General features: G+C 42.5%; 1 protein-coding gene across 1 annotated transcript; it reads right to left on the bottom strand.

Moving 5' to 3' along the window:
* Positions 1 to 30,270: 30,270 nt before the first annotated feature.
* ice1 (KIAA0947-like (H. sapiens)) lies at positions 30,271 to 135,372 on the bottom strand. The gene is made up of 19 exons (XM_068058736.1): positions 135,220 to 135,372; positions 120,176 to 120,234; positions 112,376 to 112,410; positions 110,275 to 110,293; positions 108,609 to 108,720; positions 108,186 to 108,262; positions 108,058 to 108,095; positions 101,898 to 101,980; positions 100,360 to 100,396; positions 100,209 to 100,268; positions 98,866 to 98,958; positions 95,508 to 95,905; positions 73,323 to 79,892; positions 63,722 to 63,890; positions 61,378 to 61,538; positions 52,117 to 52,307; positions 48,092 to 48,198; positions 44,426 to 44,524; positions 30,271 to 31,476 (listed from the first exon to the last, which is right to left on the bottom strand). Exons 1-19 carry the CDS (start codon positions 135,316 to 135,318, stop codon positions 31,280 to 31,282), a joined length of 8,604 nt encoding a protein of 2,867 aa, XP_067914837.1. The 5' UTR covers positions 135,319 to 135,372; the 3' UTR covers positions 30,271 to 31,279.
* Between the last annotated feature and the right edge of the window lie 8,807 nt (positions 135,373 to 144,179).

Below are 144,179 nucleotides of genomic sequence, written 5' to 3'. Positions count from 1 at the left end.
TACTTTCTTAAAAGGACTGAGGCAAAATAAATTGCATGACAAGCATACATAAATTGCATTTGATACATTTGAATCTGGATAACTTGGATGTGGGCACTTCACTCTCCAGTTAATATGCAGAAATTCAGTCTTAACAATAGCTGAATTAAATGTCAGAATTTCACTTTTTAATCTTATTAATACAGGGAATTTAGATGGCAGACTTAGCATAAATTTAGATGCAGCTTAGCATTAACCTTTGTAAAGGTAATTTTCTTAAAGTTACTTAGAAAGGAGAGAATAATCCTCTGAAGTCACAGCAGCTGTGAGACCAGTGAACATTTTGAAATCATATTTTATCAATCCTGTTTCAGTTTATATTTACTGGAAATTCTGCATTGTGCACTATTTTAAAGAAAGCATCATTGTGCGTAAGAGAAGTTTTCATTTCTTCATCTCTCTCTGCCCATGCAGCTTCCCTAGCTTCCTAATTAATCTTACCACTCGTTCTAAGTGTGAACTTGAATCATTGTGCTGTTGAAACGATTCAAATTAATGTATTAAGAAAGGATGCAGATGCTGTGTGAGAAGGCTGTGTTTGCAGTAATCACATTATCGTTGCATAGAGCACTTGAACAGCTCAAGAGCATTAATAGTCAATACGAGTCAATTTGAATGAAATTTAAGAATGAGAGCTCAAAGTAACTTAAACTTTAGCTCTTCCACCATCTATCCCTCAAAAAAGGATTGCCCAAGTCAGTAAAATGTTCAAGATAATGGTCTAAGAATTGGTGTGCGAGGATTGTGATTCGTGACCTGCCTGTGCCAGTTCTGGTAAAGGTAGGCAGTATGCAAATTTGGTTCTGCCATCTTATTTCCATGATTGTAGTGGAGGGCCAAGCGTTTGCCACACTGCTAGCTGCCTTTGTGTTCAGCAGGAACCCGAGCAGTGTTTGCTCATCTCGTTTGCCACACTGCTAGCTGCCTTTGTGTTCAGCAGGAACCCGAGCAGTGTTTGCTCATCTCATTTGCTGCAGCCAGCCTTCTGTTCTGAAAGGCAGTGTGACCCTCTTAAAGTGAAACTGCACTGAATTACAGAAAGCTGCAGCTGATAAATACTATTGCTGCAATTCTAAACAGGAAAAATGGAACACCATGGCAGAGAGAGGGCTCCAGGGTCACGGTAGCAGCACTGGAGGCCTTAGTAGCGGAGGTGATCAGGAGGAGAGATGCCATGTTTCTTCAGGGGGCCAGGAGCTCTTCAAGGACAACTGTCAAATGGACTTGGGAGCAAGTGGCCGGAAGATCAATTTCCAGCATTTGGACCTGAGGACCTGGCAGCAGTACCATAGGAAGTCTAATGACCTCACACAGGTGGTCAAGGTCAGTGAATGTATCTTCACATAACATCTCCTACCCACAACACCAGCGTCTCACCCTGATCAGTGTACCATACACCTATCACTCACCCAGCACCAGTTTCTGGCACTCAGGACTCATGCACAACATGCAGACATTCCACCTCACCCTCACACACCTACCCATGCTGCCAACCTTACACCCATCTCTTGATGCCTCCAACTTCCTCGAGGTATTCAGCTATAGCAGGCACAACACCCAAAAACAGTGCTACACAATTACTAAGATTCTGACCTCTCTCTTGCAAGACAATAATTACAACATAGAAGCAATGCAGCAGAAGATGGAGTCAAAGAATCATAGAAATTTTATGGCACAGAAAGAGGTCACTTGGCCCATAGTGTGTGCGCCGCCCAAAAAACGAGCCACACATTCTAATCCCACCTTCCAGCATTTGGTCCGTAGCCCTTGGTTACGGCACTTGAGATGCATATCCAGACACCTTTTAAATGAGATGAGGGTTTCTGCCTCTACTACCCTATCAGGCAGTGAGAGTATTTGAAGAGTTGGGCCATGAGAATAGGACAGAGGGTTTAGGCACAGTTACTTTGCAGCTATGGTCGGCCTTTTAAGAAATGGTGTAGTTGTGGCACTCCTTGGGAGGTATCTGGAATTAATGCCTGATGCACCAGTCTTCCCTCCTGCGTTAGTGGCAGCACTACTAATTCTTTACTGGTACTTTTACCCTTCTGTTTGTCGTCTGAGTCATTGGCCTACACATTGAGGCCTCTTTTTAGGGTGAAGTTAGAGAACATGCAGTAGAAGACAATTATATTAGAAATTTGGGGTGGGGGTGTATATTCTAAGGCTGCCCTGATTAGATTAGATATCTGAAGCGTTGCTTTAAGATCCCAAAGGTACTTTTGATAATAATTCTGGAAGTAATATGTGCATCTTTGTATTCGTACTCTGTTTCCATCAGTGTTCAGCATATAGAACTGCAAGCCATCATCTAGCTGGTATACATTAATTTTCTAGAGGTAACTTTTAATTTGGGAATTGATTTTCTTAATGCAAGACAAATGAAAACATTTGGTTTGAGAAGCTGGCAAACAAACCTGGGCTGGTTACAGATCAAAGGGTCGCCCACGTTTATTCAGTAAGGTCATAATGGGAAGTGTGGGGACAGTGGGCTGAATTTTACCGGCCCCTCGATGCCGCGGCCCGTTCCGTGTGGGCCAGTAAAATGCTGCGGGGAGAGGCCCGCCACGACCCGCGACGTTGAGAAGGGCCCGTCGCATAATACTGCCAGCGACACCACAATTAGCATATGGTAAAGAGTACTTACCTTTGCTGATTATGCAGCCCGCCACCTCTCCACTGACGCTTCTGGATTTTTCACTGAACGGGCGGCCGTCACTTGCCGTCCCATTCACGATTTGAAAAGCCAATGGGTCCTCAGAGGCAGAAGTTGTCGCCAGTGAAGGTAAGTTCTGTTATTCAGGGGTCTCACTCTGCCCAACGGAAAGGAGGAGGGAGGGGGGATATGCAGGGGTATAACTCTGCATTCCTAAAGGGAGGAAGGAGGGGGGATATACAGGGGTCTAACTCTGCATTCCGAAAGGGAGGGTGTCTGGGATTACTGGAGGGAAAGCTGTGCTGGAATGAAGGGAGGTACCGTGTACCATCCCTCCATTAACAGCGTACGCTCTGTGTTTGTGAGGTGGCAATGGCACATTAGGCACCATGTGTGTGGGGAGGGTGCCAGAAAGGGCAGGAGCATTAAGGTTATATGGATGATGGGGGCAATCAATTCAGCTGGTAGGATCTTGATGTGGTCGTGCTGTGCCACTCTGAGTGTTGGCCCAGGAGAAAGCAGCAACAGCCAAGTTCGTGATGGCTCTGCTGCACAGGAGGGTAGGAAAAAGATTGGGAGAGCCATAGTGATAGGAGATTCAATTGTAAGGGGAACAGACAGACGTTTCTGTGGCCGCAAACAAGACTCCAGGATGGTCTGTTGCCTCCCTGGTGCTTGGGTCAAGGATGTCTCGGAGCGGCTGCAGGACATTCTGAAGGGGAAGGGTGACTAGCCAGTGGTCGTGGTAAATGTCGGTACGAATGACATAGGTAGAAAAAGGGATGAGGTCCTGCAACATGAATTTAAGGAGTTAGGAGCTAAATTAAAAAGCAGGACCTCAAAGGTAGTAATCTCAGGATTACTTCCTGTGTCACGTGTTCGTGAGTATAGGAACAGGAGAATAGACCAGATGAATGCGTGGCTGGAGAAATGGTGCAGGAGGGAGGGATTTAGATGCCTGGGACATCGGGACCGGTTCGGGGAAGGTGGGACCTGTACAAGCTGGATGGGTTACACCCAAGCGGGACCAGAACCGATGTCCTCGTAGGGACGTTTGCTAGTGCTATTGGGGAGGATTTAAACTAGAATGGCAGGGTGATGGGAACCTGAACAGGGAGACCGAGGAGGAGGAAACAAGGATAGAAACGAAAGACAGGAAACAAAAAGACAAAAGTGGAAGGCATAGTAATCAGAGGCAAGAGACAAATAGGGCCACAGTGCGAAATAATGCTAAGATGACTAAGAATGTTAAAAAGACAAGCCTAAAGGCATTGTGTCTCAATTTGCGGAGTATTCGCAATATGGTAGGCGAATTAACCACGCAAATAGATGTAAATGGATACAGTATAGTTGCGATTATGGAGACATATTTGCAGGGTGACCAAGGATGGGAACTGAACATCCAGGGGTATTCAATATTTAGGAAGGACAGGCAAAAAAGGAAAGGAGATGGAGTAGCGTTGTTAGTAAAAGAGGAAATCAATACAATAGTGAGGAAGGATATTAGCTCAGAGAATCCTGATGTGGAATCTGTATGGGTGGAGCTAAGAAACACCAAGAGGCAGAAAACGTTGGTGGGGCTTTTATATAGACCCCCAAACAGCAGTGATGATGTAGAGGATGGCATTAAGCAGGAAATTAGAGACGCATGCAATAAGGATGCAACTGTAATTATGGGTGACTTTAATCTACATATAGATTGTGCAAACCAAATTAGCAATAATACTGTAGAGGAGGAATTCCTGGAGTGCATACGTGATGGTTTTTTGGACCAATACATTGAGGAACCAACGAGAGAATAGGCAATCCTAGACTAGGTATTGTATAATGAGAAAGGATTAGTTAACAATCTTGTTGTGCAGGGTCCCTTAGGGAAGAGCAACCATAACATGATAGAATTCTTCATTAAGATGGAGAGTGAGAGAGTTGATTACGAGACTAGGGTCCTGAATCTAAATAAAGGAAACTATGAAGGTATGAGGCACTATGATAGATTGGGGAACATTACTTAAAGGGTTGACAGTGGATAGGCAATGGCTAGCATTTAAAGAGTGCATGGTTGAATTATAACAATAAGAGAAAAAGATTAGTGAAGACAAATGTGGGTCCTTTACAGTCAGAAACGGGGGAATTTATAATGGGGAACAAAGAAATGGCAGACCAATTAAATACATACTTTGGTTCTATCTTCACAAAGAAGGACACAAATTAACTCCCAGAAATGTTGGGGAACATAGGATCGAGTGAGAAGGAGAAACTGTATGAAATCAGTATTAGTAAGGAAGTGGTGTTAGGGAAATTGATGGGATTGAAGGCCGATAGATCCCCAGGCCCTGATAATCTACATCCCAGAGTACTTAAGGACGTGGCCCTTGAAATAGTAGATGCCTTGCTGGTCATTTTTCAAAATTCTATAGACTCTGGAACAGTTCCAACGGATTGGAGGGTAGCTAATGAAACCCAATATTTAAAAAGGGAGGTAGAGATAAAACAGGGAATTATAGACCGGTTAGCTTGACATCAGTAGTGGGAAAATGCTAGAGTCCATTATAAAAGATGTAACAGCAGAGCACTTGAAAAACAATGACAGGATCGGACAAAGTCAACAAAGATTTACAAAAGGGAAATCATGCTTGACAAATCTACTGGAATTTTTTGAGTATGTAATTAGTAGAATAGATAAGGGAAAACCAGTGGATGTGGTGTATTTGGACTTTCAGAAGGCTTTCAACAAGGTCCTACCTAAGAGATTAGCATGCAAAATCAAAGCACATGGGATTGGGGGTAAGGTACTGACATGGATAGAGAACTGGATGGCAGACAGGAAACAAAGAGTAGGAATAAAGGGGTCTTTTTCCGAGTGGTAGGCAGTGACTAGTGGGGTACCACATGGATCAGTGCTAGGACCCCAGCTATTCACAATATATATTAATGATATAGATGATGGAATTAAATGTCATATATCCATATTTGCAGATGACACAAAGCTGGGTGGGAGTGTGAGCTGTGAGGAGGATGCAGAGAAGCTCCAGTGTGATTTGGACAGGTTGAGTGAGTGGGCAAATACATGGCAGATGCAGTATAATGTGGGTTTATCCACTTTGGTGGCAAAAACAGAAAGGCAGATTACTATCTGAACGGCGATAGATTGGGAAAGGGGGAGGTGCAGTGAGACCTGGGTGTCCTTGTGCACCAGTCACTGAAAGTAAGCATGCAGGTGCAGCAGGGAGTTAAGAAGGCAAATGGTATGTTGGCCTTCATAGCGAGAGGATTCGAGTACAGGAGCAAGGATGTCTTGCTGCAATTATACAAAGCTTTGGTGAGATCACATCTGGAGTATTATGTGCAGTTTTGGTCTCCTTATCTGAGGAAAGATGTTCTTGCTATGGAGGGAGTACAGCGAAGGTTCACCAGACTGATCCCTGGGATGGCAGGACTGACGTATGAGGAGAAATTGGGTCGATTAGGCTTGTATTCGCTAGACGTTAGAAGAATGAGAGAGGATCTCATAGGAACCTACAAAATTCTAACAGGACTGGACAGACTAGATGCAGGAAGGATGTTCCCGATGGCGGGGGAGTCCAGGACCAGAGGTCACAAACTAAGGATAAGGGGTAAGCCATTTAGGACTGAAATGAGGAGGGATTTCTTCACCCATTCCAGTGAACCTGTGGAATTCTCTACCACAGAAAGCAGTTGAGACCAAGTTATTAAATATATTCAAGAAAGAGTTAGATATAGTTCTTAGGGCTAAAGGAATCAAGGGATATGGGGAGAACGCAGGAATAGGGTACTGAGTTTGGATGATCAGCCATGATTGTATTGAATGGCGCTGCAGGCTCGAAGGGCAGAATGGCCTACTCCTGTTCCTATTTTCTAAGTTTCTGTGTTGCTATGCCATGGCACGCCACTAGGTGATCCAGGAAAGCAGCTGATGTACCCATCAACACCAATCCCTGCCCTGTTAAGAACCTTCGAATACAAGCAGGGTTCAACTTTATTTATCACATGGAAATAGAACATAGAACAGTACAGCACAGTACAGGCCCTTCGGCCCACGATGTTGTGCCGACCCTTTAACCTACTCTAAGATCAAACTAACTACCTACCCTTCATTCTACTATCATCCATGTACCTATCCAGAGTCGCTTTTATTTTATTTATTTTATTTAGAGATACAGCACTGAAACAGGCCCTTCGGCCCACCACAACCACCCATTTATACTAACCCTACACTAACCCCATATTCTCCACCATTCTCCTACCACCTACCTACACTAGGGGCAATTTACAATGGCCAATTTACCTATCATCATCTTGTACCCCTCTATCAAGTCACCTCTCATCCTTCTTCGCTCCAATGAGAAAAGCCCCATCTCCCTCAATCTTTCTTCGTAGGACATGCCCTCCAGTCCAGGCAGCATCCTGGTAAATCTCCTCTGCACCCTCTCCAAAGCTTCCACATCCTTCCTATAATGAGGCGACCATAACTGAACACAATATTCCAAGTGTGGTCGAACCAGGGCCTTATAGAGCTGCAGCATAACCTCGCGGCTCTTAAACTCAATCCCCCTGTTAATGAAAGCCAACACACCGTAAGCCTTCTTAACAACCCTATCAACTTGGGTGGCAACTTTGAGCGATCTATGGACATGGACCCCAAGATCCCTCTGTTCCTCCACACTACCAAGATTCCTGTCTTTAAGCCTGTATTCCGCATTCAAATTCGACCTTCCAAAATGAATCACTTCACACTTTTCCAGGTTGAACTCCATCTGCCACTTCTCAGCCCAGCTCTGCATCCTGTCAATGTCCCATTGCAACCTACAACAGCCTTCCACACTATCCACAATTCCAGCAACCTTCGTGTCATCGGCAAACTTGCTAACCCAGCCTTCCACTTCCTTATCCAAGTCATTTATAAAAATCACAAAGAGCAGAGGTCCCAGAACAGATCCCTGCGGAACACCACTGGTCACCGAGCTCCAGGCTGAATACTTTCCATCTACTACCACCCTCTGTCTTCTATGGGCCAGCCAATTCTGTATCCAGACAGCCAACTTTCCCTGTATCCCATGCCTCCTTACTTTCTGAATGAGCCTACCATCGGGAACCTTATCAAATGCCTTGCTAAAATCCATATACACCACAACCACTGCTCTTCCTTCATCAACGTGTTTTGTCACATCTTCAAAGAATTCAATAAGGCTTGTGAGGCATGACCTGCCCCTCACAAAGCCATGCTGACTGTCTCTAATCAAACTATGCTTTTCCAAATAATCATAAATCCTGTCTTTCAGAATCCTCTCCAATAATTTGCCCACTACCGACGTAAGACTGACTGGTCTATAATTCCCAGGGTTATCCCTATTCCCTTTCTTGAACAAGGGAACAACATTTGCCATCCTCCAATCATCCGGCACTACTCCTGTGGACAGTGAAGACGCAAAGATCATCGCCAAAGGCGCAGCAATCTCTTCCCTCGCTTCCCGTAATATCCTTGGGTATATCCCGTCTGGCCCTGGGGACTTATCTGTCCTCATATCATTCAGAATTTCCAGCACATCTTCCCTCTTAACCTCAACCTGTTCGAGCATATCAGCCTGTTCCACGCTGTCCTCACAAACGACCAGGTCCCTCTCACTAGTGAATACTGAAGCAAAGTATTCATTTAGGACCTCCCCTACCTCCTCCGACTCCAGGCACAAGTTCCCTCCACTATCCCTGATCGGCCCTACCCTCACTCTGGCCATCCTCTTGTTCCTCACATAAGTGTAGAACGCCTTGGGATTTTCCTTAATCCTACCCGCCAAGACTTTTTCATGTCCACTTCTAGCTCTCCTAAGTCCATTCTTCAGTTCCTTCCTGGCTACCTTGTAACCCTCTGGAGCAATGTCTGATCCTTGCTTCCTCAACCTTAAGTAAGCTTCCTTCATCCTCTTGACTAGCTGTTCCACATCTCTTGTCATCTAAGGTTCCTTCACCCTACCATCCCTTCCCTGCCTCATCGGGACAAACCTATCCAGCAGTCGCAGCAAGTGCTCCCTAAACAACCTCCACATTTCTGTCATGCATTTCCCTGAGAACATCTGTTCCCAATTTATGCTCCCCAGTTCCTCCCTAATAGCATTGTAATTCCCCCTCCCCCAATTAAATATTTTCCCATCCCATCTGGTCCTGTCCCTCTCCATGACTATAGTAAAGGTCAGGGAGTTGTGATCACTATCACCGAAATGCTGTCCCACCGATAGATCTGCCACCTGGCCTGGTCCGTTGCCAAGCACCAAGTCCAACATAGTCTCCCCTCTAGTCGGCCTATCTACATATTGAGTCAGGAAACCTTCCTGGACACACCTGACAAAAACTGCTCCATCCAAACTATTTGCACTAAGGAGGTTCCAATCAATATTAGGGAAGTTCAAGTCACCCATGACAACAACCCTATTACTTCTGCACCTTTCCAAAATCTGCCTCCCAATCTGTTCCTCCGTGTCTCTGTTGCTATTGGGGGGTCTATAGAAAACTCCCAACAAAGTGACTGCTCCTTTCCTGTTTCTGACTTCCACCATAATGACTCAGTAGACAAACCCTCCTCGACGACCTCCCTTTCTGCAGCTGTGATACGATCCCTGATTAGCAATGCCACTTTTACCTCTTTTACAATCACCTCTTTTACCTCCCTCCCTATTCCTTTTGAAACATCTAAACCCCGGAACATCCAACATCCATTCCTGCCCCTGTGATATCCACGTCTCCGTAATGGCCACAACATCGTAGCTCCAAGTACTGATCCATGCTCTAAGTTCATCACCCTTATTCCTGACACTTCTTGCGTTAAAATAGGTATGGCTTATCCTACATTGTGTGATCCTCTGCATGTGAGGATCCGTATGCGCCAGCTGCAATACCAACAGGCAGGTGCTATCCACGTAAAGGCCCCCGGTCGTGAGCAGCAGCCCCCAAGGGGAGCTCACCATTACGTTTGTCGTGCATCTGCAGGCCCCACATGACATGCCATTGGAGGTCAGAGCACCAGTGTCAGAGGAGATTGCGCATATAGAGAGGGTGGTGACACGTCTCTGTGTCCTGCTCAAGGATGACCTGCAGCCCATGGGCTCCGGTGCATATCTCATGTCTTTGTTCCTCATAGTGGCAGTGGTTCACAAGCCTGATACCTCTGCAGCCTTTTAGGGGCCCACCGGAGACCTTTGTGGGGTCACACAGTCGGCAGTGCACCACTACTAGCAAAGATCGGATGACCACCAAAGCTACTAAGTATCATCACCTCATTCCATGACAATATGAAAGGCACAATTCAGCATAGCGGTGCCTCATCAGACCCCTTTCCCATCCTGAGTGGCGTGAAACAGGTCTGTGTTCTTGCACCTACACTATTTGGGATCTTCTTCTCCCTTCTGCTCTCACGTGCGTTCAAGTCTTCAGAAGAAGGAATTTTCCTCCACACAAGATCAGATGGCAGGTTGTTCAACCTTGCCCATCTAAGAGTGAAGACCAAAGTACGGAAAGTCCTCATCAGGGAACTCCTCTTTGCTGACGATGCTGTATTAACATCCCACATAGAAGAGTGTCTGCAGAGACTCATCGACAGGATTGCGGCTGCCTACAACAAATTTGGCCTAACCATCAGCCTCAAGAAAACGAACATCATGGGACAGGATGTCAGAAATGCTCCATCCATCAATATTGGCGACCACGCTCTGGAAGTGGTTCAAGAGTTCACCTACCTAGGCTCAACTATCACCAGTAACCTGTCTCTCGATGCAGAAATCAACAAGCGCATGGGAAAAGCATCCGCTGCTATGTCCAGACTGGCCAAGAGAGTGTGGGAACATGGCGCACTGACACGGAACACAAAAGTCTGAGTGTATCAAGCCTGTGTCCTCAGTACCTTGCTCTACGGCAGCGAGGCCTAGACAATGTATGTCAGCCAAGAGCGACGTCTCAATTCATTCCATCTTCACTGCCTCCGGAGAATCCTTGGCATCAGGTGGCAGGACCGTATCTCCAATGCAGAAGTCCTCGAGGCAGCCAACATCCCCAGCATATACGCCCTACTGAGCCAACGGCGCTTGAGATGGCTTGGCCATGTGAGCTGCATGTAAGATGGCAGGATCCCCAAGGACACATTGTACAGTGAGCTCTTCACAGGTATCAGACCCACCGGCCGTCCATGTCTCCACTTTAAAGACGCCTGCAAACAGGACATGAAGTCCTGTGACATTGACCACAAGTTGTGGGAGTCAGTTGCCAGTGATCGCCTGAGCTGGCGGACAGCCATAAAGGCGGGGCTAAAGAGTGGCAAGTCGAAGAGACTTAGTTGTTGGCAGAAAAAAAGACAGAAGCGCAAGGAGAGAGCCAACTGTGTAACAGCCCCGACAGCCAATTTTATCTGCAGCGCCTGGGGAAGAGTCTGTCACTCTAGTATTGGCCTTTATAGCCACTCCAGGCGCAGCTTCACAAACCACTGACAACCTCCAGGCGCTTACCCATTGTCTCTCGAGATAAGGAGGCCAAAGAAGAGTGCACAGCTGCATCAGGGAGGTCACCAAGGCCCTGCACCGGAGGTCCAGTGAGTATGTCCACTTCAGGACGGACTCTCACAGCCAGGCCCAGAGGACCATTAGTTCTGGCACCATTGCCGGAGAACCATAGGTTGTAATGTTCATAGACTGCACTCATGTGGCCATCAGGCCTACTCCAGGCTACCACCTGCAGACATCATCATTAAAGGAGCCCTCGCAATCTAGGTGAAGCTGGTATGTGAACACCTCAGATGCTTGCAGCGAATGTGTGACTGCTTCTCAGGCAGCTGCCTGAGTCTTGCGCCATTACCAGCTGCCACCATTGTTCACTGAACTGGCTCAGATGGAGAGGTGGCTTCTTGGAGATAAGGGCTATCTTTTGCAGACATGGCTCCCAACACCAGTGAGAGATCCCACCACTGCTGCAGAGGAGAGATACAATGCAGCCACTGAGCTACATGAGCCACCATTGAGCAGGAGATCGGCCTGCTGAAAGAGCACCTCCAATGCCTGTATTGATAGGGTGATGCCCTGTGCTACGGGCCGAAAAGGCCAGCTCCTTTCTTTGCTGCTCTGCACAACTATGCACCCAACAGGGGCCAGGCCCGGCATGATGAGGAAAGGCGTCAACTGGATTCCTCCTTGGACCATGAGGACGCTGAAGATCTGCAACATGAAAGACGCATGGGACGGCAGATGGCACCCAGGCTTTGCACGCAGGGCTAGCATTCAACTAGGGATGTACGGAAGTGGCTTATCAGACAAAGGCTATCTGCTCCTTAGGAACCAACATGAGCTCTGCAAGTCACACATCACCCTCATTCACCTGCTGTGCACCAGTCCACATCAGCAGCATTCCTCTGTAAACCATTAGAGACAGCAGCTGACTGAGCCAATGTCCATGTCACTGCATCCGTGGAGATGCTCATGTGTAACGGTGGCATGGCAATGATTTTATTGCATACATTGGCTCTCCTGAAGGGCCAACGGTGCAAAGGGATGTGACATTGGCGCTACATGCTGGCACACATTATTCACACAGAGAAAAGGACACACATGTTGGTGAGGAACATTTCGTGAAAGACGTATTTACATTGCTGTGACACCCATGCATTTCCATTTCCTTCAGTGTGTTCTCTGTAAACCTCTGTAATACCTTTTATGGTCTATTTAAGTCTCATGTCCTGGAATGTGCAAATGTACAATTATTCACCCAGGTGCGGCATGCCTACAAGAAGGAATGTTACACTTGAGTGGGAGAAGATGATCATAACGTCACAGGACACTGCAAAGCGGAAAGTGCTGGGGTCACTCAGCAGGTCAGGCAGCATTTGTGGAGAGAGAAGCAGAGTTACCTTTCAGGTCTGTGAACTTGGACAAGTTAACTCTGCTTCTCTCTCCACAGATGCTGCCTGACCTGTTGGATTTCTGCAACACATTCTGCTTTGCTGCCAGATTGACAATAGCACCACTCTTCAGCAGTCAGGTAAGTATTCTTTGATAGCTGTCACGAAGCAGGTGCTGGGGCGCTTAAAATAGGGCCCCAGCACCTGCTGCACAACTTTCAAAACTCTTGCTCCGCTGAATGTCCTGCCTCTCCCCACGTAATATCGGGAGGGTGGCGCGCGGCCGCTATGGAAATGAGCCCCCGTGATTAATATCACAGGGGCTCGGCCGCCGCCGAATTCAAAGGGTGGCGCCGCGGTGCGCAGCACCCCAATAAAATTCAGTCCAGTGTGTCTGCAGCTACCTCCATCAGGGATTTACATTATTCATATGATCTTCCAGAATGAGAAGAAGATTTGGAGTTGAAAATAATTTGCTTAAATTGCCATCTAGGACATTCCATATGTACCACATTGCTATGTAGATAGATGTTGCTAGGGAGATAACTTTTGGTGTTAGATTTTTTTGTGCGTTTGCTGACACAGGTGGCTCCAGACAGGCAGTTGGTTTTTGGAAGAGCAGATTGGCTTTTGGAAAGCTGTTGGCTTTGGGAGCAGCTGGACTCAGGAGCAAAGAGGCCATTCAGAACCAGGGATGTTTCCATTTTGAGGCAGGCCCATGCTCAAGCTGGGAAAGCGAGATTTGTGAGGTGTTGAAGGTAAACTGGAGGATTTGCCTAGCTGAAGCTAAAGAGAGAATCCCCAGGAAATCTCAAACCTCGGAAGACAGATGAGAAATTAAGGAAATCGAAGTGAAGTCCCAAAGGTTGTGGTACACTTTGGATTGGTCCCAGGAGAAGTGAACAAACCACTAAGATCCTGTAACATATAAGGACGTTTTTTGGGTGGAAGTAAAAGTTAAATGAGGGTGTTCTGTTGAGATTTAGAGTGTAAAGTATTCATCTTCATGTTCTGTAAGATATTTAAGCTTAAAATATAAATGTCTCAAGTTGTAGTGTTAAGTTAGTAGTGTTCTGCTTTGTTTAACTCTTGTGCAGTAAAGTTTTTGTTTAAAACATAAAATCTTGTGGCGCACTTCTTTCAGTAATAACTGGGAATTCAACTCTTTCTTTTGAAAAGTTAACGGTTCCTAATGGGATCGTCACACTGCCTACATTAACCTTGATTTTCATGGAAGACATCCTCCTCTCCTTTGTTCTCCTTCAAATAACAGTGGCCCATTTCATTACTTAAATTGTAAATATGTCGAGAGCTTGTGTAGAAGCAAACATTGACTGCTAGTTGCTGACCATGTGGACACTGAGATTTACAAAATCCTTATACCTTTTATAAATCATTGAAATATTCCTGACCCAAACCTAAAATATCCATTCCAGTCTTTCGAAGGCAATCAGCAGAGAGATACCTGAAATGTGTATACTCGATCAAAGACGAATTGATTCTTTAGCATCTTCTATCGTGATTTATAAGAAATGTCTGAAAGTTCTAGAGTGGTAGGGGATTTTGTAAACATGATCCCAAAGCAGGGAAAGTAGCACTGAGTGCCAACATAAAATTCTAATGAAGAGTTGAATCACAGTAAGAAAAGTAAAAGAAATAACCCAGTAAGGTCTTTTACAAGAACAGTCCCCACCACTTATATCCAGCAAATAGCACTCATCATTCCTCATTACCAGAGCTTCTGTTGAGTTTCACTGGAACAGTTTAGAGAGGACCAGAGAGATCACAGGTGGCCAGAAGCTTGGGGTCCCACTTGTGGACTGAATGGAGGTGTTCTGCAAAGCAATAAATTGCTGTTTCGCCTGGAAGTAGTGTTTGGGGCCCTGGATGGTGGGAAGGCAAGAGGTAAAGGGCAGGTGTTGCATCTCCTGTGCTTGAGCAGAAAGGTGCTGTGTGAAGGGGAGAGGGTCTTGGAGATAATTGAAGAGTAGAACAGGTTTTTACGGAGGGAATAGTTCCTTCGGAATACTGAAAGGGAAGGAAAGGGGAAGATGTGTTTGGTGGTGGCTTCTCATTAAAGGTGGCGGAAATGGCGGAGGATAATCCATTGAATGTGGAGGCTGGTGGGATGGAAGGTGAGGACATGGGAAATCCTTTCATGGTTCTGGGATGCAGGGGAAGGGGTGAGGGCAGAAGTGCGGGAAATGGGATGGACGTGGTTGAGGGCCCTGTCAATCCTGGTGAACAATTTCCAAGCTGCATAGTTCAATATGATTTCCTTCATTGAAGGACTGTTGGGCATATTTAGAAAGCTTGAGGCTCATGACCAGCCTAATAGCTGTATATTAAAACCAAACTGTGATCAAAGCTAGGAAACAAAAGATGCCAGGAAGCACATTCATTTCAGAACAATTTGTTGCTAATTAAAATAGGATAGTTAGAATTATTATGTGGCAATAAGTAGGCCAGAACGGAATCAAATCAAGATTAACATAATTGTATGGCTAATTTCCCTCTAAAAAGCTCTATATCTTCAGTAGTTGTACCTTGCCTAAGCTCCCTATGTTCTCTCGTTCCTCCTTTAAAACATTGCTTCAAAGCTACTTCTTTGGTCATCTCCTTATGTGGCTCGGTGCCATATCTTTTTTATCATGCACCTGTGAAGTGCTTTGGGGTATTTTATTGTTAAAGGCACTATATAAATACAAGTTGTTGTTGTTAAAGTGGTCTTCGAGGGAAATAAGGATCAATGACTCCCAATCGCAGATCTTGTGCAGGTGTCAACGGGCTGCTTTTGTATTGGTGTTAGTTAGTTGTTTGTGGCATCAAAGCCTGAAGTGAAGTAACCAGGGAACAGGCAGCAATACCACTGTAAAGTTATTGGATTTGCAAGGGCTGCCATCTAGGAAAACCCAGCAAAAATTTGTTTTAGTTTATTTCACACTTACCAATTTGAATTGTTTGAATATTGGCTACATTAAGCTGAAGTTACATAGTGACAAAGGCTGCCCGCTAAGTTTTTGTATTTATATTACTTAGATTTGCAACTCATCCGTGGTAATAAACCAATGACAGACCCCAGAGGACCATGGAAGCTCAATCATTGAACATGTTCAAGACAGAAATCGATAGATATCTGGATACTAATGACATCAAGGGATCTGGGGATAGTGTTGGAAAGTTGCGTTGAGGTATCCATGATCTAATTGATTGGTGGAGTAGGCTCGACGAGCTGAATGGCCTACTCCTGTTCCTATGTTCCTAATAAAGACTGAACAACTTCGGTATCAGTTATACTCAATTAGATAAAATGAAATTAATTGGATTATCAATGAAATGCTGAATGTGAGAAGGACAAGTGACTACAGTAAGATAGTGGCAAATAATTAAATTCAATACAACAAGCTTTAGTTCATGCTGAGAGTCCATGGCTTAGTTGTTCTTGCTGTAATATTGCTTGGACATGTCAAATTTAACTATTTGCTTACAATTTAATTCACTGTGCGATACCTAAAACAGTTAAGCTTTTTTCATTTGTTCTTGGAATGTGAGCATCACTGGCAAGGCCAGCGATTATTGCCCATTCCTAATTGCCCTTGAGAAGGTGGCGGTGAGCTGCCTTCTTGAACTGCTGCAGTTCATGTGGTGTAGGTACATTCACGGTGTTTTTAGGGAGGAAATTCCAGGATTCTGATCCCGTGACAGTGAAGGAACAGCGATATAGTTCCAAGTCAGGATAGTGAGTGACTTGGAGGGGAACTTGCAGGCGGTGTTATACCCATGTGTCTCCTGCCCTTGCCTTCGAGATGTCCTTCTGCGGAGATAGCAGATACATTGGTTGTAATCATCCAAAATTCCATAGATTCTGGGAAGGTCCCAGCAGATTGGAAAACCTCAAATAGACAAACCCTATTCAAGAAAGGAGGGAGTCAGAAAGCAGAAACTATAGGCCAGTTGGCCTAATGTCTGTCATTGGGAAACTGCTGGAATCCATTATTAAGGAAGTAGTAGCAGGACATTTAGAAAATCATAATACAATCAAGCCGAGTAAACATGGTTTTATGAACGGGAAATCATGTTTGACAACTTTATGTATTCTTTGAGGATAGTCGGGTGGATAAAGGGGAATTATAGGTGTAGTGTATTGGTTAACTAACAGGAAACAGAAAGTTGGGATAAATGGTTCATTTTCAGGTTCGTAAACTGCAACTAGTGGGTTGCTGCAGAGATCAGTGCTGGGGCCACAACTATATAAGCTCTATATTAATGACTTTCATGAAGAGATAATTTATTGTAGTCAACTTTGCTGACGATACAAAGATAGGTGGAAAAGCAAGTTGTGAAGACACAAAGAGTCCACAAAGGGATATAAATAGATTAAGTGAGTGGGCAAAAATTTGGCAGATGGAGTATAAGGTGGGAAAATATGAGGTTATTCACTTTGGTGGGAAGAATAGAAAAGCAGAATATTATTTAAATGGAGAAGAAATAGTTTGGGCACAGTCAAGGTATGTTCCATTGAAAGGGAAAAGTAAGGCAAACAAATCCAGAGCTCCCTGGATGACAAAAGAGGTAGAGATTAAGATAAAGAAGAAATATTGTGCTTATGACAGATGCCAGGTAGAAAATACTATTGAGAACTAGGCTGAATATAGAAGGTCCAGAAGGGAAGTGAAAAAACAAATAAGAGAAACAAAGAGAGGACATGAAGAGACTGGCAGCTAGCATTAAAGGAAATCTCAAAGTTTTCTATAAGCATATACATAGTAAAAGGGTGGTAAAAGGAGGAGTGGGGCTGATTAGGGACCAGAAAGGTGATTTAAACATGGAAGCAGAAGGCATAGCTGAGTTATTAAATGAATATTTTGCATCTGCCTTAACCAAGGAAAAAGATGCAACCCAAGCAATGTTGAAAGAGGAGGTGAGTCAGACACTAGAGGGGTTTGAAATTGATAAAGAAGAAGTATTAGATAGGCAGTCTATACTTAAAGTGGATAAGGAACCAGGGCCAGATGAGATGCATCCAAGGATACTGAGGGAAGTGAGGGTGGAAATCGCAGAGGCACTGGTCATAATTTTTCAGTCTCCCTTCGACTTGGCGGTGGTGCCAGAGGACTGGAGAATTGCAAACGTTACATCCTTGTTCAAAAAAGAGTGTAAAGATAAGCCCAGCAACTACTGGCCAGTCAGTTTAACATCAGTGGTGGGAAAACTTCTAGAAAAAATAATTTGGGACAAAATCAATAGTCACATGGACAAATGTGAGTTAATTAAGGAAAGCTTAAGGGAAAATCATGTTTAACTAACTTGCCAGAGTTTTTTGAGGAGGTAACAGAGAGGGCAATGCTGTTGATGTGGTGTACATGGACTTTCAAAAGGCGTTTGATATAATGCCACACAACAGACTTGTGAGCAAACTTGTAGCTCATGGAATAAAAGGGACAGTAGCAACATGGATACGAAATTGGCTGAGTGACAGGAAACAAAGAGTTGCGGTTAATGGATGTTTTTCGGGCTGGAGGAGGGTTTGTAGTGGCATTCCTCAGGGATCAGTGTTGGGACTCTTGCTCTTCCTGATATATATTAATGACCTAGTGTACAGGGCACAATTTCAAAGTTTGCAGATGATACAAAACTTGGAGGTATTGTGAACTGTGAGGAGGATAGTGTAGAACTTCAGAAGGACGTAGGCAAGTTGGTGGAATGAGCAGACAGGTGGCAGATGAAGTTCAAAGCAGAGAAATGTGAAGTTATTCATTTTAGTAGGAAGAATATGGAGAGATAATATAGAATAAAAGGTACAATTCTAAAGGGGGTGCAGGAGCAGAGGGACCTAGGTGTATATGTGCATAAGTCATCATTGAAGGTGGCAGGACAGGTTGAGAGAGTGGTTAGTAAAGAGTACAGTATCCTGGGCTTTATTAATAGAGGCATAGAGTACAAGAGCAAGGAAGTTATGTTGAACTTGTATAACACACTAGTTCAGCCTCAGCTGGAGTATTGCGTTCAATTCAGGGCGCCGCACTTTAGGAAAGACATGAGGGCATTGGAGAGAGTACAGAAAAGATTCACAAGAGTCCAGGGATGAGGAATTTCAATTATGAAGATAGATCGGAGAAGATACAACTGTTTTCCTTGGAGAAGAGAAGGCTGAGAGGTGAATTGATAGAGGTATTCAAAATCACGAGGGGTCTGGACAAAGCAGATAGAGAGAAACTGTTCTCACACATGAAAGGATCGAGAATGAGAGGGCACAGATTTAAAGTGTTTGGTAAGAGAAGCAAAAGTGACATGAGGAAAAACCTTTTCAAGCAGCGAGTGGTTAAGGTCTGGAATGCACTGTCTGAGAACATGGTGGAGGCAGGTTCAATTGAAGCATTCAAAAGGGTTCTTTGAAAAGAAAGAATGTGCAGGGTTATGGGAGAAGACAGGGGAATGGAACTGAGGGAGTTGCTCTTTCAGAAAGCTGGTGTGGACACGATGGGCCGAATGGCCTCCTTCTGTACTGTAAGAATTCTGTAAAGGACTACAGAATGCTGCAGTACAGAGGGTTCTTGTACATGAATCACATAAAGTTAGCATGCAGGCACAGCATGTAATTAAGAAGTCAAATGGAATGTTGGCCCTTATTGCAAGGGGAATGGAGTGCAAACGATCCTGAATGGTCTTGACAAGGTGGATGTGGAAAGGATGTTTCCTCATGTAGGAGAGTCCAGAACAATGGGGCACTGTATTAAAATTAGGGTCGCCCTTTTAGGACAGAGATGAGGAGAAACTTTTTCTCTCAGAGGGTTGTGCAACTTTGGAACTCTGCCTCAGAAGGTGGCGGAGGAGGGGTTATTGAATATTTTTAAGTCGGATGTAGATAGATTCTTGTAAGGCAAGGGAATCAAAGGTTATCGGGATAGATGGGAGTGTGGAATTTGAAACACAAACAGATCAGCCATGATGCTGTTGAATGACTGAGCAGGCTCAAGGGGCTGAATGACCTATTTCTGCTCCTAATTCATATGTTTGTAAGGAAGTTTTGCAACAACTGTACAAGGTGTTGGTGAGACTGCACCCAGAATACTCCGTAGAGTTTTGGTCTCCTTATTTGAGGAGGGATATTCTTGCACTGGAGGCAGTTCAGAGAAGATTCACTAGGTTGATTCCTGGGATGAAGGGGTTGCCTTATGAAAAAAGGTTGAGCAGGTTGGGCCTATGCTCATTGGAGTTAGAAGAATGAGAGATGTACTTATTGAAACATTTAAGATTTTGAGCGGGCTATACAAGGTAGTACTGAAAGGATGTTTTATTTCATAGATTCATAGAGAGATACAGCACTGAAACAGGCCCTTCAGCCCACCAAGTCTGTGTTGACCATCAACCACCCATTTATACTAATCCTACATTAATCCCATATTCCCTATCACATCCCCACAATTCTCCTACCACCTACCTACACTAGGGGCAATTTACAATGGCCAATTTACCTATCAACCTGCAAATCTTTGGCCTTGGGAGGAAACCGGAGCACCCGGAGGAATCCCACGCGGTCACAGGGAGAACTTGCAAACTATGCACAGGCAGTACCCAGAACTGAACCCAGGTCGCTGGACCTGTGAGGCTGCGGTGCTAACCACTGCGCCACTGTGCCACCCTTCATCAGGGAATCTAGAACTAGGGAGCAAAGTTTCAAAATAAAGGGTGTCCCATTTAAGACAAAGATGAGGAGGAATTTCTTTCTTCAGAGGGTCGTTAATCTTTGGAATTCTCTTCCCCAGAGAGCAGTGGAGGTTGGGCCATTGAATATATTCAGGCTGATCTACAAGGGATTCAAGGGTTATGGGGGGCTGGCAGGACAACGGAGTTGAGACCACGATTAGATCAGCCTACTGCTGCTCCTACTTTCTATGTTTCTATGATCATATTGAATGGCAGAGCAGGCTCGAGAGGCTGAATGGCCTACTCCTGCTCTATTTCTTATGTTCGGTCACAGTTTTGGAAGGTGCTGTTGAAGGAGCTTTGGCAAGTTGCTGCAGCACAATTCTTTTAAGCATTTACACATTCCGAACGTTGAAATAAATGCAAAATGAACATGGGTCAGATTCAGGACAGTTTAAAGCTTATTTATTTCTGACAGGTTTGTACCACGCCATATATGATTTTGGAATTTAAAAGTGCTACAATGATCACCTGTGAAGGTGTTCCACTCCTTATGGGATTATAATAAAGGATTTTAGATAAACTAAAGCAGTTTAGATCATTGCAATTTTAATACAGGTTTCTGAATCAATACCCAGTGAATTCAGAAGGAAAATTTTCATCCAAAAGGTAAGACCTACTAAGACACTATGGACAGCCATTGGCGTGAATCATATAAATAGTTTTAAGAAGCAACTAGCTGTGCTTCTGGAGAAAGTCGGAATCAAAAATAAATGGGCTGGTAGGGCCAGATAGGTTTTTGTGTATAACATTTCACATCTCCTTATATAACCATTCATCTTTTCTGAAAAATAAAAGCACATTTGTAACTTCAGTTGCAGTTTGTAATCACACTGGTGGTAGAACACAACATTTATTCCATGTGAGTTAACCCTGTAACCAGAAATTCTCTAGCATCTTAAATCACAAGTAGAAGCTAAAACTTTATATTATCATGACTGCAGGCTTGTTCTGAGAGTATTTTTGTCATCCCCCCAAAGTAAAGCATATGCACATGCACAACTCCTGCATGCTCTCCTGGACATAATGACTGTGAAGTTGTGACTAAAAACTGTCTGCATTTGGAGTCCATAACTATTACAGAAGTGACACGTTCAATTAAAAGAAAATAAATTGCAAATGTCAGTAATCTGAAGGAAAAATAGAAAATGCTGGAAATGCACAGTAAGTTCATCACCATTTGAAAAGGGAAATAATGGCCTGGAGTTTTTGGTCAGCAAACTTGATTGAGTTTTTTGATGAGGTAACAGAGAGGGTTGATGAGGGTGATGCGGTTGATGCAATATATATGGACTTCCAAAAGGCATTTGATAAAGTACCATACTAGGCAAATTGGTTTGTCAGCAAATTTGAGGTCCATGGAATAAATGGGACAGTGGTGGCATGGATTCAAGGTTGGTTGAGTGACAGGAAACAGAGAGTAGTGGAAAACAGTCATTTATCAGACTGTAGGAAGGCATACAGCTGTATTCCCCAGCAGCCAGGCCTAGGACCACTGCTTTTCTTGACATATAGTCTTAGACTTGGGTGTACAGGATACAATTTCAAAATTTTCAGACGACACAAAACTTCAAAGTATTGTGAACTGTGCGGAGGATAGTGATAGACTTCAAAAGGACATAGGACTGGTGGAATGGGCAGGCACATGCCAGATCAAATTTAATGCAAAGAAATGTGAAGTGATACAAATCATTGAAGGTGGCAGGGTAGGTTGAGAAAGTGGTTAAGGGCTTTATAAATAGAGGCATAGAGTACAAAATCAAGGAAGTTATGATGAACCTTTATAAAACATTGATTTTGGCCTCAACTGAAGTATTGGTCTGGATTTTAAAGGCTGTCTGTCACCAGGAATGGTGGCTGGGGGACAATGAAGATAGCAACGGAGGAGGCCCCCCACCGACCCTGTACCGATCTTGGCAGCGGTGGCGAGGTCTCGCAGCAGCTGCACCACCATTCGGCGACAGGACCTGCATTATAATATTCAAATGGGTACTTACCTTTAATGAATATGCAGCGATTGTGCCAGCAGGTTGGCATCTTCATTCTGGCAGCTGGCAATGCCGCGCCTTCAAATCCCCGTTTGGGGAAGCGAGGTGCGACACCTGTGGGGAAGTGGGGGGGGGAGGTGATTTTCTTTGTGCCAGGGTGGGGGGGTTAAAATGCTTTGGATTGGTTGGGGGAGGTGATGGGTAGGGGTAAAGGTGAAAGGTTCTGTAATTTGGGGTGGTGGGGTGGGGGGTGGTTGCGGGGGCAGGTCAAATTTTCAAGGTAAGTATTCCAGGGGGGTGGGGGGGGGAAAGGAGGGCAGGAATGATCTGTAATGCCATTGGGGGGTGGGAGAGGGCATGGAAAGCTTATTTTATTCATTTTTAAAAACTTAAATCCAATGTAGCTTTAAATTTTAAATGCTCATTGAGAGCTCTAAGCCCTTTAAAAATGGCACCGACACCTGCGCATTGGCACCGGAATGCTGTTGCTGCGGACGTCTTGCCCGCCCCCTCCACGTCATCTGCTGGGGGCGGGGCGCGGTGAGGTGGGCAGCCGCCCCAGCTACGCTCATGAGCCGCCTGTATTTGGAATTACGGCAGCTCCACGACATGGGCCCCGGGTCCGCAGGCCGTAAATTTTTCCACCCGACGCCTATTATGGCTGCAGGCTTTTAAAATGCAGCCCATTATGTCCAATTCTGGGCGCTACACTTTCGGAAGGATGTGAAGGCTTTAGAGAGCGTGCAGAAAAGAAGCTGGAGTTGTTCTCCCTAAAGAAGGCTGAGAGAGATTTGATAGAGGTGTTCAAAACCATGAGGGTTCCAGACAGAATAGATAGAGAGAAACTGTTGCCTTGACGGGCTGAATGCCTCCTTCTGTGTTGTAACTATTTTATGCTTCTATGCTCATTATAACAAAATAGGCATAATTACCAACATGTGATCATAAACAATCATAAATCATATAATTAGATTGTTAAGTCTGACATTTGCACATATTTCCTGTCAAACAACCTTGAATATTTCTTCCTGTCGTGCCTATTAACTTAGCACATTCACTTTACTAATGCCTGATTCAGTCCTCCTTGGCTTAACCCGCAGAATCAGTGTCCCTATTGCTTCCAAACCACAGCTTCTAGCTGGACCAAAATAGATGATGTTGTTCTTTCTTGCACCACTTTTTTAAAAAATTATTCATTCATGGGGATGTGGGTGTCACTGACATGGCATTTTTTGCCCATCTCAAATTGCCCTTGAGATGCCTTTTTAACAACTGAGTGGCTTGCTAGGCCATTTCATAGGATAGTTAAGAGTCAACCACATTGCTATGGATCCGGAGTTACAAAAAGGCTGGACCAGGTAAGGATGGCAGATGCCCTTCCCAAAGGGACATTTGTGAAACATATATTTTGTTTTTATAAACGACAAACCAGTAGTTACATGATCACCACTACGCATACAAACGTTTTATTCCAGATTTAGTTAATTAACTGAATTTAAATACCCCACCTGTTATGGTGGGATTTGAACTCATGTCTCTGAATCATTAGTCCAGGCTTCTGGATTACTAGTCCAGTAACAAAACCATTCCTGGTACCATATGGACCACATGGCATGCTGTACATTTCACTCTACTGCTGTTGTCAACTCCCACCATGACCCAATGTGATCTTGAGCACCCCCCAAACATCCAGCTGTGCTTCCACTGTGGAAATTCCATAGTCTCAATGTTAAGCTCAGGCCTTGGCCCCCCAGTTCATGACCAGCTCTGGTTGTAGCTGGAGGGGAGGGTGAGAATACTTGTATTACTTAAAGTACTCAGCAGTATTCAATTAAAAATTTGAAAAAAAAATGCCTAAATCACTTTAAATACTGCACAAGAACAAATATTCAAACTTGTTTATTTTGAATACTTGGTACGAAAGAACAAAGAAGAACAGTACAGCATAGGAACAGGCCATTCGGCCCTCCAAGCCTGTGCCGATCTTGATGCCTGCCTAAACTAAAACCTTCTGCACTTCCGGGGACCGTATCCCTCTATTCCCATCCTATTCATGTATTTGTCAAGATGCCTCTTAAACGTCGCTATCGTACCTGCTTCCACCACCTCCCCCAGCAGCAAGTTCCAGTCACTCACCACCCTCTGTGTCAAGAACTTGCCTCGCACATCCCCTCTAAACTTTGCCCCTCGCACCTTAAACCTATGTCCCCCGGTAACTGACTCTTCCCACCCTGGGAAAAAGCTTCTGACTATCCACTCTGTCCATGCCGCTCATAACTTTGTAAACCTCCATCATGTCGCCCCTCCACCTCCGTCGTTCCAGTGAAAACAATCCGAGTTTATCCAACCTCTCCTCATAGCTAATGCCCTCCAGACCAGGCAACATCCTGGTAAACTTCTTCTGTACCCTCTCCAAAGCCTCCATGTCCTTCTGGTGGTGTGGCGACCAGAATTGCATGCAATATTCTAAGTGTGGCCTAACTAAATTTCTGTACAGCTGCAGCATGACTTGCCAATTTTTATACTCTATGCCCCGACCGATGAAGGCAAGCATGCCGTATGCCTTCTTGACTACTTTATCCACTTGCATTGCCACTTTCAGTGACCTGTGGACCTGTACGCCCAGATCTCTCTGCCTGTCAATACTCCTAAGGGTTCTGCCATTTACTGTATACCTCCCACCTGCATTAGATCTTCCAAAATGCATTACCTCACATTTGTCCAGATTAAACTCTATCTGCCATTTCTCCGCCCAAGTCTCCAACCGATTTATATCCTGTTGTATCCTCTGACAATCCTCATCACTATCCGCAACTCCACCAACCTTTGTGTCGTCCGTAAACTTATTAATCAGACCAGCTACATTTTCCTCCAAATCATTTATATATACTACAAACAGCAAAGGTCCCAGCACTGATCCCTGCGGAACACCACTAGTCACAACCCTCCATTCAGAAAAGCACCCTTCTACTGCTACCCTCTGTCTTCTGTGACCGAGCCAGTTCTGTATCCATCTTGCCAGCTCACCTCTGATCCCGTGTGACTTCACCTTTTGTACCAGTCTGCCATGAGGGACCTTGTCAAAGGCTTTACTGAAGCCATATAGATAACATCCACTGCCCTTCCTTCATCAATCATCTTCATCACTTCCTCAAAATACTTCATCAAGTTAGTGAGACACGACCTCCTCTTCACAAAACCATGCTGCCTCTCGCTATTAAGTTCATTTGTTTCTAAATGGGAGTAAATCCTGTCCCGAAGAATCCTCTCTAATAATTTCCCTACCACTGACGTAAGGCTCACCGGCCTATAATTTCCTGGATTATCCTTGCTACCCTTCTTTAACAAAGGAACAACATTGGCTATTCTCCAGTCCGCCGGGACCTCACCTGTAGCCAATGAGGATACAAAGATTTCTGTCAAGGCCCCAGCAATTTCTTCCCTTGCCTCCCTCAGTATTCTGGGGTAGATCCCATCAGGCCCTGGGGACTTATCTACCTTAATGCTTTGCAAGACGCCCAACACCTCCTCCTTTTTGATAACGACATGACCGAGACTATCTACACTCCCTTCCCTGGACTCATCATCCACCAAGTCCTTCTCTTTGGTGAGTACTGATGCAAAGTACTCATTTAGTACCTCGCCCATTTCCTCTGGCTCCACACATAGATTCCCTCCTCTGTCCTTGAATGCGCCAACCCTTTCCCTGGTTACCCTCTTGCTCTTTATATACATATAAAAAGCCTTGGGATTTTCCTTAATCCTGTTTGCCAATGAATTTTCATGACCCCTTTTAGCCCTCCTGACTCCTTGCTTCAGTTCCTTCCTACTATCTTTATATTCCTCAAGGGCTTCGTCTGTTCCCAGCCTTCCAGCCCTTACGAATGCTTCCTTTTTCTTTTTGACTAGGCTCACAATATCCCGCGTTATCCAAGGTTCCTGAAACTTGCCAAACTTATCCTTCTTCCTCACAGGAACATGCTGGTCCTGGATACTAATCAACTGACGTTTGAAAGACTCTCATGTCAGATGTTGATTTACCCTCAAACAGCCGCCCCCATCTAAATTCTTCAGTTCCTACCTAATATCGTTATAATTAGCCTTCCCCCAATTTAGCACCTTCACCGAGGACTACTCTTATCCTTATCCACAAGTACTTTAAAACTTATGGAATTATGGTCACTGTTCCCGAAATGCTTCCCTACTGAAACTTCGACCACCTGGCCGGGCTCATTCCCCAATACTGTCATATTGAAAAGTGATGCCTAATGAACTCAAGGGAAACATTAAAATGCTGATGAGATCTAACGAAACTAAACAAGTTGAAGCATTTGTGTTTAATAAAACATCTGCTTCATCACACAGCGCCATCTCATGAATGGCCAGGTTTAGAAGGGATCATCGATGTAAAAATGCACCAGAAATCATTTCTAAATGCCCAAGTAGGCAACGTACTCATAAACAGAACCCAGTCAATGTTACCTAAGGTGGACACATGAAGGTGTGCAAAAGCTACTCTTGGATTTCCATTGTGTACTTATCAGTACGTAGGTTCCATTCACACATAACACTACCATGAAGTACCTTGGAAAGCTTCACCACGGTATATGTGCTATATAAATGTAAGCTGATAGAGAGCCCTGGTTCAGCTCAGGATTTCACCTTGATAGCCATTTGCCATTCTTTGCTAAGCTATCAGTACATGAAACCTATGGATTTGTATTTTAAAATAACATTTGCCATTGACGTATTTTTCAATCACAATTTGCTTTCCATTTCACTTCTGACCTATACATTAGAATACCGCTCACAAAGCAAAAGAAATGTGATTCAATATTATACTTTAATATAAAAAGTGTTGCACATGAAAATTCCAGAAGAATTTGTATAAAAAGTTATAAAAAAACTCAACAGAACAGCGTTATACATATTTATCTAGTAATCTTTTTACATGACCCAAAACCTGCATTGCACCTGTGACTTTATACATAATAAACATTCCCAAATGGAACAAAAATATTCAGAAACAAAGTTTCATCTAATTACAAGCATTCACAGAAAAAAATCCACTATGAATAATCATATGTACATAGCTATAAGCAAGTGTCATTTTAATCTAACCTCTGCCAATCCAGGGACCTGGGGGACTCAACACAATATCTACATTATTTTCTGTATAAATTTGGACTTGCTTATCCCAACAGTTTTAAAACAAATAAAGCTGAATAATCAGGGCACACAGGCACAAACACACACCGTTAAACAATATGTGGTCTGAGGTGAAATGGGGAATTTTCATTTGCATTTGGAAGTAAATCTGTGGTCAGATGAACTCCAGCAAAATAAGTTTTAAAATCTCAAGTTCCAGATTTTTATTATTGTACCATACAAGTGCTGGTATTTTTAAGTGCAGTATAAATAGAAATACCACCTGGAATAGTGGCATACTGGGAAATAATTTAACTTGTGACATGAGGAAGAACATAACTCACTCTCTCCCATTAGGCCTGCTCACAATATCTCCACGATGCCACACAGTGGTCTAATGTGGATATATCAGTTCCCAGTTGGCAATTCTGTATAAAAGCCACATCAGAGAACTTGATTGATTCACAGGGTTGACACTAAGGATGTACTAACATTTTCATTGATTGACCACACAGCTAGAGACACAACTGGATGATGGTAAAGTTAACAAAAATATGAAAAGCATCACTGTACTAAAACATTAGAAAAGCTGATAAAAATATTTGCCAGTTCCCCAACCCATTTTTTCCTCTGCCAATTTCCTTCCATTTCTTCAAAGGCAATGATTGATGGTGAGATACAGTTCTGTAACAACTGACAGTCCATTGGTATGTCACAGAAGTGGCTGCTCCCCCTTATGAGTCTAGACACTGAGTATTGGCCATGTGTGAATACTTTTTAGCTGTCACTGAGCATTGATCAGCAACAGGTGAGGGACATTGAGGCCAACAGATCCCTTTAATAAATACAGCCCAGACAAGCCATAAAACCTGGAAGTGTCTTGGTCTGCAGGAATCCATACTGTACTACGCAATACATTTTCCCATTGAACGATTCAGGGAGTCAGGAAAGGCTGGAGTGAGGTCACCTTTTCTAAGTTTGCCCTAATTTGAATTTGTCGTGACTAGTGGTGAGACTAGAATAAAAAATATTTTGAATCTACTGTTGCACCCTGGCCAGTGATTACTATACACATCCTAAAATCATTCCCAGGAAGTCTGAAGGCATTAAACATTTTTCAGGATGGAAAAAAAAAGTGTGGTTTGTCTCATATATTCCAAATATTCAAAAATAGTGTCTGCTGCAAAAAACCTTTGGAATATGGATTTTCAATTTCTGATTTTAACTTTAAATTGAAATATAGTTTTAAAAAAATAAATTAGTGACACCATAGGCAATGATGTCACTATGCTCCCCCTTGTATACAAAATGGTCTTTGGAAGTACGTGGTAAAGTATACTTCAGTAATGGTAATGCAACAATACTGCCTTAACTCCAGAAATTTTCACACCCTCAATCATCTCTTCTTGCTTCCTTTCCAGAGGGCAATACCAAAGGTCATCAGTAGTCCTCAAATACCTTGCCCAATGGCCATTCTGATGGCACACACTTTTGAGCGGGAAATTACTGGTTGGCATCCAGGAGCAGAATTCCCAGCTGATATTTCTTTCCCTTTCCTAGCAGGAAAGATGGCATGGCCAACTATGGTGCCTTGTCGCTATCCATGCCTTTGATTAGGATGAAAGAGGAAAAAAAAATTGCCAGAATGGGAATTATTCAAAATGAGGATTTAAATTATTTCCCAGTATGAAGAAAAGCTTATCCATTGGTTATTATTCAATCAGTAATCTCTCTCTTTGTTCATTTACCCAAATTATTTTCCAGTATAATTTTGGGTTAAGACTGTAGTCCTTAGCCTGCTTTTACTGCATTTTATAGCTATCACAGTTTTTTTTTGGCATTAGTGTTAATGGTTATGGACAAAGACCCGGGAAGTGAGACTAATTGGATAGCTCTGTTTGAAAAGCCAGCACAGGCACGATGGGCTGAATGACCTCCTGTGTTTAAGATTCTATGGATGCTTTAGATCATGTTGGGGGAAGGTATGACATATAATCAACAAGAAATAGGGGATTGGTGAGACTGAAAGAGCAACAGAGTGTTATGCTGCAACCCACCAGACCCAGGTGGTTAGAATAGTAATAAAAACAAGAAATGCTGGAAATACTCAGCAGGTCTGGCAGCATCTGTGGAGAGAGAAACAGAGTTAACGTTTCAGGTCAGCGATCCTTCATCAGAACCGGCAGAGGCTAGAAATGTAATAGGTTTTAAGCAAATAAAGCGGGGGTGGGGCAAGAGATAACCAAAGAAAAGGTGTTGATAGGACAAGGTCACAGAGAATAACTGACCAGAAAGTCATGGAGCAAAGGCAAACAATATGTTAATGGTGTGCTGAAAGACAAAGCATTAGTGCAGAGAGGGTGTTAATTGACAGAAAAATAGAACAACCTGGCCCAAAGCACAAACAAGGCAATAAAAGCAGTGGCTAGGCACTTGGTAAAAAAACATGATGAAATAAAATAAATAAAAAATAGCTGAAAATAAAAGCCACTTTTTCTTTTTTTATTTTATTTCATTTTGTTTCATCATTTTTTTTTAACCATGTGCCTACCCACTGCTTTTTTTTTGTCATATTTGTGCTTTGGGTCAGGTTGTTCTATTCTTTCAGCATACCGTTAACATACCGTTTGCCTTTGCTCCATGACCTTCTGGTCAGTTATTCTCTGTGACCTTGTCCTATCAACACCTTCTCTTTGGTTATCTCTTGCCCCACCCCCGCTTTATTTGCTTAAAACCCATTACATTTCTAGTCTCTGCCAGTTCTGATGAAGGGTCACTGTCCTGAAACATTAACTCTGTTTCTGTCTCCACAGATGCTGCCAGACCTGCTGAGTATTTCCAGCGTTTCTTGTTTTTATTTCAGATTTCCAGCATCTGCAGTATTTTGCTTTTATTTTGGCTAGAATAGTACTTTTTCAAAGATGGAAGTGAACAATGTGATTTTATACATCATTCCCCTGACCCTTGCTGGTCTGGCCAATATTGACCAGTTTTCAATAATGCACACTATGGTCATACTCAGCATTGTTAATTTGACAAAATAAAGCACCCAGGGAGTGGTTAAGATTTAAAAAGACTGCAAATGCTGGCTACCCAAAATAAAAAAGGGAATGGTAGAAATATACAGCAGGTTCTTCAGCATCTGAAAAACATCCTTTTATGTACAAGCATTTACAGTTTTTATTTCAGGAGTATGGTTTCATCAAGGTTTACTCTGAAATCCTGGCTTTCAGCATTTCTGACTGGAATCAAAAAGCAGTTGACCTTCAATGATTACTCATTTTAAAAAATTTTAAAACTGAAATCTATTGTTTGCACATATCGATCAAAGCAAATTTTGAATTTCCTGCAATTTAAAATTATTGCAACAAGCTGAACTTTTTACAGGATTATAAATTTTTAATTATTACAAACGTGGTCTGATCTTTTTGTGTTTGAGCACCGAATTAAAACTAAAAATCTAAAGAAAGAGTGGGGTAATAGCAAGTTTGTAACAAAAAAATCATCTTAGATATCCCTAATAAATTGTACTGTAAATGCATCTCCATATTTTGGTAAATAACAGCATCACAGTTCCAGGATGTAGCAAAACTGCTTCGCATCTCTGCATTAAGAAAACCTTTTTGGGGGGTGGGGGGTGGGGGGGGGGGGTGGTGCAAGGGGTGGGATTCTCAATACCATTGCCAGGTTCAGAAGTGTTAATACAGACACTGGTTTAATTCATTTTATGGCGTAATACAGGTTATTACTTCCAAGTGAAAACACATTTTTTTGGGAATATTCATTGCCCAATAAGCCCAATCACTTCTGGTTGACAAACTTATCATTTCAAGAGCTTGCTGGATGCAATTCTTATGCTTTCTTTATTTCAGAATTTAATCTTTCACAAAGGGTCTCCAGTTCCATTAGACAGCTGCTTGCTTCAGATGGGATCGGTTCAGTGACTGATGCCTTCCATGTATGGAGGGCCTCCAGGGCTCCCTTAGGATTACTAGGAGCCAGGTCGTAAACTGCATACACTGCTGATAACTGTACAGGCCAAGGGACACCTGGAAATGTTATAGATAAGAAATCATGATCACAAACTGCACAATACATAATATATGCAATGTATTGTTGGTTCAAAACATCAGAGACATTACATATTTCTTTCTATTCACAGTCAGTAGTAGCAATTTTGGACCAGATCATTTTCCTATATGAAATTAAGGTTTGTTAAAGATCCAGGTTAAAGATGCCCAGATACTGCATCAGTATTGGAATAGATTTTCCCTTTCTACCAAATGTTTGCTCCAGCAATGTTCAGGCTCACACTCTTCATTCAGTCAAACTTAAGTTCAGGTGAAAGGAAATTCACTAAACTAGTCAGCTTCCTACTCAATACTTCTGACAGTTTAAAAACAAGCAAGAAAGTTGAATGTTCCATTGAACAGATCACAGAAATAGATAAAGACATAACATACTGATGAAACATGAATAATCAAAAAATGAACATTTCTGTTAACTTCATTTAGAATTAATATTTTTCCAGTAATGCATAACAATTACAACACAAAACTGTCTGTGTCTCCTACATATATATATATATATATATATACTGCCCAAAGTCATTCATGTAGAAATTTTAACTTTCATTTCCCAAGGTAAGCAAGTTTGTGACCACACACACACAGAAAATGTGCTGTAAATTCATGTCATGAACCCAGCATCTATTGAAGAAAAGGTACATTAACTTTCATTGTCCAGGGAGAGGGCATAAGCAATCTTAATAAGATGTATGAGACGCTGCCACTCGAGTGTCTGTTAATGCCGCAATCGCATTGGTGTAAAGTAGTTTACAAAGGAGTGGAGACAAAATTACTAGGCATCAATTTGGTTCAGTTGTTAGTATTTTTGCTTCAGTACTCATTCCAAAATTAAGCAGATAATCTTGGTTGAAACTCCATGCAGTAATGTATTGTTGGAGGTGCTGTTCTTGGAATGAAATGTTAAATGAAGGTTCTGAATGCTTGTAGATATGATTAGGAACATCGGAACAAGAGTAAAGTAAATGTAAAAGCACCTAAACATTTCAGAAAGAGAAAAGGTATTTCCTTATTCAATGAGCAAAGAAAAATTTTATTGGGACTGAATGCTACAGGTAATCTGTAATGTATTTGCCACACATTCAGTGCCTTGAATCTCTTCAGCTATTCAATTAGATAATGGCATATCTGCATCTTAACTTCATTTGCCACCTTGGTTTCATATCCCACAATAGCCTTGGTTTACACAAATCTATCAATCTCAGTTGTGAAACTGTCATCCGACCTAGCTTCAAAGTGAACATTAGTGAATATCACAATATTATAAACCTATCCAATAGTTCTCCCCCCACCAAAATCAGATCAAAATCAATTGCTGTTTTGTGGGATCTTGCTGGGTGCAAAATGGCCTGAATATTTACCTCCATTAGAAGTCACTGCTTTTCAAATAATTAACTTTACATGAAGTACTTTGAGATATCTGACAGATATAAGATAAGTCTTTATTTCCTTTATAGATATAAAAATAAATGTACTCTCACTTGCACTTAAATTAGTGCCTTTATTCTTTTAAAAGGTATTGTTCCTCTGTTGTGAAGTTAAAACATACAAACGTATGAATTAGGAGCAGGGGTAGGCCACTCGACCCCTCAGGCCTGCTCCGCCATTCAACAAGATCATGGCTGATCTGATTGTAACCTCACCTTCCGCAAAGGAAGATGGTAGTGGTTGTTGGAAGTCAATCATCTGAGCTCCAGGACATCATTGCAGGAGTTCCTCAGGGTAATGTCCTAGGCCCAACCATCTTCAGCTGCTTCATCAATGACCTTCCTTCAATCATAAGGTCAGAAGTGGGGATGTTCGCTGATGATTGCACAATGTTCAGAACCATTTGTGACTCCACAGATACTGAAGCAGGCCGTGTAGAAATGCAGCAAGACCTGGACAATATCCAGGCTTGGGCTGATAAGTGGCAAGTAACATTCGCGCCACACAAGTGCCAGGCAATGACCATCTCCAACAAGAGAGAATCTAACCATCTCCCCTTGACATTCAATGGCATTACCATCGCTGAATCCCCCACTATCAACATCCTATGGGCCATCATTGACCAGAAACTGAACTGGAGCAGCCATATGAATACTGTTGGTACGAGAGCAGGTCAGAGGCTAGGAATCCTGCGGCAAGTAACTCACCTCCTGACTCCCCAAAAACTAGAAACTCCTGTCCACCATCTACAAGGCACAAGTCAGGAGTGTGATGGAATACTCTCCACTTGCCTGGATTGGTGCAGCTCCAACAACACTCAAGAAGCTCGACACCATTAAGGACAAAGCAGTCCGCTTGATTGGCACCTCATCCACAAACATTCACTCCCTCCATCACCGATGCACAGTGGCAGCAGTGCGTACCATCTACAAGATGCACTGCAGAAACGCACCAAAGCTCCTTAGACAACATCTTCCAAACCCGTGACCTCTACCAACTAGATGGACAAGGGCAGAAAATGCATGGGAACACCACCACCTGCAAGTTCCCCTCCAAGTCACACACCATCCTGACTTGGACTATATCGCCGTTCCTTCACTGTCACTGGGTCAAAATCCTGGAACTCCCTTCCTAACAGCACTATGGGTGTACCTACCCCACATGGACTGCAGCGGTTCAAGAAGGCAGCTCACCACCAACTTCTCAAAGGCAATTAGGGATGGACAATAAATGCTGGCCTGGCCAGCAATGCCCACATCCCATGAATGAATTTTTAAAAAACTCCACATTCCCGCCTACTCCCAATAACCTTTCACTCTCTTGCTTACCAAGAATCTATCTGCTGCTGCCTTAATAATATTCAAAGATTCTACTTCAACCACCTTTTGAGGAAGAGTGTTCCAAAGACTCACAACCCTCGGAGAATAAATTTCTCCTCATCTGTCTTAAATAGGCGACCCTCCATTTTTAAACAGCGATTCTCCCACAAGAGGAAACATCCTTTCCACATCCACCCTGTCAAGACCCCTCAGAATCCTATATGATTCAATCAAGTCACCTCTTACTCTTCTAAACTCCTGTGGATACAAGCCTAGCCTGTCCAACCTTTCCTCATAAGACAATCCGCCCATTCCAGGGATTAGTCTAGCAAAACTTCTCTGACCTGCTTCCAATGCATTTACGTTCTTCCTCAAATAAGGAGACCAATACTGTACACAGTACTCCAGATGTGGTCTCACCAATGCCCTCTATAGCTGAAGCATAACCTCCCTACTTCTGTATTCAGCTCCTCTCATAATAAACAATAACATTCTATTAGTTTTTTTAATTACTTGCTGTACCTGCATACTAACATTTTGTGATTCATGCACTAGGACACCCAGAGCCCTCTGCATCCTGTCACCATTTAGATAATATGCTTCTTTTTTAATTCTTCCTGCCAAAATTAACAATTTTGCATTTTCCCCACATGATACTCCATTTGCCAGATCTTTGCCCACTCACTTAACCTATCTATATCCCTTTGTAGCCTCCTTATGTCCTCTTCATAACTGACTTTCCTACCTATTTTTATGTCATCAGCAAATTTAGCAACCATACCTTCGGTCCCTTCATCGAAGTTTTATATAAATGGTAAAAAGTTCAGGTCCTAGTACTGATTCCTGTGGCACACCACTCGTTACATCTTGCCAACCCATTAATGCTTACTCTCGGTTTCCTGTTAGCTAGCCAATCTTCTATCCATGCCAATATGTTGCCCCCTACACCATGAGCTTTTATTTTCTGCAATAACCTTTGATGTGGCACCTTATCAAATGCTTTCTGGAAATCCAAGTACAGTACTTCCATCTGTACCGCTTTATCCACAGCACATGTTACTTCTTCAAAGAACTCCAATAAATTGGTTAAACATGATTTCCCTTGCACAAAACCATGTTGACTCTGCCTGAATACCTTGAATTTTTCTCAATGTCCTGCTATAACTTCTTTAATAATAACTTCTAACATTTTCCCTATGATAGATATTAAACTAACTGGCCTGTAGCTTCCTGTTTGCTGTCTTCCTTTTTGAATAAAGGAGTTACATTCGCTATTTTCCAATCTAATGGAACCTTCCCCAAATCTAGGGAATTTTGGAAAATTAAAATTAATGCATCAACTATCTCACTAACCACTTCTTTTAAGACCCACAGTTGAATTCAATCAGAACCCGGGGACTTGTCAGCCCACAGCTCTAACAATTTGCTCAGTACTACTTCCCTGTGATTGTAATTTTCTTGAGTTCCTCCCTCCCTTCCAGTTCATGATTTACAGCTATTTCTGGGATGTTACTTGTACCCTCTATGGTGAAGATCGATGCAAAATACCTGTTTAATTCATCTGCCATCTCCTTATTTTCCCTTAACTCCCCAGACTCACTTTGTTAACTCTTTTTTAAAATATCTATTGAAACTCTTACTATCTGTTTTACATATTTAGTCAGCTTTTTCTCGTACTCTAATATTTATTAATTATTTGAGTCTTTAAGTCGTTCTTTGCTGCTTTTTATATTCTGTCCAATCTTCAGACCTGCCACCCACCTTTGCACAATGCTATGCTTTTTCTTTAATTTTGATACTCTCTAACGTTTTTAGTCAACCACGGATGGTGGGTCCTCCCCTTGGAATTTTTCTTTCTCGTTGGAATGTATTTATTCTGTGTATTCTGAAATATCCCCTTAAATGTCTGCCCCTGCATCTCTATTGACCTATCCCTTAACCTACTTTGCCAGTTCATTTTTGCTAGCTCTGCTTTCATGCCCATATAACTGCCCTTATTAAAGTTTAAAATACTTAGACCCACTCTTCTCTCCCTCAAACTGAATGTAAAATTTAATCAAATTATGATTACTGCTGCTGAGGGGCACCTTCACTGTGAGGTCATGAATTAATCCTATCTCAGTGCACATACCAGGTCTAGTATAGCCTGCTCTCTAGTTGGCACCAGAATGTGCTGTTCTAAGAAACTAATATTCTGTGAACTCATCATCTAGGCTACCTTCGCCCATCTGATTTTTCCCGTCTATATGTAGATTAAAATCACCCATGATTATCACCATATCTGACAAGCACCCATTATTTCATCCTTTATACCCCGTCTTACCGTGTGGTTACTGTTAGGGGGCTTGTACACCTCTCTCACAAGTGACTTCTTGCCTTTATCATTTCTCATCCTGACCCAAACCGCTTCTACATCCTGGTTTCCTGAACTCAGGTCATTCCTCTCTATTGTACTAATACCATCATTAATTAACAGAGCCACCCCTTCACCTCTTCCCATCATCCTCTCCTTCCTAACTGCTATGTACCCTTCAATAGTCAGGTCCCAATCTATGTCATCCTGCAGCCATGTCTCTGTAATGGCTATCAGATCGTAGTTATGCTTTTCTATTTGCGCTTTCAGTTCATCGTTTTTTTTTCGAATGCTATGTGCATTCAGATACAGAGCCGTTAGTTTTGTCCTTTTATTATTTTTGTAATCTCTAGCCTTGCCTGCTGATTTACTCTTAGATTTGTACTCTCTGCCCCTTCCTGTTTGTTTATCTTTCCCCATATTAATATCTTTCTCCCTCGTCTTGTCTCTACTCTTTGATGTACCACATCTTCCCAAATTTGATCCCTTGCCCGTACTATTTAGTTTAAAACCCTCTCCACTTTCCTAGTTATGCGGCTTGCTAGAACACTGGTCCCAGCATGGTTCAGGTGTTGACCATCCCAACGGTACAGCCCTCACTTTCCCCAGTACTGGCGCCAGTGCCCCACGAACCATAACCCATTTCTACTACACCAGTGTTTGAGCCATGCATTCATTTTTCTAATCTTATCTGCTCAGATAATAATCCAGAGATTATATCCTTTGAGGTTCTGCTTCTTAATTTAGTGCCTAGCTCCTCATACTGACTATGCAGAACCTCTTTCCTTGTCCTGCCTATGTTGTTGGTACGACATGGACCACGACGACTGGATCCTCCCTCTCCCATTGTAAGTTCCTCTTCAGCCCTGAGCAGATGTCCCAAACCCTAGCACCAGGCAGGCAACACAGCCTTCTGGACTCTTGCTCTTTGCTGCAGAGAACAGTGTCAATCCCCCTCATTATACTGCCCCCTACCGCTACTCTCCTTTTTGCTCCCCCCACTTGAACGGCTTCCAGTACCATGGTGCCATGGTCAGTCTTCGCAAGTTTTCTATTTTCTTTTACACTTTAATGCCATCTGATTATCTTTTAAATAATTCAGTCTTCAGATTTGGGCATCACTGGCAAGGCTAGCAATTATTGCCCATTCCTTGTTGCCCTTTAAAAGGTGGTGATGAGCCTTTTACTTGAATCATTGCAGCCCACATGATGAAGATGCTTCCACAACGCTGTTCAGTTCCAGGATTTTAACTCAGTGACTATGGAAGTACAGCGGTATATATCAAGTCAGGATGGTGTGTGACTCGTCTTGTCCTTTTAGGTGATAGAGGCCGTGGGTTTAGGAGAAGCTGTTGAAGAAGCCTTGGCCACAGTGCATTCTTAAAATCTATAAACATGTTAAAAGATTTTGCACAATGCCTGGATCAAATTAATTTGCTCCTTTCTGCTCTACATAAGGCCTCATTCTAGGCCTTGTGTAAAGTCCTTTGACTAACAGATGGAACACTGAGTTCCAAAGCAAATGGAAAAGCACCTAAACATCTTCAGTAAATAATAAAACAACCCCAAGTTGTACCATTTCAGAAAGAGAAAACGTATTTGCTCAATGAGCAAAGAGAAATTCTACTGAGACTGAGTGTTACAGGTAACCTGTACTCTATTTACACAGTGCTGTAGGGAACCTAGGATTCAGAAGTTCAGTACTGAAGAAATCCTAATATTTATGGCGTTTCAGCGACCATGTCATCATGCATATTTACATGCAAAGAAAACTGCAATGGCAGTATGGAATATTTTAATACTGATTTGTACCACTGTTCAAGGTACAGTGCAATCAAAAAAAAGATCTCGAGTAGTTTGCAACATTTTGTCAAGAAGTTGTTGAAGTCTGCAGGGCACCAAAACAATTCTATTGTAATGGATCCCCTAACTAAGTGCATTTTACCTCTGTCGAAGGCCAGAAGGCCCCAGCACAGCCATTAAATGACCCCAAAATAAAGGTCTGTGAGCTTTTCCTATACTCAGCTTGCAACATTTGACACTTCACCATCTTCCTAATAATAGAGCAACCCAAATGTTTTCAATGGATCCACTCTGCTATTAGATGTTCGAAACAGTGATCCTCAAATCGAGATTTAGATGAGTGAATTTCTTTTTAAAAAATTCTTTCATGGGGTGTGAAAGTCGCTGGCAAGGCCAGCTTTTGTTGCCTAGCCCTAATTGCCCTTGAGAAGCTGGTGAGTCGCCTTCTTGAACCACTGCATTCCATCTGGTGTAGGCATACCTACAGTGCTGTTGGGAAGGGAATTCCGGGTTTTTGACCCAGCGATAGTGAAGGAATGGCGATATAGGTCCATGTCAGGATGGTGAGAGACTTGGAGGGGTACTTGCGGGTGGTGGTGTTCCCATGCGTTTGCTGCCCTTGTCCTTCTAGGTGGTAGAGATCATTGGATTTGGATGTTGCTGTTGAAAGAGGCTTGGAGAGTTGTTGCAGTGCATCTTGTAGATGGTACACAATGCTGCCTCTGTGTGCCAGTGGTGGAGGGAGTGAATGTTGAAGGTGCTGGGTGGGATGCCAATCAAGCAGGATGCTTTATCCTGAATGGTGTCAAGTTTCTTGAATGTTGTTGGAGCTGCACTCATCCAGGCAAGTGGAGAGTATTCCATCACACTCCTGACTTGTGCCTTGTAGATGGTGGACAGGTTTTGGGGAGTCAGGAAGTGAGTTACTCACTGCAAAATTGCCAGCCTCTGACATGCTCTTGTAGCCACAGTATTTATTTGGCTGGTCCAGTTCAGTTTCTGGTCAATGGTGACCCCCAGGATGTTGATGGTAGGAGATTCAACGATAGTAATGTCATTGAATGTCAAGGGGGTATGGTTACATATGAATTAGGAGCAGGAGTAGGCCACTCAGCCCCTTGAGCCTGCTCTGTCATTCAATAAGATCACTGCTGATCTGATTGTAATCTCGACTCCACATTCCTGCCTACCCCCGATAACCTTTCACCCCCCAGCTTATCAAGAATCTATCTGCCTCTGCCTTTAAAATATTTAAAGACTCTGCTTCCACTGCCTTTTGAAGAAGAGAATTCCAAAGACTCACGACCCTCAGAGAAAACATTTCTCCTCACCTGTCTTAAATGGGCAACCCCTTATTTTTACACAGTGACCCTAGTTCTAGATTCTCCCACAAGGGGAAACATCCTTTCCACATTCACCCTGTCAAGACCTCTTAGAATCTTATATAATTCAATCAAGTCGCCTCTTACTCTTCTAAACTCCAGCGTATACAAGCCTAGCCTGTCCAACCTTTCCTCATAAGACAATCCGCCCATTCCAGCTATCAGTCCAGTAAAACTTCTGTGAACTGCTTCCAACATCCTTCCTTAAATAAGGAGACCAATACTGTACACAGTACTCCAGATGTGGTCTCACCAATGCCCTGTAGAACTGAAGCATAACCTCCCTACTTTTGTATTCAGTTCCCCTCGCAATAAACAATACCATTCTATTAGCTTTCTTAACTACTTGCTGTACCTGCATACTAACATTTTGCGATTCATGCACTAGGACACCTAGAACCTTCTGCATCTCAGAGTTCTGCAATAGCTCACCATTTAGATAATATGCTTCTTTTTCAATTCTTCCTGCCAAAGTGAACAATTTCACATTTTCCCACATTATACTCCATTTGCCAGTTCTTTGCCCACTAATACTCAGTAGGTCAGGCAGCATACGTGGAGAGAGAAACAGAGTTAACCTTTCAGGTCTGTGACCTTTCATCAGACCTGGCAAAGGTTAGAAAAAAATTAGGTTTTAAGCAAGTGAAGGTGGGCAGGGGTTGTTGGAGAAGAGAACAAAAGGGAAGGTGTGTGATAGGGTAGAGGGCAGGAATGATTAAATATCAAATCTGTCATGGGACAAAGGCAAAGAGTGCGTTAATGCTTGTGGTGAAAGACAAAGCATTAGTCCAAACAGAGTGTTAATGGCAGATCAATGGATCAGATCTCCAAGCTTTGCAGTCCTGCCACATCCAGTCGTGAATGGTGGTGGACAATTAAACAACTAACAGGTGGCTCCACAAATATGCCCATCCTCAATGATGGGGGAGCCCAGCACATCAGTGCAAAAGATAAGGCTGAAGCAATTGCAACAATCTTCAGGCAGAAGTGCCGAGTGGATGATTCATCTCGGCCTCCTCCTGAAGTCCCCAGCATCACAAATGCCAGTCTTCAGCCAATTCGATTCACTCTGCGTGATATCAAGAAATAACTGAAGGCACTGGATACTGCAAAGGCTATGGGCTCTGACAACATTCTGGCAGTAGTACTGCAGACCTGTGCTCCAGAACCTGCCACACACCTAGCCAAGCTGTTCGAGTACAGTTACAACACTGGCAACTACCCGGCAACATGGAAAATTGCCCAGGAATGTCCTGTACACAAAAGGCAGGAAAGATCCAACCTGGCCAATTACCACTCCATCAGTCTACTCTCAATTATCAGTAAAGTGTGGAAGGTGTTGTCGACAGTGTTATCAAGTGGCACTTGCTTAGCAATAACCTGCTTAGTGACACTCAGTTTGGGTTCCACCCGGGCCACTCAGCTCGTGACCTCATTACTGCCTTGGTTCAAACAGGGACAAAAGAGCTGAACTCAACAGGTGAGGTGAGAGTGACTGCTCTTGACATCAAGGCAGCATTTAATCAAGTATGGCATCAAGGAGCCCGAGCAAAACTGGAGTCAATCGGATCAGGGGGAAAACTCTCCGCTGGTTGAAGTCGTACCGAGTGCAAAAGATTATGGTTGTGGTTGTTGGAGGTCAATCATCTCAGCTCCAGGACATCAGTGCAGGAGTTCCTCAGGGTAGTGTCCAAGGCTCAACCATCTTCAGTTGCTTCATTAATGACCTTCCTTCAATCATGAGGTCAGAAGTGAGGATGCTCGCTGATGATTACACAATGTTCAGCACCATTCACGACTCTTCAGATACTGAAGCAGGCCGTGTCCAGATGCAGCAAGACCTGGACAATATTCAGGCTTGCGCTGATAAATGGCAAGTAACATTCGTGCCACACAAGTGCCAGGCAATGACCATCTCAAAGAGAGAATCTAAGCTTCTCCCCTTCACATTCAATGGCATTATGATCGCTATAGCCTCTGCCAACAACATCTGGGGGGGGGGGGTTACCATTAAGCAGAAACTGAACTGGAGTAGCCATATAAATACAGTGGCTACAAGAGCAGGTCAGAGGCGTGGAATCCTGTGGCGAGTAACTCACTTCCTGACTCTCCAAATCCTGTCCACCATCTACAAGGCACAAGTCAGGAGTGTGAAGAAATAATCTCCACTTGCCTGGATGGGTGCAGCTCCAACAACACTCAAGAAGCTCGACACCATCCAGGACAAAGCAGTCCAGTTGATTGGCACCCCACCCACAAACATTCACTCACTCCACCACCGATGCACAGTGGCAGCAGTGTGTACCATCGACAAGATGCACTGCAACACCACACCAAGGCTCCTTAGAGAGTAGCTTCCAAACCCGCAACCTTTACCACCTGGATGGACAAGGGCAGCAGATGCATGGAAACTCCACCACCTGCAAGTTCCCCTCCAAGCCACACACCATCCTGACTTGGAACTATATCGCCATTCCTTCACTGTCGCTGGCTCAACATCCTGGAACTCCCTTCCTAACAGCACTGTGGGTGTACCTACCCCACATGGACGGCAGCGGCTCAAGAAGGCAGCTCACCACCACTTTCTCAAGGGCAATTAGGGATGGGCAATAAATGCTGGCTTAGCCAGCAACGCCCACATCCCATGAACGAATTAAAAAAAACACTCTCTCTGGACTAATGCTTTGTCTTTCACCACAAGCATTAACACACTCTTTGCCTTTGTCCCATGACAGCTTTGTTATTAAGTATCTCCTGTCCTCCACCCAATCACACACCTTCCCTTTTGTTTGCTTCTTCACCAACACCCGCCCACCTTCACTTACTTAAAACCTAATTCTTTTCTAACCTTTGCCAGTTCTGATGAAAAGTCACAGACCTGAAACGCTAACTCTGTTTCTCTGTCCATAGATGCTGCCCGACCTGCTAAGTATTTCCAGCACTTTCTGTTTTTACTCCTTGATGCCACATTTGGTCAAATGCTGCCTTGATGTCCAGAGCAATCACTCTCACCTCACCGCTTGAATTCAGCTCTTTTGTCCACGTTTGGACCAACGCTGTAATGAGTTCTGGAGCCGAGTGGCCTTGGCAGAACCCATACGGAGCTTCGATGAGCAGGGTTATTGCTATGTAAGTGCCACTTGACAGCACTGTCAACGACACCGTCCATCACTTTGCTGATGATTGATAGCAGACTGATAATAGATTTTCTATTTGATTCCAGATGGTTATTCACACTTGAATGTTGACCTAATTATTTTAGTCTTTTTCTGGGCTATGTAGAACACTCCTTGTGCCATTTATATTCAGTCCCCCTCCCTAACCTCTTCTGCTTTCACTCTAACCGTCAGAATTTATTATGCTTTCAGTGTGTACCTATTTTTTGCCTTTACATGGTCCATTTTGAACATTTACCTTTTACTGCTGGGCTACGTTCTCTCCATCTCTGGCAATGGGCTTGCCAGAGACATGTCGAACAACTCAGACTCCTATAGCACCCGAATTATGCTTCTTTCCATCTATTTCTCATCAAGGCTCCAACTGATTTTTCCTTCTTTCTCCACTTTCAACCCATTTGCTCTGATGAATCTAGTTTTGGCACCAGATCTACTAAAAGGTTCTTTTTTTCCCTCAGCCAAAGATTTTACCCTTACTTTCCTCTTTTGAGCAGTCTGCTGTCTTCTTATTTCCAGTGTTGTAATTTCCTCTCAAAAACTGGTTTCATGCCCTTTTGTTCTTCAATGTCTTTTCACTGTTTCATTTCCACAACCAAATTTAACCCTTCTTAATGGAACTTATTCAATCCATCATTATCACTCTTTACCAACCATCTCTTTCCTTCCATCCTATTAAGGCTCTCTTATTTCCAAGTTTTCATGACAGGCCAAGAGTCCGACCAAAGCATTCACTTCTCTTTTCTCTTTACTGATACTGATAGGCTGATGCTGCTTTCTGGTATTTTCTGTTTGTAATTCTACTTGATACCTGACTTAATGCTTTTCACTCGGAAGGAAAGAATATATCCCAGTCTGCTCTGGAGTATCTAATTCATACATTTTCTCTTAAAGATAAGATACTTTTACAGACTAAAGTGATCGATTAGAGCAGAAGATTTGGAATTCAACTCGAATAATACTGCCTTCTGGCAGGCCTATGCCCATTCCACCAGAAAATGTGAATTCCTTGGAAGAGAAGTCCATTGAAAAGTGAGTTCTGGAACAGCCTGAGATAGCATTTTATACTGTGGCAAATTGCAAGAACATTTCTGCTTTGGATCCACAGCCAAGGAAAGAAAAAGTCCTCCCCTCAGAATAAAATTTGACATTTTATCGCTTTTGACATATAGTAGCAACATCAGCCCAGAAAGAGCTCTGAGCAACAATTCAGAAAACAAGATCGAATGATCAATTTGGCGGGGTGGGGAGGTCAAAATGTCCGACTGAACACACTGATTTAAGTTTAACTTTGAACACAGAGATAAGCTGTTACCATTTTCTTCTACTGATGAGTTAGTAAACTGGGTTTGTGTGTAGGATACAAGCAATTCTTGAAGTCACCTGATCAGGTGCTTAGTGGGTTCAAAATTTAAGCAAGAACATTCCTTCAGTGAAATATACAGGGACACTTACCCTCTTGAAAAGCTTGCTGGAGGAACTTGTTTATCACTGCAGCCATGTTTCTCACAGCTGCTACAGATTCTTTCTTTAGTCCTTGTTGACCCAGGCGTCCTTGCAATTAAATAAAACCCAGTTAAACATAAATATGTGTGATAACATAATTTTGGCCAGCACTTATTTATGTCTACAAAAAGGCCTGTAATATTGAATTATTGTTATGCACAGATTGATACAGAATAGCCAGTTTTACTTAGTCACTTATCCCTCGCAAAGAAAATCTTGAAAATATTGTTCCTATTTCTGACCTACCAAAATGCATCACCAAAGTGGATCAGCAGCTCACAGTTCCCCTCAGCAAAGAGGATTTGCAGCAATCAGTCTGAGCACAGAATCAACAGACATAAAGTAGTGACAGACCAACACCTATCATGATGACACCAAATGAAACAGAGCAAATCCCAACACAGAATCATTACTCACTATAATAACCTGCCAGGGGCATCCTCATGCCAGCTCTGAATGTACACTACCTTTTTTTTTTGGGCCTCCTTATCTCGAGAGACAATGGATACGCGCCTGGAGGTGGTCAGTGGTTTGTGAAGCAGCGCCTGGAGTGGCTATAAAGGCCAATTCTGGAGTGACAGGCTCTTCCACAGGTGCTGCAGAGAAATTTGTTTGTTGGGGCTGTTGCACAGTTGGCTCTCCCCTTGCGCCTCTGTCTTTTTTTTTACACTACCTATTTCACTGCAATAGCATATAATGTGTTACAAGAACACAGCATAACAGGAAAACAATTATAATAAAACTTAATATAAAAAAAAAATCTGCTCTCAGATACCCAGACTGAAAAGATACAAATGAATGTCAACAATGGCAGTTATTACTTATTTTTCACTTAATATAGCCATGTATGGATGTATCATGAGGTGATGTCATGTTATGTAAAACATACTTCAAATGTACCACAATTACCGTTCAAATAGCAAGAAAGCAGAGTCAAATGTTCAGCGCCAGGCAGAAGTAAAATACTGTGGATGCTGGAAATATGAAATAAAAGCATCAAATGCTGGAAATACTCAGCAGGTCAGGCAGCATCCATGGAGAGAGAAACAGAGTTAATATTTCAGGATGATGACCTTTCATCAGTACTGGAAGAAGTTAGATATTTAACAGTTTATAAGCAAATACAGAGACAAGGCAAGAGGGGCTGGTGGAAGGAAAGACCAAAAGGGATGTTTGTGATAGGGATGACGGCAGGAGAGATTAAATGACAAAAGAGATGATGCCAGGCAAAAGGGATCGTAATGGAAAATAAAGAAACAAAAGATGGGTCCAGAGGAGGTGTAAATGGCTACAGTACATTCATTACCAGCATCTGCTGGGAGCAGTGATTATTATCTGAAGTTGCTGAACTGAACACTGAGGCAGGAAGGTTATGATTTTACAGTCACTCCTGCCCTCCACCCAATCACAGACCTTCCCTTTTGTTCTTTCCTTTCCCTCCAATCCCCACACTCCATTTCCTCAGGCGCTGTGCCTGCTTATAAACCATTAAATCTCTAATTTCTTCCAGTTCTGATGAAAATTATTTGACTTAAAACATTTCTCTCTCCACAGATGCTACCTGACCTGCTAATAGTTTCCAGCGTTTTCTATTGTTGATCTCAGGTGTTGTGAACACTGGACTTTGTAACATGGTTAAGTTTTAAAAATTGTGATTTTTAAAAGTTTAGGATGGTAGGTCAGATTGCCTCACATCCACTCTGCTAAAGGACAAGACAGATCAAAGATTTATTTTTGAAAAAAAAGAGCTGCAGGGCTAACACCTGAACAGCAATGAGTTTCCCCCTCCCAGACTTCTAGGTCATAAATAAGGGGATCAGTGATGCTGAAGATGCAAGTGTACAAAGCAGTTGTCAACACCTTGGAACAATGGAAGGCCCAGGCAACTCTGTGAAACCAGACTTCTGGACTTTGCATATTGGAACAGGACAATAAGCTATTGACTTTTGAGTCCAGATAAATTTAACAGATTTCCTGAAGACAGACTAGCGAGAAGAGAGGAAACCAGCAGTTGCAGCCTAAAGACAGGCTGTAAGAAACAAACCCAGTGGTTGCAGCCTCAGAGAAGGCCGTAAGAAAGACAACCAGTGGTTGCAGCCGAGAGACAGACAGAAAGAGACAGAGAGAGAGGGACAGACAGACAGAGAGAGAGAGAGACAGGCAGACAAAGAGAGAGAGAGAGACACAGACAGAGAGAGAGACAGAGAGAGAGAGAAACATAGGACAGAGAGAGAGACACAGAGAGAGAGACAGAGGTGGGGGGGGGGGCGGTGAGAGGGGAACAGCTGCTCTTGGAAGCCTGATACAGCAAAAGGCTGTGAAGACGTGAACCTGTTTTGAAAGTTTAAGCTTGCGGAGAAGTAAAGACCACCAGGAATCGCCTTACTCACAGATGTCCAAGTCAGAAGTGCTCAGAGAAGTGAGCGAAGAGGACACTGAATTTTGAAAAGCTCTGGAGATCCAACTCATTGCTACTGCGAGGAGTTTGGGACCTTTAATGGCAAAGGATTTCACCATTCAAGAGGACTGTATAACATCTAAGTGTGTTTTGAGGTTTTCAAGTAATTTAGTAAGAAAATACCTTTCTTAGTAATCTGGGCTATCAACTGCTTACAAAGTACTACTTAGTTAATGGGGATTTCTTTTAGTTTAGTTGTTAAAATAAAAATCTCAAAACGTGAAATCTTGTTATGTAATTCTTTAAGTTAGTCTGGGGATTCATATGTTCTATTTTAACAATAAAGGTCTCACTGAGGTAGCAACATCAGGGCAACAGAGAACAGGCAACAATTTCAGTCTTGTGTGCGTTGCCCAAATCAAATCTTACACTTACATTTACTCCAGATAGTGTGTAGGAAAATGGAAACTTTAAGTTTAAAACATCAAAAACAATTAAAGTCCTACTGCTCTTTTTTCGAAATAAACATTCAGGTCTCCTTGCTTATTCTTCTCAACTTGTGGAACAAGTCAAACAAAAAAAAAAGGGCTAAACAGTGCTCTCTTAACAGGAAGCTTGGATTTACGATTTCTTTTGCAAATACCATGGTAGCCAAATTTAGCAAACAGGCAATAACAACATTTTAGACATACTAATTCTATTTGTCATATTAGTATCAATTTACATGAATGCACTGGCTAACCTCTACAATAGTAGAAAGGAGCAACAAAATGTTGCCAACCCTATCTGGTTTCCTCTAACATTTTAACTATTTTTTAAAAAATGATCTTTTGGATAAGTTGCATTATAGAAAAAATTGACTTTGCATCAATGGACTTAACTTTTGGAAAATGGGTTGCAAAAAGATGCTTAAGCTAATCTGATAACCTCTACTGGGACTCTTCTAACATTAAATTGTGTATTTACAAAGATTAGAATCTCAATACCTGCTGCCCTATAAAACAGAGTTGATGCTCATTCAGGATTTATATTTTCAAAACATCTGTTGAGTGAAGGTTCGTTTTCAATCAAACACATTACAATTTTTAGAGGGCTTAAAAAACAAAAGCTATGTGGCAAAATTTATAATGAGGTGCATGAAATTTAATTGGAATACTTCATGATTAGCAGGATCTTCAGGTAAGGTAAATACAGTTACCAGCAAACAAGTTAATTACCAATAAGTCTCATGACGCCTGCAACTGTGGCATCCTGAATATGTAGAACATTTTTCTGTCCTTTTCTGCGTTTCATCCACTTATCCATCACAGGCCATACCTCATTCCTAGAAAAAAGATAAAACCTTAGCAGAGAAATCAACCACAATCAAGAAAGGAAAATGCACACTATAAACTTTCCAGTGAAAAGATTAACAACATTGTATCGAAGAAAAGCACTTAGCTTTTTACATGTTTGCCATTTCACTGAACTGGAAGCCAAATTAATGCACTTAGTTATATCTTGCAAAGGGAAATATTACAGCTGTTGTTAATTTCTTTATGGTCATCTTAGAGGCTGGCTGTTAGCCACATATTTCAATTGAGCAGCTATTTTAAATGCTCGGCACTAACAATTATTAAAAGAAAATAGTCAATGTTTCTGGAGGACTGTGCAGCATAATGGATTGCTAGGTTGACAGCAAGACAATGTTATGAGGGCATTTCAGATATGGTTCACAAGTTGATGCTTCTGAGTGACTGCAACTTTGATAATGCTGACAAAACATTAAAATTATGTAAACTGGCTTGTGCTGGTTATACCTCCAAAGCGCTCTTATTTTTTTATACGTTCATGGGATGCGGGCATCACTGGCTAGGCCAGCATTTTATTGCCCATCCCTAACTGCCCTTCAGAAGGTGGTGGTGAGCTGCCTTCTTGAACTGCTGCAATCCTTGGGGTATGGCTCCAACCAATGGAGAGATTTTCCCCCTGATTCCCATGATTCCAGTTTTGCTAGGGCTCCTTGATGCCATACCCGGTCAAATGCTGCCTTGATTTCAAGGGCAGTCACCCTCAGCTCGCCTCGAGTTTAGCTCTTTTGTTCATGTTTGGACCAAGGCTATAATGAGGTCTGGAGTTGAGCGGCTCTGGCAGAATCCAAACTGAGCGTCATTGAGCAGGTTATTGCTGACCAAGTGCCGCTTGATAGCACCGCTGCCGACCCCTTCCATCATTTTAATGATTGAAAGTAGACCGACAGGGCAATAATTGACTGGGTTGGATTTGTCCTGCTTCTTGTGTACAGTACACACCTGGATAATTTTCCATATTGCTGGGTAGATGCCAGCGTGGCAATGGTACTGGAACAGCTTGGCTAGGGGCGCAGCTAGTTCTGGAGCACAAGTCTTCAGTACTATTGCCTGAAAGTTGTCACGTCCATAGCCTTTGTAGTATCCAGTGCCTTCAGCCGTTTCTTGATTTTATGTGGAGTGAATCAGATTGGTTGAAGACTGGCATGTGTGATGCTGGGAACCTCAGGAGGAGGTCGAACTGGATCATCCACTCGGCACTTCTGGCTGAAGATGGATGCAAATGCTTCAGCCTTGTCCTTTGCACTGATGTGCTGGACTCCCCATTTGTTGAGAATGGGGATATTTGTGGAGCCTCTTCCTCCTGTTAGCTGTCTAATTGTCCACCACCATTCCTGACTGGATGTGGCAGGACTGCAGAGCTTTGATCTGATCTACTGGTTGTGAGATCACTTAGCCCTGATTATCGCATGCTGCTTCTGCTGTTTAGCATGCAAGTAGTCCTGTGTTGCAGCTTCACCAGACTGACACCTCATTTTTAGGTATGCCTGGTGCTGCTCCTGGTATGCCCTCCTGCACTCTTCATTGAACCAGGGTTGGTCCTCCAGCTTGATGGTAATGGTAGAGATGAGGATATGCTGGGCCAAGAGGTTACAGATTGTGGTTGAATACAATTCTGCTGCTGCTGATGGTCCACAGCGCCTCATGGATGCCCAGCTTAGAGTTGCTAGATCTGTTCAAAATCTATCCCATTTAGCATGGTGGTAGTGCCACACATGATGGAGTGTATCCTCAATGTGAAGACGGGACTTCGTCTCCACAAGGACTGTGCGGTGGTCACTCCTACGAATGCCATGGACAGATGCATCTGCAACAGGGTAGACTGATGTGGACGAGGTCAAGTAGGTATTTCCCTCTTGTTGGTTCCCTTATCACCTACCGCAGACTGCAGCTATGTCCTTTCGGACTCAGCCAGCTTGGTCAGTAGTTGTGCTATCGAGCCACTCTTGGTGATGGACATGGAAGTCCTCCACCGACTGTACATTCTGTGCCCTTGGTACCCTCAGTGCTTCTTCCAAGTGGCGGGGGAGGGCGGTAGATGGTAATCAGCAGGAAGTTTCCTTGCCCATGTTTGACCTGATGCCATGAGACTTCATGGGGTCTGGAGTCAATGTTGAGGACTCCCAGGGCAACTCTATCCCGACAGTACAGCACTGTACCACCAGCTCAGGGATGCTGATGGTGGCGTCTGGGACATTGTAAGATATGATTCTGAGAGAAAAATTATGTCAGACTGCTGCTTGACTAGTCTGTGGGACAGCTCTCCCAATTTTGGCACAAGCCCCTAGATGTTAGCAAGGAAGACGTTCAGGGTTGACAGGGCTGGGCTTGCCTTGTCATTTCCAGTGCCTAGTTGATGCCAGGTGGTCTGTCCAGTTTCATTCCTTTTCTTCGACTTTGTAGCAGTTTAATACAACTGAGTGGCTTGTTAGGCCATTTTCGAATGCACTGAAGAGACAACGACAATGCTCTGGAGTCGCATGTAGGCCAAACCAGGCAAGGACAGCAGATTTCCTTCTCTTAAGGACATTAGTGAACCAGATGGCATCTTACAATAATGAACATCCATTAGACTAGCTTTTTTTTAAACTCCAGATTTTATGAACTGAATTCAAATTTCACTATCTGCCCTGGTGTGATTCGAACCCATGTTCCTAGAGTATATTCCGAGGCCTCTGGATTACTAGTCCAATGACATCACCATTATGCCATCGCCTCCCACCAGATATCTAAATACATGTACTCTCCAGCAAGTGTCAATGAATAGCAATCATGGCTGGGATTTTACCCTTGGCGGACGGGAGCCGCCCACCGACTGAAAAGGGTGGCGAACTCGATTCCGCCTGGCCTGGGGATCTGACCCGCATTTTGCTGTACCCCGGCCTTTAACTGTTCTGAGGCGGGACTTACACCCGCTTGAGGCAGGAAGTCCCACCTAATAGAGCTGATGGCGAGGCGAATCAGTGGGCCGGCAGCTCTTAGTCCCAGCAGCTGCACTGGGAGCGGTGGCCACTGCTGGGACTGCAGCCCTGCCTCAAGATGAAGATGTCGGGGAGCCCCGGCACCAAGGTAAGCTTTTGTTGCCTCGCCAGGGGTGATCTGTTGGGCCCCGGCGAGGCAAGGGTGGTTGATTGGGGGGACGGGGGTGCGTTCGATGTTGGGGGTTGTTGGGGCAGCAGAGGCGGCCCTCTGTCGGGCACAGGGTGCTCGATCATGAGGGGGCTTTCCCCCCCCCCCCCACAAGGCCGTCAGAGAGCCGCCTGTTTTTGTGAGGCGGCATCTCTCGGGCCTGGCTGCCCAACCTGCCACGGGTTAAATCACCATGGCGGTGGGCGTATGCCCTTAATTGGTCATTAAGTGGCCACTTAAGGGCCTTAATTGGCCTGTAGCGAGCGGGCCGTTTTTTGCCGCCGCCACCCTGCGTAAAGTGGTGGGTCAGGAAGGGTCCACCGAGCCTCCCGCTCCATTTTACGCACCCCCCCTCCACCTGCTCTTTGGGGGCGTAAAATTCCGGCCCATGTGTGTGAAAATTGGCTTATTTTTGTCCTGTCCTAGCTTGGGGTGCTGAGACTAACTGTAGTACCTAACTGAGATTAGCTAACTGTTTAGTCAGTTCCAAACGGCTGTTATAAATGGAGTACTATCTAGTCTTTGCTTTTTCATGGTAATGAGTGTCATGGCAGAAGCTGATGGGTTGTATGCTGATACACTGTAGAATCAACTTGAAAAAAATAATGATTACTATGTAATCACTTTGATTTTATCAAGTAAGCTAATTACCAAAAAAATATGTTAGAATTACTTAAAATAGTTCTATGGTTATTTGAAATGAATAGTATTTTGATTATTTTCCATGTCTTGAGCTCATTAGTTCAAACATATTTGTAAAATACCTTATGAAGCAGTTATGTGTCCACGTCCACTGCTGTTGGGAACACAACAGATCGATGGCATAAATCAGCTCCCACATATCACCATTGAAATCCATTCCATATTCGTTACTTGTTTGGAATCTCACTTTAGGACTCTGTTGCATTGCTATAAGGAAACTCGAAACCAAAGAACTTACATCCAGAGGTGGATTCTGGAAATCAAACATTAAATATAAAAAAAATTCAACATTTCCAGTATTTTCAATGATTGAGACAGAAATTAGGTGAGCAGTGGACTTGCTCAATATCCTTTCACCTCTGGAACTTGGGATAAACAGATTAGTTCAAATTTTCATACTCTGATGCAATGATACTCATAAGCCATTTGTGGCTTTCCTCCACTTTAATTATTTGAATAAAGACTGAGATTGTACCAGTTTAAAGGGCACAGAGGTGGAGGAATTACTAAAATGGGTACAAGAGAACTTCCTTGATCAGTGCGTTCCCAGCCCAATGAGGAAGGAAGCAGTGCTGGTTACAATTCTGGGGAATGAAGTGGGGCAAGTCCAACATGTTTTAGTGGGACAGCATTTGGGGAAGAGTGAACATAATATGATCAGTTTTAGAATAGTGTTATGACCAGGTGAGGAAGGGGTCTAGGACTCCCCTCTCGGCCTTTTCCTGCTTTGGCCGTTACAGGGTTTAACTTTTAAAACACAGTGTTTTTAGCTTCCCCTCAGTGAGTCCTTGCTCACTGCTCTCTAATTGTAATTGTAAACAAATCAACCAGACAGGTTTTCTCAGATTTAAACAAGAAAGGGGTAAGTTTATTACCATTAAAACTCAGTTAAAACTACTAAGAATACGTGACGCGACCACGCTAGCATGCATTTGCGATAAACACACACACAAATAGATACAGAGGAGGAGAAATAATTAAAGGGGGAAGGTTTGAAGTAGTAGATGAAATTCTGATACTGGTTAAGTCTTTGACTGAAGTTAAGTCTTGCAGTTTTTGTTGGGGCCAGTGTACACTTTCAAACTTGTTACGCTGGTACCAGAAGGTTGCAGGGGGTCTTCCATCTTGAGGCTTAAGTTACTTCTGTGAGTCCCTGGAACTTTGCGTGAGAGAGAGAGAGAGAGAGAGAGAGAGACCTTGCTCCTCTTTCGGTTTTCAAAAAGCAGTCTGTTTCAAAACTTTTCTGTGAGCACAACTGAATCAATCCCCAGATTGGCCAGCAGGTTAATCATGTGACTAGCTCCTTGTTTGAAACAGCAACACCGGTCAAGTTTGTTGATTCTTCAAAGCTTCCCAGACACACACAGCAAGTGGGCGAGGGGGGGAGAGAAATGTTGCCTCTTACACACATTCAATGTATCTTGATCATCATTATTGTCAAAACCCATCTGGCTAATTGAATCCGGGTGTACTTCCAGTTTCTCTCTGGGCAACTGTCTCTCAGAATGCAAATGTGCAGCCATGTTTTCAGCCATTCAGTCCTGTGGTCGTTTCAAACAAGTTATGTTCAAGGTCCAGTAACAGCTCAAATAGTGTTCCGTATGATGAAATTAACGTTTCCATTTGGCAGGTGTGGTTTCCGTCAAAATAGTTATGGAAAAGAACAAGGTACAAACAAATATAAAAATAGTTACCTGGAGGACAGTTAGCTTCAGTGAGTTGAAAAAGGATGTGACGCAGTTGGATTGGAATCAAAAATTTGTAAGCAAAACAGTAAATGAACAATGGGAAGCCTTGGAGGAGATGGTTTGGGCACAGAGCAGACATATTCCTATGAGGGGGAAACGGAAGGCATCCAAAGCTAAAGCTCCCTGGATAACTAAAAGATACAGAGGTTAAAGTAAGACAGAAAAAAAGAGGCTTATGACAATTGTAAGGTTTATAATACAGTAGAGACACAAACTGAATTCAGAAAGTACAGAGGAGATCTCAAAAGGATTGAAAGGGGCAAAGACAGAATATGACCAACATAAAAGGAAACCCAAAAGCCTTTTATAAACACAAATAGTAAATGGGTACTTGAAGGAAAGGTGGGGCCGATTATGACCAAAAAAGAGATCTTGTGGAGGCGCAGAGCATGGCTAAGGTATTAAATGAATAAGTACTTTGCCTCTGTTTTCACTTGAGACAAGGATGTTGCCAATGTGGCAATAAAGGAGGAGGCGGTAGTGATATTGGATTGGATAAAAATAAAGAGTTACTGAAAAACTGGCAGTCCTCAAAGTGGAAAAAGTCACCTGATTCGGATGGAATGCATCCTAGGTTACAGAGGGCGGAGGCTCTGGCCAAAATCTCCTTGGGTATGGGAGTGGTGCCAGAGAATTGGAGGATTGCAAATGTTATATCTCTGTTTAAAAAAAAAAGGAAGAGGCATAAACCTGGCAACTACAGGTCAATCAGCTTATCGTCAACAATGAGGAAACTTTTAGAGGCAGGAATGTGGGACAAAATTAATTGCCGTTTAGAGAAGTATGGGCTAATAAACGAAAGCCAGCATGGATTTGTTAAAGGCAAATTGCGTTTTACTCACTTGATTGCATTCCTTGATGAAGTAATAGAAAGCATTTGAAGGGGTAGTGCGATTGATGTTGTGTATATGGACTTTCAAAGGCATTTGACAAAGTACCAAATAGACTTGTTAGCAATATATCAGCCCATGGGAGTAAAGGGACAACATTGGCTAAGGGACAGAAAGTAGAGAGTAGTGGTGAATAACTGTTTTTCAGGTTGTATGGCAGTGTTCCCCAGTGGTCGGTATTAGGACCACAGCTCTTTTTGATATTTGTGAATGACATGGACTTGGGTATATAAAGCATTATTTCAAAGTTTGTAAATGATACTAAGTTCGGAAATGTAGTAAACAATGAGGCGGGTAGTAACAGATTTCAGGAGGACATAGACAAACTGGTGAAATGGGAAGAGTCACGGCAGATGAAATCTGGGCATGCTTGTCCAATGTCCAATACTCGATGAGCAGAAATTTCCTCTAAATAAATAACGGGAAGACCATGTCTCCACCATAGCCTATTTTCTTGCAAGTGACTCCATTCCACCCCCTGGAAACAGTTTGGGGCTGAACCATACAGTTTGCAACCTTGGTGTTACAGTTGACCTCGAAAGCAGCTTCCAACCACATATCTGTGCCATCAGCTGTGGCTTCATTGGTGGCACTCTGGCCTCTTGAATCAGAAGATTCCAGATTCAAGTCCCGGGAGTGCTGCACTGTTGGAGGTGCCACCTTTCAGATGAGACGTGAAACTGAGGCCCCAACTACTCTCTCAGGTGAACGTAAAAGATCCCATGACATTATTTTGAACAAGAGTAGGGGAGTTATCCCCAGTGTCCTGGCCAATATTTATCTCTCAATCAACAGCACAAAAATGTGGGAGCATGCCTTGAGCAAACTGGCTGCTCCATTTCCTACCTTACAATAGTGTCTACACTTCATTAGTACTTCAAAGGCTGTCCGGTGGTCATGAAAGGCACAATATAAATGCAAGTCTATCTTTTTATCATTATGGTTGCCTATTTTCCCCTACATGCCATTGCCCAGCTCCATCCCCACCTCAGCTACTGAAACCCTTATCCATGCCTTTGCTACCTCTATGCTTGACTATTCCAATCCACTCCTGGCCGGTGTCCCACATTCTACACAGTGTGGACTTGAGGTTATCCAAAACTTTGCTGCCCATGTCCTAACTTGCACCAATCTTGTTCAACCATTACCCCTGCGCTCGCTGACCTACAGTGGCTCCCAGGTGAGCAACATCTTGATTTTGAAGTTCTCATCCTTGTTTTTGGGTCACTCCTTGGTCTTGACATTCCCTGTCTTTGTGGTTTGCTCCAGCTCTCCAAGAGGTCTGCATTCCTCCTGTTCTGGCCTCGGACGTCCAACATTGATTGCTGTGCCTTTAGCTGCCAAGGCCTTAAGCTCTGGAATTCTATCCCTGATCCTCTCCGCCTCACATTCTCTTTGTCTTCACTTCTTAAGACCTATCCCCTTGACGAAGTTTTTGGTCATCTGTAGTAGCATCATGTTTTTCCATGCTTAAGTATTTTTGATAACAGCCCTGTGAAATGCCTCGGGGGCCGGGATTTTAACCTCGGCGGATGGGAGCCGTCCACTGACTGAAAAGTCGGTGGTGAACCTGCTTCTGCCTGGCCTGGGGATCCGACGCGTATTTTGTGGGTCCCCGGGCTTTAATTGGTCTGAGTCAGGACTTCCACCTGCTTGAGGTAGTACGTCCCACCTAATAGAGCTGCCGGCAGCTCTCTGTCCCAGCAATGCCACTGGGAGTGGTGGCCATTGCTGGGACTACAGCCCACTCAACAGAATATGATGTTGGGGAGCTCCAGAAGGCGGGCAAGTTTCTGTTGCCTCACCAGGGGGACCGGTCGGGCCCTGGAGAGGCAAGGGTGGTCGATTGGGGGGACAGGGAAGGGGGGGGGGTTGTTGGATGTTGGGAGTGGTTGGGGCATCAGGTGTGGCCCTCCGTTGGGCACAGGGTTCCCAATCATGAGGGCCCCTCACCAGGACGTCAGACAGCCACCTGCTTTTAACAGGTGGCTTTTCTTGGGCCTGACCGTCGGATCACTCATGGGTAAAATCCCTGTGGAGGGGGGCAGAGACCCTTAAGTGGCCACTTAAGGGCCTTGATTGGCCTGGGGTGGGCAGATAGTTTTTAGCCACCACTGCCCTGTGTAAAGTGGCGGTGGAGGCGGGAGCAGGTCAGGAAGGGCCCCCAGAGCCTTCCGCTCCATTTTACCCCCCTCCCACCCCTTGGGGGGGGTGCTTAGAATTCCGGCCCAGATGTTCTACTATGTTAAAGGTTCTATATAAATACAAGTTGCTGTTGTTAACAAAGAAATATGAAGTTGTACATTTTGATAGTAAGAAAAATTCCAAGTGTGGGGGGACCCACCATCTGTGGTTAACTAAAAAAGTTAAAGACTGTATTAAACGCAAAGAAAAAGCATAGAGTTGCGCAAAGATGGGAGGCAGGTCAGAAGATTGAACAGAATATTAAAAAAAGCAAAGAATGACTAAAAGATTAATAAGGAGGGAAAAATTAGAGTATGAGAGAAAGCTAGCTAGAAATATAAAAACAGAGTGTAAGAGTTTCTATATTCAAAAAAAGAAAAAAAAAGTTAACAAAATGAGCTTTGGCCCTATAGAAAGCGAGTCTGGGGAATTAATGGAAAATAAGATGGCAGATGAATTGAATAGGTACTTTGCATGGGTCTTCACTATGATACATACAAGTAACACCCCAGAAATAGCTGTACATCAGGAAATGGGAGGGAGGAACTCAAGAAAATTACAATCGCCAGGGAAGTGGTACTGAGCAAATTGTTGGAGTTGCAGGCTGACAAATCCCCAGGTCCTAATGGAATTCAACCTAGGGTCTTAAAAGAAGTGGCTAGTGAGATAGTTGATGCGCTAGTTTTAATTTTCCATAATTCCCTAGATTCAGGGAAGGTTCCTATAGATTGTAAAATAGTGAATGTAACTCCTTTATTCAAAAAGGGAGACAGAATGCAGGAAACTACAGGCCAGTTAGCTTAATATCTGTCATAGGGAAATGTTAGAAGCTATTATTAAAGATATTCTAGCAGGGCACTTAGAAAAATTAATGGTAATCAGGCAGAGTCAACATGGCTTTGTGAAAGGGAAATAATGTTTAACCAATTTATTGGAGCTCTTTGAAGAAGTAACATGTGCTGTGGATAAAGGGGAACCAGTGGATGTACCACACTTAGATTTCCAGAAGGCATTTGATATGGTGCCACATCAAAGGTCATTGTGGAAAATAAAAGCTCATGGTGTAGTGGGTAACATGTTGGCATGGATTGAAGATTGGCTAGCTAACAGGAAATAGAGAGTCAGCATAAATGGGTCATTTTCTGGTTGGCAAGATGCAACGAGTGGTGTGACACAGGGATCTGTGCTGGGGCCTCAACTTTTTACAATTTATATAAATGACTTGGATGAAGGGACCGAAGGTATAGTTGCTGAATTTGCTGATGACACAAAGATAAGTAGGAAAGTAACTTGTGAAGAGGTCATAAGGAGACTACAAAGGGATATAGATAGGTTAAGTGAGTGGGCAAAGATCTGGCAAATGGAGTATTATGTGGGGAAAATGCAAAATTGTTCATTTTGGCAGGAAGAATTATAAAAGCATATTATCTAAATGGTGAAAGATTGCAGAGCTCTGAGATGCAGAGGGATCTGGGTGGCCTAGTGCAAAAGGTTAGCATGCAGGTACAGGTTACAAATAAACAGCACCATGAGAGGTCTGTTACTTTTCTTCTGCATTTTTAATTGCCATACTGTTGGTGACTGATCTGTAATATTTGAGATTCTCCCTTCAACACCATCTTGGCAAAGAACTCCTTTACACAGAGCGGAATTCTGTTTTCGAATAGGTCAGGATACACCAAAGGAAGTCGCACAATATGATATATACAAGCAATTAGGAAAGCTTATACAATGTTATCGTTTATTGTGAGGGGAATTGAATACAAAAGTAGGGAGGTTATGCTTCAGTTATACAGGGCATTGGTGAGACCACATCTGGAGTACTGTGTACAGTATTGGTCTCCTTATTTAAGGAAGGAAGTAAATACGTTGGAAGCAGTTCAGAGAAGGTTTACTAGACTGATCCCTGGAATGGGCGGCTTGTCTTACGAGGAAAGTTTGGACAGGCTAGGCTTGTATCTGCTGGAGTTTTGAACAGTACGAGGTGATTTGATTGAAACACATAAGATCCTGAGGGGTCTTGACAAGGTGGATGTGGAAAGCATGTTTCCTCTTGTGGGAGAATCTAGAACTAGGCGTCTCTGTTTAAAAATAAGGGGTCGCCCATTTAAGACAGAGATGAGGAGAAACGTTTTCTCTCAGAAGGTTGAGAGTCTTTGGAATTCTCTTCCTCAAAGGCAGCGGAGCAGAGTCTTTGAATATTTTTAAGGCAGCAGTAGATGGGGGAGTATGTACACAAATCTTAGAGGGTGACAGGACAAGTTGAGGAAGCTGTTTAAAAAAAAAAGCATATACGATCCTTGGTTTAATTAGTAGAGGAATGGAATACAAAAGTAAGGAAGTTATGCTAAATCGTTATAAAACACTGGTTAGGCCTCAGCCTGATATGGTACCATACTCAGTTCTGAGCACCACACTTTCAGAAGGATGTCAAAGCCTGGGACAGGGTGCAAAAGAGATTTACTAGAATGGCACCACGGATCAGGGACTTCAGTTATGTGGAGATTCTGGAGAAGTTGGGGTTGCTCTTCTTATAGCAGAGAAGTTTAAAAGGAGATTTGATGAATGGCTTGACCGAGTAAATAAAGAAATAAAGAGAACTTGTTTCCAGTAGTAGAGGGCAAGTAACCAGAGGACACAGATTTAAGGCGATTTGCAAAAGAACCAGAGATGGCATGAGAAAACTTTTTTTTAATGCGTTGCTGTGAGCTGGAATAATGTGCCTGAAAGGGTGATGGTAGCAAATTTAATTGCAACATTCAAAAGGAATAGGATAAATACTTGAAGGGGAAAAAAATATACAGAGCTATGGGGAAAGAGCAGGGGAATGAGATTCATTGGATATTTCTATCAACGAGTCAGCGCAAGCGCGATAGGCCAAATGGCCTCTGTCTGTGCTGCATCATGCTATGATTCACCTGCAGCCCTTGGGAATCTTGCTGCTATATGTGCTTCTGGGCAAACATTTGTAACTTGCCTAACTTTTAGATGTTGACCAAGGTGGGATTATGGTCCTCAATAAAAAGTCAGTGACACTCTCTCACTGCTGCATGAGCCTTACATAGTTTCCCGTTCATACATATCTCAGTATAAAGTTACCCTGAAGGCAGTTTCAATTAGGATTCAACTAAGGCCACGATGAAGCTCTCACAGCCTCTCTATAGTGGCCAAAGAGAATGTTGCTTCACAGAATCACATTCAGCTCTCCAACCTTAACTCACCTTCCCTGGTCTTCATCAAAAAGTACTACACTCTCACCAACTGATTCCTGAAACTTTCCAGGAATGCAGACAATAAGTCAGGAGATCATACCTCTGTATCCCTCCAATGAAATATACCTGATGTCATATAAGCCAAAACAGTCATTCTAAACTTACCTACCACATCCCGACCCTCAGACTGCAATGCAGCCCCGGATATTCCCCTCTTCCTCACTTCACCAACCCTGCTCTATCATCCCCAAACTGCTAAAACTTTCCCCATTACTTCTTCCAGCCACCAATGTCACAGCCCTTCATTTATAACCTGTCTTTAATCCCACTTGACTTGAGGAGCCCACTTAATCTCGATTTCATGTGCAACCCTGGCAAAATAGTAATTTTATACTGTTGAGAGTGAATCTGTACCATTAAAAAAATGTCGTGTATCTAGCACACATCTGTTGCACTTGAGAAACAATTGTTTTCTGAACTGAAAATGGGAGAATGGCAACCATTACATGATGGAATCTTTTCACCGAAGCCAGAAATTTATAAGCAGTTACAACTGCTGTCTGATTGACCTCAAAAGTGACAAAAAGATGCAATTACCTGTATAAAAGCAAAATACTGCGGATGCTTCGGTTCCAAAGAAGGGTCACTGACCCGAAACGTTAACTCTGCTTCTCTTTCCACAGATGCTGCCAGACCTGCTGAGTGGTTCCAGCATTTCTTGTTTTTATTTGCAATTACCTGTATTTGTCTACATAGGCCTTTGCCCACAGGGGGCACTTGAGGAGATCAGGTTAATGGTTAAATATGCTGCAGAGCCCAGGCTACAAATAAACAGCACATTGAGAGGTCTGTTATTTTCCTTCTGCATTTTTAATTGCCATACTGTTGGTGACTGATCTGGAATATTTGACATTCTACCTTCAACACTATCTTGGCAAAGAACTCCTTTACATAGAGTGGAATTCTGTTTTGGAATAGGTCAGGACACAACAAAGGAAGTTGCACATAACACGATAGTTATAACGCTGCTGATATGAAAGCACCAAATGATGGTTTAACAACAGCCTGCAGCCAATGTGATACTACCTTTTAGTTTCTTACATAAAAACCACAAAAGATATGTGCCTACTTAGTTAACTGATAAATGTATTGGCAAAACATTTTTTCTCCTGTTGAAAACTCAAAAGGAAAATGCTGCTGTGAAATGTGAAAGATTCTGGCTACTTTTAGCAAATTAAGTAAAGATTTCCCAATGCACTCAAACTGAAAATGTAATAAAGAAACATTACCTTCTCCCAATTGAGGTATGCGCTCAAACAATTCAGAACATCTCCTTTGGCACGTTGCTTGGCAACAGCTTGCATAGCTTTATTAACTGGTCCTTGCATAGAAAATATGTTCTGCCAAACACTCAAGATGTGCAACAACAGTTTGCTTGAATCTGGAAAGTCTGGAAAAATAGTATCACCAAATAGTAAGGCTGGTGTACACTTTGAGCTAGACCGTATAAATCTATGACCTGCACTCATATGGGACATGCAGAACTGAGATGAAACAAACCAGAACTACACACTGAGCAACATTCAGTGTTATAAGACATTCAGAGAAATAGAATTTTAGATATCAGCTTCATACATTTTGAAATAGAATAATTCCAGCTAAATTAAAAACATTGAATGTTTCCCCCTTACAAATTTTTTCTGATACTGTGTGAAATATACTGGAGTCTCAATATATCAAAGTCTGAGATACCTGGCAAAAACTTCAAAATATCAAGACTTTGATTATATAAAAATTTCTGCTTCTGGTCTAGGCTCACTCATCTGCATTCGTAGGTTTCTTGTATCTGCTACAGGCAAAGATATTTAGTATTCATGAATCTCACTTAACATCAATGTTGTCACAGCTTCAGATTTTGTCTTCAGTTTTGACCTGTCAGTCTCTTGCTCTCCGTTCTCTGACTCCTTGTCAGCATACAATATACCATCCTCCCCCCTCTGACTCTATGCAGTATAGGAAGAGTCAGTGATACTGGGAGTTTGAACAGTTAGTGCCATGCTATGATGCTCAGTTTGCACTAGCTTCATCTGTTTAAATTTGCAGGGGCTCAGCAACATAGGAAACATCTACTCTCAAAGTTCCTTCTTCACAAGTGAAGATGGATTTTAGGGCACATGCTGACCAGCCAGCATTTATTGCCCATCCATTGCCCTTGAACTGAGAGGCTTGTTAGGCCATTTCAGAGGGCATTTAAGAGTCAACTACATTGCTGTGGGTTTGGAATCACATGTAGGCCAGACCAGGTAAGGATGGCAGATTTCCTTCTCTAAAGGATATTAATGAACCAGATGGGTTTTTACAACAATCGACAATGGTTTCATGGTCACCATGGATTAGCTTTTTAATTCCAGATTTATTAATTGAACTCAAATTTCACCATCTGCCATGGTGAGATTCGAACATGTGTTCCCAGAGCATTAGTCCAGGCTCTGGATTACTAGTCCAGTGACATCACCACTACGCCACCACCTCCCTGTCCTGCCATGTGGCTGGTGGCTCCAAACCAGGACAATGAAAGAAACAATTCTATTTTTTTGTTAAAAGAAAAAAAATCCTCTGTGTTAACTTTCCACTGATGAATTTCTAGCAAGTATCTTAAAGTGCAGAAATTTATTTTCTAAAAAATACATCCAATAAAAAGTATTTTGAAGCCTGGATTCTACCACTCAAAATCTTTTCTTCCCCAACACACTTTTAAATGTGATGGCTGAAAAAGAAGGTGCAGAGAGGCCATATACTTCCCAGCTAAGCAGTGCAAAAAGAGCAAATTTGCAAATTTATGGCCTTTGCAGATTGATTGCAGCTTTTACCCTCTTTTTGCCAGCTGATAAATGTTCCTACAAACAATGGAGGAGAGGGTGTAAAATGAGAGCCACAATTATGAAACTCTTGCAATCCCCTGCCCTCTTCTACCTGGAAAATGTAGTTATGAAGTTTTCTTAAACTCCAGTACAGATTAAAACTGCATTCAAAATAGCCCTAATAACCTTAGTTAATCGAAATAGGGCTAATGGGCTCAGACTTGGGGCTTGATAGGCACCACTTTAAACATTCACTTCCTTAACCACCAGTGCATTGTGGCTGCAGTGTGCATCATCTACAAGATGCACTGCAGCAACTTGTCAAGGTTTCTCTGACAGCAGCTTCCAAACCCACAACCTCCACCCCCTCAAAGAACAAGGGCAGCAGACATGGGAACACCACCACCTGCAAGTTTCTCTCCAAGTCACACACCATCCTGACTTGGAACTACATTGCTGTTCCTTCATCATCATTGGGTCAAAATTCTGGAACTTCCTCCCCAACAGCATTGTGGAAGCACCAATACCACATGGACTGCAGCAGTTCTAAGAAGGTGGCTCGCCACTTTCCAAAGGACAAATAGGGATGGGCAATGCCCTTATCCCATGAATGAACTAAAAAAATGCATTTAATAACTAAAGATTTTATTTACTGAAGGGCATCTGATTAAGATCAACAGCTACAATTTCACTAGGGCATCCAAAATAACAGGTTCCATTAGTTTATTTTGCATCAGCGTCATTATGCAATTCAGATGCTTCATCAACTTACCTTCCTTTAAGATACTGTAAGAAAGGAGACGAGCTCTTTCAAGATCTCCTTGTTGTCGGCAGATAGCAACATAAACTCGAGAAAGTGCCTGAAGACGGTTACCATCAAGGGTTGTTTGCTCAGCTTTCAGTTTCTTGATGATAGCCATCAGTAAAGCTTCTGTTAAATCCTGCCATTAAAGAAACAAGTGAAGAGATTACTGCATCAACAACTACCAAAATGCCTCTGATATTTTATAGAGAATCTGCTCCACAGAAATAGGCCATTCGGTCTAACTGGTCTATACTGTTATTCATACTCCACAAGAGCCTTCTCTCATTTATTATCTCTTGATCAAGGTACCCTCTAATTTTATTTTGGAGGGCGCAGGTGATTTGTTTAAGTGTACAGCCCCTTTAAATTTTACTGCCCATACGCAATTAATTAATTAGACCAATTAAGAGCCTGGGGAGCAAAAAATCCTGGCCTGGCTCCCCAGGTCCGGTGGAGGCGGGCTCACCACCGACTTTTCGGCCAGTGGATGGGGCCTCCTGCCCAACGAAAAATTCCAGCTGAAGAACCTGGGGAGGAACACTTGGGTAAGAGTGATCATTGTATCCTAAGGTTTAGATAAGTAATAAAGAGCAAGTAACAATCGATAGCAGAACTTCTAAATTGGAAGAGGGATAACTTCAATGGGATGAGGAGGGATCTAGCTAGGGTAAAATGGAACCAAAGACTGACAGGAAAAATTACAACAGAACAATGGGTGATCTTTAAGGAAGAGATGTTTCAGGTACAGGCTAGGTATATTCGAGCAAAGGTGAATGGTTGGAGAACCAAAGCCAGGACTCCCTGGATGACGAGGGAGATAGAGAATATCATGAAACAAAAAAAAAGGAGGATGTTTGATGCTCGTCAGGTGAATTCTTCAAGCAAGAACCAGGCCAAATACAATAAGTTCAGAGGGGAAGTGAAGAGGAAAATAACACTGGCAATGAGAGAATCTGAGAATAAATAACATGAAAGGGAACCCAAAAATCTTCTGCCGGCATGATAATAGTAACCAGGTAGTAAAAGGTCTATTCGGGACAAAGAAGGTGATACATGCTTCAAGGCAGAGGACACGGCTAGAATACTTAATGAATACTTTGTATCAATGTTTACTAAGGAAGAGGATGCTAATAAAATATTGGTAGAAGCAGAGATGGTAGAGGTCATGGATAGGGTGAAAACTGATAGGCAGGATGTACTGGAAAGGCTGACTATGCTTAGAGTGGGTACGATTCCTGGTCCGGATGGCTTGCATCCCAGGTTGCTAAAGGAAGTGGGAGTGGAGAAAGTTGAAAGGCTTACCATAATCTTCCAATCTTCCCAAGATATAGGCAAGGTGCCAGAGGATTAGAGAGTGGTGAATTGTGACACACCCTTTCTTGAATAAGGGTAAGGACATCCCTAGTACTATAGGCCACTTTAACATTAGTGGTGGGTAAGGTTTTAGAAACAATAATCAGGGGAAAAAAATAAACAACAGGCACTTGGAGAGGTTTGAGTTAATTAGGGAGAGCCAGCATGGATTTGTACAAGGTAGATCATGCTTGACTAATTGAATTTTTTGACAAAGTAACAGAGGAGGTTGATAAAGGGAAAGCAATGGATGTTGTCTACATGGATCTTAAGAAAGCATCTGACAAGGTACCACATAAAAGGCTGGTTAACAAAACTGAGGCTCATAGACTAGGAGAGCCAATGTCAGTTTGGATGAAAAATTGGCTTAAGGACAGAAAACAGCAAGTATTGGTAAATGGGTTATTTAAATGCAAGGAGTATAGTAAATAAAGCCGATGAGCTGAGGCCACAGATTGCTCTAACAGAAACTTGGCTTAAAGAGGGGCAAGAATGGCAGCTCAACATCCCGGGATATAAAGTTTTCAGGCGGGATAGAGAGGGGGATAAAAAAGGAGGGGGTGTAGCATTATTAGTCAAGGTATCAATAAAAGCTGTGAGGAGGGATGATATGCTAAATGAATCATCAAATGAGGCCATATGGGTGGAGCTCAGAAATAAAAAAGGGGCAGCCACACTACAAGGAGTGTACTATAGACTCCCAAATAGTGAGAGGGAGATAGAAGAACAAATACATAGGCAAATTTCTGAGTGCAAAAACTATAGGGCATTAATAGTAGGGGATTTCAACTACCTGAATATCAACTGGGATACAAACAGTGTGAAGGGCACAGAGTGCACAAAATTCTTGAACTGCATTCAAGAGAATTTTTTTAGCCGCACGTAACATGCCCAACGACAGAGGGTGCAATTCTAGATTTAGTCTTCGGTAATGAAGCTGGGCAAGTGGATGAAGTAAAGTGAGTGACCATTTTGGAGTTAGTGACCATAATAGTTTTGGCATAATCATGGAAAAGGACAATAATAAAACAGGAGCAAAAGTTCTAAATTGGGGGAAGGCAAATTTTACAAAACTGAGAGGTGATCTGGCGAAAGTGGACTGGATACAGCTACTTGAAGGAAATCAGTGGCAAACCAGTGGGAGGCATTCATAGGCGGGATACTACAGTGTCCCCACAAGGTAAATGGTGGAACGGCCAAATCTAGAGTCCTCTGGTTATCAAGAAGCTTACAAGGCAAGTTAAAGCAGAAAAAGAAAGCTTATGATGATCACAAAAATCTTAATACTTGAGAAAGCATAGAGAAGTATAGAAAGTGCTGGGGTGAAGTAAAAAAGGAAATTAGAAAAGCAGAGAGGACATGAAAAATTATTGGCAGGTAAAATCAAGAAAAACCCGAAGATGTTTTATCAGTATGTTAAGAGCAAGAGGATAACTAAGGAATGGGTAGGGCCTATCAGACAAGGGAACTTGCACGTGGATGCAGATGATGTAGGCAAGGTTCTGAATGAGTTTTTTGTCTCTGTCTTCACAAAGGAGAGGGTTGATGCAGACATTGTAGTTAAAGAGGAGTGTGAAATATTGGATACAATAAGCATGATGAGAGAATAAGTACTAGAGGGTCTGACATTCTTGAAAGTGGATAAATAGCCAGGGCTGGATGGATTGCATCCCAGGTTGTTAAAGGAGGCCAGGGAGGAAATAGCAGATACGCTGACGATCATCATCAAATCCTCACTGGATACGGGCGAAGTGCCAAAGGACTGGAGGTCTATGAACGTTATACCATTGTTTAAAAAGGGTGCGAGGGATAGGCCAAATAATTATAGGCCAGTCAGTCTGACCTCGGTGGTGGGTAAATGATTAGAATCAATTCTGAGGGACAGGATGAACTGCCACTTGGAAAGGCACGGATTAATCAGGGAAAGTCAGCATGGATTTGTTAAGGGAAGGTGAGTTTTTTGAGGAAGTAACAAGGATTGATGAGGGTAGTGCAGTGGATAAGGTCTATGTGGATTTCAGTAAAGCACTTAACAAGGTCCCGCATGGCAGCCTGGCCAGTAAAATGCAAGCCCATGGGATACAGGGGAATGTGGGAGGTTGGATCCAAAATTGGCTCAGTGACAGGAAACAAAGTAGTCGACAGATGTTTTTGAGAGTGGAAAGCTGTTTCCAGTGGTGTTCCACAGGGCTCAGTGTTGGGTCCCTTGCTGTTTGTGGTATATATTAAGGATTTGGACTTAAACGTGGGAGGCATGATTGGGAAATTTGCTGATGACACGAATATTGGCTGGGTAGTTGACAGTGAAGAGGACAGCTGTAGACTCCAGAATTATAGCAATGGTTTGATTGAGTGGGCGTAAAAGTGGCAAATGGAATTCAATTCAGATAAGTGTGAAGTAGTGCATTTGGGGAGGGCAAACAAAGCAAGGTAATACATAATAAATGGGAGGATATTGAGAGGGGTAGAAGAAGTGAGAGACCTTGGAGTGTATGTCCACAGGTCCCTGAAGGTGGCAGGACATAGATAGAGATAGAATGAAGAAGGCATATGGAATGCTTTCCTTTATTGGCAGAGGTATAGGATATAAAGCAGGGATGTAATGCTGGAAATGTATAAAACGCTGGTTAGGCCACAGCTGGAGTATTGCGTACAGTTCTGGTCACCACATTATAGGAAGATCATAATCGCTCTGGACAGAGTACAGAGGAGACTTACAAGAATGTTGCCAGGGCTTGAAAGTTGCTGCTATGAGGAAAGATTGGATCGGCTAGGGTTGTTTTCCTTAGAACAAAAGAGGCTGAGGGGTGACTTAATTGAGGTGAACACAATTATGAGGGGCCTAGATAGAATAGACAGGAACGACCTGTTTCCACTAGTGGAGAGGTCAATTACCAGTGGACACAGATTTAAGGTGACTGGTAGAAGAATTAGAGGGGACATGAGGAAAAACTTTTTCACCCAGAAGGTGATGGATGTCTGTAATTCACTGCCAGGCACTGTGGTGGAGGCAGAAACCCTCAATTCATTTAAAAGGTACCTGGATATGCACCTGAAGTGCTGTAATCTGCATGGCTATGGACCAGGTGCTAGTAGGTGGAATTAGATTGGGTGGCTAGTTTTTTTTCGGCCAGCGCAGACACGAAGGGCTGAACGGCCTCCTTCTGTGCCGTAATTTTTCTACGATTCAATTGTTGTCTTTCAGACTGGAGGATGGTGATGTTTCCCCCAAGTTCACTGCTAGGACTACAGCTTTTTTGGATATATATACAAATGACTTGAATGTTTGAATACAGAGTCAAATTTCAAAATTTGCCAGTGATGCCAAACTTGGAGGTGTGGCAGTAAGGATGATACAAACTGACTGCAACAGGATGTAGGCGAGCAGAATGTGGGATAAAAACAAGAAATGCTGGAATCACTCAGCAGGTCTGGCAGCATCTGTGGAAAGAGAAGCAGAGTTAACGTTTCGGGTCAGTGACCCTTCATCGGAACTGACAAATATTAGAAAAGTCACAGATTATAAGCAAGTGAGGTGGGGGTGGGGCAAGAGATAACAAAGGAGAAGGTGCAGATTGGACCAGGCCACATAGCTGACCAAAAGGTCACGGAGCAAAGGCAAACAATATGTTAATGGTGTGTTGAAAGACAAAGCATTAGTGCAGATTAGGTGTAAATACACTGAATGTGGGGTTGGGGGCAGAGAAGTTTTTAGTTTTGATGAACGGTACATAGCTAAAATGTTAGCATCTGTAAAGAGAAAAGGCAAGTTAACAGATCTGCCTTGTATTTCCATCACCTTCTCTTTTAAACTCATGCTTTTTTCATACTTGTTCTATCATCCAAGCTCTTTGACTACATAATAATCTTATACACCCCTCTAGCCATTAAACGCATCCAATTTTTTTGACATTTTCCACTTACCATTGGTGCCCTAAATCTATCACTGATAAGTTTTTCTCAAAGCTGGTAAACTCTTACATTTATTGCCCAACTTCTTATCTAATGACAGAAACAGAAGCTTTATAGGATTATTACATTAACCTTTGAGAAGGTTGAGTTTTATGGAAAGAAATGCACGCAATTTACATAGAATGAAGAATCTTACATATACCAATTTTTTTTAAATAGGAGTTTTCAAATAATTATGACCTAAGGTACAACAAAATTTAGCTAAATATTTTGTTTACTTTTTATAAACAGCCCATGCTGCCTGTGAAGTTCAGGGCATCAAATGAAACATTATGCCTACGTTTATCGCCAGTATGTTTTTTATGTTTCAGAATTACAGCATTTGCAGTTATTTCTATTAAAAAATTGAGTCCATCAGCTGAGCTTCAATCACTGTAAAGGCGCAAGCAGTCTTTAGCTTAGCTGCCATCTGCTGGAGTAATTCTGAACTAGTTATTGAGGTATCTATGTTGTACTTTCACTATCAGTAATTAGCATACAGAAAGATGATTCTTTAATTCGAATTTATTTAAAATTTGCTTTTGCGTTATATTTTCACCCCTTATCCTCCTGTCGTCAAGGAGTCACCTTCAGGTATCTCACAAAGTGGCCATAATTCATATCTGAGCCTAAACATTGACATAGCAGGCTGGAATCTTCTGCTTTGTATAGCTCAAGGACTCACTAGATCATACAGCTATGTATAGATCATGGAAGCCAATCAGCCCATCTAGCTCACCCTTACACAAGAAACTGGAGCAGGAGACGACCACATGGCCCACTGACTCTGCTCCACCATTCAATATGATCACGACTGATCCTCGGCTTCAGTTCCGCTTTCCCGCCTGCTCGCCATATCCCTAGATTCCCTGAGACACCAAAAATCTGTCTATCTCAGCCTTAAATGTATTCAACAATAGAGCATCCACAACCCTCTGGGGTAGAGAATTCCAAAGATTCACAACACTTTGAGCGAAGTAATTTCTCCTCATTTCAGTCCTAAATGATCCTAAATGATTTTTCCACAGAAACATCTAACTAGCTCTTAAATTAATATTGTATAAACTTCTATAAGGTCCTCTCACATTTGTTTTCTTTCAAAGCTGAAGAGTCTGAGCTTTTCTAACCTTTCCTTCTGACACACCCCTCTCTGACATTGGGCATCGGCCATGTGACACGGTTCTGTATCACCTCCAAGGCGTTTCCTTCATACTTTTGTGACCAAAACTGAATACAGTGTTCAAGGTGCAGTTTTACCAGAGCAGACTGAAACTTCAGCATGATAGTCTCTGAATTACACTCTACTCATCTGGCAATAAAATCATTCCATGTGTTATATTGATTACTACTCCTATAATGACTGGACATGGCAAGTGTTGAGCCCATTATTACCTCCTCTCCGCAAACAAGTTCAGCAACATGTAAGGACCATCTCCCCTATTTTATGACCATTAATATATGAAATTTTCTTTTTAAATTACAAAATAAACAAAGAAATGTTTATAGCCCATCATTAGTTTGTTAGTTTTCCAGTTTCAACTTGCATCCTGTTTATTTCTAGTGTTTGGTTTCTTGAAATAAAATATTCATTTAAAAAAAAACTAAGGATTTCTTTTTTATACATGTTGCATGAGCTTATCATGTAATTTTAAACTTGAGAATGGCTGAGAATTAGAATTCCATGTTATTTGTGATGGATTAGTATCATTACTTTTAAAAAGGGGAAAAGACATTGAATTGGTGGTGGTGGTTGATGGCAAATGTTCATCCTGGAGTTTAGTTACTAGTGGTGTACCGCAAGGTTCTGTTTTGGGGCCACTGCTGTTTGTCATTTTTATAAACGACTTGGATGAGGGTGTAGAAGGGTGGGTTAGTAAATTTGCGGATGACACGAAGGTCGGTGGAGTTGTGGATAGTGTCGAAGGGTGTTGTAGGGTACAGAGGGACATAGATAGGCTGCAGAGCTGGGCTGAGAGATGGCAAATGGAGTTTAATGCGGAGAAGTGTGAGGTGATTCACTTTGGAAGGAGTAACAGCAATGCAGAGTACTGGGCTAATGGGAAGATTCTTGGTAGTGTAGATGAGCAGAGAGATCTTGGTATCCAGGTACATAAATCCCTGAAAGTTGCTACCCAGGTTAATAGGGCTGTTAAGAAGGCATATGGTGTGTTAGCCTTTATTAGTAGGGGGATCGAGTTTCAGAGCCACGGGGTCATGATGCAGCTGTACAAAACTCTGGTGAGGCCGCACCTGGAGTATTGCGTGCAGTTCTGGTCACCGCATTATAGGAAGGATGTCGAAGCTTTGGAAAGGGTGCAGAGGAGATTTACTAGGATGTTGCCTGGTATGGAAGGAAGGTCTTACGAGGAAAGGCTGAGGGACTTGGGGTTGTTTTCGTTAGAGAGAAGGAGGAGGAGAGGTGACTTAATAGAGACATACAAGATAATCAGAGGGTTAGATAGGGTGGATAGTGAGAGTCTTTTTCCTCGGATGAGGATGGCAAACACGAGGGGACATAGCTTTAAGTTGAGGGGTGAAAGATATAGGACAGATGTCAGAGGTAGTTTCTTTACGCAGAGAGTAGTAGGGGCGTGGAACGCCCTGCCTGCAACAGTAGTAGACTCGCCAACTTTAAGGGCATTTAAGTGGTCATTGGATAGACATATGGATGTAAATGGAATAGTGTAGGTCAGATGATCGGCGCAACATCGAGGGCCGAAGGGCCTGTACTGCGCTGTAATATTCTAATTCTAATTCTAATTCAAGAGTCTGACACACAGGACAAAGAAAAATGATTTGCAATCACAATTAACTATTCAGTCCTACAACAGAATCATTACTGTACTAGATGAAATTTTGAAGAATAAAAGCAATATTTTGGTTTGCATACATTAACTAAGTACTGCCTTTTTGAGGCGTTTTCATTGGGGAGTTTAATTTTAGAACAAGAGAAATGAAAGTCCGAATAAACAAATAATATGAAAGAAAAATGATTGCATTTGTATAACATTTAATCACATCCTCAGTACATACAAAAGCACTTCACAAACAGCAAATTATTTTTGAAATGTAGTTGCTGTTATGTAAGAAAGAGCAGCAGCCAGTTTGTGAACAAGATCCCACAAACATCAAGTGAAATGAAATACCAGTTAATTGTTTTCAACGATAATATATGGTTCATTATCACTTCATATCCAATGAATTACTTCTGAAGTATAGTTAGTGTCATGCAGGCCCCCACCTGCCAAGATTGAGGCACACATTATTTCACCACATGAACATTAAAACTTAAAATTGTGGCTGGGAAGAAAAGAGGGCCTATCACAAGGAATTGACAAGCCCCTGACTGGAAAGACATTTGCATGCTAGCAGACAGTGTTGGAACAAAAGACTCATTCCCTGCTTCTCCAACGCACAGGAGACCTGGTCAGGCCAGTTTAGTCACATGACTAACTGGCTGTTTGAATTTGAACTTGAGAGAAAGAAACTCAGAAAGCTGTTTGCTCCTGGACTGAGAACACCTCTCTCCTGTCTGCTCCCATCTCTTTCTCATGGAACGGAAGACCCATTGAAGACACGTGAACTCAAAGAGAGAAAAGTCTCCTACGTGAACAAGGTTTAAGAATAATACTGCGCCCCAACGAAAAGCAAGAGCTGTCTACAATCAAAGACTCTACGGCGAGCTGGAAACACAGAAACAGTAAAAGTAACCCCCCCTTCAGAGACTGCCTCAAACCTCTCTACTTTATTTTTCTTCTGCTCTTTTCTGTCCCTATTTGCATGCGCGTATCACTTGTGTATGCTAGCGTGGGGCACGTCGTATATCCATAGGCGTTAACCGAATTAGAGTTTAAGTAAGCTTAATAAATTTCACTTTACTTCTTTAAACCTAAGAAAACCTGGTGTGCTCATTTCTTTGCCTTATAATTGGGAAGCGGTGAACAAGGATTCACCAAGGGGGAGCTCAAAACACAGTGTGTTTAAAAATCAAACCCGGTTACAATAAGACCAGGTGAAGACAGTAAAAGACCCCTAGACACCTTTCTCACCTGGCTGTAACATTAGTTATTACCACACAGTACAACAAACACCCCCATCCCTCAGTGGGACTTTTATAAATCCTCATCTTCCTCCATTAACAGCAGAATTCCAAAAACTTTAAGTTTTAAACATTTACAGTACATTAAATTACTACCATGAAACTAGTTTGACAAAAACAATTGACTACTGCAGCACAGTAATAAAATTGGCTATACACGCTTACCTTATTGCCACTTAATTCACAAATCACTTCCTTCTCTTCATCACGCAACACTGGCATCTGAGGAATATTCCCAACAAACACATGACTGCGAACAACAGGAAGTAGGTCAAAACAGGACTTAGTAATTTTCATTAAGGCAGTGGCTACAGCCTCTTCACTTGAATTAATAGGTTCAAGAGGTTGGGGGAAATGTTCAGGTTCAGTTTTACATTCAGTTTTCTGTACCACTAGCCCACTGTAAAGTGGTTTAGTCGTGTCAATAACATTTACAGTCGATGACTCTTGAGTGATGAAATCAGCAATATTATTTCTCTGCTGACAATTGTTTTCTGTTTTCACTCTTTTAGCATTTCCTGCTCCATCATCTTCTGCACTTCTTTTGGCAGCCACTTGATCTTTTTTGGGTCTATCCACTGTACTTGATGTGCCATCAACAGCTGGCTGCTGCTGCTCCAAATCTTTTGTATGTCCATCAGTTTTTGTGCCTTCAGACCTGGAATTGCTTCCTGCTTTCACAAATGCAGTTGCAGCAGAATTGATTGCTTTGAATCCCATGATTTGGTTCACAGCCCCAGCTTGGTTCTCACCATCTGCGGGGCCACGGATGCTGAGCTGAACATTTCCACGGAGAATATTTAAAGTTCTTGCACGGGCAGAGAGGTTGGGATACATAGCATCTAGAATTTTTACAGAGTTCTCTTGAGGTAAAGCTGAACCTCCAGTTGTTGATGCAGACTGAGGTAGTCTCCCGGGCACAGGAACAGCATGTTTTGGAGTTGCAGTGCAAAACTGTAATGGAGAGGACTGGATTCTTTCATTTCTTGCAAATTCTAATGGAGATGGTGAGTGCATTGATGGAGACTTTTGTTGAGTATGATCCAATGGAGGTGAAACTGAAGCAGCCTTTGAGGTCTCTTTTGAAGGGGAAGCCAAATCATCTACAGGGGAGCACAAAGAGGCTACACTAGATGTTGTAACAAGAGGGGATATTGGTCTTGTAGCTCTTGCAGTTCTTGGAGGTGTTGCTACAAGGGGTAGCAGCAGAGGTGGCAGAGGTTGTCCCATTTCTAACATCACTTGATGGATCTCTTGCATGCACAACACTGGGGCCGAAGTGTCAGTATTGGCTGGATCGTTTGCATTCGAACCTCTTCTGTTTCTTCTTAAAACTACATGACCTTTGTAGGTTGCCTGTATATTTGACTTTTGTAAACTGCTATCTTGTTGCACATCTCCATCTCCTTCAATCAAAGCACGTGGTAAACTTTTACACACTTGTGATTTTTTGTTTTTTGCAGTCTTTTTGGAGGTCTGCTCACATTCTGAAGTTCCAAAAGACTCCATACCCACTGGATTGGAAACTGTACTTTCAAATAATACCTCTTTTCCACCCAATGCCACTGTGTGAATGGGTCGCTGATGGTCCGAAGGAACATCAGGAAGTGATGGGTTCCACAGATCACAATAACTAGAATGTCTTTTTGCCTTTGGCATTCCTACTTTGCCTTCAACAATGTCCATCTGGGGAAGAGACTTAGGAGCAGCTAATAGATCACTGCTAGTGTAAAGCACAGTTTGTAAACCATTATATGTTAATTCAGTTTGTGTTGAACTGTCTACTTTTTGTACAAGAGATATGTGACTGGAGGTTTCCTCAATAGGTGTATTTGTGGAATTATTCACTTTTTTAACACTTGGGATGCAACTGGGCATTTCCTCTGCAATTCCACTGGCATTCTTGTTTACATGGATGCCAAACTGCTCTTTTATACAAAAGTTACTGTCTAGATTGGAGCAGTCTTCAGAAGTGCTTTTTGATTTCTCTACAACTTCTGTTTCATTTTGCAGATAATTATTTTGCACCAAATGTTTATTTTCTATTCGCATGCATCCTAAAATGTCAATGTTAGGGCTCAATTTTGGAAGAGGCTCATCGTCGCAAATTTTTAGTGCAGGGGTATCCAAATCTAAAGCTTTACATTTTACTGACATAGTATTGTCACCATTTTCACCTACATCTTCAAAATTCATATTTGTGCCCTGGTTTGCTCTGAACACTGGAGTTTGACAGGTGTCTTGTGAAAAATCTTCATCCAAAGTCACCAGTTCAGGTTGAGTCTCAATGCAGTCAGGATGGATAGTTACTGACTCTTCCTTAGCATTTGTTATGCTTTCAATATTACAAACAGTTTCTTTAGATTCTGATACACTTTTAGAATCAAAAGGCAAGTCAGCACATTGAACAGTAACATGACCATTAACAGAAAGGCTGTGGTGCTCAGTTTCCTGTTTGTGATTTCCAGTGTGAACTTTGAGTTCATGATTCAGATTTTCAGCTATGCAAGCTTCAGTTGTGATTTCCATTTCAACAATTTTATGATTAATGGCTTCCTGTGTCGCTCTATCAGGAGTTAAAATCTTTCTATGCCATTGCTTTCTTTTGATTTTTCTAACCAACATGGAGACTTCTGCCTCAGAGTTTTGCGGATTTTCATTCATCTGGTAAATCTGAGTTGAGGTTGTGCTAGATTCCTGAAGTGACAGTTGTATCTCATTACCAAGCTTTCTACTTTTCAAAGACATGGCTTCATTTTTTTCTGAGTTTGCATTTTCTTCAGATTCCACTACATTATTATTTAAAGTATCAGCTGCTTTGTTCTGCCCAACTTCCATAAAATTTTCTTGCCCAACACTATACTGTAACACACATGGACTTGAGGATTGTGTTGAATAAGTATTAATTTCAAACTGTGTGCCAATTTGATCAGAAGACAAACAGTCCCCTGATAGCCTTACATTACCATTGATTATCTCTTCTATATCACTTTTTTCCTTTTCCTCGTTTTCCATTAACTTATTATTTCCTTCATTCCACTTATCAACTGGACTTCCACAAACAGTACGCTTTACCTTTTCAGTATCTCCAGTTGATTCTGCCCGTGTGGATTTGTTGGACATTTGCACAGTAGAAGTATATTCTGTGGATTTGACCTGATCAAGATCAGTCGCCACAAAAGAACAATCAGACTCAAGAAATGAACATGCTTCTTTTGTTTTGGTAATTATGCCATGCTCCTTTATTGTGGACTTGGTTTGGGATTCTTCAGTGGAAGATTGCACTAAAATCAATGTGCATTCATTGCAACTAACTTCCTCCACCTCCACATCCTGTGCAGAAATGTAGTCTTTGCATTTATCCTGAATAACACCAGGTAACACAGATCTGTCAAACTCAACAAATGGAGAAGCCTGCTCCATCTTGCTAAGACAATCTTGACCCTTTGTTGTAGACTCTCCTTCGGCCAGCTGAATATGGAATGGCACTAAGGTTGATATACATTCATCTTTTGCTCTGTCAGAATCTACTTCCTCCATCTCCCTATTATAAATGAAACTGTCTTGACTGACATCAGCTACCATAGAACAGTCAGACTTAAGTGAAGATACCTCCTGGAGTTCATTGAGACTGCCCTTCTCTATTAGCAAGTCTGATTGTGTCTGTTGAATAAATTCCTGTTTTGAAGGTACTGCAATTTCATTGTTAGGACTGTCAAAAGTAGAACTTTTGGCATCGACATCATTTATCTCCACACCTCCAGTACGAACACAGTCCCTGGACCTGTCCTTAGCAACATCAATTGTGACAGAATTGTCAGTCTTGCCAAGCCCATTTTGTTCCTTTGCTGCAAACTCTTCAATATCATTGGACAGCATTGAAGTCAGTGTGCATTTGTCTTTTTGATTATCAGATATTGAACTATCAGAATTAATTTCCTCCATCTCTGTATCATCTGTACAAACAAAGTTATTTGACTTATCCTGAGATATGCTGGTTTCCACAGGACAGGCAAAATCATCTAGTCGCGTTACCTCCTGCATTTTGTTAAGTCCACTTTGCTTTACTGCTCCAAGTGCAGTATGGGTCTGCTCAAAATCAGAGGCCGGCACTGAAGTCAGTGTGCATTTGTCTTTTTGATCATCAGATATTGAACTACCGGAATTAATTTCCTCCATCTCTGTATCATCTGTACAAACAAAGTTCTTTGACTTATCCTGAGATATGCTGGTTTCCACAGGACAGGCAAAATCATCTAGTCGCGTTACCTCCTGCATTTTGTTAAGTCCACTTTGCTTTACTGCTCCAAGTGCAGTATGGGTCTGCTCAAAATCAGAGGCCGGCACTGAAGTCAGTGTGCATTTGTCTTTTTGATTATCGGATATTAAACTAGCGGAATTAATTTTTGCCATCTCTGTATCCTCTGTACAAACAAAGTTCTTTGACTTATCCTGAGATATGCTGGTTTCCACAGGACAGTCAAAGTCATCTAGTCGCGTTACCTCCTGCCTTTTGTTAAGTCCACTTTGCTTTATTGCTCCAAGTGCAGTATGGGTCTGCTCAAAATCAGAGGCCGGCACTGAAGTCAGTGTGCATTTGTCTTTTTGATCATCAGATATTGAACTACCGGAATTAATTTCCTCCATCTCTGTATCATCTGTACAAACAAAGTTCTTTGACTTATCCTGAGATATGCTGGTTTCCACAGGACAGGCAAAATCATCTAGTCGCGTTACCTCCTGCATTTTGTTAAGTCCACTTTGCTTTACTGCTCCAAGCGCAGTATGGGTCTGCTCAAAATCAGAGGCCGGCACTGAAGTCAGTGTGCATTTGTCTTTTTGATTATCGGATATTAAACTAGCGGAATTAATTTTTGCCATCTCTGTATCCTCTGTACAAACAAAGTTCTTTGACTTATCCTGAGATATGCTGGTTTCCACAGGACAGTCAAAGTCATCTAGTCGCGTTACCTCCTGCCTTTTGTTAAGTCCACTTTGCTTTACTGCTCCAAGTGCAGTATGGATCTGCTCAAAATCAGAGGCCGGCACTGAAGTCAGTGTGCATTTGTCTTTTTGATTATCGGATATTAAACTAGCGGAATTAATTTTCGCCATCTCTGTATCCTCTGTACAAACAAAGTTCTTTGACTTATCCTGAGATATGCTGGTTTCCACAGGACAGTCAAAGTCATCTAGTCGCGTTACCTCCTGCCTTTTGTTAAGTCCACTTTGCTTTACTGCTCCAAGTGCAGTATGGATCTGCTCAAAATCAGAGGCCGGCACTGAAGTCAGTGTGCATTTGTCTTTTTGATTATCGGATATTAAACTAGCGGAATTAATTTTCGCCATCTCTGTATCCTCTGTACAAACAAAGTTCTTTGACTTATCCTGAGATATGCTGGTTTCCACAGGGCAGTTAAAATCATCTAATGGTGTTATCTCCTGCATTGTGTCAAGTCGACTATGCTTTACTGTTTCAAATGCAGTATGGGTCTGCTGAAAATCAGAGGCCGGCACTGAAGTCTGTATGAATTTGTCTTTTTGATTATCCGATATTGAACTACCAGAATTGATTTCCTCCATCTCTGTACACCCTGTAGAAATGCAGTTCTTGGACATTTCTTGAGAAACACCAGTTTCCATAGAACAGTAAACCTCAGCTGGTGGTGTTATCTCCTCCATGTTGTTCAGATTTTGCTCTTTCATCAGTGACTCAGCTTGAGGACGCTCCACATCAACTGGCTGCAATGAAATGTGTGTACATTCACCTTTTTGTCTGTCAGATGTAACACTATTGCAATTAATTTCCTCCATCTCCATATCCCCAGTAGGAATGCATTTGGCTGACTTATCCTGAGCAACACCATGTACCGCTATGCTGTTAAGCTGTGAAAGTGGCATTAGTTCCTCCATTACGCGAGTGCTAACTTGCTCCTTTGTCGTGGATTCTACTTTGGTGTGTTCCATATCAGATGGCAGCACTGAAGCTGTTGTGCATTCATCTTTTTGACTGTCACATGTAAAATTATTACAATGAATTTCCGCCACCTCCATTGCTTCAAAAGTTGTGCCTAGCTGTCCACAAGTACTGGCGTCTTGTAATTCAAGCTCCACCTTGTCCACTTCTTTAACACAAATGCTGATTCCATATTCTTCTTTACTGCATGGCTTTGATCTTTCAAGTTCTGGTTCCACTGCTTTAAGATTAGATACTATTGAAACCACAGTGTTTTTTGAACCTTCAGTAATATCATCCCTCTGCATACTGTCATTGTAATTGTATTGTGGAGGTGTCAGATTCTTTTCATGAACAGCCTTCAGTGCAAGAAGAGAATCAACATTGTACATTTCTGGAGTTCTGGGCACAGAGTTCTTTACAGTTTCCTCAAATAAAGAATGAGCTTCAGTGCTGTTCTCATTTCTACACTGATCATCTTCGGCAATCAAACAAGGATCTGACAATTCACCCTCCACTTCAACTGTTGTCAAACACTGCTCATTCAGGTCTTCAGTTTCAGCCTCAGAACAATCCATTTTCTCAGCAGATAACTCTCCAATCATACTTGCAGAAATGCCTGCTTCCACTGTGGATGGCTGATCAGTTATCAGCACCTCGGTGCATCCAGAACTATCAAGTTGATCAGTTTCTGGAACACTTTCATTACAGCTCCTCCCAGGAAGATTACTACCTTCATCATCATCACTTGAATCTGTAATATCTCCAAATAGGATTTGCTGCATAAGAGAAAAAAATATTTTATTTACAGTTATTTGACATTCAAGTTATTTCTATTTAGAAACTCAACAGAAAATTTTCATCATTTAAAAAAAACAAATAAACCAAGGCCAGGTTCCCAGTTCTGATGAAAGGTCACTGACCTGAAACGTTAACTCTGCTTCTCTCTCCACAGATGCTGCCAGACCTGCTGAGTATTTCCAGCAATTTTTGTTTTTATTTCAGATTCCCATGATATCTGACTTAGTAGCTGAGTCAGAAAGATCAAGAAGATCCCAGGGTCAATGTCCAGCCCATGCTGAGTTTCTAATTTCAATTGGGGCAATAATTGGGATGCTACAATTCACTTAGCGCCCCAGAGTTGTGGAAGGGAAAAAGATCCCAGGTTCATGATTGCTGTACACCACTGCTATTGGAAATGCAGAAGTGTGGATGTCGATGGCAACAGAATCAGACATGTCCTCGGCTCACGAACAAATAATAGTTACCTGGACCAGGAATTGGAGGGTGCCTACTGCACTGGCAATGTACCTTAGCAAAGAGCTAACAGTTTCAAGCAAGGGTAGGGACAAAACTGGTAAGGAAAAAAAACGTTAGCCCCAGTGAGGTGAAATTTCTTTGAGCTATTGCCACTTTTAAGATTTAAGAACACAACTGACACTATCCTTTTTCATTTTCGATCAGTTTAGGCATACTTTGTTCCTTTACCACTTCCAATAAATTTTTCATATCACTTGAATCTCAGATTCTACTTGAAATGTTCTTTGACAAAAGCACCTGGGTATTAATAGACTTTTATGCCCTCAATATATCAACTAGTACGAAATTAAATTATACTGCCTCAGTTGGGCTGACCACATGGGATGCTCTACCTTCTTGTGAAGCTTGGAGCATCACTGAGCATGCAATGGCATACAAGCACTCTGCTCTGCATTAGACCACTGTAAATATAAATATTGGTTGTCAAAATATGACGAATTATATTAAGTTATAAAATTTAACTAACCAATAATGCCCCCCCCAGCTATGCCAGTATGGATAAGGGGAAGTTCTATTTAGATATACAGCAAAATAATTGCTACATCGTTATGAAAACAAATCAAATGTCTTGGCTTTCGCTATCAAAACATATAGGCTGAAAAATGCAACTGTAATATGACTCAATTCCTATCTGTTCTCATGTGGCTAAAAACATTTTCTTGTGTCCTATCAAATATAAAGATAATTTGGAAGTATGGGATTATCACAACACTTCCCTGGCATTGCTTCTGAATAGTACAACAGTGTCTAGAGTACTGTTGTGATGCTTTAAATGCTAATCTGACCTGTCCCTTTAAGTACACCCTGTAGAGAAATGGTGTAAATATAGAAATGCAGGTTAACGGTTGATGGTTACTAATTGCAGAAATCAATAAATTGCTGTCTTTCTTTCTCTTTGTTTAGCAATACTTTACATCTGTAACAACATGACATCTGTCTTCCTCTGCTGGTGATGTGCTGCGAGCGGTAGCGGGATGGTCAGACCCGGTAGCACATGAAGAACCTGGAGGTTTCAGAAGTGCGTCTGCCGGTAGCTTTTTAACCTAGGGACAGGTGGGGATGTGGTAGGAATATGGGATTAGTGTAGGATTAGCATAAATGGGTGGTTGATGGTCGGCACAGACTCGGTGGGCCGAAGGGCCTGTTTCAGTGCTGTATCTCTAAACTAAACTAAACTAAACTAAACTGGCGTGAAGGGGTGTGATGACGATTCGCATGAGTCGATTTGAACTGAATTACTTAAAGGCACACTGCTGGATTGTGGAGGTGGGTGAACAGATGAAGCCACTGGTACTATGGAGTCCCAAAGTGGCAAGGCTTCACTTCGCTTCACAGATGCTGCCCTTGACCCGATGCTGACATCTGTAAGGGCCCGCAGGGAGATACTCTTGCCTACTAATGGGAGGAAGAAGCCTGCCACAGAAAGCAAGGTGGCATGGCTGGACACTGCTGAAGTGAACAGCAGTAGTGTGGTGCTGTGCTCCTGGACACAATGCGAGAAGCAGTTTAATGACCACAGGAAAGGTGAGTAGAATGCCACATTCAGCTTGCGCATCATGCCAAGCCAGCCACTCTGCTTTTGCAAGCCCACTCCTGTACATCACTCCTCACACCCACTTAGCTTGCAGGTGCACCCATCCCTCTGTCTATGCACTCCTTCACCTCCCCATCTGCCCATCCACCACTGACACTCATCCTCATCTTAAAGCAATATCATGTATCAGAAGAGTTCTGATGAAAGGTCATGGATCTGAAACGTCAACTCTGCTTCTCTCTCCACAGATGTTAACTGACCTGCTGAGTATTTCCAGCACTTTCTGTTTTTATTTCAGATTTCGAGCATCTGCAGTATTTTGCGTTTAATGGAGAATCTGTGTTAGTGAGTGGAAGATGCTTCAAATTCTGCTCAGCTAGACACAGGCGCTGAACATCAGGATCCATCGATGAAGAGGAGACTTCTGGAGCATCAGCAAAGTGTGTGCAAGGTACTGTCACACCTTTCAGTCGCAATGTGCATTTTTGCAGATATTGGAGGACTCTGTCTCAAGCGTGAGTGGCAGGATGTCGCAGACCTCTCTATGGATGAAGACATCATCACAAAGGATGGCCACCTACATGCAACATCAAAAGCGGCAGCCAAGCCAGTGCATGCAGGCCCTCGCCAATGGCTTGCACACTTTGAACACCACCTTAAATGGGATTGATGAAACACTAGCCTAAGCTGCTCAGCACCCCACCGATCTGCCAAGTACATATGAGCATACGAATTAGGAGCAGGAGTAGGCCACTCAGCCCTTCAAGCCTGCTCCGCCATTCAATAAGATCATGGTTGAACTGATTACTCCACATTTCCACCTACCCCCAATAACCTTTCACTCCTTGCTTATCAAGAATCTATCTACCTCTGCCTTAAAAATATTCAAAGACTCTGCATCCATCGCCTTTTGAGGTAGAGAATTCCAAAGACTCACGACCCTGAGAGAAAAAATTTCTCATCTCTGTCTTAAATGGGTAACCCCTTATTTTTAAACAGTGACTCTTAGTTCTAGATTCTCCCACAAAGGGAAACATCCTTTCCACATCCACCCTGTCAAGACCCCTCAGAATCTTATATGTTTCAATCAAGTCGTCTCTTACTCTTCTAAATTCCAGCAGATACAAGCATAGCCTGTCTAATCTTTCCTCATAAGACAGCCTGCCCATTCCAGTTATTAGTCTAATAAACCTTCCCTGAACCGCCTCCAACAGTAGCGCAGTGGTTAGCACCGCAGCCTCACAGCTCCAGGGACCCGGGTTCAATTCTGGGTACTGCCTGTGCGGAGTTTGCAAGTTCTCCCTGTGACCGCGTGGGTTTTCGCCGGGTGCTCCGGTTTCCTCCCACAGCCAAAGACTTGCAGGTGATAGGTAAATTGGCCATTGTAAATTGCCCATTGTAAATTGCCCCTAGTGCAGGTAGGTGGTAGTGAATATGGGATTACTGTAGGATTAGTATAAATGGGTGGTTGTTGGTCGTCACAGACTCGGTGGGCTGAAGGGCCTGTTTCAGTGCTGTATCTCTAAATAAAAAAATAAAATAAATAAAGAAATAAGCGACCAGTACTGTACACAGTACCCCAGATGTGGTCTCGCCAATGCCCTGTATAGCTAAGCATAACCTCCCTACTTTTATATTCAATTGCCCAATACTAACCTTTTGTGATTCATGCACTAGGACACCCAGATCCCTCTGCATCTCAGAGCGCTGCAATCTCTCACCATTTAGATAATATGCTTCTTTTTGATTCTTCCTGCCAAAATGGACAATTTCACATTTTCCCATATTATACTCCATTTGCCAGGTCTTTGCCCACTCATTTAACCTATCTATATCCCTTTGTAGCCTTATGTTACTTTCCTACCTATCTTTGTGTCATCAGCAAATTTAGCAAACCGGTGCCTTCATCTGTTATTGCCTTCATCTAAGTTATTTATATAAATTGTAAAAAGTTGAGGCCCAGCACAGATCCCTGTGGCACACCACTCGTTACATCTTGCCAACCAGAAAATGACTCGGTTCTGCTTACTCTCGGTTTCCTGTTAGCTAGCCAATCTTCTATCCATGCCAATACATTACCCCCTACACCACGAGCTTTTATTTTCTGCAAGAACCTTTGATGTGGCACCTCATCAAATGCCTTCTATGTACAATACATCCACTGATTCCCCTTCATCCACAGCACATGAAACTCTCTCAAAGAACTCCAATAAATTGGTTAAAAATGATTTCCCTTTCACAAAACCATGTTGACTCTGCCTGATTACCTTGCATTTTTCTAAATGCCCTGCTATAACGTCTTTAATAAGAGCTTCTAACATTTTCCCTAAGACAGATGTTAAGCTAACTGGCCTGTAGTTTCCTGCTTTCTGTCTTCCTCCCTTTTTGAATAAAGGAGTTACATTCAGTACTTTCCAATCTAACGGAACCTTCCCCAAATCTAGGGAATTTTGGAAAATTAAAACTAACGCTCAACTATCTCACCAGCCACTTGTTTTAACACCCTAGGATGAAATCTCTCAGGATCCGGGGACTTGTCAGCCCGCAGCTCCAACGATTTGTTCAGTAGCACTTCCCTGGTAGTTTTCTTGAGTTCCTCCCTCCCTTCCATTTCCTGACTTACAGTTAATTCTGGGATGTTACTTGTATTCTCTACAGTGAAGACTGATACAAAATACCTGTTCAATTCATCTGCCATCTCCTTATTTTCCATTATTAATTCCACAGACTCTCTCTCTATAGGACCAATGCTCACTTTGTTAACGCTTTTCTCTTATTATCGGTCTTTATATTTCTAGCTAGCTTTCTCTCATACTCTAATTTTACCTTTGTCGGGCAAACCCCCCACCTGCCAAGACTGAGGCGCACATTATTTCGCCACATGAACAAAAACTTTAAATTGCAAGCCCTGACTGGAAGGACATTTACATAGTACCAGACAATGTTGATACAATGAGGACCCAGTAGTTGCTTCCCCAATACGCAGAAGTGGTCAAACCAGTTTTAGTCACATGACTAGCTGGCTGGAGTTTTTGAATTTGAACTTCCAACAAAGGATTTGAACTCAGAGAATGTTGTGTGCTCATGGGCTGAGAACATCTCCTCTACTGTCTGCCTGCCTCCATCTCTTTCCCAAGGAATTGAATCTTGTGAAAACATGTGAACTCAAAGAGAGAACAGTCTCCTCCATGAACAAGGTTTAAAACGAATACTGGGCCCCATCGAAACACAAGACCATATCTTCAATCAAGGACTACAGCGAGTTCGAGAAACAGTAACAAGATATTGCCTCAAACTGTTCTACTTATCTTTTCTTCTCTTTTCCGTCCCTATTTCTATGTGTGTATCATGTGCGCATGCTAGCGTGGGCACGTCGTATATCCGTAGGCGTGAACCGTATTAGAGTTTAAGTTTTAAGAAAATTTCATCTTTCTTCTTTAAACCTGAGAAAGCCTGTGTGAATTGGTTTCTTTGTCTTATAGTTGGAAAACTTTGAACAAGGATTCACAAAAAGCAGAGCTCAGAACACAGTGTGTTTAAAATTAAACCCTGTTACAATAAGACCAGGTAAAAATAGTAACAGATCCCTAGACATTGCTCACCTGGTCATAACACCTTCCTTATCAATCTTTTAGTCATTCATCTGTCCAATCTTCTGACCTGCCACTCATCTTTGCGTAATTCTATGCTTTTTCTTTAAGTTTGATAGTATCTTTAACTGTTTTAACTGTTGTCCAACAGATGGTAGGTCCCACCCTTGGAACTTTTCTTTCTTGTTGAGATGTTTCTATTCTGTGTATTCTGAAATATCCCCTTAAATGTCTGCCACTGCATCTCTAGTGGCATATCCCTTCACCTAAAATGCACTTTTCAGCACATTGCTAGCAGGGAAGTGAGAGTAGGCCACGAGAGGGAAAACGTGAAATGGGATGTGGAAGTGGGGACTCTGCTCAAGGCGTTTCCACTTCTCACCCTTTGCCCACAAACCCTCCCAGTCAGTACCCCACATGGTGCCTCATGTCCTAATGGCCGGATCTGCCCCTTCGCCCTTCACAGGCTTGGGTGGAACTCTATTTGGCAGAGCCCTCATGGGCTCCAAAACCCAGAGGACATCAGCCAAGCGCATCCAGCAGTCAGATCAGGGATCTGAGCAGCCTACCTCTATCTCTGCTGACGCCACGGTAACAGAAAAAGAGTAAAGATTTGTATTTGCACAAGAGTATGCAAATTGGTGTGGTACATGATTGCTGAGTTTCTTATTTTATGAGCTATATAAATACTATTTGTTTACACCACTTTTCCATCTTGCCCATTTTTGCCTGCTGCCCGGCAAGTGACCTTTTCACTTATGATGAATGGTAAGAAGAGTTAAAGCTGAGCAATGGGTGTCTGTGAAAAGGATGCTTTGTTGATTGGAGAAAGGGCGAGGGGCCAAGTGGGTTTAGCAGGTGGCTGTCAGATGGGTGGACGTTGCAACTTAACTGAATTTCAACATTATGAGAGCAACCCGGGAAGCGATGAGAGCAACCCGGGAAGCTGGTGCAATAGCCGCATTATGTTCTTCCTCCTCTGAACAGGCACTGTGCTCTGCATCTTACGTCACCTGAAGGACCATTCCGAACCGTGGTGCAATGTTGTGCAGAGCACAACACATCACGATTATTTTGAAGACCCTGGTAGGTGCGTATTGAAGTGGACTCCAGATCTTGTCGAGGCACCTGAAGCACATCTTCAGCCTGCTGAGTGCTTGTTCAAAGACATGTGAGAACAGAATTTTTAAGAACAGAATAATATGGGGACATTTAAGATGAAATAATTAATCAATCATGTATTGCAAACAAAATAACCTCGGAGCTGCACAGACAGCTTATCAGAAATTACTTCATAACTTCAGGGCTGCAGAGGCAGCTTATCAGCAGAAACTAACAGGACAGCTGCAGGCTGCTTAATAATAACCCTTTGTCAGCCTAACGGTTCACAAGGAGATAAGGGGTTGGGAAACTGGAGTAAGAATTTAAAACACATTGACAAGGCAGTACCCCAATCAGGCCCCTACACCAAGAAATTGCAGAAGTTTGCTGACCAATTGGGAACAAAGAGTAGGTGTTACTGATTTGTATGAATAACTATAATAAAGCTTGATTTGGCACAAAGAGTTAGTTCAGTTCAGTTCAGTTCAGGGTTAGTTTAGTGTGTGTGGTGCTTTAGTTTTGGGTAGTTCAGTGTTAGTTCAGTGTATGTGTTGCTTTTAGTTTTGGTTCAGTTCATTGTTAAGTTTTCTGAAGATGTAACAATTAAGTACTGCAATAAAGTTTCTTAAAGCTACAGTCGGACTTCGTCTCTTTTTGGTGTAACCAATGAGAACAGGAAAATTGAGATCCAACAACTTGGCGTAGTCGGCGGGATGGCTGGAGGATATAGACCAAAGCACTAGACATCGGACTTTTATCGGGCCCCAGAGGTAAGGACTCCTCGTTGTTTTAAAAGTCCTTGGCCGTTGTCTAAGCTCGGTACTCCACCACGCGATCCCGAACCTTTTTGTTCAGTAACTCGAGTCCATTCTGGGGGAGTACGGAAGACGGAAATCCCATATAGTCAGGCGCCTTATTCGGCGGTATTCGGCGTAATACCGGCCCACGGGCTTCGAAGGAAGCTCCATCGGCTTGAGTTTATCTGTAGAAATACCTGGTTATACCGACCCTACGGCATTGATAAAATGACTGACGAAGGTAACCGACAGTTACCAACTACCGTCAAAGGTGAGCGGGCCCCACCTGACGTTCCCGAAGATGAAATACTTCGGCAGTTAAAAGAATATGTAGAGCAACAGTTTAATTTGGCTAAAACGTACACTGAAATTGGGCAAAAATATGGCACCTCCACGGGACAGTGGTCCCTGGAAGATAGAAATAGAGCTTGGGTAAGGATAAAGAATGGACCCAATGGTCCTTGGCTGCTAAAGGCCAGAGGGCTCCATGACAAAGTTTATGGCAGAGTGACATAAAAGACTATGTTTTAGAGTAAAAACAAGTTACTGTGTCTTTGATTTGAATGTGTGAATGTTGGAAGCTTCCAATAATGAATTGAATGTGCCTGGGATGTACAGCTTGTGTTCTGTAGAACTGACTGTCGTTAACTCTTTGTTGTCTGGCCTTAATGATGAAAGAATGAGTCTGTTACTTTTTCTATTTTTACAGGTGTATATTTTGTGGGAACCTTGAGTCATGTTTTGGTTGTGAATTAGTTGAACCTGTGTGCGTTCCTTGACATCGGGACAGGGAATTTGAAAGAGATTTGGTATTTTGAATTCATAACCCATTACAGGAATCAATTTTCTGAGTTGTTTGGAATTGAATGGGTGAGAAAAGTGATTGAGTGTATTAATTTCAATTTAAGATTGTGCACCCAGGAATGGGATATAAAATTGAATTACATTATAAGTTAAAGTTTTATTTTTATTTTAAAAGTTGGTTTTGCAACTGTGAAGAGGCAATGAATAATTTTGTAAGAGATAAGCTTCAGCCTTGAAGGTCTGAAGATGTTTGGCAGAAATCCAATTTGAAGTTTAAAACACTGCTTTAATTGGAGTTCCAGTTTCAAATCTGTACTTGTTTTTTTTGGAGTTTAAATTAAAGACATGTTTTACTGACTGTGTTTAAGTAGCAAATGTCAGGAATTGGATATTGGTTTAAGGGAGAGAAGGATAAACAAAGGAGATATAGGAAATATTCTGTCTGTTTAAAGTTTGTTTAAGAAGCTGGGGTTAAATCTTTTGTTATAATAATGTTAAATAACTTTTTCTTTAGTTTTTGGTTTTAATACAGGCATTTGAAAAGGCACCTGAAGAAAGAACAAGAAAAATGATGTGATTTATCATCTTAAAAACAAAGCACGTGCTATTCTGTTCTGTGTGTAGTTAATAAGTATTATAAGTTAATAAGTCTGAGTTAAGTTTATACGATTAAGGTTAATTGACCTGTTAAGTTGAAAAACTGGAAATTTCATTTGTGGCCACAATGAACTTTCAAGTTTGTTATGTCAAGTTTTGGAGGAGTCTTCAGTTCCGGACACAAGACTCATTCATATAACATTGGCAGTTTTGGTTTTTAAAGATTTATTGCAGTGAACTGGAATTTGGAATCATCTTTGTTATAAAAAAATCTTGGTATTAGGAACCTCTTACAAAAGATGCTAAAAATTTGAAAACAATTGCAGTTTAATCTAAAATGCTGTCTTTCCTGATGGAGATGCTTTCCTTTGAAGTTGATAATGTTACTAAATGATTCTGTTGTTTTTAAACCCTAAGGATACCAAAAGGATTGGAAAAAAGTTTAAAATGGAGTAGTTCTTTTCGATCAGAAAAAAGGTTTCGTAAAGTGACGCAGCTGAGAATGTTTTGCTCCGCCCCCTTGGAGACAAACAAAGAACTTAACCCTGCTGCAGCTTTTTGCATTGCTGAGAGTTAAATTTATACATATTGGACATTGTTAAATTTTAAATTGACAGATATAAGTGGACAAATTAACCCACTGGGCTCAGGGGCAGAGCCACAATGGATTCTTTGTGGTTTTTTTTAAGCAGGTGACAGCAGGTTCCAAGGCCATGTGAGAACTGATGCCACAGCAAGAGATCCAGCAGCTTTGAGAATTTAAGAACTTAATTGCAGACATCAAATGTCACAGCATCTTTATCAATGAGACAAAGTGCTTGAGAAGGAGAGATAGTTGCAAGCACTTCTGTCTTTAACATACAAAAAATACAACCAAGCCTGGGCATAAGAAATTGGAATCAATAAACAAAATTTAATTGATATGAGTGGTTATTTAAAGCACTCAAAGGGAAATTTATCTGATATTTAAGAGGACAATCAAAGTTTTAGAAAATAACAAAACAGTGGTTTACTGTGTTGGACATTAGCAATGGGTTCTGGTCCAGACCGTTGGCACAAGAGTGTCAATATAAATTTGTGTTTACGTTCCAGGGACAACAGTACATCTGGACATGTCTCTCCCAGGGATTTTATAACAATCCATCAATATTCCACCTTCCTCCAGAAGGTCAGAGTGAAAGTTAAGCTGAAAATGGCACAGAAAATGAAGGGAAAGGTTTCTTATTTGGGAATAGTAATAACACAGGGAAAGCATGAGACAGAGCAAAGGTGAGTGCAGACAATCCTTGAACTCCCCTTAGCGCAAGATATTAAAGCTCTAAGATAAAAAAAAGGACAGTTCCTATTCCAGGTTGTGAGATTAAACAGACAAGAAGCACTAACCCCCACGATTACCCCCACATCCGAATTACCGACAAGTAAGGTTACGACCCAGCAGTCACAAGTGACTGGTCTCCCTTGCCCTGCCTTAACTGCAGGACCAGAAAATGGACTTGCGATAATAAAAACTAATAAAATTGTATATGATAATATAAAGCTCGAGTTGGTACTGGTAATATTGAATATCTCAGATATCCAACTACCTGGCTGGTGCCCCAAGACCCAAAAGTTGTACAAGGTATTACTGTAACAATTGTGAAGACAAGAATTTGGTAATGAGGGAATAATAAAGGGAAAGAGACATAAACGTAGTTTAGTGAATGACGCAGCCACAGTCATTAATACAGGAACTTCAATTGTCAATACTATAGATTTGGAAAAGGTGGCCCAGAAGGTTAGAACTCTTAGTCAGCTAGTAAAGGATATTTTGAAAAGGAACAAAAGGGTCAGAGTGGTCTAGCTAAAGTAGGAAAGAACTTGATGAATACGGTGACAGGAAGGGTGATGAGACTGCCAAGGTATGTCGTAGCAAGGAGTAAGGAAGTAGGACCCATGAGAGGAAGGGTGATTTGTGGAGGAGCTGTGCTGGGAACTGTATGAGCTGAGGCAGGAGATTCTATAGAAACAGACATGAAAGAGGAACAGACGAAGGTGCCTGTTGTGGGAGACAAAGTAATGGTAAAAGAGAAGGGCCGATGGAAACACTGGTCCCAAATGAAGGTATATAAAGTCAACAGCAAATGACAGACTCCAAAATAAACACCACCTGGTATGCAAAGAGATACCGGGAATGGAAGAAAATGTGATTTGTTACATGCAGAGCAACTGAACTAATTACAGGACTGATGAGAGTACTAGAAGGTCATGCTCATAATATTAATGATATCATTTCAAATAATGAAAGTGCATGTGATACATACAGTTCGTGAATGTTAGAACAAACGAAGGAAAATTTGAGGCAAATTGATGCGGGACAGGTGCCAGTTTGGATCAATGACACCCAGTTGGAATACTTAGCCAGTCACACAAATGATAAAATTACCAGGTGCCAAATCAGAAAACTTAAGGTATGGAAAGGTTAGGAATGTGTAAATACAGGATCTATGAGTATTGGAGTAGTGTTGGGAATACCTGTAATTCTGAGAGATAAGCTAGGGATGCAATTATACAAAGTAGAATAGATTACATAAAATACTATGATATATTACCCTATGTTATGGAAATGTTGTGGAAATCGGAAAAGAGGTAATTGAAACAACAGTGTCCATTGTCTGAGTGTAGTCTGGAAAACCAGGTGCTCATATGTCCTCATCCGAGATATAAAACAGCAGAATCAAAATGTGGATTTAATGCCACTGTAAATTGCACCATGGAAACTAGGAAAGCATTGTCAGGGCTAACCCATGTGACCTATATGGGAAATGGGAGATATTGCTTAACCACCACAGCAAAGGAGCACCAGTATGTACATAAACGGACTTGGCCGGCGAGCAACAGTACATTTTGGTTCAACCCACAAATACCAACCCGAGTAGGGAAGATGGACTTGGTAGAGATACATAAACAAAAGACAGATACGATAACTGTGACAGAAAGTATTAAGGAGGATTTGACTAATTACCTCCAGGAATATGAATATACTATTCAGCCATTGCCCACATGCTTGGGTAAAGAGAGACAGCAGCTAGAAGTCATTGCTGTAGTGTACTACAATCTGGAACAACAGTCGAAGATGCTACAAGATGAAATTGACGAGATAAATGATTCTACCTGGCAGCAGGACTTATGGAACTGGGGGTCAGACGTGCAGATACACCCCTGGTTTAGAATTATCTCCCATGTCCTGATAGTGGTTTTGGGTATCATGGTGTCATATGTGACATACTTAATTTGGCAACTTAAGAAATTAATTAGGCGATGTAAGAGGATGTATGAATACAGGTTGGATAGCTACCCGAAAAGCAATTAGTGTTCGAACTTGCTCTATAAAAGGAGAGACAATTAGTTATGCCAAAAAAGGGTAATTGTATAACCTTTTCATATATACTTAAAATGAGTTAATGAATGATCAATGTACTTTAAGAATGAAATTGTATTATGTTTGTACAATCGATTATGAAACAGTGATGCTTAAATTAAATTGTAATTGTACAGGTGTACCACCTTTTATGTTGTAAACAAGTAACTGAAGCCCCTGCAAAACTTATGATTTTACAGAGTTCTTGTGGGCCCCTCCTGTGGCACAAGCAGTTAACGTATTGAGTGTGATTCCTCCGAGTGTTGAAGGCTGTTTCTAAACAAGTAGAGACCATTAAAGGCACCTAGATGGGATCAAGGGAATGATTCTTAAAAGTGTTTTGAAGAATCAAAGGGGGGGGACTGTGAGAACAGAATTTTTAAGAACAGAATAATATGGGGACATTTAAGATGAAATAATTAGTCAATCATGTATTGCTAACAAAATAACCTCGGAGCTGCACAGACAGCTTATCAGAAATGACTTCATAACTTCAGGGCTGCAGAGGCAGCTTATCAGCAGAAACTAACAGGACAGCTGCAGGCTGCTTAATAATAACCCTTTGTCAACCTAACGGTTCACAAGGAGATAAGGGGTTGGGAAACTGGAGTAAGAAGTTAAAACACATTGACAAGGCAGTACCCCAATCAGGCCCCGACACCAAGAAACTGCAGAAGTTTGCTGACCAATTGGGAACAAAGAGTAGGTGTTACTGATTTGTATGAATAACTATAATAAGGCTTGATTTGGCACAAAGAGTTAGTTCAGTTCAGTTCAGTTCAGGGTTAGTTTAGTGGGTGTGGTGCTTTAGTTTTGGGTAGTTCAGTGTATGTGCTGCTTTTAGTTTTGGTTCAGTTCATTGTTAAGTTTTCTGAAGATGTAACAGTTAAGTACTGCAATAAAGTTTCTTAAAGCTACAGTCGGACTTCGTCTCTTTTTGGTGTAACCAATGAGAACAGGAAAATTGAGATCCAACAGACGCAACTCATCGCCATATGGCTTTGCTTGTAGCACTCATGGGCCTCATTGCTTGGGCTCCTCGTGCTATTTTCAGTCACATTTTAAGTGGGTAGTCCTTGTCGTCAAGCAGTCAGAGCTAAGTATGCTCTGAGCTGCAAAGAGATCAGGGAGGGTGCTCTGGCACAGGACGAATGGCCAAACAGCTCCTATAAATCTTGTGCATGCCTGTGAACATCTTTTTGTGGTTGCACTACAGCTGCACATTGATGCAGTGGAAGCCCTGGCAGTTGATGAATGCTCCTGGGTGATCTGGGGGCACTTTAACTGCCACATGTATGCAGTCGATGATGCCCTGCACCTGTGGGAAGCCAGCCAGAGCCACATATCCATGGACCCACTCAAGTCTGGCTGGCATCATGCTCTGGCAAAGATGGCATCAGTCACCTGTGTGATGCATTCGCAGGCAGATGACACGAAATCCTGCAACTGTCTCCTGGGGATTCCTGGAAGGAGCCTGAGGCAATGAAGTTGAGTATGGTGGTTACTTTGACAGCATGGCCATCAAGTCCACTTCGTAACAGGTCTTCTTCCAGCAGACTGCAAATGTCTGCCATGACCTGACGTGAGATCTTGTTTCTCCTGAGATATGTTCAGACATGTCGAAGAAGTTGATCCTCTACCTATACATACAATGTTGTAGATATCGCCTTCTGTGAGTTGCACCTCTGTTCACCCCTCTCCCTTGTGGAGCAGCAGATGTGTGTGCAGTAGGTGGCTGCTGTTTCTACTAGTACTAGCAATGAAGCTCCTGCTGCTGACACACTTCATGCTGCTGCTGGTGCTGTTGCTGGTCATTTTGTTTCTCATCTGTGCTCCAAACTAAAAACAGCATAAGTGGTGCCCATGCTGTCCTGATGCATCAGAGCCAACAAGCGAAGATCAGTCTCACAAGCCTCCTAAGCAGTGAAAGTGACCTGCAAAGCAGTGTAACTCTCAGAGTAAGTACTGAGAGCAAAAGCCTTTCACACAATTAGGCAAGGAAACAGGTGTGAGATCTCAGTATTTACAGGAATCTTTGACATTCATTTCTTTACCGCCCCCCCCCCACCCCGACCCCTCAAATGCCACTGACTTTTCGCCTTGCTTTCACTGGCGAGTTCCAGCAAGTCCAGTTGAAAACCCCAATTAAAAAAAGCTCTTAATCACCTATTAACACGCACACAGCCCAACGTGCTGCGGTTAACGTCAAAGTTGGCTTTTTGGAGCCAGCTGCCCAATGCGCTGTCAATTTCAGTGCTTTTAAACCCTCTCACCCACTTGCTCTTGGAAGTTAAACTTCTCCCTTTGTCTCTCTCAAACTTTCTCTCCATATCTCTGGTTCACTAGTGAGATTCCATTGAATAGTGGAAATTTGCAAGTCTCTCCTCCAAAACATGCGGATGCTGGGTCAAGTGAAATTTCCAAGACCAAGATCGACAGATTTTGTTAGGTAAGGGTTTCGAGAGATTATAGAGAAAAGATAAATAAATTAAGTTGAGGTATAGATCAGCCATGATCCAACAGAATCGTGGAATAGACGTGAGTGCCTGAATGGCCTACTCTGGTTTCTCTGCAACATGGAGGGTTTTTTTCCTTCCTGATGGCCATTTAAATTTTTTTTGAAAGATAGTATTACACATTTGTAAATTTTTTTGTTCTCATCATGGAAAACATTGGACCAGTTTCACAATAAAGCTCCCTATTTATCAACTCCAGCATAACCTCAGCGTTGGTGGAGCACCTCCGACCTCCCCCCATCATCATTAGTTCCCATCCAACCATCTTCTGGGTTCTGTGTGTGGGATTACTAATTTAATTCCCGAGTGCTGAGATAAAAGAAGATACCTTGTGCTGTGGTTCTATCCCCACCAAGAACTGGACAGAGAAAAGAAACTAAAACCATCATTCTGGACTGGACTCAAGCTCATGGTTCAAAATGGGAAGACAGTGCACTAATGCACAAAATCACTCATTATCTTAAACACATTTACATTTTTTCCAGACTATTAAAGAGACCAAACTGAGTGGTAACTCTCTGTAGTATCTCACAGTCCTGCCCAAATTACCTTGGCACTGATTACATCACCTACAATGAAATATTTAGTGTTGCACTGTAATGTTCTGAAACATGGCAGCTCAAGGACCTGAAAGAGCATGGGTTCTAAACCAATCATTGGAATAACTAAGAGAATATTTGCTAAAATGTATAATATTAAGTTGCTCTATAAAACAAACAACTTTTTGCTTAGACCTACCTTTTTAGTTGAAGGGGAACATGGCAGTGGAGACAGCTGTGGAGGGAGAGGTTCAGTCCAATCAAGTATCTCTTGTAGTTGTCGGCTTAAAGCATCTTCATCACCATCATCATCACCACCACCATCAGAATCAGTACTTGAAGTGTCAATGGGATCATTCTGTCTAGTCAGTTCTACAGTTTTGTCATCATAGAAGGCACTGTCACTATTGCTTTTCAGTCCTTCATCAGTCAAACTCTCATCCATCTTTGAGAGATTATTTTCCTCTTGGTCACACTCCAGTTGATGTGAGGGTGAGGATGTTGGCAGTTCTGAAGTTTCTAGTGGACTGCTGTGACTTGGGTTAAGTAAACTGCTTCTAAGGGTCTTACATTTCTTCTGGGAAGGCCCTCTCTTGCCTACAACAGTTCAGATTGAAAAAAAAAGTTCACGTTAAACATATTCAAACATATAAATGTTAGACATATTCAAACATTTGTACTTTTTGAAAACAAGCTTCCCACATCCCAACACCCACCATCATAAGAACGTTAAGAACTAGGAGCAGCACCCCCTCAAATGCCACTGACTTTTCACCTTGCTTTCACTGGCTTTTTGATTAAGAAATAATAGAGGTGCCATTGCACTGCTGGGTGCATTCCATAGGCCACCAATAGTGGGAAACATATAGAGGAACAAATTTACTGGAAAATTAGAGAAGTGCAGGAACTATAGAGTAGTGATAATGGGAAACTTTAATTATCCTAATATACACTGGGAAAGCGATAGCGTACAAGTGTGCTGAGGAGAATTTTCTTGATTAGTGTGTTTCTGACCCAACGAGGAAGGAGGCACTGCTGGATCTGGGTATGTGGAATGAAGTGGGTCAAGTGTTTCAAGTGTCAATAAGGGAACGCTTGGGGAGCAGTAATCATGGTATCATAAGATTTAGATTAGCCATGGGAAAGGACAAAAATACGTAATTAGAAGACGGCCAATTTCAATGCGTTAAGAATGGATCAGTGCCAGGTAAATTGGAATTAGAATTGGTAAGCAAAATTGTAATGGAACAATAGGCTGCCTTTCAAGAGCAGATGGTTCAGGTACAGTTGAGGTACATTCCCTCAAAGGGAAAAGGTAGGGCAACCAAAGCCAGAGCTCCCTGGATGACTAAATAGGTAGAGAGTAAGATGAAGCAGTAAAAGGTATGACAGATGTCAGGGTGATAATACAAGTGAGAACCAGGCTGACTATAGAAAGTTCAAAGGGGAAGTGAAAAAGGAAATGAGAAGCAAGCAGACTGGCAACTAACATAAAGGGGAATCCAAAAGTCTTCTATAGGCATATAGTTAGCAAAAGGGTAGTAAGGGGGTTGGGTGGGGCTGATTAGGGATCTATGCCTAGAGGCAAAGGGCATGCCTGGGGTACTAAATGAGTACTTTGCATCTGTCTTTACCAAGGAAGAAGATGCTGCTGAAGTCATAGTGAAGGAGGAGGTAATCGAGATACTGGGCGGGATAAAAATTGATAAAGAGGAGGTATTAGAAAGGCTGGCTATACTTAAAGTGGATAAGTCACCAGGACTCAATAGGATGCATTTGAGGATGCTGAGGGAAGTAAGGGCTGAAATTATGGATGTGCTGGCCATAATATTCCAACTGTCTTTAGATATGGGGTGGTGCCAGAGGACTGCAGAATTGCAAATGTTACACCCTTGTTCAAAAAAGGGCCTAAGGCTCAACCCAGCAACCAAAGGTCAGTCAGTTGAACTTCAGTGGTGGGAAAACTTTTAGAAACAAAAATCTGGGACAAAATTAACAGTCACTTGGATAGGGGTGAATTAATTAAGGAAAGCAAGCACAGATCTGTTAAAGGCAAATCATGTTTAACTAACATTACACTGGAGAAGGTGCAGACGAGATTCACCAGGATGTTGCCTGGGCTGGAACATTTCAGCTATGAAGAGAAACTGGATAGGCTAGGGTTGTTTTCCTTGGAGTAGAGAAAGCTGAAGGAGGACCTGATTGGGGCATACAAATTGTGAGGGGCATTGATAGGATAGATAGGAAGAAACTTTTTCCCTTAGCGGAGGGGTCAATAATCAGGGGGCATAGATTTAAGGTAAGGGGCAGGAGGTTTAGAAGGGAGTTGAGGAAAAAAATTTTCACCCAGAGGGTGGTTGGAATCTGGAACGCACTGCCTGAAGGGGTGGTAGAGGCAGAAACCCTCACAACATTTAAGAAGTATTTAGATGAGCACTTGAAACGCCATAGCATACAAGGGTACAGGCCAAGTGCGGGAAAATGGGATTCGTTTGGACGGGTGCTTGATGGTCGCCACAGGCGCGTTGGACCGAAAGGCCTGTTTCTGTGCTGTAAAACTCTATGACTCGAACTTGATTAAGTTTTTTGATGAGGTAACAGAAAGGATTGATGAGGGTAATACGGTTGATGTGGCGTACATGGACTTTCATAAGGTATTTGATTAAGTGCTACAGAACAGGCTTATCAGCAAAGTTGAGGCCGATGGAATAAAAGGGACAGGGGCATAGATACGAACTTGGCTGAGTGACAAGAAGCAGAGTGTACTGATAAATGGTTGTTTTTCAGATTAGAGGTAGTCTGCACCAGGACCACTGCTTTTCTTGATATATATTCATAACTTAGACTTGGATGTACAGGGCACAATTTCAAAATTTGCAGATGACACAAAGCTTGGAAGTATTGTGAACTGTGAGGAGGATAGTGATAGACTTCTGGAGGATGTAGACAGGCTGGTGAAATGGGTAGACACGAGGCAGATGAAATTTAATGGAGAGAAATGTGAAGTGATTCATTTTGGTAGGAAGAATGAGGAGATGCAATATAAAGTGAAGGATACAATTTAAGGGGATGTAGGAAGAGAGAGACCTCGGGGTATATGTGCATAAACTGTTAAAGGTGGCAGGACAGGCTGAGAAGGTGGTTAAAAAGGCACACTGGATCCTGGGCTTTATAAATAGAGATACAGAATACAAAAGCAAGAAAGTCATGATGAAACTTGATAAAGCATTGGCTTGGCCTCAAGTGGAGTATTGTGTCCAATTCTGTGCACCATACTTTAGGAAGGATGTGAGGGCTTTAGAGAAGATGCAGCAAAATTTACGACAATGGTTCCAGGGATGAGGGACATCAGTTTCAAGGACAGCTTGTAGAAAGCGGGGTTGTTCTCCTAAGAGAAGTTTGAGAGGAGATTTGATAGAGGCGTTCAAAATTATGAGGGGTCTAGCGAGTAGTTGGAGCGAAATGCTTCTATGATTCTATAAAGGTGAGGAATGTTCATGCTACCCCTTTTTACACTGGATTACAGAGGTAAACAATCCAAATTAGACTCTGCATACCTGGGCTGTATGTATTTCTCTTGTTTGGCTTCTCTTGTACATTGGACTTTTCAATGCACATCCATATTTCTTCCAGTAACACTTTTACTTTATCTGTGGGTACAATCACAGTCAATACATCATCTTCACCGATTAAAATTTACACAATAGTAAAGAAATCAAACATGCACTTGTAAATATTTGGAGTAATTTTTCAATATTGAAAATTCAGGCATGCAGATCCTGCAATTTTTCATCATTTAAAATAATGGTCAGAAAATTGTGGCAGTGGATGCCTGAATTTCCATATGTGCTCTTGGTGGACGAGGCTCTTGGCAGGAATACTAAATCAAGAATGTAACCACGATCTTTCAATTTGAAGCCAGAACCTTTGAAATTCGATCAATGTCAATATTTCTAAAAAAAAAACATTTACTTCTCTTAGTGAAGGTCTCAGGAAATAGAAAGCCTGTGTTTTTGAAGTGTTGTGCTTTCAAAATACTCTGACATTTTACTAAAATAGTTTCTCGAGCATTAAGAGATGAGCCTAAATGAAAATCACAGTGACTCCTGACAACACAGAGCACGCGCAGAGCAATCACACACACTGGTGATGTTCGCGAACATTTGCAGCGTGCCAGTACGAATGCGCGCATGCTGACATCACCACACCACGCCAACTCCATTCCCCCGAACATTAACCCGCTCCCTCCCGTCATCCTTGCTTCAATCGCCGCTTCCCCGCCTCGCCACTGTCTTCCTGCAGCTCCCAGCTCAGCTCCAGGCCTCGCCGCTTCCCTCCTTCGGCCGCTTGCTTCCCCCTCTCAGCCATTCGCTCCCACCCTCGCTGCTTACCCCTCAGCCGCTCGCTCCCCGCCTCGCCGCTTCCCCCTCGGCTGTTCGCTCCCCCCCCTCCCTGCCACTCACTCCCTGATCCCATTCTGATCACTTCCCATTTAACATCATCTGATCTATCAACATATTCCCAAATGTTACCTTTGATTATCCAGCTCAAAATATGACACTTCTGCTCATAAATTAAATTAACAAGTGCAAGTTATACATATCTTAGCACATTATTGATTTGTCTCAAAATTCTTGAAATTAAAAAAAAATCCAGCTTTCACAACAATCATAGAGATGCATATCAAGTTTAAATACGAGGATAGATTCACTTTTGGCTATGTGTAGCAAAATGATAAGTGTGTGCTTAATCAACATATATGCAGCAAAGATGCAAACTCTTCCCCAATGACTGTGCTTGTACAATCCAGAGGTATGATCAACTAACCCGTTAAAATCAAAACCGAAACATAATAAACATGCACAGAGTTTACTGAGTGTTAGGATGCTGAATTACTCACTTTTGTCAATTGCTGTTGGTACTTCCTGTGTGGCATTCTGTGTCTGTGCATCTTTCAAAACTATGAGACATCATATTGCACACAATGTAAGAAGATGCACTTGATGAACAATTAGTCAAGAAGATTTTCAGAATATAGATGTGGTTTTTACCTTTTATACCATTCTTCTGCTGAACCATCAGTTTTTCCTGTTAATTTAAAAAAAAGTTACCAACCTCAAAATAACAAAGTACCCGCTCTTTAAGCAGAAATGATCTCTCCTATGCAACTTTCAGTTAAAGATGCGACGATCTTGGACTAAATGCTATGGCATCCCATTATTCCCTGTCCTTCTGTGTATTGCTCCCCAGCAGCCAACTGACAAATTTAATCAAATTGTACTACAGCACATATGGAATGATTCTTTTTGCTGTTCCATTTATATTCATGACAATAAATACAATATGCAGCTAGAAAATAGTATTTATGGTTCAAGTTTGCATGTCATCATTTTTGTTTCTCCATTCTTAATCCCCAAACACCAATTAAATGCCTTTTGAAGTGTATTTGATAAAACTGAAACTTGTGCTTAAAATAAAGAAACTGGTAATAACGTAGGAGGAGCAAATACCTACAGGTACAGATGTTCTTAAAATAGATTCAAGTTTATTCCCTGCTATGGTCACTACAGCTGACCAAGTCACAGACAAACAATGGTTTAATGTGGGAATACAAAGTTGCCTGTTTATTCAGTGCAATGAAAATCATGACGAAGGAAAGAAACAAATTGCAGGAGAGGACAAGTTTGTGGAAGCTGGTATTATTCTCCGTTTTACATCATTTTTCTCTCTCTAAAATAAAGAACTTACACTTATATAGTGCCTTCCTTGGCCTCAAGATGTCCCAATGTGCTTCACAGCCAGAGTTACTTTTGAAGTGTATTCAGTTGTTATATAGACAAACCCAGCAACCGATTTGTGCATAGGAAGATGCCAGAGACAGTAATAAGATAAATTAATCAGTTTTTGGTGGTGTTGGTTGAGGGATAAATAAATACGGCCAAGATAACAGAACTCCCCTCCCCTGCTGCTCTTCAGATAGTGCCATGGATCTTTAAAGTCCATCTGAACACGCAGGCGAGGGCTTGGTTTAATGAGAGGTGTCCAAACCAGCTGTACCGCAAAAATTAAGGACCTGATTTTGGACGTGCTCCAGGGTGACTCTGAAGCCATAGGATTGTAAAATACCACACTGGGGGCTGGGTACTCTGTTGCAACTTCACAAAGCAGCGTAATATTGGAAGGGAACCATAAAAAGAACAACATTTTAATTAGATCATTCTCTTAAAAAATGGAGGAGTCTCTGGAATTAAGAGTACTCCCCAGACTTGCCCTTCCCTTTAATTATTTTCTTTTTCACGTCATGATCTTGCCTTCCCATTTAATAGTCCAAAAACCAGAAAACAGAAGCTGATCACATCACTAATGAGATGACTAACGTCACTGTATCCCAATAGCACTTTTTTGTTAAGTTCCATGCAAGGACTGATTTTAAAAACGTGCTCCTGTCAGGGACTTTCAGATGCCAGGGTAAATGCACCACCTACCCCCTTTTTTGTCTATTCAAGCTAACGGGTAGGGCTCTCCACAGGCAATGCGATTTCTTAAAATGGACTTTACACTTTTTAACCCAAAAATGATTGAACTGTACCTGAGTTTTCTTTAAATTTCTTTCCAATGTTGTCTTCTCCTTTCTTAACTGCTTTATTTCTGTATTTTGTTTTGCTGTTGTTTCTTCATTGGAAAGAAAAAGAAAACTTTGTTACAATGAGATCATGGGACAATCAAATGAGAAATTCCAAAAATTATTCACACTTGCACCGAGTCACTGGAATGCTTTTGTTGACACAATATTGTTATTTTATTGAATAAAAAATGTTTTGTCATCAAGATGGATTTCTGCACGAGGCAAGTTCATAAAGTCCTAAAACCACAGTTGCTCTATAAAATAAATATTTTCTACTTTTACTAATATTTTTATAATCAACAACAGTCTTCTTTGCTTTCTGGTAAAGGGGGCTACAAGATTTATTTTAGTACTGTGTCTGCAGGTGAGCTCCAATCATATCGATCAAAACTCTATAAGCTAAAAATACATCAGCCATATTTTTTGAGGGTGGGGATTGTTCCAATTGAGGTGGGTAGATTTTGTGCATCCACCTCATCTGCATGATTGTAGCTTGTGATCAAGCGGGTACCACACTGTACCTTGTTCTTCATATTGTTACCTTTCTCTTAGCACTGCCGGCTGCCTCTGCACTCAGCAGGGTTCTGCAGATACTATGTGGTACAGCCAGCCTGCTCCTCTTAAAGGCAGACTGTCCCTCTTAAAGGGAAGTTACAGTGAATAATATTGGTGGAATTTAAATGATGGAAAATTGAACACCAAGGAAGAGAGAGGGTTTCAGGGTGAGCGATACAGGACTGGAGGCCTTAGTAGTGCAGCTGGGCAGGAGGAGCAATGCTAAATTAAAAGCAAAATACCACAGATGCTGAAAACCTGAAACAAAAAGAGAGGCTGGAATTTTACACCCCCCACCTCAAAGAGTGGGCTGGTGGCAAGGTGGCATAAAATGGAGTGGGAGACTCGAGGGGCCCTTTACGATCAGTTCCCGCCTCCACTGCCAATTTACGCCCCAAGCCAATCAAGGCCCTTAAGTAGCCAATTAACAGCCACTTAAGGGCCTTCGACCGCCGCCACAGGGATTCTACGTTTGGCAGGCAGGCGGCCAAGGCCTCAGAAAAGCAGCCTGATAAAAGTAAGCGGCCTTCTGACGCCTGGGGGATGGGGGGCGATCCTGATCAGGCACCCTGTGCCCAGGGGGCCACCCCCGATGCCCCACCCCCACACAACGCCCACCACATCAACCAACCACCTTGCCTCGCCGGGGCCCGACTGATTGCCCCTGGCGAGGCCCCAAAAATTTACCCGTTTTGCGGTGCTCCCCAACATCTTCATTCTTCAGCTGGGCTGCAGTCCCAACAATGGCCACCGCTCCCAGTGGCGCTGCTGGGAATAAGAACTGCCGGCCCGATGAATGGCCAGCAGCTCAATGAGGCGGGACTTCCTCTCTCAAGCAGGTGGAAGCCCTGCCTCGGAACAATTAAAGCCCGGGGACCCGTAAAATGCGGTCGGATCCCCGGGGCGGGCGGAAGTGGTTTCGCCAACAACGTTTACATCGGTGGCCGACTCCCCTCCGCTCGGCATAAAATCCAGCCCAACGTTTCAGGTTAATGACCTTTCATCAGAACTGACAAAAGTTAGAAATGTAAAAGGCTTTGAGCAAGTGAAAGGGGCAGGGACAAAACAAAAAGGGAAGGTCTGTGATCGGGCGGAGGGCAGAAGAGATTAAATGACAATGATGTCATGGAACATAAGGCAAAGAGAGTGGTAACAGTTATAGTAAAAGACAAAGCATTTGTCCAGAGAGAGTGTTAACAGCAGAATAATGAACAGCTCTGCTTGAAAGCAAAAACATGAAAACCAAGTTTAAGACCGGCACATGAAAATAAAAAGAACACAATCAAAATGGGGATCAAGGTCTGAAACTGTTGAACTCAATGTTGAGTCCAAAAGGCTGCAGAGTGCCTCATCGGAAGATGCGGTACTGTTCCTTGAGCTTCACTCAGCAGGCCGAGGACAGAAATGTTGGCTTGACAGCAAGGTGGTGAATTAAAATAGCCAGCAACCGGAAGCTCGGGGTCATGCTTAGCGCAGGTGTTCCACAAAGCAGTCAGCCAATCTGCGTTTGGTTTCCCCAGTGTAGAGGAGACCGCATTGTGAGCAGTGAATACAGTACACTAAATTGAAAGAAGCTCAAAAGTAAATCGCTGCTTCACCTGAAAGGAGTGTTTCGAGCCTTGGATGTTGAGGAGACAGGAAGTAAAAGGGCTGGTGTTATATCTCCTGCGATTACATGGGGAGATGCTGTGGGAAGGGGACAAGGTGTCGAAGGTAATGCAGGATTGGACCAGGGTGTCACAAGCCAATGGTCCTTTTGGAATGTGGACAGGGGAGGGGAAGATCTGTTTGGTGGTGGCATCATGCTGGAGGTGGTGGAAATGGAGGAGGGTGATCCTTTGGATGTGGAGGCTGGTGGGATGGAAAGTGAGGACAAGGGGAACCCTACCGTGGATCTGTGAGGAAGGGGAAGGGGTGAGAGCAGAATTGCGGGAAATGGGTCAGTGATGGCTGAAGACCCTGGTCAACCACAGTTGGGGGCAATCCTCGGTCGAGGAAAAAGGAAGATATATCAGAAGCCACAGAAGTGCTGTTGTGGAAGGTTGCATCATTGGAACAGAAGCAACAGAGATGGAGAAACAGGGAGAATGGAATGGAGTCCTTACAGGATGCAGGGTGTGAGGAATTGTAGTCAACATAACCAGTGTGTGAGTCAGTGGGCTTATAATGAATGTTAGTAGACAGCCTATCCTCAGAAATGGAGACAAAGAAGTTGAGGAAGGAAAGAGTCAGAGATGGACCATGTGAAGGTAAGAGAAGGATAGAAATTGGAAGCAAAGTTGATTAAGTTTACCAGTTCCAAGGGAGAGCAGAAAAAGTCAGCAATACAGAAATCAGTGTACTGGAAAAAAAGAGTTGGGGGAGGGGGCCCGAGTAGGACTAGAACAAGGAATGCTCGACACACCCCACAAAAAGATAGACATAATTAGGGCCCTCTATTTTTTTCTCTCCCCTTGTCCAGTCTCTTCCCACCTACATCCGTGACCTATCTGATGCCCTTGGCCATTTCAACAATTTCCAGTTTCCTGGCCCTTACAGCCTTCTCTTCACTATGGATGTCCAATCTCTCAACACCTCCATCCCCCAAGAGGACAGTCTGAGGGCTCTCCCCTTCTTCCTTGAACAGAGGCCAAACCAGTCCCCATCCACCACCACCCTCCTCCAACTGGCTGAACTTGTTCTCAGATTGAATAACTTCCCCTTCAACTCCATTCACTTCCACCAAATAAAAGCTGTTGCTATGGGTACCCATCCTCTTCCACAGCACCTTCCCATGCAATTGCAGGAGGTATAACACGTGCCCTTTTACCTCCTGTCTCCTCACCATCCAAGGCCAAAACACTCCTTCCAGATGAAGCAGCGATTTACTTTGTACTTCTTTCAATTTAGTATACTGTATTTGCTGCTCACAATGCAGTCTCCTCGACACCGGGGAGACCAAATGCAGATTGGGTGACTGCTTTGTGGAACACCTCTGCTAAGTCCGCAAGCATGACCCCAAGCCTCTGGTTGCTTGCCAGTTTAATTCCCACCTTGCTGTCATGCCCACATTTCTGTCCTCAGCCTGCTGCAGTGTTCCAGTGAAGCTCAATGCAAACTCAAGGAACAGCACCTCATCTTCTGATTAGGCACTTTACAGCCTTCTGGGCTCAACACTGAGTTCAACAATTTCAGACCACGATTCCCATTTTGATTGTTTTTGTTACCATGTGTCGGTCTTAAACTTGTTTGTCATGTTTTTCCTTTCAGACAGAGCTATTAATTATTCTACCATTAACACTCTCTCTGGACAAATGCTTTGTCTTTTACTACAACTATTAGCACTCCCTTTCCCTTTAGTTCCATAACATCGTTGCCATTTAATCTCTCCTGCCTTCCGCCCTATCACAGACCTTCCTTTTTGTTCTTCCTCCCCTGCCCCTCTTTCACGTGCTCAAAATCTATTACATTTCTAACCTTTGTCAGTTCTCTTGAAAGGTCATCGACCTGAAACGTTAACTCTATTTCTCTCTCCACAGATGCTGCTAAACCTGCAACACTTTGTTTTTAGCTAAAGATGAGAGAATCCATGGTTCTGTGGGGGCAAGGAGGTCCTCAAGAACCAGTGCGAGCAGGTTGCCAGGGAGATCAATGGTAGAGTATGGACCTGAGGTCCTGGCAGCAGCATCACCAGAAGACTAATGACCTCACATGGCTGGTCTAGGTCATGATCACACCATTAACAGCTTGCCAGGTAGCAGAATGTGGGTGTGCTGGGAGTTGAGAAAGGTCATAAGGTAGGAACATACCATTATCCTCAATGTTCCCAGAATGACATTTGCTACCCACCATACCATCAACCTATCACACTGCTCAATGCACCATACCCCCACCACTCACCCAGCAGCATTTCCTGGTACTTGGGGCTCATAATCTAACATCTAAATATTCCACATCACCCTCATGCCCACTTCTTGTTGTTTCCACACAATTCCAGCTATTCAGCTATTGCAGGAACATCACCCAAACACAGTGCTGCACAATCACTGACATTCTGCCCATTCCCTTGCAGGGCAAGGTACTGCATAACAGAAGAGAGAAGATCAGAACCATCAGGGTACAAAGACGCCTGCTTTTCCTATGCCCTACGGAGGGGATGGCTCTCAGCATTGTGGTGCTGACAGCAACAGAGCCCATGTCGTGTGGCATCACTGAGAACATTAAGGATGATGATATGTTCCTGCCTTATGCCCCTTCTCAACTGCAGCATACCTTCATCCTTCTATCTGGCAAGCTGGTGATGGTGTGATCATGGTCCTCTTGCTTCCCATTCCAACCCCCTTCCCTCACCCCAATCTTCGCTTCTGGTTTCCTGCATTCAGACACCCAAAGAACTGCCACCTATCCAGCCATAGCAGCCCAAGGAGAAAGAAAGAGACCAACAGCACATCACTAACAAAGAGGCCCATCACTTGATCTGACACTCGCAGCCCTCAGCTCAGGTACTGGCACTGCACATACTTTGGAGGCTAGTATGGAGTTGAGATTAGCACGTGGTTGAGTCATGTAGACCTGAGTGGGCTGTAGCTAGGTCAGAGGTAAAGAATGATTTGTTTGCCAATTTCCCAGAGGGCGAAGTCGCAGACGGGTTCTGCTGCAGAGACTCATGAGGACCTTGACACAACAGTATACAGGAGAGTGCCGATGGGCATGCACACCAAGATGCTGGGTGCATTGGTTGACCTGCCAGACAGCCTCCTGTCACCATCAGAGAGCATGAAGGAATCCAGCTCCAAGTTGGCAGAGGGCATGGCACACAGTTTACCTTCTTTGCAGCCTCTGCTCCATTTCCCCATCGTGCTGCACACCCGTAGGCACTGCCTGTTGCAGTCTTTGTGTGGACAGGTCACTAAATCCATTGCTCTCCCTATTGCGATGCAACAACACTCTCTGGCAAATCAAGAATTCACCACAATACCTCCAAAAACAATTCATTGTACTTTCCGACACTTTGCAATAGCAGAATTTGTTAAAAATGACCACACCTGCAATTTGGGTGCCTGGCCCTTTAAGGAACGCTAGTGGAGCACAATCTTTATCTCTGTGCCTGTCGTTTGCAGAGTAATGTATGAACATATTGCCTGGGCCTGCGTGGTTCAACTGGGTTTGGCCGTGTGACGTCAGGATAGCATCCATTCACAGCTCCCGGCGCACTCCAAGGATGCCTCGGCATGCGGCATTTTCCTAACAGAACGCTGTGTGGCCACAAAGGGAGCAGCTGACAGTGCATTGTGCCCCAGCAAAGCGGTGCTAGGCCTCGGTAGGGTCGCTGGGGTAAATTTCTCGCCCAATATATTACAAGTTTTTACCAGAGGTTTGGATTGAGCATTTGCCAACAGAATGAGTGCTGTATGACAAAATATGGCTAGCAATAACTAAATGGTTTTTCAAATTTTGAAATGTAGCAGCTCACTACTGTTTTGCAACTTATAGTTATCAGATTACTGCACCGTTTAGTTCCTGGGTGCCAAGTGCCAGAACCCAAGAAAGTAAACTTCTGAAAATAGAATAGTGCATTTTATAAGCTTACCTTCCAGTCTTTTTATCCGGCTTTCCAATTTCTTCTTCCTAAAACACAAGGTTAAGAAAAAAAATCAAATCCAAAACATCATGTTGGTTTAAACAAGAAAATCAACAAATATAAAACTCTGTACTTACAAAGCATCATTTTTTGTCTGTTCTTGCTGCAATTCATTGAATTCTAAATGGGTCTGCTGGTACATCTTGACAGAGCTCTACCAGGAAAACCAACAAAGACAGGAAATGCATTAGATACCTCAAATTGTTTTTTTTTAACTGGGGAAGGTTGGGGATTGGTGGGGGGAGGCGGGAGTCTCTGTTAGTCAGTACTACTTAATTTCATGTGTTGTCAATGAGATGTGATTTTATTTTAATGTGAGTTGTCAGTATACACTTAACCTGTCACTATAAAAATAAGGGCAACAATTTCGCACAATCCCTCAAATATCTCTCAGATGTAATCAATGAGATTTAGTAATTAATGTGTACACAAGAGAAAATAGTGCCTGAAGGCTTTTCTACTTTATGGTCAACAGCCCTTTTCATCTAAGACCATATTACCCGCTTTTCTTCCAATTCTATCCTCATGGCATCCATTTCTTCCTTGCATTTTTCCAGAGGTGCAAATTTCTGCAACAACTCATCCAGTTGATCTCGAAGTGTTTTACAATCCCTATAGAGAGAAGTAACATTAAAAAAGCAACATTTATATGAGAATATTGAAAACGGAATGAAACCAGACTGTGAATTATAAAAAATATATTTGCAAAATTACCAGGGCTTGTCACCTCAGAATTGCAATGAAAGGAAACGCTGAATGGAACAATACTGATAGTTCTATTAAAATTTCCACACTTCAGCTTTAAGAGAATTAAAAAAAAAAAAATAACCTTTCTATGCTTCAGTGGGTTTATCCAGTGAACAAATGAGCCAGACAGACTAGGAACATGCCAAGTTTGATCTCCATCTTAGTGCCCGAAGTTGGGAAAAGAAAGCGTGAAAATGACAACTGCGTCCTTGTTTTTGATCACTACCTAAGGACTCATACTGGACGTGCGCTTGTGTGAATACTGGGTAAGGGCCTTCTGTATCTACCAGCTAATTGCCATACAAGAGTTTTGTCAAGTCTTAATCCTGTGCCCAACTGGCAATCTCACTGAAAAAACCCATGTGGAGGCCTCTGAGAGAGAAATGGAAAAATGGAAGTTTGTGCATTTATACAGTAGGGCGCACTCTTCTGAGGTTGGGTTAGCATTGAAGGTGCTTTGTTCTGCAGCAGGCTATGCTCCAGATTATCTGTGAGTGCTTGATGGGAACATTGGGTGCCTGAAATGGAAAAATGTTCCATTCCTACTTTAATAACCAGAAAGTTCAAAAGGGGGGGGGGGGGGGGGAGTCTAAAACATTTCATTAATCAGCAGAGCCTCAACTTTCCCCAAATGTCCCAAATAGTAAAGGCAACCTGCAAATGAGGCACACAGACAAGAATGCCCCAAGTTTCACTCTCTTTCTGTTCTGAGTCAGTTGATCAGACTTAGGATGGCTATAAATTGACACAGTGTCCATTAGGTAGAAAAGGGAAAATTAGAAATGATCCCATTCCAGATGAATATTCAGTGCATGCACATTACCTCAGGGGAGGACTGATCAGATTCAGTACTGATGCTGCTCACTGTCAAAGAGCCTGCCAACACACTCTGGATGGACTTACTCAGTAATCGCAACCACTGGGTGAGATACTGAAGGGCACTGAAACTAGTAAAAATAGTCAACACCTTCAGAACTGGGAGAGGGACATAAAAACTGGCAAGAAGACTTTTCTCTCGAACTACGATGATATTTTGGTAGAGGTTTCTCAACCCTCAAGTTAGAACACACAGTGCTCACTCATTTGATCTTCGTTTTCCGAAATAAAAAATTCTGACATGAATACAGGTAATTAGTATCAACTTCCTGTGGTTCCCTATCACTTCATCACTAATGAAGAAATTTACACAGTAATGACAGGATGCTTAGTTTGTTGATTTACACATAATTGTTAGGAGGTAAAAAGTTCTTTGCCTATGAAATTAAACAGAATGTGGTTACATCAGATAACAGAAACCCTCAAAAAATGCTCATAGTATTTAAATAATGCAATAAAAATTTCCGCACTGAAAGTTAACCCTCAACTCTGAAACACCATACTATATTTGTATTGAAAAACAATGGAAAAATATTGTCTTACCTTTCTGTTTTTTGAAGTTGTAATAATTTGTTAAGGAAAACACAGGTGAACCTTTATTAACTCAGCTGTAAAGGAGAATGTGGATTCTAAAATCAGTGAACATCAACATTATTATGGGGAGACAGTGGCACAGTGATGTCACTGAACTAGTAATCCAGAGGCCCAGGCTAATGCCATGGAGACATAGGGCTGAATTTTACGTCGTCCCAGTGGGTCGGATGGTGGCGGTGTAAAATTGAGTGGGAGGCTATCGGAGGCCTACCCGCCCCGCTTCCGCCTCTGGCCAGGTTTACTGCGTCAGGCAGGGGGGGGCTGGGAAAAGGCCCATCCGCCCGAGGTCAATCAAGGCCCTTAAGTGCCCGCCTCCACGGGTTCCTTACCCGTGGCAAGCAGGCGTGCTGGGGACGTGAAAGGCCGCCCAGCAATAGCTGCCGGCCTTTTCGTGCCCTGGGGGTGCCATGGCAATCAGGCACAGGGTGCCCAACTGAGGCCTGCCCCTGCCTCCCAGCTCACGACAGGACCCAAGACGCACCCCACCCCCTCCCCCAAACGATCCCTCCAGCCTCACCAGGAAAGGACCGATCCTCCTGGTGAGGCAACCTTAACTTACCTTCCCTCCAGGATCCTTGGCATCGGCTGGGCAGCAGTGCCAGCAGAGCCACTGCTCCCGGTGGTGCTGCTGGGCATAAGAGCTGCTAGCCCGCTGATTGGCAGGCAGCTCACGGAGGCGGGACTTCCTCCCTCAAGTGGGTGGAAGTCCCGCCTCGGGACAAATAAAGCCCGGGGACCCATAAAATACGGGACGGATCCCTGGGCTAGGCGGAAGCGGGTTCGCCACCGACTTTCACACTGGTGGTGAATTCCCGTCCGCCTTAGGTAAAATTCAGCCCATGGGTTCAAATCCCACAATGGCAGCTGGTGGACTTTAAAGATGCAACACCATTTCTGTTTATTCTTCGCTCCTCAAAATCCAATAAAGTCAGGAGAAACTTCTTTACTCATGAGTGATGAGAATGGGGCACTTGCTACCACAAGGAGTGGCTGAGGCGAACTGCGTTTAAGGGGAAGCTACATAACTACATGAGGGAGAAAAGAACAGGGTAATTTGATCGGGTAAGATTAAGTAAATAGAGTGGGAGGAAGCTCGATTGGAGTCCGCCTTCCCTTCCCTGTATAACTTGACTTTCTCCTTTGTCCTTGAACAACATCATAACAAGATCAATGAATAAACAATAAATTCCAAAAACATGAAGCTTTATAAAAGAGAGGGAACAAACAAAGAGCTGGATTTTGTTCTCCCCCAGGCGTCGGGGTTCATGAAGATGCCTCCGGGAGAGGGCCGCCACACACCCCGACACCGGGAGAGCTCAGCCTGATATTACCGGCGGTGATGAGGCCTCATAGCAGACGCTGCCGCTCTGTTTTGGGACCGCCATTTGAATATTTGAATAAATTAAAATGAATGAATAAATGATACTTACACCGTCCCATGTCCTGCTGTGATCTTCGGCCCGGTGGCCGGCATTCCCGCACTTTCGGATCCCCGTCCGGGGAAACAAGGTGCCACACTGGTGATGAGTAGGCTGGAGGTAAATTTATCAGTGTTGGGGGGGGGGGGGGAAACGAGGTCAAAGTGACATCACGAGTGTAGGGGATGGTGGGAAGGGCTAGAGTTTAAATTTTATACAGTTTGGGGGGGGGGAAGGTCAGATAGACAAGGTAAGTTATTTTGGGGGGAGGGGATGAGGGCAAATAATTTAATTGTTATTGGGGGGGTGGGAGAGGGGCAGAAAAAATGTCTTCATTTTTATTTTCTTTATCTTTAAATATTAAAAATTCCCTGTAGGACTGACAGCCCTTTAAAAATGGCGTCAGTGCCAGAGGACAGGCAGCTGACGCCATTGCCAGGGAAGGACAGCCCACCGTGGCTATTTAAATGAGACACCGCACGGAAGATTGCGGCGGCTTCGCGACACGCGGCCCACTGGCAATGGGCACAGAAGATTCAGCCCAAAATGGGAACATAGAGGAAGTTTTACATTTCTGAAATCAAAGAGCACCACTGAGTATATTACATTTATCTTGCACGAATAAAGGATATCATCACATTTTTTCTGGTATTCTGTGAGAACATGGCTGGAAAAAGAAATGAAACATTTGACTGTTAGATAAAATATTTCCACTGGTCTTTCAACAAGACCAAGAACTTGCACTTACATGGTGTCTTTAATGCAGTAAAATGTCCCATGGCGCTTCACAGGAGCATTATCAACCAAAATTTAACACCGAGCCACAAAAGGAGATAATAAGCCAGATGACAAAAAGCTTGGACAAAGAAGGTGGTTATAAATTGTGTCTTAAAGGAGGAAAAAGGAGTAGAAAGGTGGGGTGCTTTAGAGAGGGAATACCAGAGCTTAGGGCCTTGGTAGCAAAAAGCATGACCACCCATGGTGGAGCGATTAAAATCGGGGATGCACAAAAGGCCTGAATTGCAGAGATCTGAAAGGCTTTTAGGGCAGAAGAAGGTTACAGAGATAGAGAGGGCAGATGCCATGGAAGGATTTGAAGACAAGGATCAGGGTTTATGGGATTTGAGGTCTTGTTATAATTTTTAAATTGAGGCAATGCAGGACTGGAAGACAATGTAGGTAAGCAAATACAGGGCAGATGGGTGAAAGGAACATGGTGTGAGTTAAGATGCAGGCTGAGTTTTAGATCAGCTCAAGTCTATGGAGGGTGAAAGATGGAAGGCCGGCAGGAGAGCATTGAAATAGTCAAGTCTGGAGGAAGCAAAGCATGGATAAGGGTTCCAGCAGCAGATAAGCTGAGGCAAGGACAGAGTCAGACGCTATTACAGATGTGAAAATAGGTGGTCATGGTAAATGAGCAGATATGTGGTCAGAAGCTCATCTCGGTGTCAAATACAGCACTGAGGTTGCAAATGCACTGCTTCAGACTTAGACTGTTGCCAAGGAGAGGAGTGGAGTCAGTGGTTCGGGAATGGAATTTGTGGCGGGGACCAAAGACAATGGTTTTGGTCTTCCCAATATTTGGTAGGAGGGAATCTCTGCTCATCCAGTACTGGATGTCAGACAAGCAGGATGAAAAATTACAGACAGTGGAGCGGTCATGTGAGGTGGTGGCGGCGAGTTAGAGCTGGATGTCAGCTTACATGTGGAACTGGACGTGTTTTTGGATGATATCAGCAAGGGCAGCATGTAGATAAAAAACAGGAGGGGTGATAAGGATAGATCCTTGGGAGACTCGAGAGGTAATGGTGTGGGAGCCAGAAGAGAAGCCATCGCAGATTGTGGGAATAGAATTTTCGAGAACAGAATAATATGGGGACATTTAAGGTGAAATAATTAATCAATCATGTATTACTAACAAAATAACCTCGGAGCTGCACAGACAACTTATCAGACATAACTTCATAGCTTCAGGGCTGCACAGACAGCTTATCAGTAGAAATAGACTAACAAACAAAAACTAACAGGACAGCTGCAGCCTGCCGACTAATAGCCTATTGTACAACAATCAGCCCAACGTTCCAAGGAGATAGGGGGATGAGAAACTGCTTGAGGGAAGGGTGACAAGGCAGTACCCCAATCAGGCCCCAACACCAAGAAGCTGCAGAAGTTTGTAGACCAATTGGGAACAAAGAGTAGGTGTCACTGATTTGTATGAATAACTATAATAAGGCTTGATTTGGCGCGAAGAGTTTATGTTAAAGGGGGAGGGGGGTTAGTTCAGGGTTAATTTAGTGTGTGTGTTGCTTTTAGTTTTAGTTCAGTTCATTGTTAAGTTTTCTGAAGATGTAACAATTAAGTACTGCAATAAAGTTTCTTAAAGCTACAGTCGGACTTCGTTTCTCTTTGTGCAACTAACGGGATCCAACAATTTGGCGGAGTCGGCAGGATCGCTGGAGGATGAAGACCAAAGCACTAGACATCGGAACTTTATCGGTCCCCAGAGGTAAGGACTCGTCTTTGTTTTAACAAGTCCTTGGCCGTTGTCTAAGCTCGGTACTCCACCACACGATCCTGAACCTTTCTGTCACGCAACTCGAGTCTCCTCGGGGGGAATACAGAAGACGGAAACCCCCTATATATTCAGGTGCCTTATTTGGCGGTATTCGACGTAATACCGACCCATGGGCTTCGAAGGAAGCTCCATCGGCTCCAGTTTATCTATAGAAATACCTGGTTATACCGACCCTACGGCATTGATAAAATGACCAACGAAGGCAACCGACAGTTACCAACTACCGTCAAAGGTGGACGGGCCCCACCTGACGTTGCCGAAGATGAAATACTTCGGCAGTTAAAAGAATAAGTAGAGCAACAGTTTAATCTGGCTAAAACGTACACTGAAATTGGGCAAAAATATGGCACCTCCACAGGACAGTGGTCCCTGGAAGATATGAAGAGAGTTTGGGCAAGGATAAAGAATGGACCCAATGGTCCTTGGCTGCTAAAGGCCAGAGGGCTCCATGACAAAGTTTATGGCAGAGTGACATAAAAGACTATGTTTTAGAGTAAAAACAAGTTACTGTGTCTTTGATTTGAATGTGTGAATGTTGGAAGCTTCCACGAATGAATTGAATGTCCCGGGGATGTACAACTTGTGTTCTGTAGAACTGACTGTCGTTAACTCTTTGTTGTCTGGCTTTAATGTTGAAAGCATGGGTCTTTTAAGTTGTTTGCAATTGAATGGGTGAGAAAAGTGATTGTTGAGTGTATTAATTACAATTTAAGATTGTGCACCCAGTAATGGGATATAAAATAGAATTATATTTTAAGTTAAAGTTTTATTTTTATTTTAAAGGTTGGTTCTGCAACTGTGAAAAGGCAATGAACAATTTTCTAAGAGATAAGCTTCAGCCTTGAAGGTCTGAAGATGTCTGGCAAAAATCCAATTTGAAGTTTAAAACACTGCTTTAATTGGAAACTCTGCTATTGCTTTATTTTGCAGTCTAAACTTGAAGACATGTTTTACTGACTGTGTTTAAGTAGCAAATGTCAGGAATTGGATATTGGTTTAAGGGAGAGAAGGATAAACAAAGGAGATATAGGAAGGAAATCCTGTTTAAAGTTTGTGCAGTGAGTTGGTGTTAAATCTTTTGTGTTAAGAATGTTAAATACATTTTCCTTTAGTTTTTGCTTTTATTACAGGCATTTGAAAAGGCGCCTGAAGAACAAGAAAAATGATGTGATTTATCTATCTTTAAAAATAAGCACGTGCTATTCTGTTCTGTGTGTAGTTAATAAGTATGGCAAATTAATAAGTCTGAGTTAAGTTTATACTATTAAGGTTAATTGACCTGTTAAGTTGAAAAACTGGAAATTTCATTTGCGGCCACAATGAACTTTCAAAGTTTATGATGTCAAGTTTTGGAGGAGTCTTCAGTTCCGGATACAAGACTCGTTCATATAACATTGGCAGTTTTGCTTTTTAAATATTTATTGCGGTGAATTGGAATTTGGAATCATCTTTGTTATAAAAAAATCCTGGCATTAGAAACCTCTTACAAAAGATGCTAAAAATTTGAAAACAATTGCAGTTTGATCTAAAATGCTGTCTTTCCTTGTGGAGATGCTTTCCTTTGAAGTTGATGTTACTAATGATTTTGTTGTTTTCAAACCCTAAGGATACCAAAAGGATTGGAAAAAAGTTTAAAATGGAGTAGTTCTTTTCGATCAGAAAAAAGGTTACGTAAAGTGATGCAGCTGAGAATGTTTTGCTCCGCCCCCTTAGAGACAAACAAAGAACTTAACCCTGCTGCAGCTATTGCTTTTTCCATTTAATCCATCACACAATTTTTGCATTGCTGAGAGTAAAATTTATACATATTGGACATTGTTAAATTTTAAATTTCTAAATTGACAGATATAAGTGGACAAATTAACCCACTGGGCTCAGGGGCAGAGCCACAATGGATTCTTTGTGTTTTTTTTAAAGCAGGCGACGGCAGGTTCCAAGGCCACGTGAGAACTGATGCCACAGCAAGAGATCCAGCAGCTTTAAGAATTTAAGAACTTCATTCCAGACATCAAATGTCACAGCATCTTTATCAATGAGACAAAGTGCTTGAGAAGGAGAGATAGTTGCAAGCACTTCTGTCTTTAATGTACAAAAAATACCACCAAGTCTGGGCATAAGAAATTGGAATCAATAAACAAAATTTAATTGATATGAGTGATTATTTAAAGCACTCAAAGGGAAATTTATCTGATATTTAAGAGGACAATCAAAGTTTTAGAAAATAACAAAACAGTGGTTTACTGTGTTGGACATTAGCAATGGGTTCTGGTCCATACCACTAAAATTGTATATGATAATATAAAGCTTGAGTTGGTACCGGTAATATTGAATATCTCAGATATCCAGCTACCTGACTGGTGCCCTGAGAAGATCTGAGAGTTGTACAAGGTATTAATGTAACAATTGCTAAGACAAGAATTTGGTGATGACGGAATAATAAAGGGAAAGAGACATAAACGTAGTTTAGTGAATGACGCAGCCACAGTCCTTAATACGGGAACTTCAATTGTCAATACTATAGATTTGGAAAATGTGGACCAGAAGGTTAGAACTCTTAGTCAGCTAGTAAAGGATATTTTGAAAAGGAACAAAAGGGACAGAGTGGTCTAGCTAAAGTAGGAAAGGACTTGATGATTACGGTGACAGGAAGGGTGATGAGACTGCCAAGGTATGTCGTAGCAGGTAGTAAGGAAGTAGGACCCATGAGAGAAAGGGTTAAAGATTTGTGAAGGAGTTGTGCAGGCAACTGTATGAGCTGAGGCAGGAGATTCTATAGAAACAGACATGAAAGAGGAACAGACGAAGGTGCCTGTTGTGGGAGACAAAGTAATGGTAAAAGGAAAGGGCTGATGGAAACACTGGTCCCAAATGAAGGTATATAAAGTCAACAGCAAATGACAGACTCCAAAATAAACAGCACCTGGTATGCAAAGAGATACCGGGAATGGAATAAAATGTGATTTGTTACATGCAGAGCAACTGAACTAATTACAGGACTGATGAGAGTACTAGACGGTCATGCTCATAATATTAATGATATCATTTCAAATAATGAAAGTGTTTGTAGTACATATGATTCATGAATGTTAGAACAAACGAAGGAAAATTTGAGGCAAATTGATGCGGGACAGGTGCCAGTTGGGATAAATGACACCCAGTCGGAGAACTTAGCTAGTCACACAAATGATAAAATTACCAGGTGCCAAATCAGAAAATTTAAAGTATGGAAAGGTCAGGAATGTGTAAATACAGGATCTATGAGTATTGGAGTAGTGTTGGGAATACCTGTAATTCTGAGGGATAAGTTAGGGATGCAATTACATGAAGTGGAAAATATAGGGGTGATAAGGGGAAAAGATTACATAAAATACATATATTACCCTATGTTATGGAAATGTTGTGGAAATTGGAAAAGAGGTAATTGGAACAACATTGTTCATTGTCTGAGTGTAGTCTGGAAAACCAGGTGCTCATATGTCCTCATCCGAGATATAAAACAGCAGAATCAAAATGTGGATTTAATGCCACTGTAAATTGCACCATGGAAACTAGGAAAGCATTGTCAGGGCTAACCCATGTGACCTATATGGGAAAGGGGAGATATTGCTTAACCACCACAGCAAAGGAGCACCAGTATGTACATAAACGGACTTGGCCGGTGAGCAACAGTACATTTTGGTTCAACCCACAAATACCAACCCGAGTAGGGAAGATGGACTTGGTAGAGATACATAAACAAAAGACAGAAACGATAACTGTGACAGAAAGTATTAAGGAGGATTTGACTAATTACCTCCAGGAATATGAATATACTATTCAGCCATTGCCCACACCCTTGGGTAAAGAGAGACAGTAGCTAGAAGTCATTGCTGTAGTGTACTACAATCTGGAACAACAGTCGAAGATGTTACGAGATGAGATTGACGAGATAAATGATTCCACATGGCAGGAGGACTTATGGAACTGGGGGTCAAACATGCAGATACACCCCTGGTTTAGAATTATCTCCCATGTCCTGATAGTGGTTTTGGGTATCATGGTGTCATATGTGACCTACTTAATTTGGCAACTTAAGAAATTAATTAGGCGATGAAAGAGGATGTATGAACACAGGTTGGATAGCTACCCGAAAAGCAATTAGTGTTCGAACTTGCTCTATAAAAGGAGAGACAATTAGATATGCCACAAAAGGGTAATTGTATAACCTTTTCATATATACTTAAAATGAATTAATGAATGATCAATGTACTCTAAGAATGGAATTGTATTATGTTTGTAAAATCAATTATGTAACAGTGATGCTTAAATTAAATTGTAATTGTATAAGTGTACCACCTTTTATGTTGTAAACAAGTAACTGAAGCCCCTGCAAAACTTATGCTTTTACAGAGTTCCCGCGGGCCCCTCCTGTGGCACAAGCAAGCAACGTATTGAGTGTGACTCCTCCGAGTGTTGAAGGCTGTTTCTAAACAAGTAGAGACCATTAAAGGCACCTTGGTGGGATCAAGGGAATGATGCTTAAAAGTGTTTTGAAGAATCAAAGGGGGGACTGTGAGAACAGAATTTTCGAGAACAGAATAATATGGGGACATTTAAGGTGAAATAATTAATCAATCATGTATTACTAACAAAATAACCTCGGAGCTGCACAGACAACTTATCAGACATAACTTCATAGCTTCAGGGCTGCACAGACAGCTTATCAGTAGAAATAGACTAACAAGCAAAAACTAACAGGACAGCTGCAGCCTGCCAAATAGTAGCCTATTGTACCACAATCAGCCCAACGTTCCAAGGAGAAATGGGGATGAGAAACTGCTTGAGGAAAGGGTGACAAGGCAGTACCCCAATCAGGCCCCAACACCAAGAAGCTGCAGAAGTTTGTAGACCAATTGGGAACAAAGAGTAGGTGTCACTGATTTGTATGAATAACTATAATAAGGCTTGATTTGGCGCGAAGAGTTTAGTTCGGGTGGGGGGGTTAGTTTAGTGTGTGTGTTGCTTTTAGTTTTAGGTTAGCTCAGTGTATGTGTTGCTTTTAGTTTTAGTTCAGTTCATTGTTAAGTTTTCTGAAGATGTAACAATTAAATACTGCAATAAAGTTTCTTAAAGCTACAGTCGGACTTCGTTTCTCTTTGTGCAACTAATAGGATCCAACACAGATGATTCTCTGGCTATGACTGGCTGGATAAAAATGGGACCAGGCAGGTGGATGACGAAGGGGAGGCATTGGAAGAGGATGTGTGGTCAACACAGGGCGGCACAGTGGCGTAGTGGTTAGCACCGCAGCCTCACAGCTCCAGCGACCCGGGTTCAATTCTGCATACTGCCTGTGCGGAGTTTGCAAGTTCTCCCTGTGTCTGCGTGGGCTTTCACCGGGTGCTCCGGTTTCTTCCCACAGCCAAAGACTTGCAGGTTGTTAGGTAAATTGGCCATTATAAATTGCCCCTAGTATAGGTAGGTGGTGGGGGAATATAGGGACAGGTGGGGATGTGGTAGGGATATGGGATTAGTGTAGGATTAGTATAAATGGGTGGTTGATGGTCGGCACAGACTCGGTGGGCCGAAGGGCCTGTTTCAATGCTGTATCAATAAATATAAAAATAAATAAATAACTGTTTCAAAGGCTGCAGATAGGTCGAGAAGGACGTGGAGGGATAGTTTACCATGGTCACATGCACATAGGATCAGGGCTAACAATAGTTTAACTTATGGCGTTTGTTGTAAAAATTCCCAATGTGGAAAAATGTATTTGAAATTACTGAGGATTTTTTTTTAATTGATAGTATTTCTCGACAACAAAGAAACAGGAAAAAAATGACTGAGTATAAAATGAGCTATACACTGATATACTCACTCTGTGTCAATGATTTTTTGTTTCAGTGCAATTAATGCAGTTACATATTCATTTAAATTCTGAAAAGAGAAACAAAAGTAATAAGATCAACATGCAGAAAACACCAAGAGACATTTTAACACGACAAACATTCTTTGCCTGTCACATGTCTGGCTACAGTCTAATTTGATTAAAAATGTCCTATTTTCTGATCAACACAACCTATATTTCATTATTTAAAATCTGTTCACATGGACTCAAGTATTGTTTTTCAGGGTTAAATGAAAGTGAAAACTCTGGTATTTTTGCAAAAAACATACTGCTTACAAAAAAATTGGAAATTCTGCTGCTGAAGTATTATCTTGTAAACTGCATCTACTGCTCGTATCACCTCAGAATGTATCTAGAATTGTAAGTGACACAACTGGGAACAACTAAGTTCAATAACAAACTTCAGTTTTCTCTCCCTGAAAATCAGTCAGGACTCCAATCCATGACTGCTATCCAGTGAGCCCTGCTGGAAAATATCAGTGTGTGAAATTCAAATCGAAGACAGGGTTAGAGTCTGCTATGTTTCACCCCTCTACACAGTTACATTGCCTGCTGTCACACACAGTCTAGAATCAGATGTGAAAAATGGTCACTTGAGGGGATCAAGCTTTGTAGAACTGTATCCCCAGAAATAATTAATGTCTTTAGTCCAGTGAACTATGGAGGAAAGGACCGCATAAATAAGGCGCACCAAAAAGTTTTCAACACACTCTGCCACAATATCGGCACTTAACCTGATACTTTCATAATGTTTTCAGTTCAATGTCCTATCGAGCACACTACCTAAATTATGGGAAGTATTTGAGGTATAGTTTTGCAAAAAAAAAACAAGCAAAACTCTAGAATATCTAATTAACTTCACAATCTACAGTATTCATTGATGGATCAGAAGATGCAACTTTAGTGTTGGGACAAGGCACTAACGCCAAAGTTGGAGTCCAATTCTGGAATCACAGCCCAACTCCATTTTGGAGAGAAATTGTGAAATTCACAAGAGAAGGAATGTTGAATCTATGATGACACACAAGAACAAGTTAGATTGAATTCATAATAAATGTTACATCGCAGATAATATAAAATATATTCTAAAATTTGTTCAGACAGTGAAAGTTGAAAACAATGAAAGTGAGGGAAAAAGGGACCAGAGCAGAAACTAATTGTTTTTAAAAAATACAAAAGCAAAATACTGCAGATACTGAATATCTGAAATAAAAAAAAGCTGGAAATACTTAGTAGGTCAGGCAGCACCTGTAGAGAGAGAGAAACAGTTAAAGTCATTGATCTGAAACATTTAACTGTTTCTCTCTCCACGGATGCTGCCTAACCTGCTGAGTGTTTCCAGCCTTTTCTGTTTTTTTTAAATAAATGTTTGGAAAGTTCTAAAAGCGTTTATTAAAATTACAGTAATAAAACTACTCTTGATATCATAATACCGTGCCTAAGCTGAAATCTTAAAAACCTGACGAGCCCGAGAATTTTCCTGCAGCCTTTGGTACTTTCAAGGTTAAATTAATTTCATACACCTTCATTCCTTGAAGGTTTAGGTTTATATTATTCTAATACTTTTTTTTAGAATGAATAATGCAAATTTCTAACACAGCTTCGAATAATACTTCTGAGTCACTTGAAATGCAAGATGGAAGGCTGTACCCATAAACAACTTGGGCTGCAGGAATATATAGGCCTGAATTTTATTAGTGAACTCGGTGGCCTTTTGACACGGAAGGGTCGCCGAGGAGACCCCGTGATATTAAGCGCGGGGGGCTCATTTAAATGGAGGCGGCAATGGCGCTTGGCACCTCCGCATAGGCTCCCGCACTATTTTTAAAGGGCTTTAAGCCCTTAGAAGTCATTGTACATTTTAAAGGTACAGTATCAAGGAAGTTTTTATTAACATATGATAAAGATATGGAGGCCTTTCCCCAATCCCCCCAATGGTCATTTCATTGGCCCTTATTGACAAAACTGACTTTATTCCCTACCCAAACTTTCCACCCAACCTTCTAACGCCTTCCCACCATCCCCACAGCCAATTAAAATTGTCTTCCACACTCCCCCCACCCCTCCCGTCCTGAAAGTTTCATTCCTCCCCCCTCCCCACCAGGCTCTCGCCTCAGAATTCTGTACGGAGTTCCGAAGGCATGCGAAGGACGAACGGCGACCGTAAAATTGGTGTGGGACAGCCACTGCCAGCTGGTAAGTTTATTTGCATCTCATTTAGGTTAATTTTAATATGCAGATGAAGGACCCACCATCAGGCGGCAGGGGGCGCACCGAGGTCCCCCCACTGCCGGTAATATGCAACGGGCCCTTCTCGATGTTGCGGGTCAAGGCGGGCCTCTCCCCACAGAATTTTACCCCCCCCCACCCCCGCTGCGACGCGCGGTGTCGAGGGGCTGGTAAAATTCAGCCCATAGATTCAATCTGGTGAGCCTGACCACTTAGAGCACTATAGCATGCAAAATATTCAAAGCTATCTGTGCATTACAAAGAATGAACACATCCTGATGTTAGTCAGAAGTTAATTGCTATTGGTCCAGGAAGCTTGTCTATAAAAAGCTGTACAGCACCAATTCCACCTGCCCTCCGGCGACGGATGCTGCTGATGATCCTTACTGGCGGTCACTTGTTAATCCCCAGCTCTTCACCTTGGAGTAGGCTCTTTGGGCCACAGCCCACAATTGAGAGAATGGAAACACTTATGCATTGACAATACAATAGTAAACAAGATCCTACAGATTTTTGGCGGGGCAATGCCACAACATAAGCCATACAAGAACCTTGGAAACAACGTTGGAAACACTCCAACGCTGGACTTACGTCAGTAACTGCAAAGAATCCAGGAACAAAGCAACAGCTACCTAAATAAAATTACTGTTGCAGCAGAATCTATTAGGATCTGTCAGTATTGATCTGCAATTGGGGCATTTGATATCCACTGTTGGAGAACTGCCTCGGCCAACTCCAGATCAGCAAAGTGGTAGCCTTGGGGAGAAAAAAGTATAGAGGGGCCATAGCAGATGAAAGAAAATGCAAAGGTCTTTTGAAGATATGTTGAACTCACAACACAGAGCTATATATCAGTTACATATGTACAGTGCAACTTCCAGGAAAGGAAATCAGGAGGTCAAAAATTCTGACAGGTTCTCACTGAAAACGAGATCTATGAGTTGAGGCTGCTGTGGGATGTTAGCAAATAATGGAGGCAGGTATTATCTATTAAGGTGTCAAAAGTGCTTATACTCCTAAGATGAGGGTGCAAGTAAACGCAAGATGATAATTAGAAGCTGAATGGCTAATACTGTATTTGGTAAGTGAGAAAAATCCTCGAAAGAAGTAAGTGAGAGCATGCTCATAACTGGATCAATGTTAAATGAGCTACAAAAATGTAAATTATATCAGGAAAGCAAATGAGGCTATTATAATTACTCAGGTGGCTTCTGAAGTGAACAGTTACTCACTAAAAATACAGCATGTAAAAAGATACAGTGGCAAGAAGCCAAAAAGAGATCAGATGATGGGCCAGACTGTTAAATATAATATAGGGGATTCAGAGATGCTCATGCACATCGTAAAAATAAAACCGATAAATCTATGAGTTGTCTATGTGGAAAGAATGACTGGTGGGAATATGAGCACAGCAAGTGAGGGTGTGTCTTTAAGGCTGGGAAGTGTGCCCATTCAGAATTTAACTACATTTAATGCTGCAGATCAGAACCCTGCCTTATCAGTCTTTTAAAAACATAAATTAAGTCATTAAGAAACTGCAAATACCCTCATTGATATTTTCTGTTACTGAAGAATTCCCTAAAACATTCCAAATTCCAAAATTCTGGCAAATTAATGCAATGTTAACAATGCCATCAGGAATATTGTTTCATTTTATATGTTTCTGTACTGTCCGGAGTTCAGTTTATCATACCAAAGTAAGCTAAAATTGTAATATTATCAAAAGCTGTTCACATTTAAAAAAATAGAAAATCAACATTACCAATAAGAAAGGAATTACTTGTATCCACCCCAAACAACAGCAAGCATTGCAACATAAATTAAAAGCATACATCTACAGATTTCATTAACCAGAGTCAAAATAAGGGAAACAAAAAACTTTAGTGACAAAAAAGTAACCAGTGTACTTTATAAACAACAGGGATCAATTTCAAGGCTGCCACCATGCTCGAGATAACTGGAATAAACCACTTCAATTTCACTAGCGGTTTCACTATCTAACCATCTGACTGAATGGCAGTCATGTAAACCTTCCCAACATACATAGCAGAGCACGCAGAGTCAAAAGCAAAATTGACAGATTTATTTTGCTGCCAACAATATATTTTTTGATTCACTCATAGAAAGATACAGCAAAGAAAGAGGCCATTCAGCACATCATGCCTCTGTCAGCTCAATAACAGTAATCCCAGTTTCTCTAGTCCGGTCACATAACTGAAGCCTTTCAGCCCTGGTTCAACATTAGTAAATATCCTGTGCATCCTCTTTAAAGTCTTGAACATCTCCTTCCTAAATTGTGGTACCCAGAAGTGGACACAATACTCCAACAGAGGCATAATCAGTGTTTTGTAAAAGTTTAGCACAACTTCCTTGCTTTTGTACACTATTCCTCTATTTATAAAGCTGAGGATTCTTTCTATTCTAAAAACAGCTTTTTCAACTTGTCCTGTCACCTTCAAAGATTTACGTACGTGCTTTTCCAGGTCTTTCGGTTCCTGAAACCCCTTTAAATAGTACCATTTAGTTTATATTGCCTTTCCTCCTTACTCCTTCCAAAATGCATCAGTTTCAGCAAAATGCTTGGCCGAACACCTGAAGTTCTTTTATGGATAGAAAGCCATCAAAGTAGCCATGCCCAATTAGAAAAGGTGAATTGCACAACAGAACACTGAACAAATTAAGCTAAGTTCTGATTAATTTTTAATAAACAGAGCTTCATCCTACAATTTTCAAATGTCAATTTTGATATTCTAAAACTTTCAGGAAACATGAAGCAAAGAGTGCATGAATATATGGCGACTGCTTAGCAAAACTGATCTTTTACAGGAAAACATTAGCATAATACACTGTCTTGCATAGTCAATCTGGCCCACTATACAGATAAGTGACAAAGTATAATATTAAATTTTTCATTTTATAACAATAACACCATGCTGAACTTCTAATTAATCCAGAACAGTTTTCACTTGGTTGATATGTTTTCAGCTCGCTAAATACTGGACTGATATCACCAACAGCAGTACATCAGGTTCTAATCATTCACATTATCCATCTCCCTTGCAAGAAATAGTTATCATAGTAAGTGCTTGGTGTATACTTGTACATTTAAATTTCATGATTAAATGATCTGAAATTCAGTACAGATGGAAAATATTTTAAAATGTTTATATTTAAAACAGCAAATCAGCAAAATGTTTCACTGCATATTTTTATCATGCACGTTCATCAAGACAAGTAGCTACTTAGTATCCCAGTCTATCTATCCAGCCTCTCACACCAGGTCTACAGAGCACTATTAATGGCTGACCTGGCAGCCTCACTCATGGATGGGATCTGGGATTCTTCCCAATCAGCGACAGATAATCTTGCAAGCCAGTGCTCTAACAGGTAGGGTACTCCTAGCTGAACAAGCAGCAGAAATCTGACCAGCTAAACAGACCCCATTATGCAGACACGGGGGTCCCTAAGCCTTAGTTGTTACCAATCTGCACTTACATTCTCTGAGCTTAAGTGTGAGGTATCGTTACAGTGAGTGCGCATACTCCACATCTGGAAACAAAAACTCTACTAACGTGGATTTGTTTTGAAAAGTTGATGCATTCCCTTTTATGTCAGACACCCAACTGACAAAAGAAAAAAAAAAACTGCAGCTAGTTGAATACAAGAGAAGACAGGATATAGTTCGAAGTGTAATGAAGAAGTTGTAGATGTAGTGAGTAGTAGCCTAATGAAATGTTAACAAGTAAAATAAATGTTCTTGTGTTAAGACACTAGCGATTTGATAACAGGTTGATTTACTTGATACCATAGATGATTTATTAAAGTGAATTATTTCTAAAACCATTGACTTTATGTTTGCCTCTGTACAACATAGATATGTTTATATTCAATGAAGCCAATTTCTTACGATGTCTTGAAACAACGGGGTTACGGAATTCCACAATTTGAAAGGTCCTCTGATTAATTTCTCTCCTTATCTTTATGTGGACTGTTAGCTAACTAACCCACAAGAGTCTAGCATTAATCAAACCACCAGCTCTCTGCTACTTCCAGCTTCACTGGCACCAGGCCTAATTGTCTTTTAGGCATTTCATGTAAATCAGGGTGGCAATTGTTATCACCAAATCCAGACTTCCCTTTGCAAGAATAGGGAGAGTACAGTGATTAATTAGAAGCATCTCTCAAGCCATTCCAAAAATGTACTTTTTTCTTTGTAATCATGCTTTCAATGTGGCAGGATTCCCGTTATGTGCTTTTGCCACACCCAGGAACATTTTCATGGGAAAATCACAGCTGGCCCAAAAATTCTGAGCTTAGCGTCACCTTCACCAACAAGAAATTAGAATACAGGCATAAAATGCCTAGTGTCCGCTATTTCCTGCAGCTTCACAAGGTGTACAGCAGACTAATCACCCCTGCACTGAACTCACCTGATCAATCACAGTACAGCAACTATGGGAGGAATTTTATGCTTTCCCCCGTGGTGTGTTTGGAAGCAGGCAGAACATGTAATTAGGTGAGATGATGGCCAGGAATGGGGGACCCTGCCACCTTCCCAGCTGCGCCTAAATTAAGTCCGGGACGGGAAGCCTGTGAATAGCCTTCCCGCCTTGCCGCCAATTGAGGCCCTGAAGTGGGCAATTAATGCCCAATTAAGGGCCTCACCCCACTGCATTAAGCCCAGTGGCGGGCGGACCTGTTGCCACACGGGGAGCATGAAAAGAAAATCCATGCGGGTTGCTTGCCGGCTCCGGGGATGGTGGGGGGAGAGGATCGCTTGTTAAAAGGCACTCAGTGCCTGAACGAAGGACCTGGCATCGGGAAGGGGGGCGCTGACTGAGAGCCACACCCTTGCCCTTGCTGCCAACCTTCCTGCAGCGCCCCCCCAACGACCTCCAACCGGCGAGACTGCTCCTGCCTTGACCTACCTGTGGGCTGGGTCCAGCACTGCTCCTCAGCCTCGGGTGAGTGTTCCACCAGCAGCAGCCACTGCCTCCGTGGTGGCGCTGCTCAGTTAAAGAGTTCCCTGCCTCTGATTGGCTGGAAACTCTTAGAGGGCGGGACTTCTGTCGCCAGGGCCCTTGATCCTGTGGAAGGCCCGCCGCTGTCTAGTTAAGTGCTCAATTGGCACTTTATTCGGCGGGCCTCCCAAGGAAGGGGCGACATGGGGTTCTCGCTGGGGCTTTTGCCGGAGATCAAGACCCCTGTCGTCCAGATAAGATCCCAGCCTATATACAACAAAGCATGCAGCAGCATCCTGCAAAAGCAAGTCCACATATAATGAAAGTAACTTATGCTCTGTCCTGTGACAGTAGTAGTTACAGACTAATACCTATCACTGAGTTAGAAGGTTGAGAGTGCAACTTCCAGTCAGGAGATTTGAACTCACAATCTCGGTTGACACTCCAGTGCAGTATCAAGGAAGCGCTGCACTGTTGGAGGTGCTGGGTTTCGGATGAGATGTTAAACCAGGGCCATCATAACCTTTCTTTTGTGTTAGCTGCAGTGAAGCACATATATATCCATCACAGTCCTGTTCACTTTCTCCTTCATTTAGCTGTCACATTATGAAACAGCAAATTTTGTCTCAGTATTATTCTCACTTCTCTTATTTGTTTTCTAACTTCACTTCAATCACTTACTGTAATTAACCTCAGCAGAGCTGCTCCTAAAATAGCAGTCATACAAACAAACCCTAACGAAAGGAGTTTCATACTGACCTTAAAGCTGCTGTGCTGTAAATTCAGTATGTAAACTGTACTAAACTTCACCAGTTCTACATCTCACAAAGTCTGCCAGTCCATCCGTATAAAGGACTCGCCCAATGTGATGGTCCAGCAGCATTATAAAGTACTGGGGTAACACTGAAACAAGGCAAATGTGTCATTATATGCAATGTAACTGCTCTGAATGTACCAATTGACCTAACTTACACTAGTTAGTGGATCAACATATCTATGCTAAGAAAGAATTTATATATTTCTATAGCGCCTTTCACAAGCTCAGGACATCCCAAAACATAACAGTCAATGAAGTAGTTTTGAAGGGTAGTCACGGTTATAATGCAAGGAACAGCAGCTAATTTGCACACAGCAAGGTTCCACAAACAGAGATGAGATAAATGGCCAGATAATCTGTTTCTCATTAGTGATGTTGGTTTAGGGATAAACATCAGCCAGGACACTGGGAAGAACTCCAGTGCTCTTCTTCATAGTGCCACAGGATCTGTTACATCTACCCAAGAGGGCAAATGGGGCCTTGGTTCAACAGCTCATCTGAAAGATGGCACCTCCAACAGTGCAGTGCTCCCTCAGCAATACAGTGGAGTGTCATCCCATGCTCAAATCTCTAAAGTGGGACATGAACCCACGACCTTCTGACTCAGAGGCTAAATTAGATTGCTATACATATTAGCTGCTCCCATTTCCCTCTAGATCATGGATGGTTTCACACACGCTGAAGCATAAAATGTAGTCTACTACTGATAATTTCAAGTTATTTCTTGCACAAAAAAATTGGAATTATCCAATAATTTGAACTAAGCAATATAAAACAATTCAGCAAATGGGAATTTAGTGTTATAGAATAGAATTATCAGATCATTTGAATTAAATGACTCTGTAGATGACGTTTCAGGTGCTTTGACAACAGGTCTGCACTTGAAACAGCAACTCTTCTTCTTCTGCTTCAGATTTCCAGCACCTGCAGGCCTTTTGGCTTTTTGTTTAGTATAGCTCTGTTTTCTGACCACAGAACTTCTGAGCAATACAGTGCAAAATTATTTCTTACTCTATAGTAAATGTTATAATCATTACTCCTTCACCCATCAATGGCAGAATATTCCAAAGTCTGTATCCACAAGAACGGCTTTCAGCAAAAAACAATCCAGAAAGATAGTAGCACCAGCCCATAAAACATCATATATAAGAATCCTATATCTGCACAAATATCCCGTTTACAAAACCTTTCTTTCTATTCTCCTGTTTTTGACATACTTCTCTGTTATAAATTCCTAAGTCCACACTTATAAAGCATCCCTGCGTTGCGCCTCCCAGCTCCTCAAACTATACTGTGGAGAAATACATGCTCCAATCAACTCAAAGCAGTATTGTAATATTGGGTATCAGATGACTATTATAAGCCACTTAAGCTTGTCTCCATAATGACATCATTTAAATCCAGAGTTCACATTACTAAAATGCTATCTAGAAACATAGGAAGAGTAGGCCATCTAGCTCATTGAGCCTGTTTTGCCATTCAATGGGATCATGGCTGATCTGTGACCTAACTCCTTTGCCCTATATTCTTAAAATACCCTTGGCTAACTAAAATTTATCAATCCCAGTTTTAAAATTAACAACTGATCTAGCATCAATTTCTGTTTGTGGAATACAGTTCCAAATTTCTAGCACCCTTTGCATAAAGAAATGGTTCCTAATTTCACTCCTGTAAGGTCTGGCTCTAATTTTTTGACTATGCCCCCTCGTGCTATATTCCTCAACTACTGGAAATAATTCCTCTCTATCTGTTCCCCTTAATATCTTGAAAACTTCAATTAAAAACTTCAACATGATCCCATAAAGGTGAAGGGTAGGACCAACAAGTTCAGGGAACCCTGGATGTCAAGGGATATAGAGGATTGGATAAGGATAAAAAAAAGAGGCTTATGGCAGATTCAGGGGGCTGAAAACAGCAGAGGGCCTAGAGGAGTATAGAAAATATAGGGGGATACTTAAAAAAGTAATTAGGAGAGCGAAGGGGGGGGTGGGGGCATGAAAAAACACTAGCGGGCAACATAAAGGAAAATCCCAAGGCGTTTTATAAGTATGTTAAGGGCAAGAGGATAACCAGGGAAAGAGTAGGGCCCATTAGGGACCAAAGTGGCAATCTGTGTGGAGCCGGAGGACATAGGTGAGGTTTTAAATGAGTACTTTTCATCTGTGTTCACTATGGAGAAGGACAATGTCGGTGCAGAGATCAGGGAGGGGGATTGTGATAGCCTGGAACAAAATAGCATTGAAAAAGAGGAGGCATTAGCAGTTTTAGCGGGCTTAAAAGTGGTTAAATCCCCAGGCCCAAATGAGATGTATCCCAAACTCTTATGTGAGGCAAGGGAGGAGATAGCAGGGACTCTGACTCAAATGTTCAAATACTCTCTGGCCACAGGAGAGGTGCCAGAGGACTGGAGGACAGTGAATGTGGTACCATTATTCAAGAAGGATAGCAGGGATAAACCAGGTAATTACAGGCCAGTGAGTCTAACATCAGCGGTAGGGAAACTACTGGAAAACATTCTGAGGGACAGGATTAATCTCCACTTGGAGAGACAGGGATTAATCATGGATAGTCAGCATAGCTTTGTCAGGGAGAAATCATGTCTAACTAACTTGATTGAATTTTTCGAGGAGGTGACTAGATGTGTAGATGAGAGTAAAGCAGTTGATATAGTGTACATGGACTTCAGTAAGGCTTTTGATAAGGTCTTGCATGGGAGATTGGTTAAGAAGGCAAGAGCCCATGGGATCCAGGGTAATTTGGCAAAGTGGATCCAAAATTGGCTTAGTGGTAGGAGGCAGAGGGTGATGGTCGAGGGTTGTTTTTGCGATTGGAAGCCTGTGACCAGTGGCGTACCGCAGGGATCGGTGCTGGGACCCTTGCTGTTTGTAGTGTACATTAATGATTTAGACGTGAATATAGGAGTTATGATCAGTGAGTCCGCAGATGACACGGAAATTGGTGGTGTCGTAAATAGTGAGGAGGAAAGCCTTAGATTTCAGGACGATATAGATGGGCTGGTAAGATGGGCAGAGCAGTGGCAAATGGAATTTAATCCTGAGAAGTGTGAGATGATGCATTTTGGGAGGACTAACAAGGCAAGGGAATATACATTGGGTGGTAGACCTTCGGAAGTACAGAGGGTCAGAGGGAACTTGGTGTACTTGTCCATATATCACTGAAGGCAGCAGCAACACAGGTAGATAAGGTGGTTAGGAAGGCATACAGGATACTTGCCTTTTTTAGCCGAGGCAGAGAATATAAGAGCAGGGAGGTTATGATGCAGCTGTATAAAACGCTAGTTAGGCCACAGCTGGAGTACTGTGTACAGTTCTGGTCACCACACTATAGGATGGATGTGATTGCACTGGAGAGGGTGCAGAGGAAATTCACCAGGATGTTGCCTGGGCTGGAGCATTTCAGCTATGGAGACTGGATAGGCTAGGGTTGTTGTCCTTAGAGCAGAGAAGGCTGAGGGGAGACCTGATAGAGGTATACAAAATTATGACAGGGTAGAGAGGAAGAAACTTTTCCCTGACAGGAGATGTCAATAATCAGGGGGTATAGATTTAAGGTAAGGGGCAAGAGATTTAGAGGGGATTTGAGGAAAACATTTTTCACCCAGAGGATGGTTGGAATCTGGAACACACTGCCTGAAGGGGTGGGAGAGGCAGGAACCCTCACAAAATTTAAGAAGTATTTAGATGAGCACTTGAAATGCCATAGCAATTATTGGAGAGGATTCTGAGAGACAGGATTTATGATTATTTGGAAAAGCATAGTTTGATTAGAGATAGTCAGCATGGCTTTGTGAGGGGCAGGTCATGCCTCACAAGCCTTATTGAATTCTTTGAGGATGTGACAAAACACATTGATGAAGGAAGAGCAGTGGATGTGGTGTATATGGATTTTAGCAAGGCGTTTGATAAGGTTCCCGATGGTAGGCTCATTCAGAAAGTAAGGAGGCATGGGATACAGGGAAAGTTGGCTGTCTGGATACAGAATTGGCTGGCCCATAGAAGGTGGTAGTAGATGGAAAGTATTCAGCATGGAGCTCGGTGACCAGTGGTGTTCCACAGGGATCTGTTCTGGGACCTCTGCTCTTTGTGATCTTTATAAATGACTTGGATGAGGAAGCAGAAGGCTGGGTTAGTAAGTTTGCCGATGACACAAGGGATGCTGGAGTTGTGGATAGTGTGGAGGGCTGTTGTAGGTTGCAACGGGACAGTGACAGGATGCAGAGCTGGGCTGAGAAGTGACAGATGGAATTCAACCTGGAAAAGTGTGAAGTGATTCATTTTGGAAGATCGAATTTGAATGCAGAATACAGGCTTAAAGACAGGATTCTTGGCAGTGTGGAGGAACAGAGGGATCTTGGGGTCCACGTCCATAGATCCCTCAAAGTTGCCACCCAAGTTGATAGGTTGTTAAGAAGGCGTTTGGGGTGTTGGCTTTCATTAACAGGGGGATTGAGTTTAAGAGCCGTGAGGTTATGCTGCAGCTCTATAAAGCCCTGGTTAGACCACACTTGGAATACTGTGTTCAGTTCTGGTCGCCCCATTATAGGAAGGATGTGGAAGCTTTAGAGAGGGTGCAGGGGAGATTTACCAGGATGCTGCCTGAACTGGAGGGCATGTCTTATGAAGAAAGGTTGAGGGAGCTAGGGCTTTTCTCATTGGAACAAAGAAGGATGAGAGGTCTACAAGATGTTGAGAGGCATAGGTAGAGTGGATAGCCAGAGACTTTTTCCCAGGGTGGAAAGGGCTATCACCAGGGGGCATAATTTTAAGGTGATTGGAGGAAGGTTTAGGGGAGATGTCAGAGGTAGGTTCTTTACACAGAGAGTGGTGGGTGCGTGGAATGCAGTGCCAGCAGTGGTAGTAGATGCAGATACATTAGGGACATTTAAGCGACTCTTGGATAGGTACATGGATGACAGTAGAATGAAGGGTATGTCGGTAGTTTGATCTTAGAGTCGGTTAAAGGGTCAGCACAACATCGTGGGCCGAAGGGCCTGTACTGTGCTGTACTGTTCTATGTTCTATACAAGGCTATGGGCCAAGTGCTAGAATAGATAGGTGCTTGATGGCTGGCACGGACACGATGGGCCGAAGGGCCTGTTTATATAACTCTGTGACTTAAATCCCCCTTAGCCTTCTAAATTCCAGGGAACACAACCCTAGTTTGCGTAATTTCTCCTCGTAATTTAAATCTTGCAGTCGAGGTATCATTCTGGCAAAAATACACTGCACTCCCTACAAGACCGGCTCACAGTGCTCCAGGTGTGGCCTAACCAGAGCTTTGTATAGCTGAAGCATGACTTCTACCCCCTCGTATTCCAGTCCTCTAGCTACAAAGATCTGGATATAAATATGTCATTCTCCAATTTAATACAATAATTTTTATTTGCTTTATTCTGCAGTGCATCACTAACTTTTACAAAATAAATTACATAAAATCTCAGGCATACATTAGTCGAGCATACCAGATACTTGTAACGAGAGATCGAAAGCCTACCAAAGATTATAAAATTATACATTTTAAGTTGCACCGTATAGGTACAGTTCAAAGATAAGCAGTCAGTAGAAAATTACAAGGTAGTTCAATAAAGTGATAATTGGTGTTACATTCTGACTTGTTTACAGAGAGTCAGCTTGGACATATTACATTTCGATAGATTATTTCCCTGAAATAAGATATTCATCTACAAACCACATCATTCAAAAATGGCATATACACTGTTTTACTTATTTTAGGGATACAAAATTACACCCTAGTTTTTTTTTTTGAAAATCCATTGTAAAGGATGTTCATAGTATGAAACAGACAAAACAATGCTGTGTATACTACAATTTAATTTTCTGCATATTATGCCCTTTGAATCATAATATGCTTTATTATAATCTGTCAGTGTGTATAATGTAATACTTTATTACAATGGAATATCAATTATATTTTAATGCTTATATTATAATGTATTGCTCTCTATTGTAATCCATTACTTTATTATAATGTAATGCTTACTCTCTGTCATAATGCAGGTATTGACTCTAGCTCAGCACTTTTGTCTCAGTCAGACATTCAAGTCCCACACCAGAAGCTTGAGCACAAAGTCTAGGATAGCACTCTTAGTGCTCCAGTCAGAGGTGTCATCTTTCAAATGAAATGTTAAATTGAGCCCGTTTTGCCCTCTCAAGTAGGTGTGAAAGATCCCATGGCACTATGCTAAGAGCAGAGGAGTTCTCCCAGGAGCCCGGGTCAATATTTATTCCTCAATGAACATCATTAAAACTAATGATCTAGTCATTATCACGTCTTTTTTACCAATCTTACTGTGTGAAAACTGTCTGCCACATTTCTTATATTATGTTATGACTACACTTCAAGTACTTAATTGGCGGTAAAGTGCTTTGGGACATCCTGAAAGACACTAGATAAATGCAAGTCCTTTTAAATGTAATACCCAATATGATCTATGCTTCTCTAATTTAATGCATCACTTTCCATGAAAACGCAATCTTCTTGATTATAATCCAATGATTATCCACCGTTCTACTACACTGCATGGCTCTCGGCAAATCTGTCATTCACTTTTAGCATTATAATCCAATGGTCTATTATGATGGATTTCCCTTCATTCTAATCCATAATTAATTACAATCGACAGCTCTATCACAATGCAGTACAATTAAAAATGTATGCCTTTATAATATAATCTTTTTTTCTCTTTATTATCCACTGCTCCTCCGATTATAATTTTTGGTCTGTATTTTAATGCACTGCACCCTCCCAATCAAATGCACTCTATAATATATTACTGTCCATCATAATCCACTGCATTCTATCACAATGTATTGCTCTATTTCCATCCATTAATCGCTATGACCATATATCACCCTCCATTATAATCCATTACTCGCTATTATCTGTTACTCTCTATTTCCAGCCATTGATCTCCATTGCTCTGTTAAAGATTCTGCATCATAGACATTGACTATTTGACTCTTTACCTGCTGTAAGGTGTCACAGTTCAAACAGGAAGCTGAACCCGCAGTCACAGCGTCCGCCACCACCTCGGCCGCCTGTGACCGGGATTCTCCGGGCATCATGTTCGGATCCACTCCACACCAACCCTCAATCACCAGTCCGACCCTGCAGCGACGCCATGCCCGAGTCGCATAGCAGACGTCAAAAACACGCGACACAAACAGAAAGGACCCCCGGCGGCGGCTGCCGAGTTCACACTCGGATCAACAAAAACAGACTGAAACACGAGCAACCGCAACAGGGCAACAGATACAGCAGCGGAGACCGCCGCCGTACAGACACACACAAACAAATACAGGAACACATTTAAAGAAAAAAAATAATCGGCATCTGCTCGGGCAGCCATAGGGAACCTGATCAGGTCTCCGTTATTCAGAGTGACTGATAGCAACAGGATCAGATTTCACCAGGATCAGAATTACTCCAGGATCAGTGAGATTACACCAGATCAGATTTACTTCAGGATCAGACTTAATCCAGGATCAGTCAGGTTACACCAGGATCAGAGTTACTCTAGGATCAGTCAGATTACTCCAGAATCAGAGTTACACCAGGATCAGTCAGATTAGACCAGGATCAGAGTTCCTGCAGGATCAGTCAGATTAGACCAGGATCCGAGTTCCTGCAGGATCAGTCAGATTACACCAGGATAGGAGTTACTCTAGGATCAGTCAGATTACTCCAGGATCAGAGTTACTCTAGGATCAGTCAGATTAATCCAGGAACAGAGTTACTCCAGGATCAGTCAGATTACACCAGGATCAGAGTTACTCCAGGATCAGGGTAACTCCAGGATCAGTCAGATTTCACTAGGATCAGAGTTACTCTAGGATCAGTCAGATTACTCCAGGATCAGAGTTACTCCAGGATCAGTCAGATTACTCCAGGATCAGTCAGATTACACCAGGATCAGAGTTCCTGCAGGATCAGTCAGATTACACCAGGATAGGAGTTACTCCAAGATCAGAGTTACTCTAGGATCAGTAAGATTACTCCAGGAACAGAGTTACTCTCGGATCAGTCAGATTACTCCAGGAACAGAGTTACTCCTGGATCAGTCAGATTACACCAGGATCAGAGTTACTCCAGGATCAGTCAGATTACACCAGGATCAGCGTTCCTCCAGGATCAGTCAGATTACACCAGGATCGGAGTTACTCTAGGATCAGTCAGAATACTCCAGGATCAGAGTTACTCCAGGATCGGAGTTACTCCAGGATCAGAGTTACTCTAGGATCAGTCAGATTATACCAGGATCAGCGTTCCTCCAGGATCAGTCATATTACACCAGGATCGGAGTTACTCCAGGATCAGAGTTACTCCAGGATCAGAGTTACTCCAGGATCAGTCAGATTACACCAGGATCGGAGTTACTCCAGGATCAGTCAGATTACTCCAGGATCGGAGTTACTCCAGGATCCATCAGATTAAACCAGGATCAGAGTTACTCCAGGATCAGAACTCCTCAATGATCACAGATTACACCAGGATCAGAGTTACTCTGGGATCAGTCAGATTACTCCAGGATCAGAGTTACTCCAGGATCAGTCAGATTACGCCATGATCAGAGTTACTCTAGGATCAGACAGATTACACCAGGATCAGTGTTCCTCCAGGATCAGTCAGATTACACCAGGATCGGAGTTACTCCAGGATCAGAGTTACTCTAGGATCAGTCAGATTACACCAGGATCAGAATTACTCTAGGATCAGTCAGATTACTCCATGATCAGAGTTACTCCAGGATCAGTCAGATTACTCCAGGATCAGAGTTACTCCAGGATCAGAGTTACTCTAGGATCAGTCAGATTACACCAGGATCAGAATTACTCTAGGATCAGTCAGATTACTCCATGATCAGAGTTACTCCAGGATCAGTCAGATTACTCCAGGATCAGAGTTACTCCAGGATCAGTCAGATTACTCCAGGATCGGAGTTACTCCAGGATCCATCAGATTACACCAGGATCAGATTACTCAAGGATCAGTCAGGTTACTCCAGGATCAGAGTTACTCCAGGATCAGTCAGATTACACCAGGATCAGAGTTACTCCAGGATCAGAGTTACTCTGGGATCAGTCAGATTCCTCCAGGATCAGAGTTACTCTAGGATCAGTCAGATTACACCAGGATCAGAGTTACTCCAGGATCAGAGTTACTCTGGGATCAGTCAGATTACTCCATGATCAGAGTTACTCCAGGATCAGTCAGATTATACCAGGATCAGAATTCCTCCAGGATCAGTTACTCTGGGATCATTCAGATTACTCCAGGATTGGAGTTACTCCAGGATCAGTCAGAGTTACTCCAGGATCAGTCAGTTTACACCAGGATCAGTAAGATTACACCAGGTTCAGAGTTACTCCAGGATCAGTCACAGTTACTCCAGGATCAGAGTTACTCCAGCATCAGTTGAGTTACTCCAGGATTAGAGTTACTTCACGATCATAAAAGCGAAATCGCCTACATGTTGGAAATCTGAAATATGAACAGAAAGTGCTGGAAATACTCAGCAGATCTGGTAGCATCTGTGGAGAGGGAAACAGAGTTAATGTTTTCAGGTCTGTGATCTTTCATCAGAAGTGGGTCAGTCAGAGTTACTCCAAGATCGGTCAGAGATACTCCAGGATCATTCAGGCATACTCCAGGATCAGAGTTACTCCAGGATCAGTCAGAGTACACCAGTATCAGTCAGAGTCAACTGAAAAGCAAAATATTGCAGTTGCTGGAAATCTGAAAGAAAAACAGAAAGTGCTGGAAATACTCAGCAGATCTGGCAGTAACTGTGGAGCCGGGTGTAGTCTGACTGATCCTGGAGTAACTGACTGATCCATGGGTATCTCCGACTAATCCTGGCATACGCTGACTGAAACAAAAACAGAAAGTGTTGGAAATACTCAGCAGGTCTGGCAGCATCTTTGGAGAGAGCAACAAAGTTAACATTTCAGGTCGATGACCTTTCATCAGAACTGGCAAAGGTTAGAAATGTAATAGGCTTTATCCAAGTGAGAGGGGAAAAAATAACAAAAGGGAAGGCGTGTGATTGGGCAGTGGGCGGGAGAGATGAAATGACAAAGATGTCTTGGAACAAACGGGAAAGGGAGTGGTATTGGTCATCATAAAAGAGAGAGTGTTAATGGCAGAATAATGCATAGCTCTTTCAGAAAGCAAAAACATGAAAAACAAATTTGTGACCGGTACATGGGCAGGACAGCTTTGAGATAGGGTGAGTCAGTGCTGCTGGAGAGAGAGGTTGAGTGCGTACCCTTCACTATGGACGTCCAATCTCCCTACACCTCCATTCCACACCAACACGGTCTGAAGACTTTCCGCTTTTTCCTTGAACAGAGGCCCAATCAGTCCCCAGCCACCACCACCCTTCTCACATTGAACAGCTTCTCCTTCAACTCCACTCACTTCCTCCAAATAAAAGGTGTTTCTCTGGGTACCCGCATAGGTCCTGAGTTATGTATGTCTTTTTGTGGGGTATGTTGAACATTCCTTGTTCCAGTCCTACTCAGGTCGCCTCCCCCAACTCTTTCCGGTACATTGATGACTGTATCGGTGCCGTTTCCTGCTCTCACTCAGAACTGGAAAACTTCAGCAACTTTGCTTCGAATTTCCACCCTTCTCTTACCTACACATGGTACATCTTCAACATTTCCGTTCCTCGACTTCTCTGTCTCTCTTTCTGGGGATAGGCTGTCTACTAATATTCATTATAAGCCCACCAACTCCACAGCTATCTCGACTACACTTCCTCACCCTCCTGTAAGGACTCCATTGCATTCTCCCAGTTTCTCTGTCTCTGTCGCATCTGTTCCAATGATGCAACCTTCCACAACAGAACTTCTGTGGCTTCTGACATCTCTTCCATTGAACTCAGCCGAGGATTCCCACCCACTATGGTTGACGAGGCCCTCGACTGTGTCCGACACATTTCCCACACTTCTGCTCTCACCCCTTCCCCTCCCTCCCTGAACCACGACAGCGTTCCCTTTGTCCTCACTTTCCACCCCAGCAGCCTCCACATCCAAAGAATCATCCTCCGCCATTTCCGCCACATCCAGCATGATGCCACACCACACATCTTCCCCTCCCCTCCCCTGTCAGCATTCCAAAGGGACCATTCCCTCTGCGACACTCTGGTCCACTCCTCCATCACCCCTGACACCTCATCCCTTCCTACAGTACCTTCCTATGCAATTGCAGGAGGTGTAAATAACTTTCCTTTTACCTCCTCTGTCCTCACAATTCAAGGCCCCAAACACTCCTTCAGATGAAGCAGCAATTTACTTGTCCTTTCAATTTAGTATACTGTATTCGCTGCTCACAATGCGGTCTCCTCTACATTGGGGAGACCGAACACAGATTGAGTGACTGCTTTGTGGAACACCACCACTCAATCCGCAAGCATGACCCTGATCTTATGGTTGCTTGCCATTTTAATTCACCAGCTTGCTCTCACGTCTGTCAGCCTGCTGCAGTGTTACAGTGAAGTTCAATGGAAGCTCGAGGAACAGCACCTCATCTTCCAATTAGGCACTTTACAGCCTTCTGGACTCAGCATTGAGTTCAACAGTTTCAGACCATGACCCCCCATTTTGATTGTTTTTTTGCCATGTTCCTGTCTTAAACTTGTTTTCATGTTTTTACTTTCAAACAGAGCTGTTCATTATTCTACCATTAACACTCTCTCTGGACAAATGTTTTGTCCTTTACTACAAGTATTACTACTCCTTTCCCTTTAGTTCCATGACATCTTTGTCATTTAATATCTCCCTCCTCTCCCCCTTTTCACTTGCTCAAAGCCTATTACATTTCTAATCTTTGTCAGTTCTGATGAAAGGTCATCAACCTGAAATGTTAACTCTGTTTCTTTCTCCAAAGATGCTACCAGACCTGCTGAGTATTTCCATCACTTTCTGTTTTGGTTTCAGTCAGAGTACACCAGGATCTGTCAGAGTTACTCCAGGATCAGAGTTACTGCAGGATCAGTCAGAGATACACCCGGATCAGCCAGAGTTACTGCAGGATCAGTCAGAGATACATCCGGATCAGCCAGAGTTACACCAGGATTCACCAGACTTACTCCAGGATCAGACAGAGTTACTCCAGGATCAGTCAGAGTTACACCAGGATTAGCCAGAATTGTTCCAGGGTCACCCAGAGTTATACCAGTATTAGCCAGAGTTACTCCAGGATCAGCCAGAGTTACACCAGGATTAGCCAGACTACACCAGAATTGGACAGAGTATGCCATGATCAGTTAGTTGCAACAGCATCATTCAGACATCACCAGCATCAATCCGAGTACATGAGTATCAGTCCGAGTACAACAGCATCAGTCAGACAACACCAGCATCAGTCGGATAACAACAGCATCATACAAAGAACATCAGGATTAGAGTACAACAGCCTCATTCAAACAATACCAACATCAGCCAGACAACACCAAAACATGACAACATAAAAAAATAGGAATAAAAACAAGAAATGCTGGAACCACTCAGCAGGTCTGGCAGCATCTGTTGAAAGAGAAGCAGAGTTAACGTTTCGGGTCAGTGACCCTTCATCGGAACTGACAAATATTAGAAAAGTCACAGGTTATAAACAAGTGGGGTGGGGGTGGGGCAAGAGATAACAAAGGAGGTCTAGATTGGACCAGGCCACATAGCTGACCAAAAGGTCACGGAGCAAAGGCAAACAATATGTTAATGGTGTGTTGAAAGACAAAGCATTAGAACAGATTAGGTGTAAATACACTGAATATTGAACAGCAGCAAGTGCAAACCTGAAAAAAACAGTGGGTAAGCAGACTGAACAAACTAAGATGAAATGAAATAAATGCAAAAAAAAGGATTGTAAAAAATGTAAAAAAGAATGTAAAAAAAAGGAAGAAAAAATAACTAAAAATGAAAGTAAAATGGGGGGCTGTCATGCTCTGAAATTATTGAACTCAATGTTCAGTCCGGCAGGCTGTAGTGTGCAGGTTTGCACTTGCTGCTGTTCTAAACCCATGTTCTAGATTCTCAGCCATGAGAAACATTTTCTCAGCATCTATAATGTCAAGCCCCTTAGGAATTTTATATATTTCAATTTGATCACCTCTCATTTTTCTAACCTCCAAGAAATATAGGCCTAGTCTGCTCAATCTCTCCTCATAGCCCAACCCCCTCATGCCAGGAACCAGTCTAGTGAACCTTTGTTGCATTTCTTGTAGGGCAAGTATATCCTTCCTTAGGTAAGTAGACCAAACCTGCACACAGTACTGCAGGTGTGGCCTCACCAATGCCACGTATCATTGTAGTAAGACTTCTTTACTCTTATATTCTTATTTACTCTTATATTCTGATCCCTTTGTAACAAAAGCTTCCTAATTGCTTGCTCTAACTGCATGTTAATTTCTGTGATTCATGTACAAAGACACGCAGGTTCCTCGGAGTACACAAATTACCCGGTCTTTCACCATTCAAAAATATTCTGTTTTTTTATTTTTCCTATCAAAGTGGATAATTTCACCACGTTGTATTCCATCTGCCATGTTTTTGCCCACTCACAACTAGTCTAGACTCCTTTGCAGCCTCTTTGCGTTCTCCTCATCACTTACTTCCCCACCTAACATTGTGTTGTCAGCAAACTTGGATATATTACACTCAGTCCCCTCATCTAAGTCATTAATATAGATTGTAAATAGCTGAGGCCCAAGTACTGATCCTTGCGGGACCCCGCTAGTTACCGTCTGCCAACTCGAAAATGTTCCGTTTATTTGTACTCTGTTTTTGTTCATTAACTAATCCTCAATCCATGCTAATATATTACCCCCAATCTATGAGTCCTAATTTTGACCTTATCAAATGCTTGAAAATCCAAATAAACTACATCCACTGGTTCCCCCTTATCTATCTTACTAGTTCTGTCCTCAAAAACTCTTAACAGATTTGTTAAACACAATTTCCCTTTCGTGAATTTGTATCACTTTGCCTACTGATTATTTTCTAAGTGCCCTGCTACCATGTCCCTAATAATAGATTTGAGCATTTTGCCTAGTACTGATGTTAGGCCAACTGGCTGATAGTTCCCTGTTTTCTCTCTTTTTTAAATAGTGGGGTTATTTTTGCTACCTTCCAATCCTTGGGAACTGTTCTAGAATCTAAGGAATTCTGATAGATCAAAACCAATGACTCACCAATCAAAACACTGGGCTGGATTTTATCTTGACCACAGGGATACTGGCAACAGGCTAGAAGGCAGTGGGGGTGGGCGGGGTGCGGTGGGGTGCGAGGTAGAAAACGACCACACCTCGGCCCTTTGTCAGACCGCGGCGGCACTCAACAGCAGGCAGGCAATTAACTGCCCGCTGTCGGGGTGCTTTCCCCTTTCAGGGACAAGATCCCGCCCAAAGAGCTGCCATTCAATCGGAGGGCTAGCAGCTCAGCAGTATCAGCAGCCCACCAGGAGTGGTGGCCACTGCTGGGACTGCAGGAGGCATGGGACCAGGAGCAGTGCTGGAGGCCCGAATTGCAGGTAAGTGGAGCGGGCTCTCCGGGACCAGGGAGGCCCTAGCAATGGGTGGGGGGCTGGTACTTGTTCAGGACAGTGGGGTGGGTGTTGGCGCATAAGCAGCCTATGCTGCCAGGAGCCCACAGATTGCCCGAGCGGGAAGGCCTCCCACACTACCACCGCCCCCCCATTCCCCAGCCCACAGGGAGGCCACCTATCAGCGGTGATGGAAAGAGGCCCTTAAGTAGCCATTAATTGGCCACTGTAAGGGCCTCAATTGGACTCTGGGCGGGAAGGTTGAGGATGGCCTTCCCCACCCCGGACAAAATTAAATGGCATTTGGAAGGCAATGGGCACTCCACCCTCCCCTACTTCCCTTGCTATTTTTTGGGGTCTCCCACCTCCCTGCCTGTCCCTAGAGGGCTGATAAAATTCAGACCACTATCTCTGAAACTATCTTTTATAAAACCTGAGGATGCAGGTCGTTAGGTCCAGGGGATTTGTCACAACTTACTCCCATTAATTTTTCAAGTATTATTTCTTAATTTAGACTGATTTCTTTAAGTTCCTCATTCTTGCTGGATCATTGGTTCCCCATTATTCAGTATCATTCGGACAATACCAGGATCACTCAGAAATCACCAGGATCAGTCAGAGTTACTCCAGGATCAGTCAGAATACACCAGCATCACTTAGCGTACTCCAGGATTACTCCGATAACAGCAGGAGCACTCAGACTGCATCAGAGTCAGCTGCTCATTTAACCCAGCATTCCGAATACAACAGTGCAGCATGGGTTTCCCGGACTTCCTGAAACTTTCCAGGGAAAACAAGGCAAGATGACTGTGGGAGTTGTTGGGGCTGAGCAATTGACAAGCAAGAAATCATTTAAATACTGAGATCTGCTTTCTTGCCTAAGCAAAATGCTCTTGCTCACAGGAATTTTTCTAAGAGTGTGCTTTCACCGCTTTGGAGGTGATTTCCAATATTTGGAGGTCATTTCTACTAACTTGTATCTTTTTACCTTTGATCTTCACTTTCCAACTGCCAACCTTCCGCTTATGCAGCTCTATCTTTGATCTCATCTAGGGAACAAGGTGAGCAGCATAAGCAGGTTCAGCAGCAGAAGCAGCAGCTTGCTCTACAAGACAGAAGGGATGAGCACAGAGTTCCAGCTCACAGGAGGCAATACCCCCAGAACAGAGTATACAGGTAGAGGATAACTTCCTGGTCATGATTGAGCACAAGGGCCTCAGGGGGCTCAGAGTTTCCTGTCAAGTGGTCACTGCCATTTGCAGCCTCTTGGACGACCACTTGTCAGTTGTGGTCAAAGCCTTAATTTCTTTGCTTCTGGTTCCTTCCAGGGATCTGCGAGTGCTTTTTGTAGAATCTCACAATCTACTGCCCACAAGTACATGAC

Source organism: Heterodontus francisci, chromosome 2 (genome assembly GCF_036365525.1).
Source record: "Heterodontus francisci isolate sHetFra1 chromosome 2, sHetFra1.hap1, whole genome shotgun sequence".
NCBI classification, from domain to species: Eukaryota; Metazoa; Chordata; class Chondrichthyes; order Heterodontiformes; family Heterodontidae; genus Heterodontus; species Heterodontus francisci.
Note: the sequence above shows the minus strand (reverse complement) of the source record. Positions and strands in the feature narration are given on the sequence as shown.

What these genes read in the sequence shown, in the direction of transcription:
- ice1 (XM_068058736.1), bottom strand. Translation starts at nt 135,318, where the DNA reads ATGATGCCCGGAGAATCCCGGTCACAGGCGGCCGAGGTGGTGGCGGAC. An exon ending in CAGACAAAAAATGATGCTTT is followed by an intron (nt 108,096 to 108,185) that starts GTAAGTACAGAG and finishes CTTGTGTTTTAG; the next exon opens with GAAGAAGAAATTGGAAAGCC. An exon ending in GCAGAAGAATGGTATAAAAG is followed by an intron (nt 100,269 to 100,359) that starts GTAAAAACCACA and finishes GATGTCTCATAG; the next exon opens with TTTTGAAAGATGCACAGACA.